This window comes from Mytilus galloprovincialis, chromosome 11 (assembly GCF_965363235.1).
Source record: "Mytilus galloprovincialis chromosome 11, xbMytGall1.hap1.1, whole genome shotgun sequence".
In the NCBI taxonomy this organism is placed as follows: Eukaryota; Metazoa; Mollusca; class Bivalvia; order Mytilida; family Mytilidae; genus Mytilus; species Mytilus galloprovincialis.
This window is the reverse complement of record NC_134848.1, coordinates 57,424,571-57,568,749: the sequence shown is the minus strand read 5'-3', so window position 1 is coordinate 57,568,749 and position 144,179 is coordinate 57,424,571. Positions and strand designations below refer to the sequence as shown.

At 32.6% G+C, this 144,179-nt stretch overlaps 4 protein-coding genes across 9 annotated transcripts; all 4 read right to left on the bottom strand.

Moving 5' to 3' along the window:
- Window positions 1–38,869: 38,869 nt before the first annotated feature.
- On the bottom strand, window positions 38,870–50,470 carry LOC143051262 (uncharacterized). The gene is made up of 13 exons (XM_076224221.1): window positions 50,354–50,470; window positions 49,538–49,675; window positions 48,521–48,628; window positions 47,433–47,564; window positions 46,759–46,878; window positions 46,214–46,330; window positions 45,436–45,546; window positions 44,781–44,900; window positions 43,272–43,412; window positions 42,401–42,520; window positions 41,337–41,445; window positions 40,276–40,365; window positions 38,870–39,024 (listed from the first exon to the last, which is right to left on the bottom strand). The coding sequence occupies exons 4-13, from the start codon at window positions 47,446–47,448 to the stop codon at window positions 39,021–39,023; spliced, it is 948 nt and encodes a 315-aa protein (XP_076080336.1). The 5' UTR covers window positions 47,449–47,564; window positions 48,521–48,628; window positions 49,538–49,675; window positions 50,354–50,470; the 3' UTR covers window positions 38,870–39,020.
- Window positions 50,471–55,621: 5,151 nt separating this feature from the next.
- LOC143052450 (uncharacterized) lies at window positions 55,622–64,654 on the bottom strand. The gene is made up of 4 exons (XM_076225490.1): window positions 64,209–64,654; window positions 59,766–59,845; window positions 58,285–58,333; window positions 55,622–57,237 (listed from the first exon to the last, which is right to left on the bottom strand). Exons 1-4 carry the CDS (start codon window positions 64,297–64,299, stop codon window positions 56,669–56,671), a joined length of 789 nt encoding a protein of 262 aa, XP_076081605.1. The 5' UTR covers window positions 64,300–64,654; the 3' UTR covers window positions 55,622–56,668.
- A 9,628-nt stretch (window positions 64,655–74,282) lies between these two features.
- On the bottom strand, window positions 74,283–119,141 carry LOC143052449 (microfibril-associated glycoprotein 4-like). 4 transcript variants are annotated; one of them, XM_076225486.1, is made up of 8 exons: window positions 119,028–119,141; window positions 117,410–117,498; window positions 103,259–103,330; window positions 79,739–79,871; window positions 77,179–77,309; window positions 76,282–76,378; window positions 75,283–75,447; window positions 74,283–74,541 (listed from the first exon to the last, which is right to left on the bottom strand). In XM_076225486.1, exons 1-8 carry the CDS (start codon window positions 119,086–119,088, stop codon window positions 74,300–74,302), a joined length of 990 nt encoding a protein of 329 aa, XP_076081601.1. In that variant the 5' UTR covers window positions 119,089–119,141; the 3' UTR covers window positions 74,283–74,299. The 4 variants fall into 4 exon arrangements, with proteins under 4 accessions (XP_076081601.1, XP_076081604.1, XP_076081603.1 ...); XM_076225489.1 differs by lacking the exons at window positions 103,259–103,330; window positions 117,410–117,498; window positions 119,028–119,141 and adding exons at window positions 80,674–80,745; window positions 81,185–81,267; window positions 89,671–89,752; XM_076225488.1 differs by lacking the exons at window positions 103,259–103,330; window positions 117,410–117,498; window positions 119,028–119,141 and adding exons at window positions 80,674–80,745; window positions 81,185–81,267; window positions 82,031–82,169.
- Window positions 119,142–122,038: 2,897 nt separating this feature from the next.
- Window positions 122,039–138,253, bottom strand: LOC143052448 (uncharacterized). 3 transcript variants are annotated; one of them, XM_076225482.1, is made up of 3 exons: window positions 138,159–138,253; window positions 131,893–132,025; window positions 122,039–129,282 (listed from the first exon to the last, which is right to left on the bottom strand). In XM_076225482.1, exon 3 carries the CDS (start codon window positions 129,171–129,173, stop codon window positions 123,537–123,539), a length of 5,637 nt encoding a protein of 1,878 aa, XP_076081597.1. In that variant the 5' UTR covers window positions 129,174–129,282; window positions 131,893–132,025; window positions 138,159–138,253; the 3' UTR covers window positions 122,039–123,536. The 3 variants fall into 3 exon arrangements, with proteins under 3 accessions (XP_076081597.1, XP_076081598.1, XP_076081599.1); XM_076225483.1 differs by having other exon boundaries at window positions 131,942–132,025; window positions 138,159–138,247; XM_076225484.1 differs by lacking the exons at window positions 131,893–132,025; window positions 138,159–138,253 and adding an exon at window positions 130,717–130,776.
- Window positions 138,254–144,179: the final 5,926 nt, after the last annotated feature.

Here is a 144,179-nt window from a genome sequence, read left to right as displayed (position 1 = left end):
AGATGCGAAACAGTCTACATTCTCGAGGCATCGGATTTGAACATCATCTTCTGTCAATATACTGCATATCAAAATTCTTAAATGAGTTAAACTGCACGCAGAATGCAGTTTACCATAATTTCAAAAATCAGTTAATTATGGGTGATGCATATATAATGTTTATAAAAGAACTTAAAAGGTTCGTATAAATAACGTTTCAATATTTCATGTTTATGTCTTTAATTAACATTAAAATGGTATATTCAAAAAAACGCTTTAACCTAAGTAGTGTGTATATCTCTGAGTGTTTGCTTGAATTCACGAATATATTAATATATCTCTAACTGAACATTGCCAACTGAATTTGTAAATTTGTTTTGAAAGATATGGTGTTCCTTTGCACGTTCTAATACCTGGTTATAACACCGATGAATTGCCTGGGTCGCCTCTTAAAATAGAAGTGATGGTAAATGAATGTTACTAGTTAATTTATTATTCAACTACTTATGGTATTCAGTGACCATAAGATTATATTTACGATATTGTCACGTCAAATAGAAAGATATAGTAAAATAGATATACTTTTTTTTTTTTTTTTTTAAGTAAACCATTATAAGTCAAAGTATGATTTTCATAACAGAGTCTTGCCTTACACAGAACAGAAAGGTATAAAGGTTTTAAACATTACTAGTGTAAAACCATTCAAGCAGGAGAACAAACGGTCTAATCTATATAAAAAAAATTAAAAAAAGAGAAACACAGATGAACGACACCAACAAACGACAACTACTGAACCTGATTCCTAAATTAGGACAGGTGCAAACAATTGCAGAGGGTTTCAACAATTTAATGACACCAAAACTTCACCTTTTTTCTGAAACAATAGTGTGACATCACAACATAGAAAGACAAACTATGAAATATCAATGGCAAAAACTTAACACAATCAAAAGACATATTACAAGTAATCATACACTGAACGAATAGAGTTGATCTATGCAAATCCAAAATCAACAAAAAAGAATGAATAATTGATTATTTTTTTTATTTGGTCACTGAAATGGCAAAAACACTAAAACTAATAATGCCTTCGAAAAATTACCAAACTCGAAAGAAAAATCAAATCAGGAAGACCATTATGAAATGGCAAAATCAGAAACTGACACATCAAACGAATAGAAAACAACAAATTATGTTGTTTTTATCAAATGATGAGCAGTTCATTTCAATACGGATATGTGATGTCTGATATAACTTTCAGCACAACAATGTTCAATCTGAAAACTTGCCGGAATTCGACCTCATGGTTTCAGGATATCTAGACAACAACCAACAGTTGAAAATGATCTATAAATTGAATACTTGTGTCTAAATACATACACGTTTGTAGTCATACACTACATATCAAGTATTATGTTTCTTCCTTGGTTAAGTTTACATTATTCTTCATGTTCGTAACATTGTTTGATGCCTGATTAAAACATTTTATACAATATTAGCCCTGTTCCTCGTAGTATATTTTGTGTTCACATGATTTTTCCCTTCACTTCATTATAATTTTAGTTTGTAGTAAGTACCCAGTTTATATCAGACACATGTTCAGATTTTAAACTGCGCACGGAAAGAAACGTTTATACAATATATCACTTATTGGCGACTAAACAATGTTTTATCGCTTTTCGAATTAATCGTTCTGATTTTGTAAAAGTGTAACACGAATAAAAAAAAAGCTTTCCTCCAAACAACGAAAATAATGACAAATGTCAAATACACAAAAGTGTAATCGGACGAACGAAAAAATAGCATTACACCATGTTGATAATTTATCGTTTCAAGAACATTTAATTGGAATTATGCTAATATTACATATTAAGTGCCAGTCTGCCTAAGAATCAGGCAGTGGTGAAAACATGACCAAAAAAACCCCACCCAATTTGACATTGATTTTAGTTCATAATACGTAGTTATGCACAAAAATAGCATTCATTTCCGTTTTCTGTTCTGTTAATAGAAGATAAAATTTGGTTGAAATGCACTAGAAATTAACAAATAAGGGGATATAACTCTGTAATTTGCTATCATTCTAACCAATTTTCTAACCAAGTTCTTTGATATTACCGGACACACACAAACAAAAGACTAATAATTTTTAACTCAGGATGATGGTTAGTATTAAATAGCATGATTAGCTCGGTGGGTTTTTTCTGACCATGTTTTGATTTTTACCTAAATTGCCTGATTTTTACAAAGACTGGCACTTAAATCATATACTGGACGTTGAAACACTTTACTATTTATTTGAATTTTTTTTACTTACACATATATTTAAATATAACGTATAACCCAAGCATAAAAAAGAAATATAAGTACGGTCATCATGGTCTCTTGCCCACCGACAGTGTACCCTTTAACAAAATGATCATTTTAGCTGACTTTACTCTGGAAATTGAGACGCTATATCTGATGTTTCTTGTAGAAAGAGTGCCACTCGCTCTGCACCTTGAGAACATTTTAGAACAGGTATATGAAGGCTCCTAGATGAATTATTCACAGATTTGTCTGTCCCTAACCAAGACTCAACCCTTCCCACTGGCGTTCCAATTACCCATTTTAAATTGAAAATGTCCTTGCGTCCTGAAGAAGTATGAAATATCTGCTGGACGTAAATACACCAACAATCGATCATTGAAATATTCAATGCTACACCTTTAAATCTTTGTCAAAATTGTATCAATTTAAATTGCAAATGTTAAACGACAAATATTAAAATTTACAGTGTAGCTATCAACACATCACGAAATCAAACTACAATACTATCAGACTTCATAAGCCCAATGGAATTTCATAACAAACTTCATATCACACCATGAGGCTTTTGAAATCGAATAATGCTGATAATATTATTGATTTAGAATACAAGTTGAATCATAGACATGTACGATGGTCGTTATAATGAACGACTTAATTCCCAAAGCATATTGTATCACCTTATGAATAATAATGAGACAGTAGTGCATTGTTTACAAAGTATTACGATAACGACAACAGTAATCCTCCACATTGTGATAATTACATTATAGTTTGCTGTACTTATAACTGCGTTTTCACAACAAGTGTACAACCATTCGGGAAATACACTTCACATTTGATTTCCGAAATTGTCTTTCCCTGCGAATAAAACATAGTTTGCTGTACTTATTACTGCGTTTTCACAACAAGTGTTCAACCATTCTGGAAATACACTTCACATTTGATTTCCGAAATTGTCCTTTCCTGTGAATAAAACATAGTTTATATAAACTTAGCAAACCTTTTCCGCTGTTCATTAACGACTACGCTGAAAGAATATAGTTTTCATCTTTCAAATCAACATTGATTGAAAAAATTGTTTTGAATTTTTCTGCAATGTGCGAAGATTTTTATCCGTCAATTAAACATTGACTTCCTACAATGTACGAATAATTTTGTTATCCTGCAATTAACATTAAACTTACATATACAATTTTTCTCAATTTTCTTACACCGTACTTACATTGTTTTACCTAGCAATTTAACATTGAACTTATTCATATCGTTTGTTTTACATCTCATAGCAACCAGAGAATTTGACGCGAACATAGATGAGGACCCTAAGTTAAACTATGGCTTAAACAGAAGTTGGAAAAAAGTCATTAGCTCATATAGGATGGACAATACCAGAATACAAGACAGTATAATATGTGTTTATCGCTTCGTGCTATTCGTACACTTCGATGTGTATATTAAAGGTCGATTGCAGGATAAAAGGAATACGATATTTTATAATATTGATGTTAACTGTTATCATGGTTATAACAAATGGAAATTCTTTAGCTATTATTGGACGAATGAACAACAGACAGATAAACAGATGGAAAATATAACTGCAATACTCTCTTTTCAAAGGAGGAATACATATGTATTATTCTTTTTTTTACTTCTCAATATTGATTTTGGCACTGATTATATTAGTATTGATTTGATAAGTTGATGAGAAAATAAATACATGTTACATTATTCTTTTTGCGACTGATATCTATACGAGATCACATGACCAGGATATAAATAATGAATTTTACGTGACAATACCAGACATTATTTGTTTCTTTAGATGTAAAAAAAAGAGTAAGTTTTAAAAAAAGCTTTGTGCTGTCAAATTCCGTCTTTTTGTTGATTTCGTATGGAACATTTTTCACAGGAAGAAAAATTACGAAAAGTTTACGTGTAGTTTGTTAATTGACTAAAAAGGTCGTTGAATTTGATATGGAAAATACAGTTACGTCATTTATACAGTAAAACTTTTTAATAAATAGTCAACTGGCAATAAAAATTGAAAACCAAAAGGACACCATTGGCCGGTAAGTTAAAAGTAAAGTATGTTTTTACATTACAAGACTCAAGTGATTTCCCTCTTTAAGAACATTATCATGTGTGTTATGGATAGTTTTGAATTAAGGTAAAAGCTGTTTCTTGATAAATCTGCAGTATTTTGAAACAGTTTAGGATTAAGAGGCATAAAAAGGGACCAAAAAAACAAAGACACTTATCTTCTTTATCAGTAAAAAGTATTACCTGTAAAATCTGCAAACGTTTTTTTTTGCAATATCACAATTTTGGAATACAAAAAGACGAAACAGGGAGTAAATATTTGAAAAAAATTAAATCGGGAATTTTGTTATTACAAAAACACCGAAATATACTACTGTTTCGATGGAAAAAAAAGCAAATATAGAAATATGTAAGTACTCATTTATAAACTGTTTACAACACATTAAATTTATCGAAATTCTTATGATTTACATCTTAAATTATATTTCCTTATGTCTAAGGCACATATCGTTGATCTGAATTCCACTGATTAATTGGAGTTTTTAGAATATCTGTCTACATGAAACACTTTTTTTGTTCAAGGCATCATAATTCACATGTTGATTACTAGCATCCATCTGCGTACTTTGATATCTCATAAATAATGACAAAAATACTGAATTCTGAAGAAATTTCAAAAGGGAAAGTACATAATCTAATGGCAAAATTAAAAGTTAAAACACATCAAACAAATATATATCAACTGTCATATTCCAGACTTGGTACAGTCATTTTCTTATGCAGAAAATGTTTGATTAAAAACATGGGTTTTAAGCTAGCTAAAACTCTCACTTGTATGACAGTTGCATCAAATTCCATTAAAATGACAACGATGTGTGAACAAAAGAAACATACATAATTAGTAAAACTGTCAAACATAGGGGTAAAAACAGCAATACATCATAAACTTATTCAATATCCCTTTCTATCCTTATAAGAAAACTTACACTAGAATAAAATAGGATTTTGATTATCGTTGAATATTTTCCGTGTTTCATTTCAAAGACAAATAATTAAAAATCTTTATAGGTGTTTATATTGCGTTTGTTTTATTAATGGTTGATATAATTTGAAATGCGTGAGATGTTTAGGTTATTGGCATTTATACTACAATAATCAGATCAAAACGGACGCGGAGTAGTGTCAGATCTCTGTAACAAAATCTTAGACACATAATACGTATCTTAATAAGAAAATTAAGACACCGAATATTCACCGAGTGGGCGGACTCATGTATATTTTCTTGTGCTAAGGACACATTTTGTTTTCGATTTTCATAACAAAACTACACATTTTTTCAAAAACCAAGTTTTTATGTTTCACTTTTGTTCATGTTTTCCTCCATTTCATTAAAACACACTATTTTTCCGTTTCCCGTCTGAAATTTATAAAGATTAAAACAAAATACACTCTTTCCAAATCCATTCCTCGAGTCTGGAAATGCATATGTGAGCGGCTCACCTTTGAATATATTTTATTTGTTGCCCGAATCACAATTGATGTATTATTGCCTGCCGTGGAATTGACTTAATGTCCCTATTGTTGTTCGTTTGTCTGTATAGGTTTGGTAGAAACATATAAGGTCTTCTTTTTTTTAACTTGCAGTATTTGTTCGCCTTTGATCTATTGTGAAGGTCTCACCGACACTCTTAGAAGAATAACAACAATAATAGACTTGATAAAATTGAGAATGGAAATGGGGAATGTGTCAAAGAGACAACAACCCGACCAAATAAAAAACAACAGCAGAGGGTCACCAACAGGTCTTCAATGTATCGAGAAATTCCCGCACCCGGAGGCGTCCTTCAGCTGGCCCCTAAACAAATATATACTAGTCCAGTGATAATGAACGCCATACTAATTTCCAAATTGTACACAAGAAACTAAAATTAAAATAATACAAGACTAACAAAGGCCAGAGGCTCCTGACTTGGGACACTTTGATAGAATGTTTGGTTCTACCCAAAATACTCCAATTTGTAATGGCGATCCAGCTTTCTCGTCATTCATCCTACTAGACATACCTTGCTGAACCTAGCTTTTGTAGTTCGTGTTTTCAATGTTCCTGCACTATTTGGCATCATAAACTAAACAAATAATAATCAATCGATCAAACACAATTACAATTTGTGTATGCTTTAACTTGATAAAGTATACTATTCATCTGAGTCTTTTTTCTGAAAACACATTTTCGAAGGTTTTATATTTGTTTAATATCAATGAAATAGAATTTTATAAGAATCATTACGGAAAATATAGAACTCTTAATACTTTTTAAGGGACTTTGCAGTTAACACTAAATGTGTTTTAATTGATATACAAAAATACAAAATTTGAAAAAAAAAAACATTGTTTCAAAATCTAATATCATGTCTTTTGCAAAATTCAAAGGCAAAGGAGATCATATTGAAACCTATTCATTTGTCTTAAAAGGTTTGTCTTTCTAATTTCGTTGTTACTTTATTTTGCAAATTTTCAAGTCATAGCATGAAAATGCTGAGAAGAAGTGTTTTTGAATAGAGACAAAATAGATACACAGATGATTGCTATAAACATTAATACAACGAATAAAATATAAAAAAAGCTCTTCATAAGTTTGTAATGAATACCCTTTACAGGGAAAGATAAAGAATAGAAATGTCCGCATTGCTTTGGTGCAAGGAAATTACACTAGTATTGTTTATTGGAGTGAGTTCCAATTCCAATGAAGATTGTGAGATAATATCTATCTGTAGAACGGAGTGTATGACCATAGGACCTAACTATCACTGCTACAGCAGAGGACTAATAGAAGTACCAAGCTTCCCTGAGTCAACAGTACTGCTGTATGTAGTTATTAGGAAAAAACGTTATGTATTAAATATTATCCACCATTTTTTAGAACATATCATAGCATAATGTCATCAATTAACTGCAATAACTTACATTAAAGACCTGTTTATAAAGAAAATTCGCATCTCAAAGTTTGCACGTCAATTGAAGTCTGAGCCATTCGAGCTTATAACGCTAGAACGCCTTCCTCAAACTAAATCTTTGACAAAACACGTGGTCTTACAAACAGGGAATCATATCTGGCCGACCAACATGGTTTAAATAAAATAAGAAAATACTTTGGTGAAAATAAATGCATTTAAATGTCCTTACAACACCTATGCTGAACATTATACATGAAATGTTTACTTGTCAAGACAAAGGTGAGGGTTGTATGCTTAATCACTTTGCTTGCAACCTTGTGATATCTTCATTATACGGATATCGACCATTACTCGAGTACGTTGATATCGCTGGGTTCCGAGTTCCGAATATCACAGTGATCTGCAAGCGTATATTTTAATCGATTGTAGTATAAATGATTCGTTTTCTGTTAAAATATTATCTCAACTATTGAATGATTATCTACAAAACGCATCTCGTAGAATAAAAAAAACAATGATCACTAAATAAAATCATAACTTTTCTACATTTCGTATGTTTGTGAAAGGATTCATAATATATACGACTTAATTATTATATGAAACGTTGCATTTTTGCTAAATTGTCTTTTTTAAATGCCCCCTATATCTTTTCTTATATTCTAAAAATAGCTCTTATATTCTAAAACACATGTTGATGCCTTTTTCTCTTTTAATTTAAAACAATGTTTCATTCTTTTGACATAATTCAACAAGCTGAATACCGTTTTTTACTTGTGACTTTTCACATTTAACTATGGTAATTGTAATTATTGATTTTAGTTGGGGATTTTTAATTCATATTATCAAAACTTCAAAAGTTTTTTAGCTTGGTTTTCCTATCGTCTTTATTTGATTTTGTAACTAAGTTGATGGTAAAAAATATTGTAAGAGATACAGGTCCTTCGTGAAACTTGATTTTCTTTAACGTTGTTGCTTCAACAGATGAAAATGGATGCCTTTCGAACGCCTATCAGGGAACAACCATTCAGCTACAAACTGGGGAATGGATTTATCCTTAATATTCTGATTTCCAAATTGATGGGGAAAAAATCTGTGCAAGCAGAGGACAAAAAAATTATTCTGAATCAAGATTTTCCCCATATACCTTATAGTTTTAAATATTTTGAACAAAATAAATAGGTTAAAAGCACAATATAAGCTAAATGATAGCACAAACAAATGTCACTACAAAATTAAGTGTTAGCATTTTTTTGAAAACTTAATCGAACTTTATGTGTTAATATCCTCAGAAAAAATATTGAAGGTGTAAAATAGACCTGTATCATGTGTATGATGTTTTTAATTTAGAGATCTGTCTGACAACGCCATAGTCTTAAACAGTGATACTTTTGCGGATTACGTAAATGTATATCTCATGTAAGTAATAAAATGTATTGTTAGCTAAAATTATAGAGAAAACACATAAATGACAGGATAGTAAACCCAGGGAGAATGTATTTCTTTTGGTAAAGGTTAAATTGTCTATAATCAGGGTATAGTTGGTGTGTATTAAAGACATAAGATGTAGTTCGTTGAAGACAAAAAAAAAATCTAAATCTATATTTAGACCCCGGGAAAGTCACGTGACCACAGAAACTAGAAAGTAATATACTGAAAAATCAATCGTAATAGAAATAGGAAAATGTTATGCTGATGTGAACATATATCATTAAAGACACCTCTGAATAATAGCTTATGATCTAAAGCTTATTAACAAATTATGACAAGGTGTGGTTCTTTAAGATATTTCATAGAAGGTGTGGTCACAATTTAATTATTTGGTTTTGACCCATGGTTCCCACTTGAATATGCCCGTTTAATGACGGATATATTTAAGGATGCATTTGTTTTCCTACAAGAACTTCGTCTTTGAACTATAAGTTTTCGAATGTCATTTTATTCAAAAGCTGGTTTGTTTTATTTTATATAGGGATTTATCTACCAACAATCTAACAAGCGTTCCTGATGCTGTTTTTAGGAACAATGTGGCATTGGAAACTTTGTAAGTAAAAAAAAATAATTTGCGTGTATATTTGATTATAAAACATAATGAAAAAATTGTAGTCCTTATCCTTCCGTCGTATTTGGCGTTATAAACCTTTATCCGTGTAATTGGTGTTAGTTGTATACATATCATATAATTTCCATGAAGACAAATTTAATTAAATATCACAATAAGGGGCCAATCACAATGTCATATATACTGTAAGCAAAAATTGTTTTCCCTGAAAGAGCACGAAATAATAAAAAAAAAACCATTCGTACAAATGATAGATTATAAGAATGATAATCAAAAGTTAAACCATTTCTTCCCTCTTCAGGTTCGAGACAATACCTCCTGCACTTTGTCCATTGCTCAAGACACTAGGTGACCTAGACCTAATTAATAATTCCGCTTGCGGTGGCCTAGTCTTACCTTTAGTCGTCAGAAGAAAGTAGAGTTGTACATTATATATTCAAATTTCCTATCATGATTTTCTTGATAGAGGGTTGCTGCTCACTAGGAAGCTATTAAACCAGGAGTTCCAAATGGTGAAGTTCAAATCATCCCTTCGTAAATTGTACGGACGCCATCACGAGTTGATTGACCGTTATGGAATAACCGTTTCACAAATGATATCAGATATGTTCCTTACGTCGTAACTACAATCCCCTTCCCTTTCATGAATGTGACCTACCGAATTAGATTATTTACCGGATTTGTTATACCATAAGCAACACGAAGGGTGCCATGTGTGGAGCAGGATCATCTTTCCCTTCCGGAGCACCTGAGATCACCCCTAGTTTTTGGTGGGGCTCGTGTTGCTTATTCTTTAGTTTTTTATGTTGTGTCATGTGTTCTATTGTTTGTCTGTTTGTATTCTTTCATTGTTAGTAAGGGTTTATCAGTTTATTTTCGATTTATGAGTTTGACTGTCCCTCTGGTATATTTCGTCCCTCTTTTAAGAATGAAGATGGAGTTGATTGCAGATTGAAAAAAATTCTAACTTAAGGGATTATAACACACAATCACACAAATAACTATTTCACTAGGAGCGTCTAAACAAGTCTACGAACGATCCATTTATCAAATTACCAGGGAAGATTATACATGGCTGAAAACACATATTATATTCATAATTATCAGCACAACCATGTTAACTCTACAATTTTGTGGAAGCATATATTTATAGGACATTATACTCTCAACACTTGTTAAAAGACATCTATTATATGACAATATTGTGAAATAAAACATCGCTAGAAACTGATGACAGCAATTTTGTTTTTACTTAGAGATGCACTTCGGAATGAACGCCTGGTAATACGTTGGTGTTATAATTAATACGTTAGTCAATGTAAAATTGTTTGTAGATTGTATAATTTTCTTTTTTGTTTTAAGTGGTTACTGATAACAATCTACACATAGAATGTATATATATGAATGAAGGCAACAGTAGTATATCGTTTTCAAAAGTCACAAATCGATTGAAAGATACTAAATCCGGATAACAAACTTAAACCCAAGGGACAAACATCAACTATAAGCGGAAAACAACGATACAACAGAAACACTGAGTTGCAACAAAAAACAAAAGATAATGCAACACACACAGAAAACAAACAATAAGATAACAACTGTTGTTTTCATGACTTGGTATAGGACATTTCGAGAAAAAAATGCTGGATTGAACCTGGTTTTGTTACTAGCTGAACCTCGTGCTTTTTTGTCAATGTTAAATATACCACTAAAATGACAACATTAAATGACAGGAATAAAGTAGAAAAAAATGCAAAAAAACATTCAGAACAGATGCAAACACAAATTAACAATTCAATAGTACATTTCGACATGCTAACCACAGAATAACAACGTGGTTGTTATTCTATGGTTTCCACCTAAATGTACTTTTTCTGTTTTCTTTAAGTGTGTGAAATCAAAGGCATTTCCTTGTAAAAACAGATTTTTTTTTTTGTTATTTTAATGTAGGGATATGTCAAACAACTATCTAACTAGCGTACATGCAGATGTTTTCAAGAATAATGTGGAATTGGTTCATCTGTAAGTAGCCATTTTACATTTTGTATTATGTCTGTTGACAGACAGGATATTATTTACCTAATAAAAATAAGACTGTATGTGCTCCATGCAACTACGTTGTTCAAATTATGCTAATCCTGTACACTTCAGAAGAATACCAGCTTCAGTTCTGACACTGTATGTTACAAAATAAATATTGGCCCTTAATTTTTTTCTTGTCACAAATTAACAGCTGAAGTTTGGAATTCAGCATATGCGAGTTATTTTATATGCACTCTATGTATTATTCGAAGCATTAGTGAACTATATCGGCCTCAAGGACTGTCGAAAATAATTGAAACAACACGTTAAATAATTTCATGCTTCTAAAGCGCTTTTCTGGATTTACCTTCATCAGGAACGCTCAAAGTCAAACATTTGAAATCCGAGGGATGTATAAGTACCGAAACAAAAACACATAAAACAAATTGCCAAATTCATCTAAGGTCAACTTTGCCTGAGGGAGTTGAAACCTTAGTTTCATTAGAATTTCAAAATTTATCATGTATATTAACGGACAATTTAGAAAGGTTTGTTATAAATCATGTCAGTACCGATCTGATGATACCCTAGGGTTTCTCTGCATTAAATATCTATGTATATAAACTTTTTATATCAATGTGTTAGAATAGGGAAAACTTTGAGGATGGATATGTACATGTAAAAGAACCTTGTATATAAATGAGATAGAATAGGGGTAACCTTAAATGTATATACGTTGCGTATATACATGTAGAAACACAGCAATATTTTAACGTTCACTTGAATATATTACATGCATGTCGTAACTGGAATTTGACAATATCATATGTATGAAAAGAAACCGACTTTATACAAGATATTCACGCTTTTTCGCCATTTCGCGTGCTATTTCAACGAAACACACTATGATACATTACAACTTATATTTGGGGTGAATTTGCTTTTAAACTGATCTAGAATATTTATTAATATGTAATTTAACTGTGTTCATACTTTCGATAAACAAATCAAGTAAATTATAGATCTGTTAAAATCAGGGATGTCAAGTTGGTTCAATATTCAACATTTAACATTCAATTTTTTTTAATTTTTTTTATAAAAATTGAGAATGGAAATGGGAAACTGTGTCAAAGAGACAACATCCCGACAATATAACAGACAACAGCAGAATTTCACCAATAAGTTTTCAATGCAGCAAGAAATTCCCGCACCTGGAGGCGCCTTCAGCTGGCCTCTAAACATTTATATATACTAGTTCAGTGAAAATGAACGCCATGCTAAACTCCAAATTATACACAAGAAATTAAAATTAAAATAAAACAAGACTAACAAAGGCCAGAGGCTCTTGATTTTGGACAGGCGCCAAAATGCGACGGGGTTAAACATGTTTATGAGATCTCAACCCTTCCCCTATACCTGTAGTCAATGTAGAAAAGTAAACGCATAACAATACGCACATTAAAATTCAGTTCGAGTCTGATGTCAGAAGATGTAACAAAAGAAAATAAACAAAATGACAAAAATACATAAATAACAACAGACTACTAGCAGTTGACTGACATGCCAGCTCCAGACTTCAATTAAACTGATTGCAAGATTATGTTTTTCATCATATTAATATCAGGCACAATCCCTCACGTTAGGGGTTTAGTATCATACCATCATAACATATATGAGAAGAACATAATCCGTGTCATCCCATGTATAGCATTTATTTTCATTGAACTTCGATTTCAACATTTTCAACATTCAAAACTTTTCTTTTTGTAAAACTTTTTTTTTCCCTATTTCGTATTCAACATAAAAAAAATTGTTTTCAATATTCAACATTCGTTTTCAACATTCGAATTTCAACTTTTAACATTCAACATTCGTTTTAAACATTCGTTTTCAACATTTGTTATTTTTTTTAGCTTTTATTTTCAACATTCAGACATTCGATTTCAACAGTCAACATTCAATTTATTTTTTTTTTAAACCTTTTTACTATTTTTTTCAACATTGAACATTTCTATTTAACATTCAATATTCGTTTTCAACATTCAACATTCGTTTCAACATTCAACATTCGTTTTCAACATTCAAAATATGTTTTTAATATTCAACATTCGGATATCAACTTTCAACATTCAACATTCGTTTTCAAAATTCAACTTTCGTTTTCAATATTCGATTTTCATTGAAAATTTGTTTTCAATGTTCAACATTCGAATTGCAACATTCAACATTCATTTTTAACATTCGTTTTCAACTTTCAATACTCATTAATTTTTGGAGCTTTTATTTTCAACCTTCAACATCGATTTCAACATATAATTTATCTTTTTTAACTTTTTTACTGTTTTTTTTCAACATTTCATATTCAACATTTGTTTTCAACATTCAAAATTCGTTTTCAATATTCAACATTTGTTTTTAATATTCAGTATTCGTTTTCAACATTCGGATTTCAACTTTCAACATTCGTTTTCAACATTCAGGTTTTTAACTTTCAACATTCGTTTTCAACATTCAGGTTTTTAACTTTCAACATTCGTTTTCAACATGCAACATTCGTTTTCAACATTCGATTTTCAACTTTCAACATTCGTTTCAATATTCAGCATTCGTTTTAAACATTAAATATTCGTTTTAAACATTAAATATTCGTTTTCAGCATTCAACATTCGTTTTTTTTATTCAGATTTCACTTTCAACTTTCAAAATGCGTTTTCAATATTCAGATGTTCGATGTTGTAAACGAATGTTGAAAGTTCAAATCGGAATGTTGAAACCAAATGTTGAATGTTTAAAACGAATGTTGAATTTTTAAAACGAATGTTGAAAGTTGAAAATCGAATGTTGAAAACGAATGTTGAATGTTGAAAACGAATGTTGAATGTTTAAAACTAATGTTGAAAGTTGAAATCATAATGTTGAATGTTGAAATCTGAATGTTGAATGTTGAAATCTTAATGGTGAAAACGAATGTTGAAAGTTTAAAAACAAATATTTAATGTTCAAAACGAATGTTGAATATTTAAAACGAATTTTGAATGTTTAAAACGAATGTTGAATGTTGGAACTAATGTTGAATGTTGAACATTAAATTTTGATAACGAATGAAAAAGTAATATGGAAGATGAATGTTGAATCAAATATATAATGTTGAAAATGAATGCTTCAAACAAAACAAAAAAAACAAAAAACATTGAATGTTGAATATTGAATATTGAACCAACTTGACTGAAGGACGTCTCCGAGTGCGGGAATTTTTCGTTACATTGAAGACCTGTGAGTGACCTTCTGCTGGTGTTTTTTTCTATGGTCGGGTTGTTGTCTCTTTGGCACATTCCCCATTTCCATTCTCAATTTTATCCGTATTTAAATTAAATTGTTTTTGTAGAACACATATTTGTCAAAATGTCCATAACTATTTACAACAAGTATATGTTATTTTACCAACTATTTAGCTGTAACTATTTAGATTTCATCAGTATCATTCTTAGCACCAGGAATGTAATCCATAACTATTTGGTAATAACATTGTATAGTTTTACACGTATGCGTTTTGTAATGAGTAGTATATCGCTGTGGACCCTCAAGACAAAAAAACTGAACACATGATGTTTATAACACTTAATAGTTTATTTACGAAAAATGATAAGTAACTGGCAATGTACACTGATACACACAGCAGTGAAGCGATGCATTAAACTGCATTATGTAATTGTGACATCCATGTAAGAGTGGAAGTCACTTAATTTCACAGATGTCTTACTTAACATAACATCTGGCAATAATTTCTATAGGTTGCACTTTGTAAAAACAGCTGTTCTCGAACAACGCCTCTTTTGGGGAGATCTAGAATATTCATAAAAAAAAATTGTTTACATACTGGTTCCCATTTATGCTCTCTGTGTTCCATCTCACAGAGACATAACTTGGGAATGTTACCAGTAAATAAACATGTGCATATTGTTTATATTGAAATATGTTGTAACCTTTTATTCGAGGTAGGGGATTGAAGAAAATTAGTGTTAGTTTAGACTCCGAGAAGTTCAGGGCATATAAACGTTGAAATATGCCGCACATTCCTATATTTTGACCTTTGAAAAAAATTGTAGTGCTTATGAACTTTCAATTCTAGGATGAGATTTCAAAACTTCATAGTAAAATTGGTACAGTTTAAGCCGTAAAGGGAGTTTCTGTGGGAAGTTGCATTGTCAATATTTACAGAAATGCAACCTATATTGGGTGAAAAAAAAGAGAACATTCAGGATTTAACCTTTGCCTTATCTCACAGATTTTAAAGAAATTAACTCAAATATGAAGTTTTATCAATATTTCATGAAGATTGATAGAATCCTGGGTCTTCAATATGATGACTCAGCATAAATTCACAGTTTACAGTATGCATAGTTTACTTAAAGTCCTGAATACCAAATTATTTCATAATATTTGCAAGTATGTAAGTTAAATTGTTAAGAAGTGCTTATATTTACTCTTTGCAGTCATTGAAACTGATAGATCCTTCCTGAATACTATTTATGGGGTGTTTGTGTCCTGTCGACAACCCAAAAGTAAGCCGTAACACATAAATCTGCTTTTTTGTCACCACGCCATAAACAAAGACAAGCTAGAAATTTAAAAATATCTCAACAAAACTTACAATGTTCTATCCTCAATAAGTACTAAATATTCCAAATTGCTAGAAACAGCAGAATAATTAAAGAAATTGGAGGCCTCAGGTGCTAAAAACGTAGAAAATTGTCTACCCCCTGGGTCATAAAACAAATAGTTTTACTTGTAAATGCTATGACTTTATAATTTTAAAGTTCTTGATATAAAAAACAATAAACATGCTTGGAAGTTATGCAAAAATCAGATGTTAGCAGTCATCTCTATAACATTTTAAGTGAATTTATATCTCAGACTGGTATCTGCATACATCCAACTATTGCAAATATGGCTTTGTTTGAACACTTCTAGTATATATATTAGCTAAATTGTGTCAGATATATGATTACAGATGATATTGTTGTGACAAGAATTCTTGATTGACAATTTGAGGCAGAAAATGTGAACTTTAATTGACAAATAGGCATACAGTAAGATGTGGACTTGAGACAGGGGCAGGATTGGACACTTTATACAATCTTGAATGTTGTAATGATTGACTGCTAAACATTACATTTGTAGTATTCTAATATGCTTTCAATATGTTATCTAAACAGTTTTAAACAGGTTAAAGGCATTTTATATCAGAAAATATTCAAATAGGGTAAGCTGGCAATAATTAAAGTCTTGTTTTCAAATTCTTAAAAAAATTGAATCATGGGAGGGGGTCAAAAATGTACAGTAAAGAAAAACTTAGAGTATATTCAGTGATTTCTTTGAGGCTATAATTCTGACAAATTAGTATTTATGTGAGAAAAACGTATTTTAGAGAGTTTTCTTTTTGAATAAATGTTTGTATAAGTTGCACTTTGTAAAAATAGCTGTTTTCAAACCACGCCTCTTTTGAGGAGATCTAGGATATTCATAAAAAATAATTTTGTTTATATACTTGTTCCCAGTTATGCTCTCTGTGTTCCAGCTCACAGAGACATAACTTGGGAATGTTACCAATAAATATACATGTGCATATTGTTTATATTCAAATCTGTGGTAACCCTTCATTTGGGGTAGGGGTAGTTAAGAAAATTATTGTTAGTTTAGACTCTGAAGAGTTCAGGTCCTATGAACGTCGATAATATGCCGCTCAGCCCTATTCCTGACCTTTGAAAACATTGTACTGCATATGTACTTTCAATTCTAGGATGAGATTTTAAAACTTCATGGTAAAAGTGGTACAGTTTAAGCCGTAAAAGGGGTTCCTGTGGGAAACTGCATTGTCAATATTTACAGAAATGCAACCTTTAGCAATGCTGATCAAATTCGGGGAGGACTGAATCAAATACATGTTCATGCATTACACAAAGTGTAATGAACTTGACTGTTTTTTTGAAATTTTATACGAAACACAAACTATAAACTTTGGGCGAATCCGAAAAAGTAATCAACTTTATATTTTATATTCACTAGTTTCATAAACATGATAAACTAAGCGTGAAAAAAAGTCTGAAAGCGACATACCATTAAAAAAAATAGATATTCTATCGGCCGACTTTTCTTTTCTTAAACCTTTTTGTTATACATATTGGTCCGTATCAATTTAACTTCAAAAGCTTGCAAATAGGTAGCACAACCATGTCTAACAAAAAACGTTTTTGATAATCCTGGAACCCATGTATGCTTTTATCATGCCCTTGTCATATTTATATAAGTGATATTGAATCGGAACTACAACTACGTTAGTCCTTGCTTTTTTTGTTTATTTTATATGATTTTTAGATGCCACGTGGTCTTTTTAATTTAATCGTTGTTTATCATAGGGAATAAAATTTATATATTTATAAATTTTTATTTTTTCTCAAAACGAACATAGTGTAACTTATTACTTTGTAAGCGAGGTTTCCCTTTAAGGATCAGATTGTCAATAAATTGACACGATGTGACTTTGCTTCACCGTATTAAATATGCAATTAGTTACTTTTTCCTCGACTATCGACAAATAAAATGTACTTGTTTAGTCTTAGATGCATGATTTGTTTTATTAGTTGTAAGTGGCTTTGAACTAGCAGTCAGATAACTGCGAGTACTCTCAGATCTGTTCCTGTCTTTTTTTGTCGGGATGTACAAGTACCCGGCCACGTCTACTTGTATTTTTGTCCATCTGATGAGTTAAGCATTTTTCAACTGATTTCTATAGTTCGTTATTATGTTGTACTGTTATACCACTGTCCCAGGTTAGGGGGTTGGGATCCCGCTAACATGGTTAACCCTGCCACATTATTTAAATATGTGCCTGTCCCGAGTCAGGAGCCTGTAATTCAGTGGTTGTCGTTTGTTTATGTGTTACATATTTGTTTTTCGTTCATTTTTTTTTTATATAAATAAGGCCGTTAGTTTTCTCGTTTGAATTATTTTACATTGTCTTATCGGAGCCTTTTGTAGCTGACTATGCGGTATGTGCTTTGCTCATTGTTGAAGGCCATACGGTGACCTATAGTTGTTAATGTCTGTGTCATTTTGGTCTCTTGTGGACAGTAGTCTCATTGGCAAGCATACCACATCTTCTTTTTTATATTGTATATATACAAATTACTCTCCAATAAGTACTTCCTTTGTTTTCCATAAGTTTTCGAATGCTAATTTAATTAAAAAAAACTGATTTGTTTAATTTAATGTAGGGATTTATCGAACAACCATCTAACTAGCGTACCAGATGCTGTTTTCAAGAACAACGTGGCATTGTCACGTTTGTGAGTAAACAACTTAACGTAATCATGTCAGTATGTTTGCTAAATTTCTTAGGCAGAATGAAAAGAAGCTAGCAGTATTTGCTAACTTTACTTTCGCTATATTGATAACGTTTTCTCAATAAAGTATTCAACATGTGGTGGTTATGTTAAAGGCATATATCAAATCGAGGTTGAGACAAGGAATACACCAGATGCAGTTACGTCTGTTTCATATCTTGACTAACAGCGAGAAAATGAAAATCAGGATCGATCTTTACAACAAACGAATCGTGTCAGCTTGCTTTCAGCTTCCAAATTGTGACATTTCCATTTCTAAGTAGCAATATGTCAGCAGCTCTTGCCTAAGGAGTATGTATCTCCCAGCTATACCGATCATAACAGTAAATAGATTATGATATTCCACGAAATTATTATATTTTAGAAAGTATATATACATTTACTTCCTGATGCACTTAGTAAATACAAGTTATTCATAAAACTGCCATGTCATAAAAAGTAATTACTACATGTAATTGAATAATGAATTTTAACACCTATTAACTAACTGTTAAAACAATGTTGTAATAATGTCAGCTGATCAACAGTTATGATGCTGCGGATTAGAAGATCAGTTAGAACTATTAAAAATTGATCATCCCAAAATATACCTTGATGTTAAACTATCTTCATTATAATCACATTTGTTGAAATTGGCAAATGATAAAGAACAAAGGTTTACAAAAAAAGAAAATAACAAAAAGAAAATTTAAAAATTAAGAATAGAAAGTCAATCATCCAACGGTAAAATCAAAAGTTCAAGATACATCAAACGAATTGAGAACAACTGTCATAAACCTGACTTGGTACAGTCATCTATATATGTAGAACATGGTGCATTAAAACTACTTTTAGAGGTAGCTTAACTTCTCACATGTATTACAAGTGTATATGATTCTACAGTTTTACGTTTTTTACCGGAATAAATGCTGTTCAATTTCAACCAATTGTACATCTTAACTATTAGTAAGCACTCATACTTTATCTATTCTGGTTTATAAAAGTGTATAGTTTTTTAATTTTTTTTATTTCGTATACTTTATATTTTTTCGCGATATTATTAATATTTATACTTTTTAAAGATACATATATGAGAATTTTTTGACGACCTTGCCACTCAATCTGTTCTCCTCTAACGTTGATTTGCAAGACCTGTAAGTATATTTTAGCATTACTATCAAATCCCAAGCTGAGTAGTGTGTTATTACATAAGAACAGGAGATAAACTAGGGACAATCAAAAAGAATTAGTCGACCAGAAACCCAAAAAAAACCACGACGAAAATATTTTCATTTATCAAAAGTTATGCAATGTTTTTGCAATTGGATGAATCAAAGGCGTCAGATTTTTTTAAAATTTTTTTTGTATTATAAAATCCTTATGATATAAAGAGAAATTTACTTTAACTTTAGTTTGTGTTGAATAAAAAAAAACTTTCTTTATTTTAATAGAAATGTTGTTCACATTGCTTGAAAATGATTTTTTTTGTTAATATTAGAAAGAAAGAAACAATGCAACTTCAACAAACCGACATTTTTAATGCCTTTAGGTTATATATTTTTTTAAAAGATATGAATCATAAAGAATAAATATACCAAGTGACCATATTTATATTCCCCAGACTCCCTTGGGTGGACCAACAAATGCCATGGTTAACTATCCTAATTGTGTTTAGTTTTTTCAGTTGCAACACATAAAAAAAGTATCGTAATACATGGTTGCACTTCAAAGGGACTTTTGAATAAAGGTCTGGTAAACAATTGCTGTCAAAACACATGCATTACTTACTGTAAAATAATTTTTACATTTCTTAATTTTGTTCGTTGATTTAAAGTAGATTTTCCTTAAGCGTCGACACATTATATTTACTTGTATTTATACTCTTCTATACTTTGTCCTCTATTTTATATAAGTTGTCGAAATCTAAGTCATGTAATTGGGAAACACTGGTTTGATTTATTACATTTAGGTTTTTAGATAACAACAAGTTAACCAGTGTACCTGGTGATGTTTTCATAAACAATGTGGCATTGACTTCTTTGTAAGTACAACATAACTGTAAAAGAGGGACTAAAGATACCAAAGGGACAGTCAAACTCATAAATCTAAAACAAACTGACAACGCCATGGCTAAAAATAAAAAAGACAAACAGAAAAACAGAAAAACAATAGTACACACGACACAACATAGAAAACTAAAGAATAAACAACACGAAAAGATGTAGGTATGTTAGCTTACATGATACTATTTCCCTAACGCAGAATTGTTATGCTTATCTTTTGATAAAACATTGGCACAGCAACAATTTATCCAGTTAATTCTGGTTGTTTTTTAACAAACATATAAGCTCTATAATGACACAATAACTATAGACGTTCTCTGGCATAAAAGGTTTACATGGATTTGCATGATTAATTGTGCATAATTTGCAATGATTTCAAATTAAAATCAGTTAATTAAAAACAAGATTAAACATGAATGTAATAGCACTGACCAGTTCGTTTTTACACGAAGGCGTGATATACAGAATCTGTTCGTGTTTCCCATGGTAAGTGATAAGTCTACTTATTTTCGATTATATGCCAATCGATACTTTATGATAGAAATATGATCCCGCCAACTGAAGCATATTAAATAGTCATATGCGGTTCAGATATTCCATAACTTTTGACAAACTCATGATGATATCTGTAAAAATTTCGGAGAAATTACTTCAAATCTTCTCCTGTGAACCCTTAGGTGATAGCTCAAAGAAAGCATATACACTCTTTTTAGAAAGTTGAGTCTCAAAGTCGGGTAAATTTTTTTTTTTAATGCATTCAGATATAAAAAGAGAGTTTAATGATTTATAAGAGTTTGATTGACATATTTGACTGACCCAGTAATATAACGCTTTTTTGGTGTTTGTGAAAACACTGATGTCATTGTGGTATCCGAAACAGTGAAAGTAGATTCATTTCTACATCTTTGAAATTTAGATAAATTAAAAACAAGATTAAAGATTTTCTCTTTACAGATCAAAATCTGATATTTTGACATATTCTATGAAACAATTACATTTTGTTGCAATATTGAAAGGTATTGCAAGTTTCGCCCCTTTACAACAATCTTGGTTTTAACTATTAATATGCACACATATACTCTCTGTTCGGGTTTATAAAAGCGGGTACTTATATCTTTTGATTTTTGTATTGATATTTTTTATTTCGGTATTATTCATATACATTTTTAAAGGACCATACAGGGGAACTCATTGACGACTTTGCCACTTAATGTGTTCTTCTCGAACGTTGATTTGGAACATCTGTAAGTATTTTTTATCATTGCTATCAAATCCCAAGCTGACTATCTAGTTATTACACAGAAGAAGCGAAAGATACAAAAGGGACAATCAAAATGCACGAATTGATCAGAAACCGACAATACCACGGCATTAATATACCCATTCGTACCGGACATGGCTGCCAATTTAATACATCCCGCACAGCCAAACGGACGTCCCACTTTAGTTTGCGTTTTACTGCCGGTAAAAAAAAGACCAACTGACCATATTTCTATTCCCCAGTCACACTTAGGGGGACCAACAAATGCCATGGTTGACTTTCTTAATTGTTTTGGTTTTTTTTTCAGTCCTAACACACAATAAAAATATCGTAATACATCTAGTAAAAACATTGTTGCACTTCAAAGGGACTTTTGAATTAAGGTCTATTAAACAATTGCTGTCAAAACACGTGCATTACTTGTTGTAAAATCATTTTTATATTTCCTCATTTTGTTCGTTGATTTATAGTAGATTTTCCTTAAGCTGTTAAGGGTCGACACATTACTTGTATTTATACTCTTCTATACGTTGTCCTCTATTTTATATAAGTTTTCGAAATCTAAGTCATGTAATTGGGAAACACTGGTTTGATTTATTACATTTAGAAATTTAGCTGACAACAAGTTAACCAGTGTACCTGGTGATGTTTTCAGAAACAATGTGGCATTGACTTTTTTGTAAGTACAAAATAGCTGTTAAGATGTAGGTATGTTAGCTTACATGATAGTATTTCCCTAACGAAGAATTGTTGTCCTTATCTTTTGATACAACATTGGCACAGCAAAACTTTATCCAGTTAATTCCTGGTTGTTTTGTGCCGAACATATAACCTATATTATTGTCATTTTGTTTATTTTCTTTGGTTATATCTTCTTACATCAGACTCGGACTTCTCTTGGACTGAATTTTAATGTGTGTATTGTTATGCGTTTACTTTTCTACATTGGCTAGAGGTATAGGGGAGGGTTGAGATATCACAAACATGTTAAACCCCGCCGCATTTTTGCGCCTGTCCCAAGTCAGGAGCCGCTGGCCTTTGTTAGTCTTGTATTATTTTAATTTTAGTTTCTTGTGTACAATTTGGAAATTAGTATGGCGTTCATTATCACTGAACTAGTATATATTTGTTTAGGGGCCAGCTGAAGGACGCCTCCGGGTGCGGGAATTTCCCGCTACATTGGAGACCTGTTGGTGACCTTCTGCTGTTGTTTTTTTTCAATGGTCGGGTTGTTGTCTCTTTAGCATATTCCCCATTTCCATTCACAATTTTATATAATGACACTATAACTATAGCGTTCTCTGGTATAAAAGGTTTACATTGATTTGCATGATTAATTGTGCATAATTTCAACGAATTCAAGTCAAAACCAGTTAAAGAAAGGAAAGTATGAACATGAATGTAAAAATACTGACCAGTTCGTTTTTACACGGAGGCGGGAGATACAGAATCTGGTCGTGGACCCCGACAACTGAAGCATATAAAGTAGTCATCTGCGGTTCGGATATTCCATAACTATTAACAAACTCGTGATGATATCTGTAAAATTTTCGGAGAAATTACTTCAAATCGTACTCCTGTGAACCCTTATGTGATAATTCAAAGCAAGCATATACACTCTTTTTAGAAAGTTGAGTCTAAAAGTCTGGTAATTAATTATTTTTAATGCATTCAGATATAAAAAAAAAAAGTTTAATGATTTGTAAACAGTTTGATTGAAATATTTGACTGGCCCAGCAATATAACGCTTTTTTTTTGTGTTTGTGAAAACACTGATGTCATTGTGGTATCCAATACAGTGAAATAAGATTCATTTCTACATCTTTGAAATTTAGATAAATTAAAAACAAGATTAAAGATTTTCTCTTTACAGATCAAAATCTGATATTTTGACATATTCTATGAAACAATTACATTTTGTTGCAATATTGAAAGATATTGCAAGTTTCGCCCTTTTACAACAATCTTTTTTTAACTATTAATATGCACACATATACCCTCTGTTCGGGTTTATAAAAGCGGATACTTATATCTTTTGATTTTTGTATTGATATTTTTTTATTTCGGTATTATTCATATACATTTTTAAAGGACAATAGAGGGGAACTCATTGACGACTTTGCCACTTAATGTGTTCTCCTCGAACGTCGATTTGGAACATCTGTAAGTATTGTTTATCATTGCTATCAAATCCCAAGCTGACTATCTAGTTATTACACAGATTTTCAAATCAATTAATAAACCAATGATGACATTTGTAAAATTTTCGAAAAGAATACTCTAACTTTACATCTTTTGACTAATTAATAAATGGCTTCCTCGAAAGCAGTAACTTTATTCAAAAACATGTGATATTTACACAAGCTGTTTAATATAGTTTCAACAAGTATGTATATAGTATACATGACACGCTGCTGAAATATTGTTTAATAGAAATGTAAATGGCTGTTAGCTGAAATCATTTCTTTTGTTTAACAGTTTTATTATCAACAATCTATCTTATTTATGATTGTTAGTCAAGAAAAACGTCTGCGGTATTCATGATTTTCAGTCAAATAAGATACATGTTTTAAAATATTCACCTAATTTGTGGATCATTAAGTCTTAGCACATCGTCTGTATAGCGGAACTGGAAGTTAAAAGATAACATTATCTTCTTTGTATTATTCTGAACGACACTCGACTCAAGTGAATAACAACAAACAATTCGGAAGTAGAAAACAAAACGTCGACATGGTTATTCTGATTTTCTGTTGAAAACTATTTTGTCATTGAGATGATCACATAGAATTTTTTGTGTGAATCAGAATTATGTTTACACAATTTACACATTCCTTTGCAAAGGATGATATTTGAATCTACGTTAAATAAACAGTAGTATAACGAAGTTAAATAGTTATTAATCGATTAAGCGAAAACAAATCTGGATATCAAAAAACAGAGGGTAACAAATTAACAATAAGAAGAAGAAAAAAAAACAACGACACAACGGCACTTTTTTAATTTTAAATTTAGAAAAATCCTGAACTATCGACACATATAATATGTACTTGCATTTAAAATTTAAAAAAAACAGTAAAATCACAAAATACTCTCCTATAATAACTTTTTTCGAAGTCTAAGACATTTAATTGAAAACAAACTGTTGTTTTATTTAATGGAGGGATTTATCAAACAACAATCTAACTAGCCTTCCTGATGGTGTTTTCGAAAACAACGTGGCATTGACAATTATGTAAGTGTTACATAACTTTAATCATAAGAGTATGTATGTAAAGGATGTTGGCTTCTCTGTTTCAAAATAAGAGACTTTTTAAAATATAAAAAAAGAAGATGTGGTATGATGGCCAATGAGCCAACTCTCCACAATAGACCAAAATGACACAGAAATTAACAACTGTAATTAATTGATACTTTATAAATAGAAAAATAGAAAAAAATGAAGGGTCAATGGGCTTGTTTTAGAGATATAAGTCATTGAATATTTGGCGGGAATTGATTTTCTCTAGACTTTTAATACATTTAACATTGGTACCCTTTTTCTTTCAAAAATTATGAAAAGATAAAAAGGATTTTATAGGATTATCAATTATCATAATATCCTAAGGCAAATTACAAAATCAAAAGTTCAAACACATCAAACGAATGGATAACAACTGTCACATTCGTTATTTGAACATACGTTTAAAAAAATGGACTTATATCCCTTAAAAACAATAACAAATAGATTTTATGTAACTTTGCCTTGTGAAAAAAATATAAATTTGTACTTGTAGAATTTTATATTATTATAAACCACGTTCTGCATGATTTTGAAGTTGAGTGATTCATGTGTGATATATCCTCGTGCGCATCACTTTTACAATTTATTATATGAAAAAAGTAAAATCACAAAATTACTGAAATTCGAAAAATCAAACCGAAGAGTCCCTAGTCAAATGGCAAAATAAAAAATGCAAACCCATTACATGAATGGATAACAACTGTCTTTTCTTGACTTGTCAAATTCATTCATTTACTAGAACACGACAATCTGTTATAGAACTTCCTAAACCGTAATTAATATTTATGTTATTAAGTTAAATATAAAATTCAAACTACTGCATAATTATTCACATATGATGCTTCTAATTTTTTTAGAGATTGTAGAGAATGTTTTGACTGTGACTGCTTGTCTGCTTCAACCTATAAATGGATTATAAAAATTGTGAAAGACCCGAATCGATACAAATTCACATGTCGTAACGGAGTATCTCTTCCTAACACCGACTTTAATTGCTCAGGCTAGTTGTTCTCTTTGTAGACATGTACATGTATTAACTTATCATGTTTGCTTTGTTGTTGTTAATGCTTACTGTTGAAACCATTTTGTATCATTATGAAATGGTTACACGGGATCTCTGCATCTTTAAAAAAAATGTGTCCACATTATCCTCCATGAAACAACCTGTTTTTTTAAATTAATTCTTTGAAACTTGCTCTATATCGCTTTGAATTGAAGATTGGTCCTATTTTATTCTGGTATTACCATTACCTTTTAGGTGCTTCTTAGTTTGGATTGTTCTCTTTAAAAAACAAGAATGTGTCCATAGTTCACAGATGCCCAACTCGCACTTTCATTGTCTTTGTAATGGACCGTAAAACTCTAATTTGGCATTAAAATTAGAAAAATCATATCATAGGGAACATGTATACTAAGTTTCAAGTTGATTGGACTTCAACTTCATCAAAAACTACCTTGACCAAAAACTTTAACCTGAATTGGACTATCATTGTCTGTGTTCAATTAACTGTGAAATTGGGGTCCAAACTATAATCTGGCATTAAATTTAGAAAGATAATATCATAGGGAACATGTGTACTAAGTATCAAGTTAATTGGACTTAAACTTCATCTAAAACTACCTTGACCAAAAACTATAACCTGAAACGGGACAAACAGACGGACGAACGAACGGACGAACAAACAAACAGACGAACGAATGCACAGATCAGAAAATATAATGCCCCTCTACTATCGTAGGTGGGGCATAAAACCGTCTGCTAGGCAAAATGACTCATCACGATTAGGAACTCGCTAATGAGTCGAAGAAATTATTGTCAATTCGCCAAATGATGATTTTTTTTCGAGATACAAACTTGTGATCGGAATTATTTGTAGAACAATCAAGAAATTTCTAAAACAGTTCTGAGAATGGTGAAAAGGAGTAGTAGTGTGAGCACTAGTCGAAGACAGACTGAAAGATATCAGTTTAATTTTACGATAGGATAGGGTGTAATGTGCAACAGTAGAGAAATAGTTACAATTTTTAAGTAAAAGTAAGTAACGATAGGCAAAGATCTTTTCTCTGCGTTGTTTTGTTTTAGTTATAAGACCATAATGATGCTTTGAAAAAAAAATTGCACGTCCTACAAAAGTCATCGGAGAGATCACGTTCTAAGTGTTTTGTTCTTTGTCGTGACTTGAGAATCCTTTCCACGCATTAATGATGGTAAGGGTGTATTTCATACTATCATTTGGGGACCCTTACATCCATGGATACAATATCAACAGTGATAAAAGTTTTAATTTTAGAGCAACCTCCCTTTATGAATAAACTCCTTCAAGTAAGCACATTAGTGATTCCATATTGTTTTTTTGTTGTTTTTTTTAAAGGGAAATTCCGTGATTTTTTACTTATCATCTAATTATGTTCATCTTAACATAAAAAAACACATTTGCAAAGTTTTAAATTTATATTCCTTCTAATAACGGAGAAAATCAAGTATTTGTAACTTTTTTGGTTGAATTCTCGAGTGGGTCGTGACGTATTAGCCCGATTTATTGAATTCTGGGAAAAAATGAAATCTGTTTAACTCTTATAGCTTATCGACAATATACGTAATTAAAAGCGCACAGCTGACGAATGGTCGAAGTTATTAACCACAATATAAGAATGAACAAAAATGAATATGCATATACCGTTTTGTATTGATTGAATTAAACTCCTATAAAATTATCTCTAGTAAATGTTTTTGAATAAATTTAATTAATTATTGTTGAGATTTTTTTCATAAAATATTTATTGAACATTTTTACTGATATTGAACTGAAAATATTTCAGTTCTATTTACCGTTATTGTTTTGATAATCATTTCAATGCAACTAATGTGTGAGCAGAGTGTGTATATTATTTTGTAAAGGTCACTGTATATTTCTCGGCTTGAGGTCAATTCGTTTACCTTGTAGCTATTTAGCCGCAGGTGTGAGTTCAAGCGTACACAGGTATAAATGTTGTTATTTGGAAAGGATAAACAGAAAGGATTAGAAAGAGTATGCTGTCACGATGTTAATACACTAAGATTTAATACACGATGAGAATAAAGATACACTAATTAAATTGTGTAAATTAATTGAAAATAAAATTCAGATTCGTAATTCCGAAAGTGTATAAAAATAAAAGGAAACAATTTGTGATTACTTTCTTAGCGGCAATTGGCGTAAAGATTCAAATATGAAGCAAAAAATAGTAGTTTTAATCTTTTATAAAAACTAAATGCAATATTACCCAATTTGATATACCATTGTACATCTGTTTGATATCATTGACTTTACCGGAATTTCTTAACTTGTATTCAAATCTGGCTGTGTTTAAATGCTAATAAAACTATTGCAATTTTAAAGTTTTTAATTGACAAAAAAATACAACATGCAACATGCATGATTTTTTTTTAGTTTCTTTTTAACATTTTATTCTTACATAATTAAATTCATTTGACAATCATTTACACGAACTTTTTGTGAAAAGAATATCAATTATCTAAGCTAAGGCATTATTTCTTTTGAGGATTTTTGAGGATTTTTTTTTAAATTCTATGATAATATTTGTGCAATGTTGAACATGATAGCCGTCATTAATCCAAATAAGTAATACAGTAGTTGTAATAAAAGTTATATTTTAGTCATGCATAACTGATATTGACGAATTTATAATAGTTCGTCCATACATCGTTGTTCTTGAAACAATCATTATTAGTATACATGTAAGTTTCCTGACGTATAAGAGCCATTGAGGATGAGCTCCAGAGAAATCAGACTAGTGGCGTTTCGTTCGTTTGTTTGTTGGGAAAGGAGAGGAAATGCAACCGCTTGTACAGATAAACGACAGAATTACCATACAAGCATTTATAGTCAACACAACCAGATAGAGTTCCCATCGTTAGACGGGGAATATGAAGGCTTCCAAGAATGAACAAGTGACATGTCTAACTCTGAACAGTTAGAAAACAGACTATCGACATCGACCGCTTGTTCTTAATATTTGAAACTGTATGCATATATATATACGTATACGTTTATGATATATATAGTGATGAGTTCTTGCGTCTGACAAAAACTAAATTCCTTCATGGTTATATCTTGCCATACGTTTATATTGGTTTGTAAGGTGATTACTCACAATCGTTATTTGAAAATCCTGTTTGTGAGATGTAGATTCATTTCAATACAGAAATTTCGTCTATATATTTCACAAGTGTATAACACGGAGAAGCTCTGAAGGTCCATTACTCCCATTTTGTTTGGGTGTGAACCATCGATGTTTACAGAAATATCACAGAATAAGATGATGATGGTAGAAAGAACTATGGGCGTCATGTGGGAAATATTACATGCATATCGGACAATGAGTTGTCAATCTGTATAAAAAGATTTCCAATACAACCATATTATTGAGAAGGAATGTTTACATGCTATACTCTCGTACTAGTATTACAGGGTTCTTGTGGCGTTCACCTTAGACACACATCTTTTTAACGATGTTTAAAAAAAAGACAGAACCAATTTAATGTCATATTTCCCTATTTTTTAAATATAACTAAAAGTCTTTTATCTGACAAGAATACCCCTATTAAGCGAACAAGTAATTTATTCTTTTTTCTGTTATTGAATACCAAGAAAGAAAATAAATCCCGAAATTAATTTGAAACTTTGATACTCAAAAGTTTCCCAGCAAAATATTCACATTCCCTGGGGATAATTAGTGTTCGTCCAGTGGCATATATAACAATTGTGATGACGAATTACTTCCTTTGTTCGAGAACAATCTTATTGAAATATAAATCTGTGATTTTACTAGGTCCACAGCTTCAATGAACCAAAGCAAAAGTTATACATCGACCTGTATTTAAATCAAATTGGTTCTCTTCTTCGTCTGGTATACAATAGTCTATCGACATTCGATGATTACATACTGTTGGCATACGTGGACTAGTCTATTTACAACACTTTTACCCCTATTTATTCAAAATATATGTTTTTTTCTTATGTTCAATGTATACATGTATATATTTTAAATTGCGCAGTATAGTTCCGTAACTTTCTAACCAGTCGTATAAACGAATCGTCGGCAAGTGCGTACATTTTTTTAAATCAATATTTCTGGTCTGTTCCAATCTGTCCTTCACTATTGACAATGACTATATATTACATTTTCCCAAATTCACCCTTGGAAAAAATATTTAAATAGATTTTAATTTCATCAAATCTTATTTTTTTAGGTATTATTTATATGTTTATGAATTATATTCTTTACACCAGAAATGTTATTTATAAACAAGCGTATGAGTTTAGTAATGACAAGTAAGACAGAGTTGTATATTATTCATCTGATAGTTCAAAATGGAAAATTATAAGTTATAAGTTATCAGCCGTGTACACTGATCAATACCTGCAGAAGTGAAACGATGCATGAACTTGCAAGCCCCACAGGAAATCGCTTGAATACCTGGACGTGTCACCTCACACCCCTCACAATACCTTTGGAAGTAATACCTTTAGCCATGCTGGTGATCAGATGAGGGAAGATCAAAATATATTTGTTTATTACTTTAAAGAATTATGAACAAATTAGATTTTCGAAAACAATTTTCACGGAACACTTATTTATGATTTCAACTTTGACTTTTCACCTAATTCCAATATCAACAGTTTAAAAACAACAGACCATGGTAATTTAAAAAAAGTAAGAATATTTTTCGTATCAAGTTAGTGATCGTTAGTTAGTCGGATAAAACAACCGTACGATTGACAAGATATCGACACGCAATTACGACTACATCGGTTACTGTAGTTTTGTTTCTTTGTGGTTTATAGACATATCGTTTTTATTAATCGGGAAAGAAGACAAAATGGCGGATCGCAGAGAATTGATACTCTAAATTTAAAATTGATGGTGATCGCTTATCTAGCGGAATAAAACTTTAATATCTATGAATTTGAGCATTTGTATACAGAATGAACATAATATCAATTTTTGATTTTTTTGCGAAGTTTCCCTTTAAGTAAAGATATTTTGTGAACTCTTAAGGCAAATTATTGTATTTATATTTTAATATAACAGTATTTGTATTATCTGCTGTCCATCAATGCATGCAATGCTGTACTTGTATTCGTGTTGTTGATCCATAATGTCATTTTGTACTTCCTTTCACCAATATACAATGCAATATTTGTAAGCTAAATATGTTCCGTCACAGCAAGTCATACAATAACTCATTAGGAAAACAAGGAATATTTGAAGTAAAACTAAAAAAAAACATCTTGTTTTTATATATACTAAGTAATGATTTTACTAAACAAGTGTAATACAAATGAAGGGTATGCTTGACAAGTAAAAGTAGTCGCACTACGATATTTTCACTAGCGATAATAACAAAATGCTCAGATTAAAATGCACGGGGTTCTACACATAAAAAAACCCAGAAAAGATAATTAATATCAGTAGCATTATTAGAAGACACTATTTCTTTGATCACACAAATAACTGTTCGAGACAAATATTCCGACCAGATATATTACTAATTCAAATGTGAACATTTAATAAACGTGTCAATTTTCACATATACCTCAACTGTTGAAAATTTGTTTAGATATACATAAGATTGGAGAAAGTGTTTTAACATATCATGTTGATGCATCATTTGTTTATACATATTTCTAATACTACAATAACGATAAATATGTCACATTTTTCTTTTATAGCCGATGGTTCGCATTTAGCAGTTAATAAAATACAAAATGAATCAACGTGTTATTGCAAAGAGTTTATTTCAATGATAACATCCTCTATCGTTTCTATGGATCGAACGATTGACACCACCCCAGCTCTGGAATCAACAATAGACAAAGTCAAGCATAACACCAAAACCAATGGCAAGTCAAATATTTAAATTCGTACATATATATTTATTAGTGATTAAAAATGGGAAATCATTAATGAATCAGCAAAGTATTAATATCCTACTAAAGCATTGCTGATAAATATTAATATATATATATATGCCCTCAGAAATACGCATCAATAGGAACGTATTCTAAGCTTTAACCCTATTTATGACCGGAGTTCAGAGCGTTATAAAACTGGAAAAAGAATCAATATCAGAAGCATTATAAGCGGCAAGTTATTTGATCACAGAAAACAAAATTCGGGTATGATATTCCTACCATACAGATATATTACATAAAATTAAATGTAAACATGCATTTAACGCATCAATCTGCATAATTTTCTATCTGTTCAGAGGAGACGTAGTTAAACATAAAATGTTTAACATATCACGTTGATACATTATTTGTCATAATTACAAAAGCAACACGACGGGTGCCACATGTGCAGCAGGATCTGCTTACCCTTCTGGAGCACCTGAGATCATTCCCCCAGTTTTCGGTGGGGCTCGTGTTGCTAAGTATTTAGTTTTATGATGTGTCTTCTGTACTATTATTTTTCTGTTTGTCTTTTTATTTTAGCCATTGTGTTGTTAGTTTTTTTTCAATCTATGCGTATGACTGTCCCCCTAGGAACTTTTGTCCCACCTTTGTTAAATATATATATCCAATAAAGATAAATATGAATCATTTTAATAGACGAAGGATCACGTTTAGGAGTTACGAGAACACACAATGAATCCATGTCGAATAGCATCAAGTCTATAACTATGAAATCATCCTCTATGGATTTAACGATAGAAACAACCCGACCTATAGAATCAGCCATTGACAAAGTCACGCATAAGACCAAGACGAATGGCAAGTCACATTAAAAATATTTAAATTCGTACAAGTATGTATTAGTAATTAAAGATGGGAAATTGTTAGTGTATCAGCAACGGATCAATTGAAATATGTTTGTATATACCTTTTTGCATTTCTTTGTAAAGAATTTAATGTATAATAGTTTTTGTATGAAATGTGTAAGCAGATATAAATATTGATACAGACGTCACTATTGTCGATTGACTCTTTATCATTTTATATCATAATTGGCAAATCTTAAATACTATACAAAACCTGTACTTAAACCATGAAATCTTCACACAGTGATATCTAGATCGTTATAATATTGTGTACTCATTGAAAGAGAAACAGTTTGCTAAACCTATTAGTGATGAATAATAAAAGACAATATACATTGTGTATTTGTCTTGCCTTCTTCATTGTTCTTCTTATGGACAAATATGCTGTTGTAGAACGGAAAATGCCACATTTGTACTTATATATACAATCGATTGATAGGCCCTCATCGTAAAGAGCCATTATAGTCTTGAATTATTTTGTTTTGAATGGAGCTCAAATAAGTTTTATTTATTTTTCCTACAATTAGACTCATCTTTCACATATATAGCTGTTATACTCAGTGGAATGGCTGCATCTATTACGATTATAACAGCTTTAACAGCGCTGAGAAGTTTCATAAACAAAACGAGCAGAATTGCACATGTAAATATTATTTTCCTTTATAAGAAAAAGACAAAAACATTTGCAATCATACATTTTAAATCACAACCTTGCGGTAAAAAATTCAAAACCAAAAAAAACATATTTGGCAACATCATAACCCCTACAACTATCGGTGGGAATATCAGGTGTTCCGAAAGGATGAGAAGCCAACTCGGATAGCAAATCACATTACCCTGTCCCTTCATAATGTCAAGGAGGTACGGTCCAAAGCCATAACTTCTGAATTTGTAAATCTGGGTCTCCACCAATCATGTGAAATGAATGACTCGATAATTCGGTGTTATATTATCTTAGTAGCAAAACAATGTGTTAGTCTGAAACAAAGAACGTTACATAAGACTAATTAGTATATAATGGTACTTAATATGCATATAATATTTGTCACATAAAATTAAAAATTTCGTGCAAAAAAAAACAATTGAGAATGGAAATGGGGAATATGTCCCAACCATAGAGCAGACAACAGTCGAAGGCCACCAATGGATCTTCAATGCAGCGAGAAACTCCCGAATTCAGCTGGCCCCTAGTTTAGTGATAGTCGACGTCATACTAAACTCCGAATTATACACAAGAAACTAAAATTATTAAATGCCTTTATGAATATAATGGTGATGACAGGTCCTTGGTAGTTTGAATTATTATTAAATCTAAATTAAATCAAAAGATTCTTGGATTAAATCCCTTTTTGTTGTGGCCTAATTTGGTTGCAAATCAATTGCAAGCTGTATTTAAAAAACAAAAAACATTTTCTATTATATAGTTGGACCTGGCTGACATTCAAGACGACACAATCATTGATGCAATGAATTTCGTAATTACAATGAACTGTAATGAACAGATGGACAAGAAATATACCAACATCGCACCTAGAAGTCACACGATTCTGTCTTGATTCAGCAATATTCCATCCATTCGCCATATAATTGTTGTCGAAGGAATTTAACCGGTGTTAAAAGAGACATATTTATGTAGAAACTTCCGAACTGAAAACATAACAACCTTGTGTCTAATATAAGAAAAGAACAATGTAACGTAACATTTTAAAGTGTATGTATGTGTGTCTTTTTCAATAAAAGAGTAGATGATATTAAATACATTTGATTTTTCTTTTGTAAAGCAAAACAAAAAAATAAATAAATAAATAAACGCAACAGAAAACTTATATTAACAAGGACGTATGTGAAGACTCATCAGGTTGGGCGTAAATAACTCTGAGTAGGGCTCTAATGGTTTATTATAGGCAATCTCAAATAAACACTCTGTAACCTATAAAATACACAATAATTAATTTTTAATGTGCATTTTCATAATCTTTCTGGTTAATTCGCCACTACGCCACGTAACATAGACTCGGTCTCCAAAGTTGATTAACTGATATAATTTTACATCAGTGATTTTAATTTGATATTTATTGCAGTAAAAAAAACTTTCAATTCAAACACAATATGTGTAAAGATAGGCGTGTCGTTACTATTATTATTTTAATGATAATGTTTTATATTCTATGAATATATATATTTCTGGTTGGATCAAACTGTAAAGAAATGTAAAAAAATAACAATGAATTAAAAACTCAAATAAAGGCGTTTTACAGACTGTGTCCTTGTTAATGAAGAATTATTCTAAAATTAAAAAATGTGTTTGATATATGAAGAAACAAATAATAATGATTAATGATACACGTATGCTTTAATCAGCATGTTATCGCGTGCTGTAAATAAAGTGTTGTTGAGTAGATTAAAACTTAGGGAGCTACCATTTGATTTTTATGGGGGGGGGGGGGGGGGGGGGGGGCTAGGATGAAATTTGAAAAAAATAGGCAGGACAGGAGTTTTGAGTAAAAAGTACAAAAAAAAAAAAGGCAGGATGAGACACTTGCAAAAAAAAAAAAGTCAGGACGACAATTTAGGTAAAAAAAAGTCAGGATAAACTAAAAAAAAAAAGGCAGGACCGAACAGAGTGAAAAATAAAAAGGCAGGACAGAGATTACAGCTAAAAAAAAATGCAGGACAAAATTTTGCATCCTAGCCCCCCCCCCCCCCCCCATAAAAATCAAATGGTAGCTGCCTTAGTCGCAAATTTTACATAGTTTGGTCAAATTTTGCATCGAGACACATTCCTAACCAACATGAAATAATTTGATTTTTTTAGTTCCGAGTGACACGATCACTTGACCTGATATTATCTATTGTCAAGATTAGAATTGACACTTTCAAAAAACGCAATAAGATTCTGAAAACTGCAGATCGCCATGGGTGGTATACTGTCCATAAATACCTTGACGATCCTCTTGCTGGCAGTGTAAATGATGCTACAACCACTGTTTCCAGAGCTAACCGCGAGCGTACAGCTAACACACCTGACAACAGAGGCGGTGGAAGTGAAGAGTTAAATACTAGATACTTGAAACTTGGAGAATAAGTTTAGCACAGAAGTTTGACCCTGGAATTATCAATACAGTCACCAAAACAAATCCCAGAAGCTTAACAACGACGGACTGTTCTTCTACTGTAAAAGGTCATGGACACACTGTCCGATCTGATCCTACAAAGGACAAACATTCGGCAATACCAAGTCAGCACCAGCCACTTTTACAAGTTTTCCTATTCATTGAGGTTTTTCTGGGTAAATAGTTGAAATAGAAACAAATTTTATTTTCTCATTTTTACTTTTTGGGCTATCTTTTGCTGGACATATGTTTACTAAAATTGTTTCAACACGAGTTAATTTTTAAAGAAAAGAGGTTTTCCGATCAAAGTGTTTTGACCACATTAATAATGTATGTCTGTTTTGGTTTCTAATTCAAATTTGCAATGCAATGTTACGGAACATGAACCAACTGTCATACAAAAGGGCGTATTAGCTAGCTAAAAAATGGTTTAATCCACAATTTTTTGGGAAGTCTTTGTTCCAAGTTCAACATGTGACAGTTGTTTTCCTTTTTCTTCCAATTTTAAAATCAACAAGAATCTTCGTTTTATGGATTTGGCTGTTTATAAAAAAAAAATGGAAATCAGGAGAGACAGTCTTAACTTTTATAAAAAATGAAACTTATGCAGGAGGTGCAGACAAAGTAGTACTGTGATAAGAAAACTGTATACCATAATTGCAAATGTTCTGCATAAACTAAACCTTAATAACGTTAAGATTTATTTTAAACAGTAATAATGAACGATATTCATGATATTGTTGACGAGAAAAGTAGTCAATGCATTAATAATTTGAAAAAAAAATGTTTGTTTACATTTTTGTTTCTTTGTAATTTCGATCAGCAATTTTCCTGTTGTAGGTGTGTAAAAAGAGAGGCGAGATATACAAGAAGGACATTCAAACAAGTCGTAATTAAACTGAAAACACCATGTCTAATAAAACAAAACATGAAAAAGATAAACAACAGTACACGAAACGCAACACAAAACCTAAAGACCGAAAAACACGAACCCCACCAAACATTTAGGGTGACTTCATGTGCGGAAGGGTATTCCTGCTCTACATGTGCACCCGTCGTGTTGCTCATGTTAGTACACACTCGGTTATATATTTATAGGTCGGTCATGGAGAAGGAAACAGGATTGTAGTTACATCAGAAACAAATCAGCTATCACCTGTTAAACGGATATTCCAAAACGTTCAACCAACTCGTGATGGTGCCCATAAAACTTACGAAGGTATGATTTCTACTTCACCACTTGGAACTCATGGTTTAGAATTTCTTGAAGGCTTCTTAACAGAGAACCTCTATTAAGGAAATCATGATAGGATCAACTGGGAAATATATATTCCGTAGGCAGGCGCTGCTGGAAAGTTGCTGTATTGAAATTGAAATTCACAACGTAGAAACTGAAATCATCTCTGTTGTCGTAAAGTTTCGTTTCCAAGCAACGGTGCACTTTTTAATCTTGATATTTTCCCGATACTGATTATAATGTTGAACCATTTTGTCAGTCAGAGTTATCCAATTTATTTTTATAATTAATAAAATTAGATTATGTATTGGTATTGCATGTGTCTTCTCGATTTCTATCAAGAATCTATACTTTTACGTTCCAGTCGCAAAACTTGACCAATGTTACTTTTTTCATGATCATTGTTCTCGATATATCAAAAGACAGCTGTATTAATACAAGTATGTGTTGTTCAATCAATCTAAATGAGCATAACAAACTTTAAAACGATGTGTATATGTGATAAGCTAACATGTAATGTTCGGTTTCCAAAGAAAGATTCCGTTTTAAGTATTCCTTAATTAAGTGAAAATTAAAGCTTCAATCTTGAAAATATTAGTGATAAAAGAAAACATTAATAATGAAAGCAACTATGTAATAATCAGAAATAGGAAGTAACTTTAAATAGCAAAAGGTGAAATACAGATAAGTGTGATAGCCGAAATCGACAGGAGAAATAGTCAGGTATGAGGATTTATTTATTAATTATGTTTCCCCCAAAAAAGAACAGACAACAAAATCATATTATGTTAATATGCATGGTCAATACCAGTCGATATATTTCATTTAATTCATTTATGTGGATTTTTTATTAATCATGATTGCCCCCAAAAAAACAAACAATTATGGCAATTAAGAGAGGCAAATATAGACAACAAAATATTACTTTGTTTAATATACATGGCCAAAATCACCAGTGGATACATTTCACTTATTTGACTATTTTCCCGAAGAAATCATCACCAACACAATATCAACAAAATATCAACAAAATATCTTAATCAAAGAAATCACTAATTATGTTTTTTATCGGAGTTGTCCTTCCCCACCTACGATTCCTAATGTGAACATTTTTTTCAGTTTTGCTTATCTTGAAAACATAATGAACAGTTTTCAACTCAGACCTGTATGGTGGTAATCAATATGTTATGTTCACTGACTTCAAATCAAAGTTCTTGTCATTTTTTTCAATTGTTATTGAAAAATACCGAGTGAGAGGTACGGCTCCATGGAACCGCTTGTTCCGTACTACATATTTGTCATTTATTTCTGACGTGATAAAAATATCAATTTAACTAAACTACAAGCTTAGAATATCAAGTTCAAATTTATATTTACTATTAATATCATAATACATCATTTAAACTACTAGCACAAAAAAGTGTTTTACTGCGACTTCATGTTGATGTATGTCCTTTTCTATAAATATTCTCTCTGTGTCTTGTCTTCATATTTATCTGAAATATGAAAAAAAAAGATTATAGTAATATCTTAATCTGAAAATACAAAAAAAAACTATTTGGTTCGGATCAAATTATCAACATCTATTCAATAGGCATTACCAACAGAGCGTCCGAGTTCTAGACTAATCATTAATCGGGCGATGTGGATACACTACACATAGAAACATGGTTATCATTTGTTTATATCAGACGCGTGTTTCGTCCCAATAATTATGATTGAAAAAAAAGTCAAAATAAAGAACGAGGTCGAGGACATTGAGGACCAAAAATGCAAGTTTAAGTTACAAAATAATTATTTAGAGAGTTTCATAAACAAATCCGGCAGTGCGACCGTTGCGAAATTGTTGACGTGTAGAAAACGTTATTTAATGCCAGTATATTGGATCTTGATTTTACTAAACATTTGAAAGGAACTTTTTTATCTTCATTTCACCAAAAAAAAAGAAAGAGAACAGCTATTAAAAACAATCTTTACTCTGGGTGGTAGCAGCTATCATCTGTTACTTAAACAAAAATTGCTTGACTGAACGTTGCTATTCAAACTATAATTTATTTTTTGCAGACTAATAAGTGAAATATAGAACAAAAGAGCCCAATTGGAATAAACGTGAAGACCGCAAATTTACACCATAGTATTTTAAAGTTAAAACATATTATTGTTAAGTTACACTTTATTTACTAGCGTATTGTAAAATTACACTATAGTATAGCATTACTAAAGCTTTACTTGAATACAATGCAATTAATTTTTAAAAGACGTTCAATTGCACTTTTGATAATACTCATATAATATATTTGTTTTTAATACTTAATGCTTAAGGGAATACTTTTACTAAAACAAATTTGTAAATTTTCTTTAAATTTGGACAAAATAATAACTATGAACTGTTGAAATCAAATATAAAAATTTCCAAAAAATTAAACCACACAATTTAAAGGAAAATTTTTATTAAATATACAGCAGATTGAAAAACAATAATTTTGATCGTTGAGAAGTTTAAGTTGTCTTTACTTTTAGAATGTGGTTAAAGTATACATATTTGTTTTAGTTACTTTTTCTGTAAAATAATTAGGCCGTTAGTGTTCTCTTCCGAATTTATGATTTTGGGGTCTTTTATAGCTGACTATGCTGTATGTACTTCGCTCAATGATGTTAATTTCTGACCTTTTTGGTCTCTTATGACGAGTTGTCTCATTGGCAATCCTACCACATCTTTGTTTATATTATATAAGGGTAAAACTTACTTCCCATGAATGCCACACTGCGAATATGGTATCTTTCTACCTTTTCCTCTAGTATAAAACACAGCGTTGCATCCGCCACAATAATTGTTACTATAAATAGAGAAAAATTAACCAATGTTTAACTGCTATTAGAAGATAATAACAAAATTTAGAAAAAGTGACCGCAATATATTTATAGAAAAGGGAAGATATATTAACATTTACTTTTAATATTGTGATATTAACAGCAATGTTACAAAAATGTATTTCGATTTAAATAGTATAGAGAAAATTACAGATATCCTTAACCTTTGATTACACATTCAGCTAAATAAGCTTGCATTCTATTTAAAAAGTCTACAGAACTGAGGAAAGGGGAGTCTTGCAGTATTTATATAATGCGTATCATTATCTTGCTGATATTGTTAGTTTTTATTTTGTTTCACTTATGTCACTTGATAAAAATGTAAGTTCTAATTGCAATATATATTTGAATTGAATTGTTAATCAGTTACAATTAACTGTGATACGCAGAAGAAATATCGAAAACTGATTTAACGTACCTACTCAGTGACAGTATAAAATGTAAAGAATAAAAGGTGAAAACTACATTTTGTAAATTACCAGCTGATCTGAATTAATCTTTATCCGGAACATTTAACGTTCAAAGTAGATTACTTGAAAGCTAAGAATTTATAAGAACCGAAACAGTTTAAAATCACTATGACCAAAAGGGAAATAAAAATATTAGCTAAATCCATCAAAAGTAAAATCTGTCTGGTTGAGTTGATCAAAGTAAATCATTGAGAAAATATGCTGTCCTTCTTTGTTGACATTTGCGTCCAAGATATGCCCGAATTATCGTTATGTGTCGTTGGACTTTAATAAGTAGCAGACATTCAATCAACAAACTTATTATCAACAAAGGGACTGGGGAAGCAAAATAAAATATATATGTTCCTTTGACGTGTGTGTTTTTCTCTTTAACATCACGTACAGTCTCAGACCTGTATCCCGATGTTGTAGTTTGGTAAATTTATTTGTAAGTCTCAATAAATTGAAATGACAAAAAGGTACCTTACCAGCAATAAGCGTTCGGATAGTTCGGGCAACTTTTTATTTCACATCCTTTTGGGTGACATCCTGTGTAATATTCGCTCGAGGAACATGTATAATCGGGGCATTTGAAATCTGAAACGATATTATTTTACCTAATGATGACAAAGATAAAGGTGTTCCAGTTGTGTTGCCAGTAAATAAGAATATAAAAAACGTAAAAAAAAAATGGAAGACTACTACAAACCAGGATGAAAATGACACACATGAAAACATAAAAAAGCAGACTTCCATGCCAAAATATTAGCGAATGGTTATATTTACTTCCTGTTTCAGTAAGAGTCCATTCAAGTGTCCTATTTGGGCCGTATATAAATAGGCTTCACTTCTTACAGCAAACGCCTTAACAGGCCCCGTTGGCTAATTATGACTTTTATATGCACATTCATTGTGTATCGTCCATTTCGCAGAACTAGTATATAGTATTGTTAGAAGGCGAGCTAAGCTTATCTGAGTGCTATCTGCTTTTATGGTGGGTTGTTATCTCTTTTACCAATTCACAGTTTCCCTTCTGCATTCTACACTCTAACCTTAATCTGTGTTTCTGAAATTTTTATGTGTAACCTAGTTCCGATAGCTTTTTTTAATTTGTTTCTGGTAAAATACAAAACTACAAATCAAAATATAAAAAAGCATTTCAGTGGCAATAACTCCTGAAATAGTTCTCAATTTTCAAAGTAGTTAGAATCGGACATGTCGATAATTACCGCTATTTTAACATTCGATTCTAAGCTTTATAAAGGAGCAAAATGGTATTAGATGGTGCCGTTTTACACGGTATTTTAGTGATTGCATTTTTTCGTGCCTAATATGATTTATCAAAAGGTATATGTCGACCGAAACATTAAGAAGAATTATACGTGAAACTAAAACCCATATTTGTTATATATTCATTATTGAAATTTATGATAAATCAATGTATTGTCAATTTCCTCATAAAACCAATACTAGTACAATCTTTATCTTATGCACAATCTTAAAATAATCAGATTTAGTGTTTCAAATGTTCATATTATCTGTATTATTTAACCTTCGCATCTATCACCAGACCATCTCCGTCTACAGTGGCACATAAAATTATCTGATCCGATTTGAGTGCATGTTCCACCGTGTTTACATGGGTTTGGATCACAAGGACCTGGTATACGCACTGAAATGAGAAACCATACATAATTGTATACGAAGTAATGAAGATGAACGTAGAAAAAATGAATAAAAATGGATAAGAAAGATTTCATTTGCGCTGAATGAGACAGCAACACAATAACACACATACCCCAAAAGATATATACCGGTCTAGATCTGTTACAAGGCAATGTTTGTACTTCTACCACACATTCAGTTGATTGTTTCCATTCAGCCTGATTGATATAATGTTTAAAACAAAAAGATAGGCAAAAGATATTAGAGGGACATTCGAACTCAACAGTCGAATATTAACTGATGACACCATGGCTATAAAAAACAAATCAACAGACAGTCAAAAGTACACAAAACACGAATCCTTGCAAAACTGGGGGTATCCCATGTATTCCGAAAGTAAAAACAGATACTGTTACCCATCGTTTTGTAATCTTCATTGCAGTTGATTTTTAAGTAAAGTTTCATGTAGATTAACTTGTTTAAGCCCGTCTGTCCCAAGTCAGGCTCTTCTGGCCTTTGTTATTCCTGTGTTTATTATAAATTTTAGTTCATTTATATGTTTTGGAGTTCAGTATGACGTCCATTTTCACTGAACTAGAACACATTTTTATCTAGGGACCAGCTGCGGCTAACCTCCGGATGCGGGATAATCCCGCTGCGTTGAAGACCAATCGGTATCCTTCGGCTGTTATCTGCTCTTTGGTCGGGTTGTTGTCTCTTTTACATATTCCGCTGTCCATGCTCAATTTCATTCTTACCGTCACATCGGTCTCCGGTCCATTGCGATCCACAATCACACGAAAATGTAGTCGCCCCTGTTTCAGTGCATAGTCCACCGTTGTTGCATGGGTTTGGGTCACAAGGACATGGGATATCATCTATTTGAACATCAGGAACATCTATTGAAATAAATATTGGAATATGTGTATTATAAGGGTGATTTGAAACGAACTTTTTGATTTTTTTGGTTCTCAATGCTCTCTAACTTTGTACTTGTTTGGTTTTTATAACTATTTTGATCTGAGCGTCACTGATGAGTCATATATAGACGAAGCGCGCGTCTGGCGTATTAAATTACAATCGTGGTACTTTTAACTATTGACTACCCATGAGAGTTTTTCACGGTCGGTAAGTGTAGGTGAATAAGCTTGATTTATTCATTTGGTTGTTTATGGTGATAGAATATCGAATGTTTATGATTGCAGACTTAACTCATTGCATAGTGCATATAACAAGTCCAAAAGCGACCGTTTTGGGGTTCAATAATTTATAAGCATAACTGATATACACGAAAATTGTACAAAATTTAACTTGTATATAAGTTAAGAAAAAACTTTATTATTTTATTATTTAATGTTTCCTTACTATGTATTTCTCAGTTTATGTATCATAATATTTTAAGCGACACTATATACATATAGCTAGCTACGAGATATATGAAAAATATGAAATATGATTTGTTTTTGTTCAACCATTAATGAGAATGAAATAGTGAAATAGTATATCGCTTTAATGGTTTAATTTTGTCCAAATAGGCTAACAAACATTGATGATGAATTATTCACTTGCAAGTGAATAATACTACCTCATTCCATCCGTATTTAAGTAAATTTCAATTTAACCCCTTAGCTAGTACTAGATACCGCAAGCACTGTTTACCATTCAAAATTAAACAATTATCAATCAATCCATGTCGATTTTCATTAACAGCAACAAACCCAATGGTGTGTATGTGCTTTGAATTCCAATAAGGTGGTACCCAACACCTTCACTAAAATTAATTTGGCTGGTTTAATTTTTATAAAATTTTGACAAAGTATTCACTTTGACTCTTTGACAAAAATATAAAAATTTAAAAATATTTGAACCAACCGTTTTATCAGAAACATTACACTGGTTATATAGCAGTTTGACAAACACTTATTTTGATCATTGAGAAGCTTAATATTCCCTTAAAAACACAACGTAATTAAAACGTTTACCTGATTTTATAGAGTTATCTCCCTGTAGTGTTAGGTACCACCTTAATACAATCTAACTTTCAGTATAGTCCGCGTTGAATATCAGATGAATTTTAACCTAATAGTTATGTATCGTATTAAATAAATATTGCAGTAAATGTAACTGTTTTTGGCAGGCTAACATGCAAATGGTAACCAGAGGAAATCTGCGTACAAACACGTTACCAAACGTATTATCATTCTACTACTGCTTGAAGTCACGCTTTCTTTATGCCATATAAGTTGCAGTTTGTTGTTTACATTTACCTTCACATCTTAGCCCAGTATATCCATACTGACATTCACAGGTGTATGTTGTTTGACTCTTTTTGATACACTTTCCATTATTATGGCATGGGTTGGTATCACAAGGGTTTGTTGAAACATCTACAAAATGAAAACAGAGTATATGTGAATGATTCCAAATGAGACAACACTCCATTGGGGACTAGTGGGCAAGGAAGTAATAAAGGTAACTGTAACGCCTTCAACAAACCATACCTTTACTTTAGAATATACGCAATGGGGATTACATTGTAAAGAAAAATGGACCAATATATAACATACAAATTAGGAAATTGAATAAAATAAAAAGAAAAGTAGGCCACACAATGGAAACAATAGTGAATAAAGTATTGATAAAATATAAAAAATGGAAAAATAATTGGCAGCCAATTTAAAAAAAAGTAGAGGAAAATGACGTCGAAATTTAAAGAATACAGAAATTACTGACCTATCCAGACCCAAATATATCAGATAATTATGGTATTGTAAACTATTTTCAATTGAAAGTTAATAACACAATTAGTGTTGTAGTTGGTCTGTTCATATATTATTGATATAAGTTGTTGGCTGTGTATTGTGATACTGACCACTAAGGCATCATTTTAGTTGTAAGTACGAACGTTTCTAAATAAATTACCACAATGTTCTCCAGTGTAACCAAGCATACAAAAGCATTTTTGGCCATCAGAAGTGACGCCGCAAAACCCGTTTACACAAGGGTTTGGGGAACTGCAAGGGTAGTTTTGGTCTACAATAAAAATCAATACGCATACAGCCTTCAGTGTTAACAAAATTATTAAATAACGCTTTATGTTTGTTTTGTACATAATATATTGAAAGAGTTCATATGACAACCAGTAGATACCGATATCAATCTACTGGAAAAGTGAAGTTTTGATCCTTTGAAATTTCTAAATGTGCGTATGAATAGATAATTGATATTGTTGTCCACGGGGTAAGATTACGAATCTATTTTTCTGATGACATAAAGGCAAAAGCCAAGTGGAAGGTTAAAAATAAATACGGCGGCAGAATACATGTGACTAAAATCATGTTGTAATGTACCATGTTGTAATAACAGGTGAAAAATAAAGGCAACAGTAGTATACCGCTGTTCAAAACTCATAAATTTATGGACAAAAAACAAAATCGGGGTAACAAACTAAAACTGAGGGAAACGCATTAAATATTAGAGGAGAACAACAACACAACATTAAAATTTAACACACACAGCAACGGACTAAACATTAGACAAAATCCGATGAGAATAACCAATACAACATCAAAACCAGATACATGAATTTCTGATAGAAAAGTACCGTGACACGTCTTTAAACCAGTTTAAATGCATACATGTACAGAATTAGTGAAATATTTGAAATTTTAGATAGAATGAATATGATAAATGAACTAACGATAGCAGGTGGAGCCACTATATCCAGTATCACAGACACAATAATAGTCGTCTCCAATGTCATAGCAGGTACCATGGAAACAAGGGCTGGCATCACATGGTTTAGGTTTGGTTAAACCTTAAGAAAATGAAATAAATTTATATAATTATGTCAATTATAAAGCGTGTTTCTTTGCTTTGTACATCTCCACCTTTCTTTAAAAAGACCGTAAAAGTGCAACAGTAAAAAGTCAGCTTGTAACGTTTTTAAAAAGACAGAAACAATGCCATGTTTGTATATGTTGTCTTCATTTGATTTTCAAAGACCTACCGTTTCATAATAAAAATGAATATGCTATTAGTTAATTCTACTTAAAACTGGGTTTTAACTTATTATGAGCAAAATGTCATTACCAAATGTGGAACATACTGTCATTATCCTTCACTCACCCCAGGTTCAAAAACAAGTTACTCGATCTTCATTTTGTGTATGCAGTGATGTGTAGATAGTTGTTTGTTTTGGGTTTCTGTTTCTGTTTCTCTTTTTGAATAAAATTGACAACTTACATTGCTCACAGAATGGCCCTATATATCCAGACTGGCATTTGCATTGGTAATGGAGAGAATCAACAATCTCACAAGTGGCCCCATTTTGGCACATGTTGTCTGTGCATGCGTGTTCAGTATCTACAATATAAGCAACACTAGTTTTCAACAATCTCACAAGTGGCCCTATTTTGGCACAGGTTGTCTGTGCATGCGTGTTCAATATCTACAATATAAGCATCAATAGTTTTCAACAATATCACAAGTGGCCTCATTTTGTTGCACGGGTTATCCTTGCATGCATGTCAAGTATCTACAGTTTAAAGGATAACAGTTTCCAATATTCAGTTTAATGACTATTGTCGTAGATATCATTTAAATAAACAGGTAAACATCATCTTTATCGTAATTTTAAATTAATTGTCAATTATTTACGATTATTTTGTATCAATAGTAGACTTTAACCTTATAAAAAAATACTGTCGTGCTGTCGTTGTAGTATTCTACTTCAAAATAAAACTGTGAAAATTGCTGTTTGCCAATTAAAAATAAAATATTACATTGAAACATGTAATTTAATTATTGAAGTATAGTGTTAAATAAACATGTAGCATAGTGATCTAGAGTTATTTCACCTGTTTTCATCTATACAGAATTTCTTTATTTAAGAAATATGTGAAAAAATAAATATTTACCAATGACAAGCTGCATGCATTCCTTTCCACAGCCATTTGAGCAGCAAATCTGTCCAGTAGAACAGCCTATTACAGAACACGAATCCTCACAGTCCCCAGACAGTAGAGTGGTGTCTGGACAGCCAATTACAACTAAAGATACAAATAAAGTAAAATTACAAAAATACCGAACTCCGAGGAAAATTCAAAACGGAAAGTCATTAATCAAATGGCAAAATCAAACGCTCAATCACATCAAAAGAATAGATAACAACAGGTACTGTCATATTTTGAACTTGGTGCAGCAGTTTTATCATGTAGAAAATGGATTGGTTATCCCTGGTTGTATAGCTAGCTAAACCTCTCACTTGTATGACAGTCGCATAAAATAGACTTTACAATTAATTTCTTTCTTAAAGTGGTGTAAACCAACATGTATACGCGAATGATATATTTTCGTGAACGTCGAAAACACTGGATTTATAAAGTGTTGAATGTGTCAATGTTGGATCATCTGTTACACGATCAAAATTAGGAAATGGAGTTTATTAACATTTGTTACTGGGAAATCAACGCAATTCGTTGCAACCATTGTAATAAAAGACAATACCAATATGTAGCATTGCGAGAACAAAAAACAGAGAAAAATGTTAATATTCATTATAATACTATTTTTGGCAATATGCATCCTCTTAACAATCCTAATTTCAAATAATGTATCATATTATATAATATATATTAATAATAGTCATGAATCATACAGAGTTCATGTATTGGTATTATATCTAGTCGTTTCTATCATTATATATTTCACTCATATCACATTCCACATTCTTCGCAAGAAAATATTAAGTCAAATTTGTTTTCATTTCCTTTTAATTAAAAAAGTGTACAATATGAGAAATGTCATTAAACAATTTAACCGTAAGTTTATTAAGTTCTTACATGTTATGAAAAAATGACATTCATCTTCCACTTCTTTGTAACATAAGGGACAAATTATATTTGCTAAGGCTGTTTTATTGCATCGACCACGGTACATAGCTAGCATATTGTTACTTGTTCTTATCTGTGTATGATACATGAAAACTGTATATAAATATATATACCTTCACAATTTTTCCCGTAAGAAAACTCTGTACACGCACAGTAGTATCCTATACCATTAGTGAAACATACTCCTCCGTTTTTACATGGATCTGCATCACAGGGATTTACTGAAATAATGGCATGTGTTAAACAATATGGTTAAAGTTGTTTTTTAAACGGAATCTGTAATTCAATGGTTTTCGTTCATTGCTGTGTAACATATTTGTTTTCGTTCAATAGTTTGTACTTTAATTATGCCATTAGTTTTCTCATTTGAATTGTCTTACATTTGTCATTACGGTGCTGTGTATAGCTAACTATGTTATAGGGGATGTGTTCATGTTGAAGGCCGTATGGTGATCTTCAGTTTTCAATTATGTGTCACTTGATCTCTTGTGAAGAGTTGTCTAATTGGCAACCATACCTGATCTTCTTATTTTTATATCTTAAATCAGTCGAGTTTTTAATTTCAAATTTTTAAGTTGGGTAGAATCCAAACAGATTTGACATCGGGCGTGTTGCTTGATTTGACTTATAAATGATATATAGGAATATAAGTCCTGGATAAATGGAAATATGTTCATGCAATATAGAACTAGAAATTGACATGTCTTTGCTACGAGTGGTTTTGCTGTACATAGAACTAGAAATTGACATGTCTTTGCTACGAGTGGTTTTACTGTACAAGAATAACGATTCTGTTTTAAGTAATGGAAACAACAATAACGCAATAGAACTATAATCCATCATCTAAATGGTTTGTTTCATTGTGTTGATCTTAAATTTACGTAGTTACTGATATTTGTATTATCACATCCGGGCAATGTTCTCTTACTGTAGGTATATCAGTGTTTGCTCTTACTATTAAATGCCGCACACACTTTTCTTAGGTGGAACAAGAGACATTTCGATATATAAACAAGACCGTCACCACTAGAACACTCTGGCAGCCAATGATATATATAACTTAACTATTTTATGTGGATTACAAAATCTAAAAAAAAATAAAAACTTCCAACAGCAAAATTTAGATATACCTTCACAAAATCGTCCATGATATCCAGCGTCACATACACATTGTATTGTGTTTTTATTTAACTTCCTACAACTTCCGTTCGCGCATGGATCAGGGTCGCATGGGTCATTGCTATTGCCAGTGAATATAAACTCTCTGTCTGAAATCAAAGATACAATTATACTAATAGCAATATCTTTCAAACTTCGCTTTCTCCTGGTTAGAAGATGTGCAGTTATTTTCATTAAATATCTGACATTGAGAATAGCTTCCTTTAAAGAACAATTGGCATGCTTTAGAAACTTTTAATGATTCAGTGATCCAGAAAACTCGTCAACCAATCTTCAAACAATTTTCTCAACATGGATGAATGGGATTATTGTAAACTGCTAATGCAAATAATGTGTTAGATTCATTTAACATTATTCCAGTTCAAACAATTATTTTATTCAAATAAAACATTTGAAAATCAATAAATCGTAACAGTTGTCTTAGTTCGATTTTCAGTTCTTATTACATTATCTTATTGCTATGGAATTTTATTTGTAAATGATGATTTCCCTTTAACATGAAGTTTTGGCATCAGGACTGCTGACTGGTCTATGGTAAGCTAAGAAACTCCCTTGCTTATAGTACAAAAACATAATAACAAAATGTAAACTTAGTCAAAATCTACAAGTATTGTTTAAATGCAAATTACGAAACTAATGTAAAGTTCGGAAAGCATTCTTCGGTGATTGAAGTTATGAAATCAAGTTTTTCATTGTATGTGTTTTCTGTTTCAAATTTCATTTAATTAACCGCAATTCACCAATTGTGCACTGAATTTCATATTTACCGTCACATGTTAAACCTCTGTATCCGGTTGCGCATGAACAAACCACGTTATCATCATACAGGTGGATACATGTTCCTCCATTATTGCATACATTAATCTCACAGGGATTGTCTAATGAAAAGTTAAATTAATTAAGTTCTTCCTCGATTAAAATTTTAAAGTCTTACAAATATCTTCAGTACACAGAAAGGGTCGTCTATGTGTAAACATAGAATTGAAGACTACAATACAATTTAAATAGAAAATCAAACCTCCAAACGGACAAACCCATATTAGAAGAAAGATTGAAAATACTAAAATTGAGAATGGAAATGGGGAATGTGCCAAAGAGACAACAACCCGACCATGAAAAAAATAACAGCAGAAGGTCACCAACAGGTCTTCAATATAGCGAGAAATTCCCGCACCCGGAGGCGTCCTTCAACTGGCCCCTAAACAAATATATACTAGTTCAGTGATAATGAACGCCATACTAATTTCCAAATTGTACACAAGAAACTAAAATTAAAATAATACAAGACTAACAAAGGCCAGAGGCTCCTGACTTGGGACAGGCGCAAAAATGCGGCGGGGTTAAACATGTTTGTGAGATCTCATTCCTCCCCCTATACCTCTAGCCAATGTAGAAAAGTAAACGCATAACAATACGCACATTAAAATTCAGTTCAAGAGAAGTCCGAGTCTGATGTCAGAAGATGTAACCAAAGAAAATAAACAAAATGACAATAATACATAAATAACAACAGACTACTAGCAGTTAACTGACATGCCAGCTCCAGACTTCAATTAAACTGACTGAAAGATTATGATTTCATCATATGAACATCAGGCACAATCCTTCCCGTTAGGGGTTTAGTATCATACCATCATAACATATATGAGAAGAACATAACCCGTGTCATAGTATAGAAATATAGAAATAATATATAAACATATAATTATGTCATTGTGTAAAAAGAAAATATATTGAGTGAGACATGTATCTATAAATAAGCGATGCAAATAGAAATGTCCGAAAAACTAGGCAGTTTATGCTCATGCTGTGTCAAACAATATAATAGTTATTTGACCATTCTAATGCAATGTATCAATAATGGGTGTACTAGCAATATGTCATCATCATTGACGCATCTTAAAGTATAACCTTTTACATATAAAAGTTTAAGCTGACAATTTAAGGAACAAAAGGGTAAAAATGCTACATTTGTATAGACAATTGGAAATAAACTGTGCGTCCACAGCAAAAATTATTACTAATTACCAACAAGAAGAACAACAAAGAACAAAACAAAGTAAGATACAATGTACAATATAACTAGATCTATACATTGTCTGTAGAACCAGAATTTATATGCATAAAATACAAAATCATTAGAATATATGAGTGAGTTCGTATAAATCATTTACAGTCAAGAAAACTACACTTTTTTGTTTAAAAGTGTCCAGGTTTTCACAACATTTTTTTTCCTTTGGTATCGTATTCTAAAGTATTGTGGAGCTATATATATGAGAAAGATTTCTTCATTGAATTTGTATTCGGTCGCACAACAGCTAAATTATTATTTGCAAATAACCTTAGATTTCTACTATGCAGGTAAACAATTGGACAACAGAGTTCCTTCAACTAATCAGGTGCTTTGTCGTTGAGAATTTAATTACCAAGAATAAGTTTATGATATGAAATTCTAGATTTTAAAAGTCGACTTACCTGTGCATTCGGCTATTACAAACACAAGTGCACTAACCATAAGTTTCGTATACAGCATCTTGGTAGAGAAACTGAGATAAAGATGGTAGGAACAAACCACCTTTTTATATAACTTTGAGAAGGGCTCTTTACGGGAGATTAAACGGTTTTTATGATTTTAGCATAGTATAGCATATATACTACCAAACGCTTCTGTTTCCTTGTTGTTCCCCTGTTTTGTTTAAACGTGTTAGTGCTTTGAAATGGATTTTGTAATTTTAATTTGATGAATATTGTAGTAAAAAACAAAAAAAGAAACACAAATGCAAACACAATATGTGCATAGAAAGGCGTGTCATTACTATTTTAATGTCATATTTAGAATTTTATATTTAATAAAAGCTTGATCAAAGTACATATATAGAAATGTAAAAAACGGATGAAAGACCGAAAAAGCCACTTTGCACAGACTGTTTCTTAAATAAACGGCGAAATTTGTTAAATAAGATATTGTTTTTGATGTATGGAGAAAAAATATCAAAATGAGTAATAGAACACGTAAACATACATCCATACAATCAGAATGTTATTACGTGCTGTAAATAAATTGTTGTTGCGAAGAAGTTTGATGCAATGTCGTTAATTTTACATAGTTTGGTCAAAATTTACATCGAGGGACATCCCTCACCAATATTAAATAATTTGAATTGAAAACTATGACAAAACTTAATGGCATTTTACTTGTGTTTGTTTAAAATGGCCTGCCTTATAATTATTACAGAATAACAAGAAATAATGCCAAAAAAATATAGTTTTGAGCCATTTAAATTTATTAATTTGGTTATATATATAGCAATGTGCTATACATGGTTTTATAAGAAATTGAAAGTACTGACATTCAATCAAATTTAGTAGATTTGCAGATTTATTTTTTTATATGTTTAGAAATACTCGATGTTGTCCTAAGTTTTAAAATTGCGCATATAGAACAGTGATGCCGTAAAGTTTTGTAAAGATTTACAGACAAACTTATAGAAAATGGAAAGGATTTATCCTACGTCTTAATCTGTTAATAAGACGGGCCAATACGACGGAAAGAACCTTAAATGTGTGATTCGTACTGTTTTAAGTGTCGGATCCAGGGTCTGTATTAGACGAAAACAATTCGCCTTTTTTATCTCAAAAATAACTCAAGTTCTCACGATTTATACATTTTTAAAATAAAATAGTCCCAAAAATACGTTTGCATCTTTTCACTGGGTATATATTTCATTTCTACAATAACGCTTGAATCAAAAATCTGGAATCTGCCTCCATGTTTTGTGAAAATGTTGCTTCTTCTTTTTGTTGTTATGGATAGTGATTCCTGTTGCAACGATACATTACAAGACTTTTTTCTATGCTTTTGTTTAATTTTATGTCAGTATATGTATGATACATGTGTGGTATATGTCAATGCCCCTCAAATGCACACCTCAAAGACAAAAAGACACTCAGACGTAGCACATGTCCCAAGGAAGGGACCTGTTGTTAAGTGGTTGCCGTTGGTTGATGTGGTTCGTAAGTGTCGTTTCTCGTGTTTAATATAGGTTAGACGGTTGGTTTTACATTAGTTATTTTTTTTTTTGGAGGGGGGGGGGGCTGGCTTTTATAGCTTGCTGTTCTGTGTGAGCTAACGATCCGTGTTGAAGACCGTACTTTGACCTATAATGTTTACTTTTATAAATTCTGACTTGGGTGGAGAGTTGGCGCTCATACCAAATCTTCTTATTTCTCTTTAGACTTCATCAATAGTCCAATTTCCTTATAAAAGATAGGCGAAAAATATCGGATGGACATTAAAACTCTTATATAAGTCGAAAATAAACTGGCAACGCCATGGCTAAGAAAGAACAATGTCAACAGACAAGCAATTAATAGTACATAAAACTAAAGACTGAACAACACGAACCCCACACAAACTTGGGATGTTATTAGTTGCTCCGGAAGGGTCAGCAGATCCTGAATATAACATAGATCTGCCATGACACCCAACTAAAAACAATATCGAACAAAACACATGAAGATATTATACACGACAACTTTTGTTACTCGGCCTTTTTTTTTCATGTGTAGTGGTTTGTACAGTAAACTGATTGTTCGTTGTTTTCTTCTCATGGTGTGTGAGTTCTTCTTCGACTTAATTGTGTTGCATGTGCCAGTGCTTTATTTCTTAACTTCAATAGTTTTATGTGTGACTATGTTCCTGTTCGGCAGCTTTAATTTGTCATTGCTAAAGATTCTAGCATGTGAAGTTTGTAATTTATGAATGACATTGTCCGTTCATTGACTGACACCCGTCCAAAATGGAGATGTGACCCGTGGAAAAGAAATAGTGTTTATTCCCAGTGGCTGTCTAAATTTTTCAACTATTTGCCACTGTACATATAGAAAGCAAACGTAATCAATCATTAAAAAATTATATACAAGTGCGTGTAATAATTGTTATCTTCTCTTTCTACCTAAGTGTGTGTCTAACGTCGGAAATTAAACAACTATGAAATTTTATTTTTTTTTGCAAAAGGTTGATTAATGTTGGATAACTACATTCTAAAGATCAATTCAATTTTACTAAAATTTAATTTGTAGGTAGATGAGAATCGAGGAGGATGATTTGGATTTTACCCTCAAAATCGCAAAATCAATGATATATGTGATAAAAATAAACTATTGTGAAGTTGTATCGCGTAAATCCGTTCTTAAAATCAAGGGGCGACAATTTGATATATAGAGTGTTGGTGTTTGATGTATTGGATTGATCATTTATTTTCATTTGTTGCTACGCTTGCTTCTTTTTTTTTTTTTAGCTGCACGTATGTACAGATTTGTTTCCCCAATCATTTCGTGTTGCAGAATATAGTTTTATCGTGTCTTGTATAAATTTATTTATTTTCAGTTTTTACCAGCCTAATATTATATAAAAAAGAAGATGTGGTATGATTGCCAATGAGACAACTGTCCACAAGAGACCAAAATGACACATACATTAACAACTATAGGTCACCGTACGGCCTTCAACACTTAGCAAAGCCCATATCGCATAGTCAGCTATAAAAGGCCCCGATATGACAATGTAAAACAATTCAAACGAGAAAACTAACGGTCTTATTTATATAAAAAAATGAACGAAAAACATTTTTTTTTTATGTAACACATAAACAAACGACAACCACTGAATTACAGGCTCCTGACTTGGGACAGACACATACATAAATAATATGGCGGGGTTAACCATGTTAGCAGGATCCCAGCCTAATTTGTTCATTTTCAAAACTCTTCTCCCTCTCGAGATATTATTAATATTACTAACCGCCCAGGAATTGAACTTCTTATTGTATCCTTAAACATGTAATTGGCCATGTAAGTCTATGAAAGTTCGTTCGTAGAGTATATAACAATAATAATCTTTATTGCAAAATTACACCATAAGGGTCAAGCAATACAATGGACACTATAGGTAAACCAGGTTGTCCCCTTGTGGTCATTTGACCAAACTGATAATCAAGCCACGCAAATGATATTATCTACAAAAACATCACACGGAATATTAAATTTTATTGTTTCAAAAACACATGTACAACAACAAATGACATAGAAAACATGAAAAATCTAACCACATATTGGTTTAACTGCAAAACAGTTGTTTTGAAAAGTGCATATACAGGTAAAGGGATCATAGTCTCGTCTGTCAAAATTTGCGGGAAAATTATCTTGATTTCCCGAGTAACAAGACTGCAATTTACATTTTCATGAATGAAATAAAAGAAATAAACACTATTCGCTCTGGTTATGCCCTTTCACCGACTACCTGTAATCATCTTCAATGATTTTACTAACCATTTTGCATCAAAACATAACAAGATTTAAATGATAATTAATGAAATGAAACATAACACAAAAACAATATACTAAAAGTCATGATATATATATAAAAATATAAAAGATGTGAACAAAATGATAAAACTCCTTGTAGATGATGTCTCAAACATCAACTCAGTTTTATAATCCAAATTATAGACAAAAATTCGATTCACTGAATGTTTAACCTTCAAATAAGTACCCGTGTACCATGTATACGAACTCGAGTTGGCTCCAATTCAATCTTTCAGGTACTTGTCTCTTTCATTCATTCACTGGCTGGTGATTTGCCAGTTTGGACCACTATTCATTATATTTATTGAAAAAGACATCATTTTTGAAAATACTGTTATGTTAAATGTATGAAATAGTAATTATGTACAAATGACAGCACTAGTTGAAGCACTTAATAAATTATTTTTAAAAAAAATATAAAAGTATGCTTAACAGCGTAATAAGTTATATAGATAAACGTATATATTATAATTACCAGTGTATCTGTATACGTATATATAGATGATCATAGATACACCGGACGAATTTTTAAATAATGTAAAATCAAAAAAAGGTAAAATAACGATCAGTTTGTTCATCTAATACTAACAACTCTGCCTCTATGTTAAAAACAAGTAGACGTTAGAAGAGCCGCAAGCTAAGGATTGTTTATTTAACATAGGAGCATTAAGTTAAAAAAAGAATGACATTTTTTTCAAATCCCTTCATACCAGCTTTTAATCAAATACAATACACATTTGACCGTTCCCACAAGGCACGAATCTGAATGTAACGGTTTTTGGTTGATTGGACTTATCCCGAACGATAACTAAATCTTGTCCGTCGTCATCGGTCAGCGGTGATGTTTGAGAAGCTTTGTCAGAGGGATTGTTGTATTTAACCTTTGAACCCAGTCTAACAATCGGTAATTGATATTGGTGAGCTCTCTTCTTTCTTGACACGTGACGTTTAACTTTTTTGCTGCCATCTTGCATGTAGTCTCTAACCACAGTTAGGCCTTCTGTTGTATGATCTGGTACCTTTATCTTTTCGGCTTCAGGACCAGTTAAAAGAACAATTGGCATTGTAAATTTGTCTTTACTTTTAGTTGTTTTCGAGTCCGTTACAACCTGATTTGGCGTCAGGGTAGGATTCATATGATCCCTTTCAACTGTAAGATCTTTCACTGCAGAAGTGCTTGTTTGAACTTTAACGTTTGGGTCAAGGTCCCTCACAAAGGTCAAACTTGGTGAAGTCGTTTCTGCTTGAATGGTTGTTGACTGTCTGTTGTTAATGTCATTTGCACCTGGATTGAATACAAATAATTAAAAATTTACACATGGTGAGGTTGTCAGAGACAGATTGATAGTTTGTTGCTTAGCTTACTGTAACAAATATTTCATGTATATTTACTAAAGTAGTTGTTAGTAACATGACTTTGTGTTTTCTCTTTGCTTATCCATAAAAGTAATTAAGGTGGTACCTAACACTACAGAGAGATAACTCTGTAAAGTCAGCTAAACGTTTTTTAAATTACGTTGTGTTGTAAAAGTAATATTAAGCTTCTAAATGATCAAAATTGGTGTTTGTCAAATTGCTATATGACCAGTGTAATTTTTCTGACAAAACGGTTGGTTCAAAATTTTTAGAATTTTTATGTTTTTGTCAAAGGGTCAAAGTAAATACTTTGTCAAAATTTTATGAAGATTAAACGAGACAAATTAATTTTAGTGAAAGTGTTGGGTACCACCTTAAGAAGATACAGCATTTTTAAAACAACTTTAAGTCGAAGGTAAACAAATACTGCGATCAAAAGATTAACGAAAACAACCAAACTATCCACATAACACCATCAGAAAAGTTATCAATAGTAATTATCATTATTGAAACACAAAGGATATGGGAATCCATCTATGCAACGAACTCAGTATACGCGCAGCAAAAAAAAACCTAATAAATTAAATCTATCATAGCATGACAAAATAAAGGTGATTATAAGAACGTGCTTTGCTTTTTCACAATCATCCTATAGTATGTCATGTTACAACGGCAGTTGTCACTCGTGAAAAAGGAACTATTGGACCTTTTTGATAGTCTGAATTCACCAACGGATTTGATTTGGTTTATTTTACTCATTACTAATATTTTGTGTTGTTTTTAAGAGTTTTGTTGTTATTTTTTCATCATTTGTTTTCCTTCTGACCTAAGTGTTTACTGTTTTCTTCTATTATGTGGTTTGTTATCGATACCATTGTATCATCTCTAACTTTTTTTATTTCCCTATCCAAGTTCTCTGATTGTTTAGCATGGCTTTTATTTCGATACATTCACGTTTAATGTTAATAATACATACCAAATGATAAACCAGAACTGCTGCCAGATGGCCTCAGAAATTTCTGATTCTGCAAAATAATTGTACAAAGATATAAAAAGATGTGGCATGGGTGCCTATTAGACAACTCTCCATCCAAGTCATTATTGTTTTAAGTAAACCAGTACAGGTCAAAGTACCGTCTTCAACATGGAGCTTTTGCTCACCTAAACAGCAAGCTATAAAGGGATTCAAAAATGACTAGTGTAAAACCGTTCAAACGGGAAAACCAACGGTCTAATCTCAATAAAAAAAAAACGAGAATCACTTATAAACAACAAAAACAAACGACAACCAGTGAACACCAGCTGGTTCCTGACTTAGGAAAGGTGCAAACAAATGCAGTGAGTTTAAACGTGTTCACAGGTACCAAACTTTACCCTTATGAGAATGATATACTGTGTCAACAGTTTCATTCAGTAAACACTGTACCTCTCTGCTTAAATGTGTGTACATGTGCCAGTTTGTAAACTGGCTTGTAAGTTTACATTAAATATATGATGCCATCAACAAACAATCACACAATTTCGGAAAGAAACAAACGTTTAAAGTAGAATAAAAATGCCAAAAATTGGGACAGTAAGTCTACACCACACACTCACTTCTACAAAAAAGGGATTTCTAAAAACATCACTCGGTAATACATGATCCAGTAAGCGTGACTTTAAATCAGTTTTACATATAAAACCTCTCTCTTTAAATAGCAAGACCATATAATGACAACGAAACACACAAACAAAGCCAATGCAGTCCAACTTAAACAATGACAAGGAAATAAAAGACGGCACGTGACCTGGATGTCTCGTTCTGGCGCCACTTGCTAAGGTCAAGATACCTTTATCAGGTCAATTAATCATATTAAAATATTTTGTTTCTGATAAAATCATTGACTCTAGGACATTTTGAAACATCCAATTAAGTTTATTTGTTTATTTAATCCTTACAAATTATTACTAGTATGTTTCTGGATCAAACGTGTATTGGTGTATATATTATGTATTCTAACCTAACTAATTACTTGGATTTGGTTATAAATGACTTGTTTCGTTTGTAAAGGACTAAGATTTTTTTTGGAAAAAAAGTCATAGAAATCGGTTTTGTGTTTAAGTTCTAGTTTTGGATTCGAGCGGACGCTGCGGTTAAATCCAGATAAGTGTGTTTGATTCACCTTATCAATTTATAAAGTTTTGAATTTCTAGTAATCAGTTTTCAAAAGTTTAGTTTCAGAAGAGAACGTAGACTCCTTTTGTATGATAATTATTTACTAGCATAAACTCGGCGAATAAAATAATTGCTTGTATATAAATGGTAGCATTTTCGAAAATTTTGCCCCTTCTTTAAAAAAAAAATCCTAGATCCGCCCCTGCATAAAAACGAAATACGTTGGGTTATTGGCCTAAATTGTTGAAAACTAAATTTCAAGATTCCCAGAGACTTGATATTTGACAGATACATGTACTTACTATCCATTGTCTTAAAGATCCACTAGACATCAGCTTCAAAAACAAACTGTAGAAAAACGACTCTTCGTATATCTTTGGCCCTGAAAATAGTGAGCATTATGTAAAAGTAGTCCTACGCAAAAGTCTTACGAGGTAAGTACAGACATTGTTAAATTACGAATAAAAAGCGATAAGGGACATAGTCAATGATGCAACAACCCATCATGAAAATAAAATAATTCAGAAAGCATCTAGATATAAAAATAAGAAGATTTGGTTTGAATGCAAATAAGTTAACTCTTCACTAGCGAAAACAAAATATATAGATGTACTGCCTTCAATAATAAGTAAAACCCATACAGATATGTAGTTATAAACGGACCCGAAATCATAAATGTAAAACAACCCAAACGAGAAAACTACAACGGGCTGATTTAAGTACAAAACAATAATTACATTAGATGTATGTTTCATTAGGATACTTTCTTCTGATTGGCTAACTGCACATCACGTGTTATTCCGTAAGCAATTGCATTGCTCAATAAAACTTTTCATTCATGATAACACGTGGTCCCACAATAAAGTGCACAGGTGAATTAAATAAAACAATAATAAAATTCGTGTTTTCATTATCATTGCTAAAAAAATGTAATTATAAGTATTGAATGCTTCTTTTTGTAACTTCATAGGGTTGTAAAAGCGTTGACCGTGCGCACATTTTTAGTATGAACCGCTTCCGCGCTTCATACAAAACGTACTTCGGTCAACGCTTTTACACCCCAATGAAGTTACAAAAAGAAGCATTCAATTCTTAAATGAACGAAACACAAATATGAAAAACAGCATCACACGACAAGCATTGAAGAGACTGAAGTGCTCTAAGATTTATAAATCGGTTACTGTATTTCAAGCTAAAGTTATTTTAAATCAATCGAAAACACATAAACAAGAGCCTTCGAAAATGTAACTATTACATAGAATGTCGCATGTACCTATGCTTGACATAAAGTTGAGAATGGAAATGGGGAATGTGTCAAAGAAACAACAACCCGACCATAGAACAGACAACAGCAGAAGGTCACCATTAGGTCTTCAACGCAGAGAAATTCCCACACCGGAGGCGTCCTTCAGCTTGCCCCTACACAAATATATATATACTAGTTCAGTGATAATGAACGCTATACTAAACTCCAAATTTTACACAAGAAACTAAAATCAAAAATAATACAAGACTAACAAAGGCCGGAGACTCCTGACTTGGAACAGGCGCAAAAATACGGCGGAGTTAAACATGTTTATGAGATCTCAACATGCGTTATCAATGCTGAAAAAGAAACAAGGAGATATGGTATGATTGACAATAAGACCACTATCCACCAGAGTTCAAATAACGTGGATATAAGCATGTATAGGGTCACTACTTTAACAATGAACAAAACAAAAACTGTATCAATAAGTACGGTTAGAAATTTTTCATAAAATTTAACAATCCTGTAAAACAAAATAGTATTTTACATTTGTAATTTGATTTTCAAAAGGAATTAAATCCGGAGAAACCAAATCCGGCGAGTCGACAGTGTATGCATTTCCTCCTAACCATGTACCCCGCCATGCCAATATCCACACATTGCATTACGATTGTGTGTTGTAGTCTGATAATTATTTTATTAGTAAGGGCGGAATGATCGTTTATCAAAATACATCTATATTTGAAAACATGATACCCTTCGGCTATACATGATATGATAAACAACATAATTAGCATAAATAATTAGATTTTTTCTTACTTCTTTCAAATATAAAAAGAAATGTTACCCACGTGTATGTAGGGTGTGTTCAGTTGTATGTTGATTTGTAATAAAAAGATGATACATTTAACTACATATTTATATCCAGGAGGGAAACATATTAATTTGGTATGAATACAAACAGCTTTTAAACATGCACAATATATATAAGAAGATGTGGTGCATGTATGAGTGGCAATGAGTCAACTCTCCTTTTAAGTCACAATTTGTAAAAGTAGACCATTATAGATCAAAGAACGTTCTTCCACATGAAGCCTTGGCTCACACCAAACAGCAAGTTACATGTATTAAGGGCCCCAAAACGACTAGTATAAAACTATTCAAACGGTAAAAAACAACGGTTTGATCTATATAAAAAACGAGAAACGAAAAACACTTTCGAACCACATCAATAATGGTGAATTAAACCTGGTTTTATAGTTAACAAAACCTCTCACTTGTACGACAGTCGCATAAAATTTCATTATTTTTGAAACGATGTGTGAACAAAAAAATCGGATGGAGAGTTGTTTCATTGGCACTAATACCACATCTTCAAATATCTATATAAAAGTTAAAAATGTCAAAAAACAAATGACTTATATGAGCTTTTGATTTTGCTACTAGATAAAGGACTTTCCGTTTTAATCGTCCTTGGAGATTTTAATGACTCGGCGTTTGTAGTATTTAACAGGAGCCGACTGGAAACACATCATAGCCTGTATCTGAAGGGAAAACATGTAGCATACTGTGAACGTTTTGTCATTATTTGAATTAGAGTTAATTGGTAAATTTTGATAATTTCTGCTAATTTTTTTCAAATGATTTATATGTATATAACCGATGTTCTTGGTGGTCTTCATCTTTAAATGTTAGGCCATTTTCTCTGTTCTTTATATTTTAGCTCCCCATGATTATTCTCCAGTTTTTATTTTCTTGAAATTCGAGGAACTTAACTGAACCCTTTTGATAAAAATGTTTTACATAAAGACATGTTGACCCAATGCTGTCTGATCAATCATGTACATAAACCTATTTTCGCAAGTCACCATGACAGACAACATTCCTGACATTCCAAGACGTAAATTGCCGTAAGACAGAAGTGTGGAATTTTGTTTTGGTAGAAAGATAACTTATTATAAATAGAAATAAGAAGATGTGGTATGAGTGCAAATAAGAAAAAAAGAGAGGAAAAAGATACCAATGGGATATTCAAACTCATAAGTCGAAAAAAAAATGACAATGCCATAGCTACTAAAGATAAAGACCAACAGAGAATTAAAGTACACAAAACTCGACATAGAAACCTCTATGCTCTAGAAATTTACGAAGGAATGATTTCAACTTCGCTACTTGGAAACCTTGGTTAAATAGCTTCCTTTTGAGCAGAAACCCTATGTCAAGGAAATCGTGATAGAAACTACAATTCTTCATCGAAGTCTCAATGCGTGAAAACCAAACAATTATAGGAACTACATCATACGCCAGGATCTGTGAATACGTATCATAAGAAATGAAGTTGTGTCGTCCGGATCTTTCTCCGTTATATTACCTTGACAATGAGAAAAGCCCGTTATGCTTAAAATGCTGCTATTTTCGACGGACATGGCTTTAATGAGAAATTTTCACACCTAGTTATACTGACGACTTTGTTAACATTTGCGAAAACGAGACAGAAAGCAACTTATTCTAGTTTTCTAGTTTTAATTTTTTAACATTGTTCATGTCGGAACCAATTATACACTACTATAAGGTATGGGTTTGTCTCGCTATTAAAGGCCGTGTTGTGACCTTGTGTTGATTACATCACTTCATTTGAGCTCTGGGGACAGTTGTATCGCCAATCATACCGCATCTCTTTTTTATTTTAATAGCGATGATTTATTTAATATACAAAAGCTTATTTAGTTATTGGAATATAGTGATAGTGATCGAAATAAACCGGTTGTCATTGTTGAACCTAAACATTTTGGTATAAACTGTCGAAGATTGCATCCACCCCCCCCCCCCCCCCCCCCCCCCCCCGTGAATATATTCGAAGACAGAACAACTATAGAAGTACAACGATTTAACACGATCAATACATCAGCGTATTCTGTCTGGTAGACGTACGATTGATCAAATGATTACGAAAGGCGGTTTTCATTTCGGAATGCTACAGTTGTATATCTGCGCTCGGTGTAGTCTTAACTTTCTATGTTCAGATGGAAATAGATCGAAGTAACTGAGTATCAAGCATCTATCAGTTTTAAATATATACAGGAGCAATCTTTTCAGCATTGAGAAAAATGAAAAAATTCCAGAATGAAATACCAAAAAAATAAAGAAAAGAGAAAAGTAATTGTTTGCTAAAATATAAAGAATAAAGAATAACAGGCAAAATTTATAAAGAACAGAAAACAATGGTCTTAGAAATTAAAGAATACAGAAATGAAGTATACCCTCCATGAAGACCCTCATTTAAGTGAATCGTACCATAGATAAAGGACGTGGTATTGTGTTGTGTTTCATTTTAGAATTTTTATTTACTTTAGCTCAATTTAAAAGATAAAAAACTTTATATTTAGAACATCCATTTTTAGATTAAGAAGAGTTGTACACTTAATTAATATTGTTTAATATATAATTGTGACTATTTATGGTTTATCAGGTTAAAAAATATTTGAAAAGATCTTACCATTTTGTGTGTTACTGTCCACACTTCCAGATGGCGCTGCCTCAAGCATACACACCAACATAGCACAACCTAACAATCTTATTAGTCTCATTGTTTATTTTTACTTGTTTTTTTGCACACAAATAGAGTTTAAGCTAGGTGGTCTCTTTACATCACGCAGTTTATCCAGATACGAGTTAGTAAAAAGTTTGCTCCCGATCTTTCGTGTACTCCTTGAAAGTAAAGAGTTTCAGTATAACACGTACTTTAAATATAAGTCTTGTGGTCAGCTTTTGATGTATACAAATCACTGAAGTATATATAGCGAGTGTCAAACGGTTAAAATTGTCTTCTTTGCACTTATATTTTGATAATATACTTGTTATTGAAACAAAGAATAATGTAAATGCAAAGTTTTACATGCGGTAGTATGAAATTACAAATTATAAACTGTTCATATCGTCTCAGATTTCGGCTATGGTAAACATTTGTAAATTTATTGATATTTACGGATAATCGTATTATTGCCCGGGGATTATTCACTATCTTTGCGGTCTGATATTGTAAACTATTACCTTCTGGCATAATTTTGTTGACGAAATTTGTCTAATTATATGGTAAACAAGACCACGAGGACCGCTTGGAATTTTCTGAAATACGTCAATGCCGTTTTTTTGGTTCGTAAAAATCGGGAAGCATATATGACTAAGTAATTTACTATTCAACTTTAAAGAAAACTGTCTGCAAGACGGATAAATCTTGACTATCAATTGAGTTTTTATATTTTTGTTTACCAGTGCATTCCAAGGCTATATTATGCAGTACACGCAGTTCGTACTTTTAAGGGTGGCCGTTGAACCCCGGATATGTATATAGGACTTTCTCGTCTTGTTGTGTTTGGGTTTTTTAGAGATAGTTATCTCATTGACAATCGTCTCTTTCTTATACCTAGAACAATGTCATAAAAATTTTGAACTGATTTGTACGAGGTACAAGTTTACCCTATTAGCACCGAATCGTTTACTTTCTTGGCAGTTTCGAGAGAAAAGTTGCCATACACTTTCCTTTGCACATAATGCATTATCATTACATAAGAATGTGGATAGCATTATGCATTATCCACCCTAGGGTGACTAGGGAATAGAAATTTGGTCACTAAAGGTCTTCTTCCGAATGACAGTAAACCCCATTTGGCTGTGTGGTATGTTTAAGAACCCACACGTCCGGTCAAAAAGGGGAAATTAAACAGATGACTCGTGTAAAGACAGTGCGACGATGTCAGCACGAAAGGGACCCATTTTATCTACTACCTTAGGGTCCGTAGGTGATCTGTTGCAAGGCTAAATTATATCCCATTATTATATACGCATTATTTTTCAGTAGTCCAAATTTCCCTGTCCTTCATCCCGGACTACCCTTGGTAGATGACACTTATTTTGTATTATTATAATATGAATTTTGTCTCGTCCTGAACATGCATGAAATATTCCCCCCTGGACGTTAAACAACAAACTAACAATCAATCAATCATATCCGGTAGTATAAATACCCATGATGAAGCGAGTTAACCGTTCGAATTTGCGGGATGTTTAAAAATAAGTTGGGTTTGAGATGGAAATGCTGTGGATACAAAGAATGCTGCATTGTCTGCACTATAGAAAAAGCTTATTAATGTCCGTAGAGTACATATTATTTGGCTAAATGATTGGTTTTTTTTTCATAATGCTCTCTTTCAAGTGGCAGTCTTAATTTCTTGTTCTTCATCCCGGATGACCAACTTTGCAGAATCAATGTATAACACAGAACAAATACTCTTTGAAATTTTGTGCCTTATTTGATAAAAAAAATCAAAAGTACGGATCACCCTTAAAAGTACAAATAGTTACTCTACATTATCTGATTTATGTGATAACAGTCAACTTGGAAGGTCCATGATTGTTTTAACTAAAGTTTTCAATTCCGTTGGTTTATATTCTTCGTGTGAAATATTTGCCACTGGACGTAAGGCAAACCTCAAATATTTTATCACTTAAAAGTTTTAAATGCTAAAAATCGAAATCAGAATGTAAATCAAGACTATAAGACCAAATTAAAACTAACGACTAATTTTCAAAAATATGATTATGAAAAAGCAATAAAAACCGCTAGAATATTATTAACGTCTACGTACTTTAATGTACAGATATGATCAAATATGAAATGACCGATTTACCTAAACATTTAAGTTCGTAGCTGGTCGTAGACAAAACATTGTAAACGGAATAAAAAAAATCCCAGTTATGTCCATCCAATACGACCCAAAGCTAAGTTTAAGACTAATACTTTGTAAACAAGGCTATAAAACGACTTTTTCATCTTTATCTAAAGGCAGTAACGAATAGCAATAACACCCATAGTATGTGTCAGATTAGGGTGGATACGTATACTGTAACAGTTTTTGTCAATGATATTCTATAACATTTGACCTCAGTTATATGTAAATTAACAATAAAAATACAATAAAACAATGAATCAAAACAATCCATAAAACTATTATTTACAGCACAGCCTAATTTGTTACCTTAATACATTTTAGAATTCATAATGCAGTCTGGATAAGGTTTACAGAATAGTAAACAAAGGTCAAAATAAAAGGACAAATAGGCAAAATCTATAAAGAAAACAGAACAAGAATGTGTCTGCGCGCAAACGTAATGATTTTTGCGCGCAAATGTAATGGTAACGTAATGCACCGGTGTCTATAGTTCACAATCGCACTATCATTTTCTATATTCTGTGAACTGTAAAAACTCTAATTTGGCATTACGATTAGAAATATCTTATCATAGGGAACATATAGATATAGGAAGATGTGGTATGAGTGTCAATGAGACAACTCTCAATCCATGTTTTCTAAGTTTCAAGTTGATTGAACTTCAACTTCATCAAAAACTACATCCTGAAGAGGAGACGGACGAACGAACGAACGGACGAACGATCGAACGAACGAACGAACGGACGGACGAACGAATGAACGGACGAGCAGACGGACAGACCAGAAAACATAATGCCCATAAATCGGGGGTAAAAATCGGTCAATATATAATAATAGAATTGAGAATGGGGTGCTAAAATATAATGAATAGAGGAATGAGCGCAAAAATAAATAAAGAATAGAGAAGAATTAAAAGGAGGAAAAGGTAGGGGTATTATCTATTATATGTTTCTACATGTAGTTTGTCACGTGACGAGCTCTGATATACTTTATGTCGAACTGATCTTTAATTTGTTTCCTCTTCGTCATCATTTATTGAATTCATAAATATGGATTGATATTAACATGACTTTAAAACATGTATGAATCATATAAATTATAAAATAACTAGAGAATTAAAAACACCTTTGAAATAAACACGTGATCCATTTCAATAAGTTCTTTTTTAATGATAAAATGTACAGTAACTTTTCGATCTTTTAGTAAAAAAAAAAAATAATGATATAAAAGAAAAACAAACTAAATGCTCAAATCAATGATTAATTCGACAAATATTTCCTTCATCGATTTTGTAATAATGAATTGTACATTTCATCTGCAACATGTGTTCTCTCGTTCAATACATATCACGTAAATTAATGGCGAAGTAAACGTACATGTATAGAAAGTAAGTTATTTTTTTCATTAATTAGTTTCCCGATCAGTTCTTCAGGACATACCTTTAGAAATTTCAGAAACCAAAACTGGATGCATTGTTTTATTAGTTCAGAATAACTTTAGCCCGTATCATCATTACAGAACTTTTCGAGTTTCTGTTCTCTATTCTCGAAATCAAACTATTGTCCCCAAATGTACAATAATTAGCTACTCCAGTATCTAAAGTATTCTGGATAATATTTCAAAAGGCCCATATTAGCTAACGATGTCTTCACGGCCGACACTCGGCTAACCGAGAGATTGGTCGGTTAATCTATATTGAGTATGCGGCTATATCGGCGGTTTGTCTGTTAATCGGGTTGGCTAAAGTCTGTTAATCAGGTTTTATCGAGAAAATCATTGAAAGTTCAGCATGTTTCATTGTATAACTTTCTAAATATACTTTCATCATAAAAAGTATTCGTGTCTAACAAAACAATTCAATGTACTGAATTTAGTGGTGTAACTATTATTTTTCTAGCTTCGATGTACGATCTATAAAATGAAAAGGCGGGCTACTCATCATTAAATTTATACAAATTTTACACACATAAAATGTACATAAAATGACACATTGGTTAAATTTACTTGCATTCAATATTTTTAACATCGAAAAAAGAAAGGCATTATGTTTGTTAACCATATTGATATCATTGTGTGAAAAATCTACACGAAAATCTGTATTTTGGTGACATACATCAATCTTTATTTAAAACCTGGTCTGTTAATGGGTCGGATGTATAAAACCCGGTCTGTTAATTGGTCTGTTAAGAGTTATGAATGGCAATAAAAGTATAATTTTATTGCTATATGGGGTGTTATCTGATCAAATGAGTAGGCTCAAGTCGATCGGATAAAATATACGAAAACAACACATGAGCAACTAGATATCATTGAGATGGGAGCCATCTCTGTGGGCCCCGCTGTGAATAATGTGCATTAAAAAATTGTATCTTTACCATAGGACATGGGTTTGTCAACTGAAATCAAAGTATTTGACCTTGACCTTTGACCTAGGAAGTTGTAAATAAATTATGACACACCCTTTGGTGTTGGTTTATATACATGTCAAGTATAAACTTTGAAATGATAACGGTTCTCAAGATATAGAGCGGACACGATCTTTACCATAGGACACGGGGTTGTCAACTGAAACCAAAGTTTTTAACCTTGACCTTTGACCTAGGAAGTTGCACATAAATTATGACACACCCTTTGGTGTTGGTTTATATACATGTCAAGTATAAACTTTGAAATGATAACGGTTCTCAAGATGTAGAGCGGACACGATCTTAACAATAGGACATGGGGTTGTCAACTGAAACCAAAGTTTTTGACCTTGACCTTTGACCTAGGAAGTTGTACATAAATTATGACATACCCTCTGATATTGGTTTATATACATTTCAGGTATAAACTTTAAAATGATAACGGTTCTCAAGATATAGAGCGGACACAATCTTTACCATAGGACATGGGGTTGTCAACTGAAACCAAAGTTTTTGACCTTGAACTTTGCCCTAGGCAGTCGTTCATAAATTATGACACACCCTCTGGTGTTGGTTCATATACATTACAAGTATAAACTTTGAAATCATAACGGTTCTCAAGATATAAAGCGGACACGATCTTCACCACAGGACACAGGGTTGTCAACTGAAACCAATGTTTTTTTTTACCTTGACCTTTGACCTAGGAAGTTGTACATACATCATGACACGCCCTCTGGTGGTGGTTAATAAACATGTAAAGTATAAAGTATGAAATCATAATGGTTCTCTAGATATGGAGCGGACACAAAGTTATTACAAAGTGTTACGGACGGACGGACGGATGGACGGACGGACGGATGGACGGACGGACGGATGGACGGACGGACGGACATACTGATCACTATAGGGCGACCCGCCTTTGGCGGGGCCCTAATGAAACATAACATATACGGAAACAACACATGAAATTGAAAATTGATAAAAATGGTTTCAAAAAGTGTAATATTAAAGTAATACTAATTTCATCCAAGAATAATCGCATATATCATGTTGATTCTGTTTAATTGGCATGAATGACACAAATTTGTCATCTACATTGGTAACCAGTATATAAATCAGAGATAGTAACTAAACATCAGTAAGTAAAATATATTGGGATGACAAAATATGAAAAATAAAGAAAGAATAATGAGTAAGATAAATAAGATGTATAGAAAAAAATGACATAACAATTTAAAGAATACAGAAATAAACAATACCCCCCCAATCCGGACCCTCATGGTATACACAAGAATCTGGAAGGAAACGCGGAATAAAGAATAATATATAAGGACAGAAAAGAGTGATACATTGCTAAAACCGAGAGAAAAATAATACTTGTTTAAGAATACAAACATGAAAAACCGATGGCTGTTGAAACAGTAACGGATTGCGATGTACTTATATTGGTGACAAATTCTAGAAGTTTACATGCGGACAACTATGGTGGCAGGTTAATGCCATTTTGCGTTTTAGCGCTTTAGCGTTTTCGCCTTACATATTCTATATAACGAAAACGCAAAAACGCGAAACCTATTTCTCGTTTTCGACTTCGCGTTTTCGCGTTTTCGACTTCGCGTTTTCGACTTCGCGTTTTCGCCCTATAGAATATGAAAGGGGAAATCGCGAAAACGCGAAATGGACTTCACCGGCCAACATAGACAACTGTATTTCTCCTCTGCACTTATGTAGAAAGGAACTAAACCGAATAAAATGAATTGAAACTTAAAATAACCAAATGTAGCTGCATTCGCCCCTTTCCGTTTACTTCTTTAGAGTGATTTGTAAACAACATATGATTAAGTAATAGAAGAAAAGAACCAATTGGATGATGCTGACGAATTAGGGTTTAACGTCCAGTGACAAATATCATGCTCATTTGTGAACGAGAACACGTTATATGTAGCCTGTGTTGTATTAGAAAGACACTTTCAGTCGGAATTGAGAACGTGCTACTTCGAACAGACACAAAAATTAAGGCTAATTGAAAACGTCAATAAAAAATTCATGCATATTCCAGAGGCCAATCCATATCACGCTATATTGAAGTGACACATCCTTCAATAAAATGAAAAGAAAGTCAAAATAAAAATGCTCTTTCTAGGATACTGGGCACCGTATTGTCATTTTTTTTTACTCAGAAACATCTCATTCTTAAATTTTTCAAGGGGATAATATAAAGATAGCAAAATTATTGTCGTGGCTAAATAACTCTTAACTGACACAATTTCAATTGTCCAACCCATTAACAACCCATTAACAGACTTTATTCCCATAATTTTCACTAAAACGTGGTATTATTCACGTTATTTTACAATTGTGAAATATTTACTAATGTCAATTTATTTTTTAGAACCACAGTACTATTTTTTGTCCTTTAAATGATATCTAAATTTGTTTGTTTCGCCTTTTATTAAAAAAAATTGCTATGCATATAAGCATAAATACTACATACTTAGTTTTACTGAAAACTGCGCAGACTAAGAAATGTTTTTACAAGTGCAAAATGTTCTATGATAGATATCATTTTGTCAGACACTTTTCTTTTTTTGATTTGGTTCTTATAACATGCCAAAAATCTGTATATTTAATAGAGTTTGACATTAAATTAAGCGTTTTACTCTTAACAGACGTATAACCAACCCGATTAACAGACCAATCGTCCATATAGCCGCATACTCAATATAGATTAACCGACCAATCTCTCGGTTAGCCGAGTGTCGGCCGTGGTCTTAAACAATGGAAATTAAATCACTGATTTGACACTATTTTTCATTTCGGAGAAAGAACAATGAAAGATTCAATAGTCTTTTTTACCCTGAACGAAATAAACAATTGATATATTTGTTTGCATACGAATTTCTGTTTCTGGATCAGGAACACTAAATCCTAAACATTCCTAGCTGAAACAGCGAATGGCCAAAAATACAGACTCGGACTTCTCTTTAACTGAATTTTAATGTGCGTATTGTTATGCGTTTACTTTTCTGCATTGGCAAGATGTATAGGGGGAGGGTTGAGATCTCACAAACATGTTTACCCCCGCCGCATTTTGCGCCTGTCCCAAGTCAGGAGCCTCTGGCCTTTGTTAGTCTTGTATTATTTTAACTTTTAGTTTCTTGTGTACAATTTGGAGTTTAGTATGGTGTTCATTATCACTGAACTAGTAAATATTTGTTTAGGGGCCAGCTGAAGGACGCCTCCGGGTGCGAGAATTTCTCGTTGCATTGAAGACCTGTTGGTGACCATCTGCTGTTGTCTGCTCTATGGTCGGGTTGTTGTCTCTTTGGCACATTTTCCATTTCCATTCTCAATTTTAGACAAAGAACAACTTATGGGGTTCGTGCTTTTTTGACAGATACATCATCTGGATGTATTCAAGCTTCAACAATGATAAAATAATAATTGAAAAAACAACTATGGACTATGGAATATAATAAGATTGATTGATTCATTGTTGCTTGCTTAACATCCAGTGGCAAATAATTCATGCATATTCCCCCAGGTAGACGATAGAATAAAAGAAAACTATTGACTAAATGAAACTCATCTATGTACTGCTGGACATTTTGTCGAACATTTATAGATGGTAGAAACGTTTTCACTTATATCTTGAAAGCATGTTGTTGAATGCTGCATTGCTGCATTAACCCGTAGTATAGTGATGAATTTTTATTGAAATATAAGTACTGCTAGTTATGGATTTTAATACAAATGTAATTTCTTTATTTTGACGGATTTTATCAATTTTTTTACTTTTAAATGATGAGTGTTTTAAAAATAATAAGCAGCACAGACGTCTTGTTTGTAATGAAAACAATAATAATTTGCATATTTATTTTATTTTCAGGAAGAAGAAAAAAGTGAAGAATGGGGGATTATTATCTTGATTCGTAAGTGTTTTCAGATTTGTTAAAAATGTTTTCCTCTTTTCAAATTTCTTCTTGGTATTTTAAAACATAATACAATTATAGCTACTTAATAACAACCCTTACAGCTTTCATGTCCTAAATATAATTCATTTCTATCATGTATCTCAGACTCTGAGAGTTGAAGGGATATAAATAAACTTGTCGATAGGATCTGTTTCCAATTCAGTTCAAATCTTTATTGCCATCACACCATATATTTATAGCATGTGACACAACATAACAAAATAAATAATTAACAATATCAACAAGTTCATTAAATATACATAATAAAAGTAAATATTTCAAAAGTCCCCAATCCTCAATTTTGAAGATATGACCGTAAGGCCGTTTGTTATCTCAATTGAAATCTTGTTGGCCTTTTAAAGTCGGCCATATGATATTGTTTTTTTTTCATTGCTAAAGGCCGTACGCTTTACGGGTGCATATCATTGTTTATGTCCACTTCATTTGAACTTTGGTGGATAGTTGTCTCATTCATACCCCATCTCCTTATTTTTATATATTCATACCCCCCCCCCCCGATTATCATTGGTTTGCTTCATATAAAACAATTTCACTATGCAGAATAACTAAAAGAATGCTAGATTGTCGGAAAAGTAACCATGCAAATATTTACAAACTAATGTCCTTTTTCAGATGGGAGGACTACAATAACCAGAATATGTTAGTCGTGTTAATTGGTTTCGTTATGATTATTGTACTGTTGGTATACCTATGGAGGTGTTGTAAATGTGACGAAGATACACCGGGGACGACAATAACTCCAGCACGACAACAAATACCGTTAGTTCCATGCTATGCCCATGAGATTGAACCAGGACTTGTTGTGCTACAAAGTCCAGATGGTGAATATTTCCGGATTTTGCAGGAGTATGATGCAACAAAACTTCCTAAACAACCAACTGCTTCTAACGGATTGCCTCAACCCTTACATTTCGTCCCTCAATTTACAAGGGCACATTATCAGACGCATGCGCAACCAACTGCACCATCGACTGAGCAATCACATCTCATCGATTTTGGAGCAACTGCAAATCCTCCACCCTACTACACGCCAGGCGTACATCCTTGACTTAAGATGTGATATAGGATTTGAGCTTTTTACAATATTTTTGTTTCTTTCTAATATGCAAAGTTTCATATAATTGATTATAAAGTTCACACTTATTATGTATCATATGTATACAATCGACAAAATATAAAGTGACGTATTGATTTACGCATTACATTTTGGAATTATTACTTATATCTTTTATGACTTATTTGTATTCATTGGAAAATGATACAACGTCTGATTTTAATTTATTATCATCGATATCATGTGATTTTGTTTCATGAATATAAGGTGACGTTGGGCATACATCAATGACACAGCAACCAAACGATCCAATACAAATCAATTGACCTCTTGAGGACCGTAATTGACAAATAACTATGCAATGAAAAATATATTAAAAAGATAAATGGTAATGTAAATCTTTAATGTAGTGTTCTGATCATCATTTTCACTGATTTAAGAGAGTAATGGTAGCCATGCCATGTTTGCCAATTTATCCCTTCGCCATATGGACTGGTTCCCGAAAGATAACGTCCATTCAGGTTTGATTGATGACAACTCCCGTACCACCAACCACCATGATACAATTGAGCACAGGTACTGTTATCCTTGTCCCGATCAATTGTGGAAAACAGCTTACGATCGTGATATGAAAACGAGTCTCCTAAAATGGAGCTTATTAAATCAATGATTATCATAAACATATGTGGATGTGGTATGAAAAAGTAAAATAAACAAAATACTAAACTCCGAGGAAAATTCAAAAAGGAAAGTCCCTAATCAAAGGGCAAAATCAAAAGTTCCAACGCATCAAACGAATGGACAACAACTGTCATATTCCCGACTTGGTACGGGCATTTTCTTATGTAGAACATGGTGAACTAAACCTGGTAATATAGCTAGCTAAACCTCACACTTGTATGACAGTGGCACGAAATGAATAGGTAGATCTGGTTTGAAATGATATATTGCACAGATTACTCCCATTCGTCACAATTCGGCCAATTCCGTACCTTCCGAAGGAGAGTAGCGGATTCACCCGATAATTGCCGATTGAGATAACTCCGAATTGCAACTCTCAGAAATGATGTCCATCTTCACTACTGCTAAGCAAAGCGGAATTTTGAATAATTCAATTTAATGATTAAACATGAAGTTTTCAAATTATCAAACATACATAGTTCTGCAGTGAACCTTATATTGACTTAGTAAGTTCAATCCCTGTTTAGCTTTGTGAAATGCTGACGACAAGGTTTTTAATGCCCCATGTTGAAAGCTTCAATGTGACGTTGTTTTTGCAATTTTTGTGAACACGTAATGATTTTACATCTTGAATCAATACATCATTCTTTATTTTAGAAATCTTCTTAAGTACATTGTAATTCTAAGATGAAAATATATATACCTGCATTGCCACTGTATCCCAGTACCGTTAACTCGTATTCGCTTTTCTCATCCCCAACACTGAATACAGAATATTTAGCGTATTTAGTGAGACCGTCAAAGTCGCTCATGTCAATCCTTAACTCATGTCGGTTATGGACGGTTATTTCATGGATTATATTATTGCCTGCATGACAAAAAAGTAAGTGATATATGATATAAAAACACATAATGGGTTGAATATAATTGCACATTGATGAATAGTGTTGTTATTAAGAAAGAAAACATCACCGCGAAATAATCCATATGTGTTGCTACGTTAAATAAAATCAATCAATCTGCAACAGTTAGGCAGGGTCAAACATGATGTGCATTCCGTCGTCAACATGACGTATAAAGAAGATGTGGTATGATAGCCATTGAGACAACTATTCAGTTAGTGGTTACGTTACATATTTTGTAGACCTCAATATCTGACAATCCATATCTAGTATATCAAATTTCGAGGATACTCTAATTAATTGCAGAAGAAATATGTGTGATTGCAAGGCTGGTCGACTGAAAAAAAAGAGACTTATCAGACTTTTACTGACGAAACGCGTTCGTTTTGATCGATTCGGTTCGAATTCTTAATGTTCTTGCATTTATTTGTACGGTATTCCTGTCATGCAATGGTGTCATTTTAGTGTTATATTTTACATTCCCATAAAAGTGCGAGGTTTAGCTAGCCACAAAACCAGGTTCAACCCACCATTATTTTCTTAAAATGTCCAGTACCAAGTCAGGAAAATGGCAGTTGTTATCTTATAGTTCATGTCTGTGTGTTGCAACCCGGATTTTTTTTTTGTCTCAATCGATTTATGACTTTCGAATAGCGGTATACTACTGTTACCTTTATTTGACCCACTCTAAAACGCGCCTATACTCTGTATAAAAGACTTAGTTATGAAAACTACCACAGGTACAATATACATGTATCTGACTAAGTCTTACAAATGAAAGAAATAAAACGAGAACCTACCTAACCAATATTCACCGTTCGGATAACCGAAGCCCTCTTTGTACGTTTTCCAATTCTGTTCAAAGTTCACCGATCCGTTTAAACGTCTTTGGATAACCTAACACAATAAAAAGGTTATTTATGTTGACGGTAATAAACATAAACAGTCTGGTCAGTCTACTTTATTAAAGAAAAGATAGGTACCCCTTTAAATCCGATGTTTCAAATTGGTTGATATCATTTATATTGATCGATTGTATCCGGAGAAAAGTGATGGAACATATTTTAATTTTCAGTTTATCACAAGAAATCACTAATCTAAACTCATCAGTCAGAAAGAATGTCAAAATACATATCAGTAGTTTACAAAAGTACTTAACATATAGAAAACAAGGAAAATATCAAAATTTTCAGGCGATATAGAAAGTTTAATTTTTAGCAATAAGTTTGAATCGGAAATTTTAAATCTATGACATCTATCGCGATGGCAGATTAACGTATTAAGTTTTGCTGATATGTTTTTGTTTGATAAAAAGGTTATATTTTTAAATCGGATCTTCTTTAAAATAAACCAAGAATATAAATTTCTGTAATTGTATTGGTTAAGTAAGAAAGACACAATCGGTGCATATTTTACATATAAAAATTAGGCTACTACAGAATGAAATTTTTAAAAATGACAACTAATTTGAATTGATTTTTTAAATCTATGTAGCTTTATTTGTATTGAGTCGTCAATCTTTGCATTTTATTTTATTGCTATATTTGTGTGGTTTATTTAAATTTTATTTCATTGTCTGTCCTTTTTTTAATGCTGGTTAGTTTTTTCGTGAAGGGCATACAGAGATTTTATTTTGGATTTAATTTTGATTTGATTTTAATTTCTTCGTTTGGATAAAAAGATAAATAGAAATGTACCGTCCATTTTCCATTTTCGGTATGCATATCACAAAAAACAGAAACTGGTGATATTCCATCAGGGTATATCGTATAAACACCATCAGGATGTTGTCCTTGTATATCAGAACATTCCCGTGGCAAGGTGGATCCTGTTTAAACCAAAACATGTACATACGCAATCAAAATTGAGTTGTTAAAAAGTCTTCGTATACCTTTCAAATACATGTATGCTATAAAATATGTATTATATAGATTATTTGATTACAAAATTACTAAAAAGATCGTCACCAAAATAAGTCAAATGAAAGTACTAACAAATGAACTTCACCAAGAGTAAGTCAACCCATTGATCCGAAGTATTACACTGACAATATAATATGTCCATGGTCAAACTATTAACCAAGTTCCAAGATAATTTACGATGTGTTTCCCCCGTAAAAATATCTTTGTATTTCCTTCTTTCTTTTATCAACCAGAGGTAATAGGTAAACCTGTCCTGATAACTCATATCTATCAGATGATATCATATGTTTACCACTCCTAGTTTTTACACAGATTCGTGTGTAGCAAACCTAAATTTTCGGTGCTTGAACTACCTGCATATCATACCTTTCTGTGTTGTCGGTGTAATATCAATTGGGCTTTCTATATTTGTAATGTCATTGAAACCAAGTTACTACAATTCGCTTTTAATATGAATATCAAAATTGGTATTTGCATTTAGTAATTGTAATTATTCCTTTTTTTATATAGTACATGAAATGTTGATTACATTAAAGCCGTGTGATTATTCTGTGCACAGGACGTTTGCGCCTTTTTACCTGTAAAACAATAGGACATTTGCGCTTCAAATACTATGGGCATTTGCGCTTTAAATTTTGATTCACCTGTATTAAATTGACCAGACATTTGCGTTTTTTACCTATAAGCGTCCACCTGTAATTTTAATGAGAAGTAATAGTACGTAGATGAATAACTTAAATTTGTTATTATTAACTCATTCGCCCCCAAGACATTTTTGGAAAATCAGGCATTTTCAAAAATTTGCAAACATATGCAAATTATATGCAAATGAGCAAACTCCTGATGCTGTAACTGATGCTCATCTATTAAACTACTTATTGGGATTTGGGGGCGGATGGCATGGGTGGGAGGTGGGGTGGGAGGTGGAATATTTTCTCGTGGGTTTGAACCCACCCCCAGTGAAAAATGGTAATTTTCTCGTGGGTTTGAACCCACCCCCAGTGAAAAATGGTAATTTTCCGTCTATTTTCCGATTTCAAAACAACCTTGAGAGGTGAACACTGACACGACTTTTTTTGTCATTCAAGTATTACCCTATAGTTACAGTAGTCCATTCATGCTAGCTGGGAGTATATTGGACTTCAGTGTCTTGCTTGGGAATTATTATTGTCAAGTCAGGTCTGCCTAAATGTCCGTTTTTATGGATTTTTGACAAAACGGTGACCTAGATTTTACAGACTAGATTCCTATTGGCCATATTATACCTCGTTGTGTTCCTATACCACCTATGCATGCATATATGATAATAGTTTTTACCAACAGTCACTTCCAGTTACGTAGTGGCCATCAAAAGATGCCCACCCCCACCTGATTTTGGCTACTTTTCATGTTTTTCCGATTTTGAACTCTTAAACGGCTTTCAAAGTGCCATATTTTCATGAACAGACATCTGAGAAGAGTTGATGGACCATGAACTGCTTGGTTGAAGTCCCTGCTATCATGACAGTTCAGCTGGGGCAGTTCAAAAAAAGTATGGAGGGTCATACGGGCCACCAAAGAATGGTTGTCGCCATCACGCCTACAGGCGGGATTGGGGGTTAAAGGGTTAAGACAAATGGTGCAGAATTCCATGCTCTCTTCAATGAACAGTTTTACTCACTCATTCTTTCATATCTTTAAACAACAGTCGGTGAAGTACATGAACATTTGTCATATTGATGAACGTGTAACCCAGAATTGAGAAACATGATTATTTTTTTAAATATAGGCGAAATACCAGTAACAACAGATAACAAGAGCTTATTTTTTCAGTACTTGGGCTTCAGATACCAAGCGAAAACAGAATGTTTTCTTTTACTAGTTTTAGCTGTATATAGACTTTTAAACATATATCAATGTGCTATGAAATTTGCCATGCAATGATTTTTAAACGTTTAACTCTGTCAGGTCAAACCTGCCAGTCTCAAGCCCAAATAAAATAGGATAGTAATAAAAACCAAATATTGCATAAGCGCAAATGTCCTATGATAAAAGCGCAAATGTCCGCTTTTAAAAAGCGCAAATGTCCGTTTTTAAAAAGAGCAAATGTCCTATGATTTGAAGCGCAGGTGTCTAAAAATAAAAGCGCAAATGTCCTATGAAAAAGCGAAAACGTCCTGCGCCGATTACGGGCCAAAACACAATATCCTACATTTTGTATGTATTACAAAATGTCTATTTTTCATCCTCTCTTGGGTGATCCTCCTCAGCTTCCAATCCAAAAAAAAAAACAGACAAAATTTACAAATTTCTCAAGCTACATCTATATAGTAATTAATAATGTCAAGTGCTTTACCTATTACATGATGATCGCTTTCACATTTCAAATCAATATTGCAAGTCCTTGTGTTGTTACAACATGATTCACATGACACGTGATGTCCTTCACTTCGACGTCCAAATATCCCTCCAACGCTGTGTCTGCAAAACTAAAAACAAATTATGTTAAAAAATGCAACCATGTATTGAAATAGTCCAAATGTATTAAAGCAAGATTTAAGTAATTGGACGATATTTTCGTTTTTGAAGAAATTTTGTATGAATTTAGAAATGGTTAAACTGCATCTGAATATCGAAAAAAAATATTTGTAGATTTTAAACTACTCATATTTTGTCCATGCTTTTTCGGTTCATTCAATACATTTATGTATGCATTTCACAATTTTATCATAATTGCCTGTATCTGTGTAAGTATAAATGCTTCGTATAAGAAATTAGATAGCTAGTGTGTACAATTTCATCAAAATCCGAAATATCACACAATCACGCATACTTCGCCATAAGGATGTACTTAGATGAGGTTTAGTAATTTGAATCAGATGTTCCGACTCAATTTCAATACAGGGTAACATATTTTCCCCCATAACACCCATTTTTCTTTTCATATATATTTCAATAGCTTATAAAAGGTCATGTACTAATTTTACGCAGATTGTTGATTTCATTTCTTTCGATTTGAGACCCAAAGTATACCAATGCAAATATAAGGTATAAGTCAGAATCAACCTTTTCTCGCTCTTTTTTTTTTAAATCAAATAACTAAAAAAGGAGCTTGATAACCTATCAATATATATTTAGCTTATTACGATTTTCTTAATTTCACCTAGTAAGTAAATCCTTAAGTATGTGAACAATTAATATAATCTCCTTGCATGAACTGTGAATAAAGCTTGCAGTGTAAAATATTAATCCGAGAATGAATTTTATATACATTTTGTATTTTGTAAATACCTGGTCATAGGCACATCCTAAATCATACAAAACGGAACCAGATTCGGTGGTGTGCTTCTGGACAAAACATACCTGAAATAATAGAAAACGTACAATCGCAGACTATGTGGTAGAGATTTTCTCATTGTTAAAGGCTTTATTGTGGTTAAATTATAATTGCTTACATCCACTTCATTTGACCCCTTGTTGATAGTTTTCCCATTTGAAATAATACCACATCTCTTTGTGTTTGTTTCGATATCCAGTTGAAAGTCAACTATAGAAATAGGATTCTCTTGAAATAAAGGTAAATAAATAAACACTACTTCTATGGCCAAACAAGGTACAATGCATCCGTATAACTCAACATATTTTTTCAAAAAGTATTTATTTCGGCTCAATTATGAATAACGCAGTTTCTCACTCAAATACACATACATTCATAACATCTGATTTTGATAATATAAACTACTTTAATATTCGGGATGGTACTGCTATTATTCATTTAGCAACTTGACAATATTATGCATACCTCATCATTTGTACAAGTTGTTACGTGTTGGCAATCGGATCGATTTTCTACTCCGGTACATGACAGACAAGTCTGCCCACATACTGAAATATTGATAGGATAACAGCAAATAGTGCATTTTTTTCATTGTCAATTTCCTTAAACCTTGTAACTAAACATTGTAAAAGAAGATCCTCTATATGAATTTCAGCATGTTATCATACTGAAACTAGAACGTTTGTATACAAAATAGTTTCTTCTTTTATGTGTTACTGTTGAGTTATGAAGATATATTACAGCAACCTTTGTATAAAATGAATTTTGAAAACGAACGAATAAATAGCATATTCAAAAGTTATAAAAAGATGGGCATATACTCCCTCTCTCTCCTGTTGGTATACTGCGTGTTCAAAGTATAAGGACCTTATAACTTGGAGGACGAAATGATACTCGGACAATCACAACTTTAATAAAAAAAATATATTCATTAACATACAGAAACAACAGCTTGTTTTCAATGGCAAGGTGGAAAAAACACATGTTGAAAAAGCTATGACGGAAGTTTTCTTTTTCGGACGCAGTCGAGCTATTACCAGACCTACTTCCGCCGACGGCTACGCTGTGTAGACATTCCTCATTGAATATGTCTGTTCTAGTCACAGTGCACTTAAAGCTTTTTAAATTTTTTTAGCAACCTTAATCAACAGTATGTGTTGAAATATGGTACTGCGTGATATTGCGTTTGGTTTGAAATACATTTGCAACCAGTTTTATTCTTATTAATAATATTTGTATTTTGACCTTGTATGAGTGAAATAAAAGTCGATATGGAAATTCATTATATTGTACTAATATTAAGTGACTTACGGTACACATGAATGCAAAATCCAAATATAAAACAAGCTAAAACTACGCGGTTCAATGACATTATCTCTTTACAACACGTAAAAGTTTATTACGACGTTTACATTTCTTATCTATACATACAGCACTATCTTCGAAAATATTGAGCCGACAAACTATAAAAATAAGATGTGGAATGATTGCCAATAAGGCCACTCGCCACAAGTCTTAAGATTTCAGTTGATATCTATTTTACTAAAATATCTTACTTTTTGACTTAGATATAGCCTAACATAGTAACTATTTTGTTAGCATATGAACTTTTTCTTGCATTTTCTTTCTAACCCTGCCCGAATAAGTTGGTCTTTACGTTCTCTACTATTTGAAGGTTCCAACTATAAATTGTTATCCTAAACGTAAAATTAACGTCAATAATCGTTTAATATAGGCTTCTAGTTAGTTTTCTACAGTTTATCACTCAGCGCTTTTAAGGGCATAAGTTACAGTTACAGGGAGGTAATGACGTTGCTAACATAAAATGTTAATTTCGCGACATCAAAATGACATATCGGGAAAAGATGAATTTTTCGACTGATTTTTATCATTAAAACTGATTTAACTTTTAAAAGAGTGCATGAACCGGCCCCTCTGTTTTAAAATGACACTCGGTTTGATTACGTATGAGGATTATTTGTACCACAAATTTCATGAAAAAGTCAATGATGCATTTTTTTTTTTAGATTTGATAAATATTAAGCAAACAATGACGTTTTTGACAGTTTTAGTTTGTTACCCCGAATTTGTTTTTTGTCCATGGATTTATGAGTTTTGAACAGCGATATACTACTGTTGCCTTTAATTGTCTACATTCAGGAACATATGATAAATTTTAGTTATTTCTAAACAAAATATTTTATAAATTTATAGGATACTTATATAGAAGAGAACTTATAAATAATTTAACAAAAAACAGCTTGTGCTTATCTTTTAAAGAAAAAAAAGTAATGCATTTTTATCGGGAGGAAACATACGTCTACAAATCCGAATTTTGAGCAAATATCTGAAATTTCGGCCTCATTTTACTCAAAAAGTTTAAGCATCTAAAAATAGCCTAGATATCTTAAAGGGAACAAAATCTCACCGTCAGAAATAAACTGTTGGTTATGCCCTTAATTGGTTTCCTTACAATCAAAAATCGTATCATCAACTTCTGTAAAGAAGCATTTAAAAATAATGCAATTAATATTCCTTTTATGAATATATTTTTTTTTATTGTAAGATAGATTACGCGCTTTTCAATATAGTCCTTAAAAGTCGGTTGATTTTTTTTACTTTTCGACCCTTCAAACTACACTTCCACATAATGTTGATAAAACCAATCATTTCCTATTTAATTAGATGGGTCTTGGAAAAATCGTACTCCAAATTTATTTGCTGCAACTAATATAAATCCTTCTTATGTAATGATATAAGGTTAAGGTGGTATATGGGAGTCTAAATTAAAAAAGATAGAATTTGTTCATACTTTGCCATAACGTAGTAAACATTTATGTCTGTTCAAAACATAATAAAAATGATCAACGCGCATTTTCTCAAGCTGCCGGGTGTGACAAAATGACGCATTTTGTATGGATTATACAGAAAAAACATCATTTTGTGATTAGAAGCTAAACTAAATGATAGAATGGTAACTAAAATACAAGAAGATAGCTTAAAGATAATACTTTTAGAATTTCAAAAGAAAAGACAGGTTCACCGTACGTTTTTTTCCATCTTAAATGCAAAATAGCAAAATCCCATGTAGATTCCTTTAGAAAATGCACTATTTCAGAGTTACCTCCCCTTGAAATACCAATTTGAAAATATCAAAAATCAAGCAGAAATAACCAACACTTGTAAAGATATAAATATTTATAAGTTATAACCTTATAAATCTGTTTTTATAAATGCAAATTCATATTAGTTGCATTCCTGCATCAAATTTTGCTTTCTTTATTGAAAATCTGGACTTTAGATTCTCTGTTTTTTACAATCGAAGATGGGAAAAGACACCAATACCACCTTAATATGCTAGATAAACTTAATGGAAGTGTGATGTTATGTTTAAAGACAAAATATATGTACGTTTCGACTGTACCGTTTATCGAAAAGTTGTAGCATGTTATTCCGACGAGCACCAATTGTCCCCCAAGCATAAATTCCAGACTTTATTTTGTATTGTTATGCATCACATTTTATTTTATCAGAGGATAAATCCGTCTAAATTTCATTGTTATTTAGTTGATCAATTCAACAATACAAATCGTTACAATGGTGATAGCATTCATTAATAATCAAGAGGTCTCAAAAAGTATTGTCAAAATTTACTCAAGGGGAATAACTGTAAAAAAGTTAGATAGAAACAGCAATTACTGCCTTTCCGAAACTATTTCGGACAGCATATCAAGTTAAGTTAATCACTTGAATTTCTAATAATACAAAATTAGCTGTGGGATGATTGCCAATGAGACAACTATTCACAAGAGACCAAATGACACAGAAATTAACAAATATGGGTCACCGTACGGCCTTCAAAAATAAGTAAAGCCGATACTATTTAAGCCCATTTTTAACCGCAATCAAGGATGTCAACAAAAAAAGTTAAATATAAAAAAGCGGGAAAATAAAATTGTCTCCATAAAGGATAAAACGGCATACATATTTTAGCAAGTACAAAAGTATACAAGAAGTAAAAATGATGTTGTTGTATAAAGATAAGAAGATGTGATGTGATTACCCATGAGTCAACTCTCTACCAGATGCCAAATAACATAGAACATAACAACTATAGGTCCCAACATTGTGAATAACCATTCGGTGGTGAAATGTTACCGAAATAACTTTCAATAACTAAATATACATAATTCATGCGTTACCCATTTCTAGCTAAGGATTAAATAGAAGGTCACATGGATATGAACTCAATGAGATCGAATTATTCACTTGCAAATAAATAATTCATCATCAATGTTTATTAGCTTATTTTGACAAAATTGAACCAAACTGGCTGCTAAAACCGAATTATTATTTTATTATTCCACTTTCATTCATGATTGAACAAAACCAATTAGATTTTATTTGTTTTGATAACCCGTAGCAAGTGTTCCTTTAAGATGTTAAACAATAATGTATTAAATAAAAACAATATAATTATATAAATCTTTAATGTAGTGTTCTGATCATCATTTTCACTGATTTAAGATAGTAAAGGTAGCCATGCCATGCATACCAAATTATTCCCTCTCAATATGGACTTGTTCCCGAGAGATAAAGCCCATTCAGGTTAACATAATGACAAGAATTGTACCACCATCCTCCATGAAATAGTTTAGCATAGTTGTTGATATTATGATCTTTGTCCCTATCAATCGTAGTAAACATCATACCATCATCATACGACAACGAATCTCCTAAATTGAGTTTATTTTGATTAAATCAATGATTATCATAAACATAAGAACATGTGATATGAAATGATATCTTGCACATATAAATCCTGGGGCAACTTTTAGAATTGGTGTTCATCTTCACAATAATAAGTAAAGCATGTCGTTACAATGAGTTTGAGTTTATCATGATGTTTTCAAAATGACCATCAAGTTCATTATTGATCATTGATTCTATCGTTCATAATTTTGTTATAATCTTCCAATAAAACTTCATTATGGAATATTATTTTTTTTTATTGTGATTGTCATTGCTTTGTTTCTCTGCAGTACGAGTGGACTAAGTAACTTTAATCATTGTTTGGCTTTGTGACGCACTGTATCTAATGGTCATTTTTAGTAAATGCTCAATGTCGAAGGCCTCAATATGACATTCAAAACAAAAACAACAGTTCATGATATGTTCCTTTCCTTTTTTCATGTTCGTGTAATGCTGTTATTACCCAAATTAACACACCACCATATTCTTTTATACAGTTGTAAGTTCTATTTAATGTTTTGATTACATATACCGGCATTGCCACTGTATCCAAGCACTATCATCTCATATTCACTTTTTTCATCACCAACACTGAATAATGAATATTTAGCGTATTTCGTGTGACCTTCAAAGTCTTCCATGTCAATCCTTAATCCATGTCGGATATGGACGGTTATTCATGGATTACATCATTGCCTGACAAAAAGTAAGTGTATGAAATAAAAGCATATAATGGGAATAATATAATTGCACATTTTAAAATAGTGTTGTTATTTAAAAAAATGTGTGTTGCTAGGTTAAATACAATCAATCAATCTACAACAGTTAAACATAGGGGTCATACATGATGTGCATTCCTTCGTCAACATAAAGTATAAAAAAGAAGATGTGGTATGATGTCTAATGAGACAACTGTTCAGTTAGTGGTTACATATTTATAGACCTTAATAACCGACTGTAGACACTATATCTGCGATAATACCGTTTCATTTATTTGTACTGTATTCCTGTCATGTAATGGTGTCATTTTAGTGTTATATTTAACATTGCCATTAAAATGCGGGGTTTAGTTAGCCATAAAACCAGGATCAACCCACTATATTTTTCTTTAAATATTCTGTACCAAGTCAGGAAAATGGCTGTTGTTATCTTATAGTTCATTTCTGTGTGTGATGCATAGTCGTTTGTTTTTGTTGTTTAGTTGTTTTCCTCTTACAATTGATGTGTCTCCCTCGGTTTTAGTTTGTAACCCGGATTTTTGTTGTCTCATGACTTTTAAATAGCGGTATGCTATACTTTTGCCTTTATTTGGTCCACTCTAATACGCGTCTATACTCTGTATAAAAGACTTAGTTATGAAAACTACCACAGGTACTATACACATGTATCTGACTATGTCTTACAAATTAAAGAAGTATAAACGAGAACCTACCTAGCCAATATTCACCGTTTGGATAACCGGAACCTTCTTTGTACGTCTTCCAATTCTGTTCAAAGTTCACCGATCCGTTTAAACGTCTTTGGATAACCTAACATAGTAATAAGGTTATTAATGTTGGCGGTAATAAACATAAACAGTCTGGTAAATCTAGTAAATCAAAGAATATATAGGTAACGTAGTCAGGATGGCAATACAATTCGCTTTTTCAGAATCTAGAGGACTAAAGGTAATCTCATTGTTCGTACACCAAAATGAAAATAACGTTACGTCATTTGTTGAATTCATATTGTTTATCACGTTTTAAACCAATCACAACGTTTTGGTGTACGCTTTTTGAAATATTACACAGAATGCATTAGATTCTGAAACGGCGAATTATGTTGCGTATCCAAAATTTTGAAAAGGGGGGCCTGGCAAGCCAACGTTTGGAATGTAACTTTTAAAATGTCTTACAAATGAAGTCCAATAGGGGAAGCCCCCACCCCTACCCCCTTTAAATCCGCTGTTGCAAGTTGGTTGATATAATTTATATTGAACGAATGTATCCGAATAGAGAAGTGATGGAACATATTTCAAATTTGAGTTTATCGAAAGAAATCACTTATCAAAATGTATCAGTCAAATCTTTACTGAGGGAATGTCAAAATACGTATCAGTAGTTTACAAAAGTACTTTACTAATAAAGAAAACAAGGAAAATATCAAAATTTTCAGACGATATAGGAGGCTTGATTTTTAACAATAGGTTTAAATCGGACCTATGACATCTATAGCGATGGCAGATCAACGTATCGAGTTTTGCTTATTTGTTTTTTATTGGAAAAAATCCAGAGTTATTGCACTAAAACGTTCTTAAATGTGGCAACAGTTTACGCTGACTTTTGCGTTTGAGTATTGAAGCCAGAGATTTAGTATAATATATTTACAAACGCATACTAAATTTATGTAGAATAGATAAAGCCAAGTGCTTACACCCACTTTATTTAACCTCTTGTGGATAGTTATCCCATTGACTATCACACCACATCTCATTGTGTTTTTTTTTTTTTATTTAGTTGAAAGTTGTCCTGTCTCATAGTTCTTTTGCGATCCATCAGATAAAATTTCAAGCAGCGCATAATTTGTATAATTTTATTTACCAGAGATTTAGTATACTATATTTACAAACGCAGACTAAATTTATGTAAGATAGATGAAGCCAAGTACTAAAGCTTTTACCTATAACATGATGATCGCTTTCACATTTCAACATGATGTACAAGACACGTGATGTCCTTCACTGCGACGTCCAAATATCACACCAATACTGTGTCTGCACTACTTCAAAAAAGTGTATTTTAAAAAGGCATTCATGGATTGAAATAATAATAGGTTTGTTGGCGTAAAGAGTCCAAATACATTTAAGCAAGGTATACGTAGTTGGGTGATATTTTTCTTTTTTCGTTAATTGTGTAAATTGTGTGAATTAAGAAGTGGTTAAACTGCATCTGAATATCGAAATAAAATATTTGGAACTTTTCTACTACTCATAATTTTCGATGTTTTTAAAGTTCATTCAATACATTTATAGATGATTTGACAATTTTATCTTAATTGCCTGTATCTCTGTGAGTATAAAAGCTTCATATAAGATTTTGGATAGCTTGATGTAGTTCAAAGCGTTGTGTTTACATTTTTCATCAAAATCCGAAATATCAAGCATAATTCGCCATAAGTAAGTGAACAATAACCTCCTTGCAAGAAGTGTCGATGAAAATTGTAATGTAATACCGCTATACTAATTTGAGAATGATTTTTTCCATTTGTCCAGATTATTTTATATACATTTTGTATTTTATAAATACTTGTTCATACGCACATCCTAAATCATACAAAACTGAACCATATTCGGTGGTGTGCTTCTGGACAAAACCTACCTGAAGTTATAGAAAACATGACAAAGCTGAGTATACGATATGGATTTTCTCCTGTTGAAGGTTTTTCGGTGGTTAAGTTATAATTGCTTACATCCACTTCACTTGAAGTCTTGTGGATAGTTGTTCCATTGACAATCATACCACATCTCCTTGTGTTTTTTTTATGCCCAGTTGAAAGTTGTCCTGTCTCATAGTTCTTTTGCGATCCAGCAGATAGAAATTCAAGCATCGCATAATTTGTATATTTTTTTTTACATTCATAGAAATTCAATTATTACGTGCTGGCAGTCGGGTCGATTTTCTACTCCGGTACATTTCCACATACTAAAGTAATAAAAAGATAACTGCAAATAGCAAATTTTGTATTGTCTATTTCCTTTAAATTTTTAACAAAAAAATTTATATGAATACCAGCATGTGATCATATTGAAATTAGTACGTTTGTTTACAAAGTAGTTCCTTCTTTTATGTGTTACTTCTGAATTATGAAGATATATTAAAGCAACATTTGTATTAAATGATATCTGAAAATGAATGAATATTGAGACTATTAAAAAACTATCCAAAAGTGAACATATACCCCCTCCCTCCCTTCGTTTGATACTAATTGTTCAAAGTATAATTACCTTGTAACTTGAGGAAGAAATGGTTCTCGTACAATCATTTTTGTTTACTTTAGTAGAACAAATGAATTTATCAACATTATAGAAACCACATCTTTTTTATTCAATGCTGTTTTATTGTGAGTGAAATCAAAATCGATATGGACATTCATTTAATATGTTGTACTATTTTAAGTGATAATAGAAATTCATTATATTGTACTAATATTAATTGACTTACGGTGCACATGAATGCAAAATACAATTATAAAACAAGCTAAAACTACACCGTTCAATGACATTATCTCTTCACAACACGTAAAGGTTTATTACGACGTTTACATTTCATATCTATAAATATAGCATTATCTTCCAAAATATTGAGCTAACAAACTGTAAAAATAACATGTGGAATGATTACCAATAAGGCAAATCGCCTCAAGAAACCGCTGAAATGGTATAGAAATAAGCAAAAAATATAAAGTCTAGTCTACAAAACAAAACATAAAAATAAAGACTGTCAGTGAGCAAAATGGATCCCAACAAAGAAAACCAGGGTAAATACTGATGCTCAACTAGTGGCACTCAAAATGGCGAAATAATGGGATGGAGCATATGGGACGGGTTTTAACATAATGTTCAGTGTTAGCCAAAAATTAGGTCACCAATGCCACGATGTGTTCGAATTCCTCTCAACCAATACTTAATGAAAATGAATACATTAACATGTATATGTTAACTCAACTATCATTCTTTAACAACTGAAAAATACTATTAGTAAGCATTAATTCTTGAAAGCTAACTGATAATACAAAAGTGGACGATGACTTGTTCCTCCGGTATCCTAAACAATTGATTATAAATAAATGATAATGTTGAAAGTCTGTCAGATCAAATTCGTACGACAATTGCTGTGTTTATCAGGTTGATTAGGCAAATCGGACATGTACTTAGTTTATTTTCGATCTATGAGTTTGATTGTCCCTTTGGTATCTATCCTTTATAACGATTCTCTTAAATAGATATCATCTAGTACGCTTACAAACTGATCTTCCCGTTGACCAATGTACAATGAAAATTTGGTCAATGTTCTATAGCAGAGATTTAGAGGAAGCAGAAAGCCCTTCTTTTGAAGTTCCTCTTTGATAAAAACATAACATCTTAACAATTATCAATCCAAAAATTGGCTTGCCAGCCCAACCCACCCTTTTTAGTTCCAGGATCCACACCTGGATAGACGAAAGATGTTTGGCCCATTACAAAAATTGAAGACGTTGACATGTGGAAGTGTATAGGTCTTAACAATTTAACCCATTACTCTGGAACAATAATACTACAAATTGTCAAAAATTAAAGGACCTACCTGTTTTTGTTGTGATATAGTCAATAGGAAAACAATGTGAGAGCTTCTTCACTTCTTTTCCTTTGACATTTTTTGAAAATGTCATGAATATTTATTTTATTTACAGTAACTCTTATAAAGCTTTCGTCTATAATAAAAAAAAAAGTTATATGCCAGGCAAACTTACTGGAAGTATGATGAGATGATTACAGGTGTAAAGTTTCTCCTTGAGAATATCTATGTAGGTTTGGGCTGTTTAATTTATCGACAGATATTAGCACCCTAAGGTTTCCAATAGTGTCCAAATATAAATTTTCTATGATGTTATGCATCACATTTTATGGTCGAACACACAAAAATCCGTTTACATTTCATCAATTGATCAATTCAACAATACAAATCGTTAAATGGCCATAATTATGTTTTATTAATAATCAGAGTTCTCTATGTTGCATTTTGTAAATTCAGCTGTTTCTCAAACCATGACTCTACTGAGATATATAATATCCTGGATGAAATCTCATAGAGACATAACTTGGGAATGTTACCAGTATAGAGAAACAGGGTAGGGCCTAAAATTTGATTCTTAGGAAGTCCAATAGTGAAGGTAGAGGTAGTTTGGTAATTTAGAATAAGTTTGAACTTTTACAATTAAGTTCAGGGCAAATAAATGTTGAAAATATGCCGCACAGCACAATATTTTGACTTTTGAAGAAATTAGTAGTGCATATCAACTTTCCGTTCTGGGATATAATTTTTCACGAAACTTCATAGTAAAAGTGGCACATATTTAGCCGCAAAGGAAGTTCCTTTGGGGTTGCATTGGTTTTTTTTTTTTACAGAATTGCAACCTCTAAGTATACCGCAATATTTCAATTTTAATTTTAATAGAAATACCAATTACTTGCTTTCCAAACTATTTGAATTTCAAATTCCTTTATTCTCTGCTATCTAGGGTTTAGCAAAAACAGTTGCATATGATGAAGCGGAAAAAAGAAAGCGTCTCCATGAAGGGTAAAAATGCACACATATTTAAACAAACACAAGTGTATGCAGGGAATAAAAGTGATGTATTTGTATTAAAATAAGAAGATGTGGCATCATTGCCCATGAGACAACCATCCACCAGTGACCAAATGACATAGAAGTTAACAACTATAGGTCCACACATTGTGTATGTCTCATTGGTAGTGAAATGTTCACTAAAATAATCTTATGAAGATAATACATAAAACCCACAAAACGGTTTAAAGACAACTCGGTCTTCTTATAGAATACAGTAAAAATCATTAATAATTTAGATATTCATCAACAAGGAAATATATAAACAGCAGTAATCATACCCATGGTTTTTTGTATTTAATGGATAGTTGCAACTTGCAATCGTACATGTACCTCATTTTCTTTTTTATATCGAAAGAAACAATGATAACAAACAAAAAAAATCTACAAAAAAAAAAAAAATAAAAAAAAACACCAAAAGGGCCGATAGCCGATATGGATATGTATAAACGGACTGTTTGGTAAACGTTAAAGTAAGACAGCAAAAACCAGAATCAAAATAAAACATTTAAAACTAATGATGTGTTTTGTCTCACGATAAACATACACCGACACCTTTAATTAGTAATGATAAGATGTGGTATGAGTGTTATAGCGAGCTCGAGAACTCTCCATCCAACTATTCAGATAGGAAAAACTAACGTTTTAATCTACAAAAAAAGAATCAAAATATAAGATGATTCTATTCAATATGGCTTATCAGATTGTATTATCGACTTAAACTTTGATTCTTGTATTACTCTTTCCTACATGTCCATCGTCAAATATTACAAACAGATGCAGGACACGAAATAATTAAACAATCTATCAATTAGAAAGATTAAAAAATATAGCTTGATTGGTAGGAAGATGGAAAAGACTTTGGTAAAGAGTGTATTTGACTGTGCTATTATTTGTTTACAGAATAGAGAATATATGCTAATACTACAGATAATTTACAATGAAATAAACAAAACAGAAAATACAAATGGAGAAAAATACGGTGTTAATATAGAAAGTATAAAGGGCAAAATATATACAAAATATAAAAAAAATGGTTTACAAAAAAAAAAGAATTCAAAAAGGTCCCCTCTTTACCTGTAAAGGGACATCCCTATGGCTAACCAACCATGGTCTATACGATGGACAGAAAAGATATCCATATCAGGAATATCACAGTTCTTATCCATTCGTTTGATGTGTCTGAGCTTTTGATTTTGCCATTTGATTACGGACTTTCCCTTTTGAATTATCTTCGGAGTTCGGTACTTTTGTTATTTTTCTTATCCTAACCAAAGTTCACCATGTGTATAATGTATTAAGAACAACTTCAGTACGCAGTACTTCAGTAATTATAATGCTAGATGCCATTTTGCAAGGGCACATTATCAGACACATGGGCAACGTACTGTATCTGTGAATGAAAAATCACATCTAATTGGTTTCGGAGCGTATGAAACCCTCCACCTTATTACAGTGCTGGTGTACATCGCTGATTATAGATGTGATGAATATACTTATCATTTACAACACTATTGGTAGTTATAGTTTTTTATGTACAGCTGTTTGTGTATAATTGTATACAAGTTTTTGTAGTTATCAGGAAATGTCGGATTTTGTTGTCATCGAATATTGTCTTTATTCATGAATTATCGAATATGAGTGTTATACGTAATTGAAACAGCATAATCAAACGACCCAATATAACAAAAACACATCTAGGGAACCAAATTAGACAAATGAATAAGCATTTAGAAAGAATGTATTGAAATAGAAAACAATGATGATCATATTAATCTTTAATATAGTGTTCTGATCATCATTTTCACCGATTTAAGTGAGTAGTCCATGCCACGCCATGCTGGCCAATTAATGCCATGTCCAGACGGACTGGTTCCAGAAAGATACCGTCCATTCAAACTAGCATCATGACAATGATTGTACCACCAGCCTCCATGATATAGTGTAGCACAATTCCTGGTTTCTTTGTCATTATCCCTATCAAAGGTAGTAAACAGGTTACCACTATGATATGTCATCGAATCTCCTAAAATTTAATTTGCGGTCATTAATTCAATGATTTTAATAGAATAATAAGATTTTATTTGACAAAATAATGTGTCCAGATAACTTCGTGGTGCGGTTCTGAGAAAGAATAACTGTTTATCATGTTCACATATATCAAGCAAATTTAGCTAATAACTTATTATAATGAATTTGAAAATTATTTCTTGCAAATTGGTGATATTTATGTAATTTTATTCAAAAAGATGAGTGTTTAAATGAATTCTCTAATGCAACATCTTTATTTTCAAGCGGATCAGGTGGTTCTGTTTTTAGTTCCTTGATTCAATTGTTCTTAAACAGTATCTTCTAATATGTTTTCTGTATCGAATTTCTATTTCCTAATATATTAAAGAAAAATATTTTTTGACGTCTGTATATGTTTTACACGATTATTTTCTTTGTTTTTCTTTAAAATTAAAGTCATTTCTTTCAATTCCCGCATGCAATTAAACTTAGTAAGTCCTGTTTAGTTGTAGAACTGAATGTTTGGATATTGTTAATAAATGCTTCAAGTTGATTGCATCATTTTGACTTTGAGATGAAGAAAAGCAACCAAAAGCGCTACGCTAATCTGCATTTTTCATGTGCGTGTAAAAATTATAGATTATTACGTGGCATTTTCCATATTTGCCTTGTTATCAGCCCTAGACTCCCATATCAAGCAGAGGGCTTTAGACGGAGGGCTTGATATGGATCGCGGGCTGATACCACGGCCAATATGGAAAATGACATTTAATAATCTATTACTCGCATATTCAAGCTGGAGGAAAGAAAATACATTTTCAAATCATGTGTAATATATATTTTCAACAAAAATGTAAAAAAAAAACGTTTGAAGAAAAAATCCAAAAAATCACAGTGAGTTAACAAAATCTGAATCACAGTGAGTAAAGTTTTATGAAAAGTGTAACAAAAAATTACCAAAAATATGGCATATGTTTCGCTTGAACTTTAAAAGTCATACAACAATCACTTTTCCACTGTAGAATCATACATTGTCTATTATAACGTCAAATTTTTACAGGAACTTTTGTGATGTCTAGTTAATTAATAGCGAACAAATAACCTTTTTCACTGTAAATCTTAACCTATTTTTTTCTGCTACAGCAGATTCATAACTTTCTATTGTTTTACTGACTTCATTGTTTTTTTTCATTGTGTTCTCATTTTTCATTTCTTTATACTTTGATTGACAGGTATCGGAAGTCAAATTTTGGGGCTCGATATAGATATCGAGGGCTGATATCGATATTGTCCCGAGGGCAAATAACCAACATTGACTTCAGGCTATTATTGGTCATGCAAATAAAGGCAACAGTAGTATACCGCTGTTCAAATTCATAAATCGATAGAGAAAAAACAAATCCGGGTTACAAACTAAAACTCAGGGAAACGTACATATTAGTACAAAATTTTTTATAATGTTATTTCCTGAATTCATACCTTTTCTTTTATACAATTATAAGTTCTATATAAATAGTTGATTACAAATATACCTGCATTACCGCTGTATTCAAGCACGGTCATCTCATATTCACCTTTCTCATCCCCAACCATGAACATTGAATATTTAGCGTATTTGGCGTGACCTTCGAAATCGTGCATGTCAATTCTTAATTCATGCCGGGTATGAATGGTTATCTCGTGAATGACATCGTTTCCTGACAAATATCAATAGTATATGGAATAAACACAAATAATGGATAGTTTACATATACATTTCGCAAAGGGACAAAAGCTTTCATATTCATTCTAACCGAATTGATTCAAGTTTTGATATTTGATTCATAGCATACTTAAACGATTATTTCATTAACAAAAAGTTTCAAATAAACAATTTAAAACCATGGGCTCGATAATAAGAATCCACATTTCCTGTGTATTTCAATCTAGGCGCTATTACATTAATCGTCCAGTTAAGACTGCAGACGTTCATGTTATCCGCTATTATATTAATTCAAGATATTGATAGATAACGAACTCATGCAATTTGATTTTTCTAGGTCTGATTTCCTTGATCATGTTGGTAGAGAGTTGTGCTTAAAGTAGGCTATTGAACCAAGAGCTCCAAATGGTGACATTGAACTCATCCCTTCGTAAATTTTACGGACGCCATCACGAGTTGGTTGACCGTTATGGAATATCCGTTTCACAGATGATGTCGGATATGTTCCATATTTCGTAACTACAATCCCGTTACCTTTTCACGAATGTGACCTACTAAATAAGACTATTTACCGGGTTTGTAATAACATGAGTTTATACACGACGGGTGTCACATGTGGGTGGGGTTCGTGTTGCTGAGTCTTTAGTTTTCTATGTTGTGTCTTGTGTACTTTTAACTTTGACTTTTTCTTTTTTAGCCATGACATTGCCAGTTTATTCTCAATCTATGAGTTTGACTGTCTCTGGTATCTTTCAACCCTCTTTTATATGTTAATCATCGTGTTTACCTGTATAATAATGGTTTTTTGTTGATGGAATCAGTCAATCAAATTTCACTTTCAATCTTGACAGTTTTTTCCTTAAAATAACTGAACAAGCCTATTTCATGCGTAACTTTGAAGGTCAAATTGAAGGACACATGACTATGGGACTTTTAAGTTAATATTTTCATCCGCGTTGTTTCCTGACTTATATTGACTAATTCAAATTGAACCAAACTTGTTTCTAAAAGAGAATTATTATTTCACATTTTTACTTTATCTAATCTATATAGATTTTCGTCTTATATTTGACGTGTTTGACTCAGTTTTAGTTTGTAACACGTATTTGATTTATCTCAATCGATTTATGACTTTCGATCAGCGATATAATACTGTTGCCTTTATTTTACACCTCTTCGATAGTTCTTCTATTTTAAATAAATGTATTCGATGTAATCTATATGTCATATAAAATGATATAGCGCTGATCTGACATCAAACAATCAATGGATCTAAAACTCCTTCACAAAAATCTCGAAGGTGAAACAAAGTAAAACAAAATTATGTCGCTGGCAACGTTGGTGTCGTAAACATGTAGATTTAAGTTCCGGCCATTTAACTTCACGAGGGAAAGGGAGGGGGTTCTAAATTTTGTAAAAAAAATTATTTCATTGATTGCGTCTCAAAATTAAAAGAAAATGCTCGCTCTTAGTGCGAAAAAAATCTGACTCCGATAAGTTAAATGGTTGCTCCCGAAAGATTTTTGTAGACATCATCCATTTTTCAAACTTTATGGAAATTTACATGAATTGAATGGAAAGTTTAATTATTGATTTTGTTTAATATTATAACACAGTCCTGGTTAGAGTTAAATTTGCTTAAAGTATAATAAATATCTTCGCTTTCATCCTGGCTGCTGTGTGTTATTTAATGCATTATATTTTGATTACTGAACGTGTTATTATTGTCTTTCAAATTAAAAATTAAGCTATGAAGTCATGCACATAACAACGTTAAAGTAAGAAAAAATCCATTTGCAATGCATTATGGTTTTTTATGTTGACAGTCTATGAAAAAGGTCGAAATGTAGAACTTCGTCAATGATGAATGGTCTCCACGATAGGGTAACATTCACAAAAATGTCTCCCGTTGACCCTTATGATAGAGTAAACTATCATCTCGTATTAACCAATCAAAAATCGGGCAAAAATAAACAAGAATAAGGAGATATGATATGATATGAGCAATGAGGCAACATTCCACAGTTCAAATGATAAAATATAAGCAATTAAGGCATACATCAATCCGATAGAAAAAAAACCCAAGAACGTTGAGTTTGAAAAACAAATGTGAAACAATCAAACGGGAAAATTAACTGGCTAATCTATATCACAATAATTTACAAATAACAAAGATGACAGACATAAACCAACAACATGCACTGGAATACAGGCTTCTGACCTGGAGTATGCACATACAGAATGTGACGGGCTTAAACATATATGTTAGTTCTCAACTCTCTAATAACATGGGACAATGGTACAGACATTTTCTTATGTAGAATTATGTGGATTATGACCGGTGATTAAACCATAAAAAACTTTTTCTCGGGAAATATCAGTTGTTTTGGGGATATCACGTTTTTCTTGTATTTCTCGGGAAATCGTTGGTACCGATTATTTCCAACTCAAAACTAAAAAAAAAAAAAACACCCATGCAAACGTAAATTAACACGAATATAAAATCTAAATGATTTCAAATAAAGGCAACAGTAGTATACCGCTGTTCAAAACTCATAAATCCAGGGACAAAAAACAAAATCGGGGTAACAAACTAAAACCGAGGGAAACGCATTAAATAAGATCTAGCTTTTTTACAGTCTCTCGCCGTTTGAATAATAAAAAGTCAGTCGTTTGCATGTAAATTTCAAGAAAAAAATTATAACGGAATCAAGGAACACGTAATCGGTTTGACTACAGCCAACCCCAACTATCAACTTGCGTTTGTAGACGCAAGTGGATACTCGGGCCTGGCTTTATTCAGACTGTAACAGAACCTGAATTTTGTTATTTTATTTCTGCCGAATCAAGTGCCCATGTATTTCTCAGCCTTCGTTAACTTTCCAAAATACTTCATTCCGATGTTGCTTTCCGTCCTGAGTAGACCTGGTTTATACGATTACAAAACTGGCACTGTATTTTAAAATATTTCCAAAACTATATCGAATTTACTCTGTACAGACCAAATAACCACTTTTTTACATTCCATACAAACAAACTATTTTCTGTATGATTTTCAACGTCTGCTTGTATTGTGCTTTCCCCCCTAATTATATCCGTATTCTCATCCAAATAAATTTCAATTTTGTCCGAGCGGTGTTTTTGATGACCGTTTTAGAACGAATTTTATAGTTGTAAAATTCACCGGTTTTTTTTTCACACATCATTCAAGCTTCTATAAATTAGATTTCTACTTTCAAAACAAAATTTCATGGGGATACGGCGTGAATCATGAATAAGTACTTATTGCAAAAATAAACCAAGGTTTACTTTTATAAATTGTTATTTGGATGGAGAGTTGTCTCATTGTCACTCACACCACATTTTCCTATATCTATACCAAGAATAAAAATAAAGTGATAAAACTGTGTCTGTTATGAATAAGAACATATATAAATAAAGCGTGCAGATGCTTAAATATCAAAGAAACAGAATATTTAAAAAGTAAAGTATACTTTTTAAAGATTAACAATGAGCAGAATGATTGCCGGAAAACGATAAAACAATCTATGTCAAATAACCGCTACGTATTGCGTCAAAACTCTCGGCACTCCGCATCTAGGGAAAGTTACCGTTAAAAATGTCACACAAAACACGGTGCATTGGCTTATATGTGTGAACGTTATTTGATAACGTCAGGAACGATAACTCATGGCGTAACGTCATTCGGTATCGTGTTACCTTAAAAAGACAACGATGAGTGAACAAAACAAAGAGACATATACTAGGTACAAACGTAAAAAATATAGCAGTCAACATTGTACATCCTTACATTGTGTAAACGTGATCAAATGTACAATAGAAATTTTGAAAAATGTCTTATAAAAGAAAGAATTATAAATTATAATAACCTACCTAACCAATATTCCCCATTTAGGTTACCGAAGCCCTCTTTGTATGCCTCCCAATTCCGATCAAAGTCCACAGATCCGTTGGCACGTCTTTGTATTACCTAACGAAGTTAAACATGAATCATTTGGTGATTACTAGTATATACAATATACGCCACACAGTCAAGTGCAATTTATAAAAGAACATATACCAGTGTCAAGTTAAGCGAAACAATTCGGGTGTGGATCAGGATTTTGAAACACTTGAAGTAATACTTTAAAAATATCAATGCATAAATGCATCAAAAGGGGGTGGATCCACTTCCTATTCCACCCCTAAATCCACCTCTGCAATAGTAAATATAATTCATGTTTAACATGTACCCGTAATGAAAAGCAATGGAACATATTTTTGACATTTGAGTTACAACGTATTTACCGTTTATCAAAAGAAATCTCGGCTCTAAAATTCGACAGTCAAATATTTGCTAAAAGACTGGCAAACTTTAGAAAAATGTCGCACGATACTGGTGTTACATTGATGAAATCGCGGACAAGACACTAAGTGTTACAGTTCGCCAAAAGTTTTTTATTGCATCGAAATTTTTTAATTTAAAAAATCTGTTTTCCTCTTATTAAAAAAAATAGTTATTCCTCGAAAAAGACTAAACAATCATGTAACAATTTTGATAACATATACCGTAAACACACCATAAATTTAAGTTTGGTCACGTATGCAGGTTCTATACATTTGAATTTTGCGTTCATAGAAATAGTGCTTATTACACATATCAGGAACGGAATTTAAGTTTTACTATAATGATCTATTTTATTACATATATTAATCACCCAATATCATTAAAAGAGGGGCGAAAGACAGTCAAACTCATAAATCGCAAATAAACTGATAACGCCATGGCTAAAAATGAAAAAGACAAACAGACAAACAATAGTACACATGACATAACATAGAAAACTAAAGAATAAGCAACATTCTCTACAAATAATCTCTGGGATATTTGACAATTTGAAGTTCAATATTCGAGTCAATAGGATGTGTTACCACCTCACTTCTAGTAAAGTTCAATAACACGCCGTCAACTACTCAGTACAAGCCTTTTGAACTTTGGTTGAGAAAATTTATTCTATTTATAAACAATTGTAACTCTTAAAACGCCAAGATTTTATAGTGGTGGCGTCCCAGTCATGTCAAATAGGGTACGTTTCTGAAGACATGGCAGGCCAAAGGCTTCTTACTCTTTGTATTCGGCTACGATCCTTGTCCTTTGTGGTCTAACGTTGTCGTCCATGTACAAGGTTATTGAATGAAGTGGGTGGTTGTCAAAATGAGGGACTACAATGTTTCTAAGCACCAAGTCCCAGTACATCTGTTTGTTCATATTATTCTGCAGAATGTGCATACCCAGCTTACAGCGGTATGAAAGGCAATCCCAGCATGTACAACCAACAGCACCGCAGGCAGTCGTTAGGTTAATGTTTTATTTTTAGTTTTTAGGCATTAGCTTAATGAATAGGATGTAAGCTTTATGCCTTATTTCACTTCTTGCCGAAAACATATATATACTACATTGCGTACGTTTAGGAAATACCTGGTTCTACAAATGCATTCGGCAGGAGTAATTCCGTTGCATATGTGAAATTCAGGTTTCATACATGGTATATAATGCCACATTATATTATACCTGTCTCAGGCCTGAATAAAAAATGTTCATATTGTATCTTCTGTCGATTGTGATATTTCTACATAAAATACACGATCATGCACATGTGACAACTTAATGTTATACATTCTCTATCGGATAATTGTATTTTCCCGCGGTTCGTATAGTAAAGCGGGAAAATATTGTGTTGTCGTTACATTTTCATAAATATTCATAAGGCATGACAAAATTGACCAATCAGAAGTAGAATTTTGTGTTATGATATATTGGTGTTTTTCAAGCGCTTCACTTTCTAGCCTTCGTTCAACATAGTAATTATATAAGCTCCTTTATTTTTAATTGCTGATTGCAATTAAAGTTGTTTTTCTGAATTTGTATTTGTATATGTATTTGCTAATTAAAGGTGTGGTCCGCCACTTTTATCCTGAGATAGGCTGGAGCATTGGCACTGATACAGGTTTCCATTCATATTCATACATCATGTGAACGATTGTTGGTTTTTCCTTGACGGCCTTGACTATCTATGAAGGGTAACATTCAGAAATTTAAGCGAATACACTGTGGATACACTGATATTTGAAATATTGTATATATGTTTTAATATTTGTAAAATATGTACTGCTTGAAATTATTTGAGATACAAATTAAATACGGCGTCTTTCACGTTCGACGGGCTGTCGGCAAATTTATATTTGTGTTTTAGTTATATTTAGTCATGGAGTAGAGGTAATACCATTTCATATATGTATATTATGTAATTCGTCTCAACTTAAACCCAACAATATTGTATAATCAAATAGAAAGTTAATTTACCGTCCATTTTCCGTTTTCGGTATGCATATCACAAAATACAGAAACTGCTGATATTCCATCTGGGTATATCTTGTACACACCATCAGGATGATGTCCTGGTATATCAGAACATTCTCTTGGTAAACCTGTTTAAACCGGTAGAAATTTACATTATAATCACTCGAAATTTAACCGACAGTTCTCATGTGAATAAATATAAAGCTTGAGATTGTATTCTATGAATAACTTGATATTAAAGTACAAGCATTATAACTTTATTTAATGTATGTCAAACAAAAAAATCAAAACAGAGATAATTTTGGAACGATTTTTTCCCGTCAAAACAATTTCTATATTTACACTTCTCCTATCCAAGAAACACAAAACGCAACTGGTTCTAATCATGCATACCTTTCAGTGGCATGTCTATATGTGTTAATACCCCAAGGTTTTTTTTAATTTTATAAGTTCTTATTATATCTTTTATGGATTGCGATATTTCTACCGTTTAACATTTTAACATTGTTTGATTCGAGCGTCACTGATGAGTCTTCTGTAGACGAAACGCAATTTTACAAGAATGAAACATTCATTGGTTTTCGGTCATACATAAATAAAATAAAACAGTACACAATATTTGGATAACAAAAGTTGAACTCGAAATACCAAATCTGGTTTTGTTATTGGTTCATTTCTGAATCTGAGTACGAAAGTCGTCAATGTCGTACTCGAAAGTTTTATGATCGCAAAGCCTGTATTTTGATTAGTTGATTTTTGAGTCTAATTTTAAAAAGTTACCTTTAACATAATCGTGTTCGCATTTCAAATCAGTATTACAAGTTCTTGTTTTGTTACAACATGATGTACACAAAATACGATGTGCATCATTTCGACGACCAAATATCCCACCAATATTGTACCTACAAAACTAAAATAACACGGGTTGATAAAACCACGGGTTAAAATAATAACGATAATAATCTGAAGTTCGTTTACAAATGCATGAAGGTAAAGTATGCGTAATTGTTTGGTGAAACTTGGATATATTTAGAAGTGATTAAAATACATCTGAATATTTAAAAATAAAATGATATAAGTAACTTTTATATACTGCGCATATTTGTCGATGCGTTTTGAGTTCGTTCTATTCATCTACAAATGCAATTTAATTCAAATGTACTGTATCACTGAAATTTTGTATATATGTTTCATATAAGATTTTTCAATAGTTACATCCAGCTCAACTAGTTCAAGGTGTGTACTATTTGCAAAAAAATAAGTGAACGACAATTTACTTGTAAGAAATTATACTATATTAAATGCTTAGTTGACAATGGAATGTGTATCATTATTTTATATATTGTAAATACCTGCTCATATGCACATCCTAAATCATACAAAAGTGAACCAGAATCTGTGGTGTGCTTCTGTACAAAACATACCTGAAATAAAACAAGAAAAAGCCGACTTTCCGGTATTTTCTCATTTTTAAAAACTTAGAATTGCTTGTACCTACATTTGTACTTCATTTGAACACAGGTGGATAGTTGTCTCATTGGCAATCAAACCACATGTCTTTAAATTCATATTGACATCCAGTTAAAATTGAACGAAATAGATGGATTTCTCTATTATATACGGGGGGAAAAATACCATAGTTGACTTGTTTGGAATTCTTACATTTATCTCTATCGCTAGACAAAGTACATGTACAGTGATTCAATTTTTAAACCTTTTTACTACTAATACAGTTTCTCAATTAAATACAAATAGATTCATACTATCTGATTTTGAAAGTTGTAAATTATTTTGATATTAAATTGAATTTCTGCCTCCGTCCAGGTAAAATACCACCATTGATTTTTCCCCACTAGTCCTTGTTAAATTTTGCACTTTTAAAAAAAAATGTGCAGAATTTATCTTTGTTTTAAATAAAGAAATACTTTGCATATGTAAAGTTTTATCCTGTCCAGTACTATAGACATAATTTCACATCGCATTTCAATATCGTCCATATCTCGTCGTCATTGACATATCATCCATACCCTATCATCATTGATATATCATCCATAACCTATCGTCATTGACATATCATCCATACCCTATCGTCATTGATATATCATCCATACCCTATCGTCATTGATATATCATCCATACCCTATCGTCATTGATATATCACCCATACCCTATCGTCATTGACATATCATCCATATCATATCGTCATTGATATATCATCCATACCCTATCGTCATTGACATATCATCCATACCCTATCGTCATTCACATATCAAAATATCCTATCGTCATTGATATATCATCCATACCCTATCGTCATTGACATATCATCCATACCCTATCGTCATTGACATATCATTCATACCTTATCGTCATTGACATATCATCCATACCCTATTGTCATTGACATATCATCCATACCCTATCGTCATTGACATATCATCCATACCCTATCGTCATTGACATATCATCCATACCCTATCGTCATTGACATATCATCCATACCCTATCGTCATTGACATATCATCCATACCCTATCGTCATTGATGTATCATTCATACCCTATCTTCATTGACATATCATCCATACCCTATCGTCATTGATATATCATCCATACCCTATCGTCATTGATATATCATCCATACCCTATCGTCATTCACATATCATTCATACCCTATCGTCATTGACATGTCATTCATACCCTATCGTCATTGACATATCATCCATACCCTATCGTCATTCACATATCATCCATACCCTATCGTCATTGACATATCATTCATACCCTATCGTCATTGACATATCATCCATACCCTATCGTCATTGATATATCATCCATACCCTATCGTCATTGATATATCATCCATACCCTATCGTCATTGATATTGTTATGCCGGCTCCCCGTAGTTATTCAGTGTTATTTTTAATATGCATGTTCGTTGTTGTTATGATCCCTGATCATAAGTTGGTTATCGAATGTGTTTGATAAGTCAGGAAAGGCTTAGTCTTGTACATATAAAACTATTAATTTGTATGATTTAAACCTGTGTATTATTGTTTTTGAGACAGATAACGTTTATTCTCGTACTGTTGGAAAATGAAAGTAGGCCATAGATTTTTATTTACGGCTATAAATAATAATAATATGGTGATTCTTGTTGGCATAATTTTACATCTTATAATTCTTTATGTTTGGGTTTCTTTTGTGTATGATTGCTAATTTCTCGGAACAGTTAGAGACTGTAAATAACTCTCGTTCCGATTTTTAATGTTTGTCACCGATTTAGGTGACACTTACATGTTCGATGTGTATTGGTTAGAATGCTCGTTTCTTGTTGACTATCGATTGCTATATACAGTAGTTTGTATCTGTTTGAATCCATTACAAACGTTTTCCAAGCTTTTAGTTGCATTTTAAATACATAAATTATATTTGTTCGTGAAGAACATGGCATTGTTTACTATTTTGTCACCGTTAAGGGAATTTCCCTAAGAAGAGTGATGGCTTGTGATTGGGCGTCTCTATATAAGCTCAATTCTCATTGGTCAATTTAGAATATAAATACGTGTGGTTGACTGCGTCAAGAGAGATAGCTCAAACTTGTGGAAAGAGTCGTATCAAATAGAAAGATAAACTAAATACAAATATGTCGGATGTAATGAATTTAAAAGTTAGTATTGTGAAATATATTATAGGATTATAATTATATTAAAGGTGACGGTGACAAATATCAGTCCCGGTGATTAAATCTCGGTGACGGTGACGGTGACTATAGCTGTAGGTGACGGTGACTATATCTGTCGGTGACGGTGACTATACTTGTGGGTGACGGTGACTAAATATTTTTGTCACCAGATTCGGAGATTCAGATGTGTATATTATAAATTAATGAAAATATAACCGTGGCTATTGAGATAGTATTAAATATAAATAGTTATAATTGAAAAACATATATGTTATGTTTTTAATATAACAGTTTGAGGAAGATCAAGCCTTTTGATTGTGTGTAGTAAAAGTAATTATAACTATGATTGAAACCTTTGTATAAAGGATTTGTGTTAAAGAAAAGCTATACATATTTATAGCTTACGAGCAGTATTCACCCACGTGAATAGTTGTAAGACCAACCATACCCGGGGGCACTGACCAGTGACAGCACCGAGAGTCCAGACTTGTTCAAGTATTTTATCTCATTAATAAAATGTTGAACTTTATAAATATTCTATTTCATTTTAATAATACTCATGAAAACATGACTACAATAGTACATTAATACACCTCTATTGGTATATAATTCCTTCGTCCTATTTCGGGTTTAGATCGATGGTTTAAATTAAGACACCTTTCTCGACCTCTAATAGATTCCTTTTTATGTAACCCTGTTATCTCTGGTGACCGACTCTAACGCCAGAGAGGCAGCGTAACAATTGGTGGCAGCCGTGGGATACCACTCTCAATATATTAGAGTCTATTGTTTGTATATCAAAATCCAAAGTTGTAGATTTCAAAAAAATAGAAATGGACGATTCAAATATCGTTACGTTCGGTCCCAATACTGGGAGTAGAAATGAAGTAAATGAAACACTATCGAATGAAGTGATAGCTTCTAGTAGTGAAAATAATGTAACAGCAGATAGAAGGCTTGCTGACGCTAAAGTTGAAATGAAATTTATGGTAGATAAATGTCTTTCAGATTTTTCTGAGAAAATGGACAGTATGTTGGCAAAATTTGACCATCATTTAACAAATAAAACCACTCCTATTTTGGGAAGGGGATATGATAGTTCGTCTATAAGTGCGAGTGGAGAAGCCAAACATAATAAACAAGATTTAAATAATAGCCATTTCACTGAGAACATCAGAGCTAAACCTGAAATAAAATGTAAAATTAAACCGCAGCTGTATTACGGATCAGACGATCTAGAAGAGTACCTCACACAATTTGGCAGAACTTAATGATTGGGACTTAAGGTCTAAAGCCTTATTGTTGGCAAGTAGTCTAACAGGTAGCGCTCGTGCTCTGTTAAATGAAATGACAGAAGGTGAAAGGCATGACTTTGAATGTTTAGTGACAATGCTTAAAAGCAGATTTGGTTCTATAAATCGCTCAGAAGTTTTTAGAGCTGAGCTACAGACTAGAGTTAGATTAAGGAACGAAAGTTTGCCTGAACTGGCACAGGCAATTAAAAAACTTACAAGGCGAGCATACCCTGGTACTTCCCCTATTGTCAGGGATACCCTTGCGCTTGATTACTTTATTGACGCTATAACGGAAACTGACATTCGTCTAAGGTTGAGAGAAGTAGGTCCAAAAACAATATATGAAGCTGAAAATATTGCTGTTCGTCTTGAAGCTTTAAGACTAGCAGACAGACAAAAAGGGCGATCAGTGAGAACTACTGATGCATGTGACACTGATGATAGTAAAATGGCCAGTGAAATAAAAGAAATAAAATTAGGCATACGAAATCTACAAAATGATGTAGGGGCCATGAGGAAAAATAATACGTCTAATGGTCAACGTTATAATAATAATAACAATAACGGTTCACGTCAGCAAAGAGGAGCAAATAATTTTGGAAATAGAAATAACAACCAAAATTATAACAGCTCGGAAAACTACCAAGCGTCGAGTGCGGGGGTCGCGGCTCGACCACGATAAAAAGACCCAACAGAGTTATTTCAAATGTTTCTTGGGGGAAAGATAATGGACATTTTGTAGTTGCTAGTATAAATTCTATGTCTGTAAATATGTTGGTTGATTCTGGGGCAAGTGTCTCCATTTTGAGAAAAGATTTCTTTGATAGCCTTGCACTTGAGGATAGACCTCAAGTCATGCCAGTCAGAATGAATTTATTAACAGCTACTGGAGAAGTTTCAGAGTTTATTGGAAAAGTTAATTTAGAAATAAAATTAGGAAAACATGTTTTCAAACACGAATTTTTGTTGGCTGAAATCAAAGATATGGCTATACTTGGTATGGACTTTTTGATGACTAATAGTATTGATGTTCTTTTTAGCAAAGGTTGCCTGAGAATTAAGGATGAGTTTATAACCTGTTTTACAAATAAAGGTGATAGCTCATGTTGTCGAATCTCAATTGCGGAAACAGTTGATATTCCGCCTGATAGTGAAATGATAATAAAAGGAGTGCCATGTGGCCCCGTATATTTAATGAAGTAGGTATTGTGGAGACAAACAGGTCGTTTATTGAGAAAACTGGTTTATTGTTAGCTAGAGTAGTAGTTCAGCCAAATTCAAATATCATACCTTTAAGGGTTGCTAATTTTAGCTCAGAGCCGGTCAAGGTTTATAAAAATACAATTGTGGGTACTTTTGAACCTGTTGACTTAGAAACGTATGAAGTGAGCACTGTAAGTAGGGTCAATTGTGCAGATAGTAACACTAAAGTAGACATTCCTGATCATTTAAAGGGTGTATTTGAGAAAAGTTCCAAAGATTTGGATGAAAATTGAAGTCAAAAAGTTAAGGGAGTTTTTATGTTCTTATCAAGATGTTTTTTCAAAATCTCCATCTGATATTGGTCATACTGAACTCGTTAACCATAAAATAAATACGGGCAATGCAAAACCCATCAAACTTAGACCATATAGACTTCCTTTGGCAAAGAGAGAGGTTGCAGAGAAATAGATACAAGACATGGCATCAAGGGGCATCATAGAACCTTCAAGTAGTGCTTGGTGTTCCCCGGTGGTCATGGTTACGAAAAAGAAAGACCAGAGCATTCGATTCTGTATAGATTTTAGGAAAATTAATGATATTACTGAAAAAGATAGCCAACCGATCCCTCGTATAGAGGACACTCTGGATGCTTTAAGCGGCAGTAAGTGGTTCTCAACTCTGGACATGCGCAGTGGTTACTGGCAATGTGGTTTAGATGAGAAGGATCGGGAGAAAACAGCTTTTGCAATACCTGGTAGTGGTTTATGGCAATTTAAAGTGCTATGTTTTGGACTATGTGGGGCTCCCGCGACTTTTGAGCGGTTGGTCGAGAAAATATTTTCTGGTTTAACTTGGAGAATCTGCTTAGTGTATCTCGATGACATTATTGTGTTCTCCAAAACTTTTGATGAGCATCTCAAAAATTTAAGTGAAGTTTGTGATAGATTAAGATCAGCTAACTTAAAATTACATCCTAAGAAGTGCTTCCTTCTTCAAAAAGAAGTTACCTTTTTAGGACATAAAGTTAGTCACGAAGGGATAAGTACTGACGATGAAAAAATTAAGGCCGTGCAAGATTGGCCCACTCCCAAGAATGTAAAAGATGTACGTAGCTTTATCGGACTTTGTTCATATTATCGTCGATTTGTAGAAAATTTCTCTACCATTGCAAAGCCCCTACATCAATTAACCGAGAAGTGTAAGAAATTTGAATGGACAGAAGCTTGTAATTGCTCATTTGAGCATCTGAAAAAGTTGTTAATATCTGCACCTATCTTAGGGTATCCAATTAATGATGGTGGCTTTATTCTTGATACAGATGCTAGCAATGTAGGAATGGGGGCTGTTTTATCTCAAATCCAAGATGGGGTAGAACGAGTGATTGGCTATTTTAGTAAAACTTTTTCGAAAAGTGAAAGAAACTATTGTGTCACCAGAAAAGAATTGCTTGCTATCGTCCGTGCAGTTAAAAATTTTCATCACTATCTTTATGGTCGATCTTTTACTGTTCGTACAGATCATGGGTCTCTTCGATGGTTAGTAAATTTTAAAAATCCAGAGGGTCAGCTTGCCCGCTGGTTGGAAACACTTGGTGCATATGATTTTCAAATTATACATCGCCCTGGTCGCATTCATTCGAATGCTGATGCCTTGAGTCGTAGACCCTGTCCAGATGATTGTTCGTATTGCTCGAAAGTTGAGGATAAATTTTCAAATGTGGGTTTAGGAGAGGTTGAAATAAATAACGAGGTTTCAACCAAAGAAGTGGTAGTAAAGTCAGTTGTGGTTGATGATACGAATACTTTAACAGGCGCCGTTAAAGTTGAAGGTAATCAACGTATAGAGACTAGTAAGAAACCTAAAGTAGCACAACTATATGCTAGTTATAGGTCAGACGATTTAAATGCTTCTAAATCCTGTACAAAACATGAAAATGAAAGGGTGAACATATCTGATAAAGTGAAGGATGAAAGTGGATTTGTTTCAAAGGCATCACATGACGCTCGCAAATCAAGTAGTTCTCACACTTTTAATGTTCCCAATTTGAAAAGATCCGAGAAAATAAAAGGGAAAAGAGGATTTGCAGGAGAAACATCAGTTGATGTTTGCAAATCAAAGACCCATGAAAACATTATTAACCAACGGGTAGGAGTAGTTAAAACTCGAAGTATGAAACCTAATCCTTTGGATCAACAAAAACCGAGCTCGTCATCTCCGATGCACGATGAACAATTTGTTGAGATGGATTTTGATTTAGAAAATGAACAAGAAAATGACCCGGTACTAAAGATAATTAGGGATTGGCTAGTAAACAATTTGAAACCCATTTGGTCGGAAATATCAAAATTCAGTCCGATTATCAAATACTTCTGGAATAGAATTGAGTCATTTGAGATAAGAGACGGTATTCTATGTCGAAAATGGGAAAGTGAAAAAGGGGACAATGTCACCTGGCAAAAAGTAATTCCAGAAAATTTGAAAGAAAGTGTGCTCAAGCAGTTACACAATAGTGTCACTGGTGGTCATTTAGGTATTAAGAAAACCTAATGTAAGGTTAGACAAAGATTCTTTTGGTTTGGAGTACGAAAGTATATTGAGAATTGGTGTAATAAATGTGATGTATGTGCATCACGAAAGCGACCAAATAGGAAACCAAAAGCACCTATGAGACAATACAATGTCGGTGCTCCTCTAGAAAGGGTTGCTATGGACATAATGGGGCCTTTGCCTAGGTCAATTCAGGGAAATAATTATTTACTCGTTATTGGTGATTACTTCACTAAGTTTGTGCATGCCATTCCACTAAAATCTCAGGAAGCAGAGGTTGTAGCTCGAGCATTAGTAGACAATTTTATCTCAATCTTTGGAGTTCCCTTACAAATACATACGGACCAAGGGGCTAATTTCGAGTCCCATTTGTTTAAAGAACTTTGCAAACTGATAGATATTGACAAGACTAGAACCACGGTTATGAGACCCCAGTCTGATGGAATGGCTGAGAGGTTTATGAGAACCCTGGAAAATATGTTGTCTTCATTTTTATCGAACCACCAAAAGGATTGGGACAAATTTGTGCCCATTCTAATGATGGAATATCGATCAGCTGAACACGAAAGTACGGGTGTGTCACCTTGTAAAATGATGTATGGACGTGAAATCAATCTACCGGTAGATTTATTGTTTGGTAAATCTCCTGACAGTCCTAAAAGCTCTATTTCTGACTTTGTAAATGATCTTGAACATACACTGTTGACTGTTCATGAATTTGCAAGAACCAATTTAAATGTGGCTAGTGATGTTATGAAGAGAAACTATGATCATAACATTCACTTAAAGCTGTTCAATCCTGGTGATCCAGTCTGGTATTACCAATATCAACGGACGGTTGGTGTAAATCCAAAATTTCAGAGGCCTTGGCATGGTCCATTTGTTGTTACCCATCGACTGAATGACGTCTTATATAGAATTCAGCTGGGTCCAAGAATGAAACCGAAAGTGGTTCACCATGATAAACTCAAACCTTATTTGGGAGATCATGGTCCAATCTGGTTTTCATAGTTGATAATTATCAAATTCAGTTGAACTTTGATCTACTGGTCATAGTTGTATTGTATGCATGTTGGTTATTTTTTTTTTTTTTTTGTCCATATGATTAAAATATTGAATGAATATAGGTATGACCTTTATTGCTAATTAAATTAGTTTGTACTACTCTTTGTATACGTTGTTGAGTGGTAAAAATATAAATTATTATAATGATAAGTCCATAATTATGTATCCCTCTCTTATGATTGTTATTTTATTCTTTTATAGAGTAAATGGATGTGTGTTATCTGTGAAGATATGACCTTTGATAAGAGGTGGTTCCTGGAGAGACACGTTCTAGAAAGGCATTCAGACTTTGCCTGGAAGTGTCCAGAATGTAAGAAATTATTCCAAAGACGGAATTCAAACCATGGGTGCATAACTCTAGAAAGCCAGATGATATGCTTCCAGAGCAGCTCCGGACTTAGAGGAAAAGAGGCAGAAGAAGATCTAGAAAAATTTAAAACTGAGGAAATGCCGAAGAAAATCAAGTTATTGGATGGTAAAGGGAATGAGATTGAACTGGCACCCAGACGTAATAGGTATGCCAAATCAGAGATGGGTGAAACCAGCTACAGAAACACTGGTACTAATAAAGGAGTTGAGTTTAAGAAGAGAGGAAGCTCATTGAAGGAAACGTCAAGAAAAAGAACAGATAGATCTGATATAGAAGACAAAGAAAATAACAACATCTCCGGGCCAACTCCTGCAAAGATTTGTAAACCAGCAGAGACGAAAGAACAAAGGCTGAAGAAAATTAAAGACGTGCTACAAGATCTGATGAGTGAGAATGGGGAAACCATAACCATTTCTGTAGAACCAGAGGCAGATAAAGTAGAAGAAGATACTAGTAGTCAAATATTAGAGGAAGGAGTCGAGCTTCATGTATCAGAAACCGAGGTGAACAAGTTAGAAAAAGCAGATAACTATCACAAGCGTTCCTCCTCCTCAACAGCATCGTCAGGATCGTCGTCTAGCTCGTCTAACTCCTCAAGAACAGCAAAGAAACCAACTCTAGATAGTAGACCACAAAATACAGAGAACGTAGTAGTAGAACCTGTTGAGACCATAATTGAGCCAATCAGGAATGTTGAGTTTTCCGCTCAAACAGAATTGGTGGAGACCTTCCTGCAGTCCCTACAGGACACGCAAGAGAACACCCTTACCCTAAATGTTGGAGGAATGAAGATAGAAACCAGTAAAAACACACTCAGAGCAGATCCTTCATGTGTATTCGCATTAATGCTACAACCGTTAAGTCCATTCCGACCTTCAAACAATGTATATTTCTTTGACCGCGATCCAGCTCACTTTAAGATAATTCTTAATTATTTGAGAAACAATTGCAATGTCGAAAAAAGATACCTACCTAGAGAACACATCTATCTGTATGAGTTATTGCAGGAGGCGAAGTTTTACAAACTGTCAGGGCTTGTTACAACCGTTCAGGAGAGATTGAATGACTTATGTGCATGCAGACTCAGTAGTTTCTGAACTTTGTTGTTGAATTTGATGTAGTTTGATGTTTGTTGCTAATATATTTAGTAAAATTTATCTTGGGAACGAAATAACATCTTTGTTGTTAAATCACACATAGTTACCTCATTTTGGAAGATAGTATAGCTACTTTAATGAGTTTTTCCTAAACCGTATAAATAAGCTCACCAAGCTCATATATTTGGGGACCAAATCCTTAAGGAAGGGGGCAATGTTATGCCGGCTCCCCGTAGTTATTCAGTGTTATTTTTAATATGCATGTTCGTTGTTGTTGTGATCCCTGATCATAAGTTGGTTATCGAATGTGTTTGATAAGTCAGGAAAGGCTTAGTCTTGAACATATAAAACTATTAATTTGTATGATTTAAACCTGTGTATTATTGTTTTTGAGACAGATAACGTTTATTCTCGTACTGTTGGAAAATGAAAGTAGGCCATAGATTTTTATTTACGGCTATAAATAATAATAATATGGTGATTCTTGTTGGCATAATTTTACATCTTATAATTCTTTATGTTTGGGTTTCTTTTGTGGATGATTGCTAATTTCTCGGAACAGTTAGAGACTGTAAATAACTCTCGTTCCGATTTTTAATGTTTGTCACCGATTTAGGTGACACTTACATGTTCGATGTGTATTGGTTAGAATGCTCGTTTCTTGTTGACTATCGATTGCTAAATACAGTAGTTTGTATCTGTTTGAATCCATTACAAACGTTTTCCAAGCTTTTAGTTGCATTTTAAATACATAAATTATATTTGTTCGTGAAGAACATGGCATTGTTTACTATTTTGTCACCGTTAAGGGAATTTCCCTAAGAAGAGTGATGGCTTGTGATTGGGCGTCTCTATATAAGCTCAATTCTCATTGGTCAATTAAGAATATAAATACGTGTGGTTGACTGCGTCAAGAGAGATAGCTCAAACTTGTGGAAAGAGTCGTATCAAATAGAAAGATAAACTAAATACAAATATGTCGGATGTAATGAATTTAAAAGTTAGTATTGTGAAATATATTATAGGATTATAATTATATTAAAGGTGACGGTGACAAATATCAGTCCCGGTGATTAAATCTCGGTGACGGTGACGGTGACTATAGCTGTAGGTGACGGTGACTATATCTGTCGGTGACGGTGACTATACTTGTGGGTGACGGTGACTAAATATTTTTGTCACCAGATTCGGAGATTCAGATGTGTATATTATAGATTAATGAAAATATAACCGTGGCTATTGAGATAGTATTAATTATAAATAGTTTTAATTGAAAAACATATATGTTATGTTTTTAATATAACAGTTTGAGGAAGATCAAGCCTTTTGATTTTGTGTAGTAAAAGTAATTATAACTATGATTGAAACCTTTGTATAAAGGATTTGTGTTAAAGAAAAGCTATACATATTTATAGCTTATGAGCAGTATTCACCCACGTGAATAGTTGTAAGACCAACCATACCCGGGGGCACTGACCAGTGACAGCACCGAGAGTCTAGACTGGTTCCAGTATTTTATCTCATTAATAAAATGTTGAACTTTATAAATATTCTATTTCATTTTAATAATACTCATGAAAACATGACTACAATAGTACATTAATACACCTCTATTGGTATATAATTCCTTCGTCCTATTTCGGGTTTAGATCGGTGGTTTAAATTAAGACACCTTTCTCGACCTCTAATAGATTCCTTTTTATGTAACCCTGTTATCTCTGGTGACCGACTCTAACGCCAGAGAGGCAGCGTAACAATATATCATCCATACCCTATCGTCATTGATATATCATCCATACCCTATCGTCATTGATATATCATCCATACCCTATCGTCATTGATATATCATTCATACCCTATCGTCATTGACATATCATCCATACCCTATCGTCATTGACATATCATCCATACCCCATCGTCATTGACATATCATCCATACCCTATCGTCATTGACATATCAATCATACCCTATCGTCATTGACGTATCATCCATACCCTATCGTCATTGATGTATCATCCATACCCTATCGTCATTAATGTATCATCCATACCCTATCGTCATTGATGTATCATCCATACCCTATCGTCATTGACATATTATCCATACCCTATCGTCATTGACATATCATCCATACCCTATCGTCATTGACATCTCATCAATACCCTATGGTCATTGATACATCATCCATACCCTATCGTCATTGATATATCATCCATACCCTATCGTCATTGATGTAACATCAATAGCCTATCGTCATTGATATATCATCCATACCCTATCGTCATTGATATATCATCCATACCCTATCGTCATTGATATATCATCCATAACCTATCGTCATTGACATATCATCCATACCCTATCGTCATTGATATATCATCCATACCCTATCGTCATTGACATATCATCCATACCCTATCGTCATTGACATATCATCCATACCCTATCGTCATTGACATATCATCCATACCCTATCGTCATTGATATATCATCCATACCCTATCGTCATTGATATATCATACATACCCTATCGTCATTGACATATCATCCATACCCTATCGTCATTGACATATCATCCATACCCTATCGTCATTGACATATCATCCATACCCTATCGTCATTGACATATCATCCATACCCTATCGTCATTGACATATCATCCATACCCTATCGTCATTGATGTATCATCCATACCCTATCGTCATTGATGTAACATCAATAGCCTATCGTCATTGACATATCATCCATACCCTATCGTCATTGACATATCATCCATACCCTATTGTCATTGATATATCATCCATACCCTATCGTCATTGATATATCATCCATACCCTATCGTCATTGATATATCATCCATACCCTATCGTCATTGATATATCATCCATACCCTATCGTCATTGATACATCATCCATACCCTATCGTCATTGACATATCATCCATACCCTATCGTCATTGACATATCATCCATACCCTATCGTCATTGACATATCATCCATACCCTATCGTCATTGACATATCATCCATACCCTATCGTCATTCACATATCATTCATACCCTATCGTCATTGATATATCATCCATACCCTATCGTCATTGACATATCATCCATACCCTATCGTCATTGACATATCATCCATTCTTTATCGTCATTGACATATCATCCATACCCTATCGTCATTGATATATCATACATACCATATCGTCATTGATAGATCATCCATACCCTATCGTCATTGACATATCATCCATACCCTATCGTCATTGATATATCATCCATACCCTATCGTCATTGATATATCATCCATACCCTATCGTCATTGACATATCATCCATACCCTATCGTCATTGATATATCATCCATACCCTATCGTCATTGACATATCATCCATACCCTATCGTCATTGACATATCATCCATACCCTATCGTCATTGACATATCATCCATACCCTATCGTCATTGACATATCAATCATACCCTATCGTCATTGACATATCATCCATACCCTATCGTCATTGATATATCATCCATACCCTATCGTCATTGATGTATCATCCATACCCTATCGTCATTGATGTATCATCCATACCCTATCGTCATTGACATATCATCCATACCCTATCGTCATTGACGTATCATCCATACCCTATCGTCATTGATGTATCATCCATACCCTATCGTCATTGACATATCATCCATACCCTATCGTCATTGACATATCATCCATACCCTATCGTCATTGATGTATCATCCATACCCTATCGTCATTGATGTATCATCCATACCCTATCGTCATTGATGTATCATCCATACCCTATCGTCATTGACATATCATCCGTACCCTATCGTCATTGACATATCATCCATACCCTATCGTCGTTGACATATCATCCATACCCTATCGTCATTGACATATCATCCATACCCTATCATCATTGACATATCATCCATACCCTATCGTCATTGATATATCATCCATACCCTATCGTCATTGATATATCATCCATACCCTATCGTCATTGACATATCATCCATACCCTATCGTCATTGACATATCATCCATACCCTATCGTCATTGATATATCATCCATACCCTATCGTCATTGACATATCATCCATACCCTATCGTCATTGATATATCATCCATACCCTATCGTCATTGATATATCATCCATACCCTTCGTCATGGACATGTCATTCATTCATTCATTCATTACACATTATCATATTATTATCCATACCTCATCGTTTTTACAATTTTCTACGTGTTCACAATTGGATTGATTTTGAATTCCGGTACATGACAGACAACTCTGTCCTGCTTCACATACTGAAATAATAGGATGAATACTGCAAATAACGTATCTTTTCGTTGGCTTCTTTCATTTTCCTCGTAAATATTAAATCCAGACGGTAGAACTACTGTAGGAGACCTAGCATGAGATCATAGTGCGATACTGGCAAAAATATCGCACTGCATGAGATCATACTACCAAAGTACAAACTAGCATGATATTATACTAACAACAGTACAGCCAAGCATGAAATTATACTGAAAATAGTACAGTCTAGCATGAAATCATACTGACAATAGAACTTATTAGCATGAGATCATACTAGCAATAGTACTGCCTATCATGAGATCAAAAAGACAATAAAACTGCCTAGGATGAGATCATATTGACAATAGTACTGCCCAGCATGATATCATTCTAACAACAGAACTACATGTAACCAGTATGAGATCATATTGACAAAAGTACAGCCTAGAATGAGATCAAACTAACAATATAACCACCCATAGCACACGATCATACTGATAAAAGTACTGGACAGCATGCAATCATACTGACAATAGAACAACCTAGTATGAAATAAAACTGACAATAGAGCTGCTAAACCAAAAATAATAATGACAATTGTACTGCCCATCATGAGATCATACTGAAAAGAGTACTGCCCATCATGCGATCATACTGTATATGGTACTGTCCAACAAGAGATCATACTGACAATAGTACTGCCAAGCATGAGATCATACTGACAATAGTACAGTCCAGCATAAGATCATAATGACAACAGTACAGTCCAGCATGAGATCATACTGACAATGGTACAGTCCAGCATGAGATCATACTGACAATGGTACAGTCCAGCATGATATCATACTGACAACAGTACAGTCCAGCATGAGATCATACTGACAATAGTACTTTCCAGCATGAGATTATACTGATAATAGTACTGTCAAGAATGAGAGCACACTTTCAATACCACTTGAAATATTGAAGCAAATTTTATACCGAATGATTTTTAAAAATGAAAGATTAGTTATCATTTTGGAGAGATTCCAAAAGTGTGCAGTGCATAGATAGCCACCAACTTTCGGCAGGGAAACTGGCAATCCAAGTCAATTAAGATTGGATAGCGATAAGAAGTTGTACATGTAGTAGCTTAGAGGGCATGTTTCTTTGGGGCAAGCTTTTTTAGAACGTTGATAATAAGGACACATGTATTGACATACAGGAACAACTTTTTTTAAACTAGTTGTCTACATGGCAGGGTGGCAATATAATGGACGCGTCGAAGAAGAGCTAACCATATAATTACAAAACAACCAACACAAACTACACAGAAATGGGATCCATAGATCATAGGTGTCAATTTCTGTGTCCTTTTGTGGAGATTTGACTCATTGACAATATATCACTTAGTCTTTTATATATAATGTCTACGCTAAAATGTACTTTTAAATTTTTCGCTTAAATATTCTGCATACGTATAACAGTTTTCTCTGAATAAACGAAATCCAAATCGATATGGAAATTCACTATATTTAGATAATATTAAAAGACTTACGGTTCAGATTAATGCAAAATCCAACTATAAAGACGGCTAACACTATATTGTTCAATGACATTATCTTAACAACACGTTAGTTTTATTACGTGGTTTGCACTTCTTATCTATACACACATGTACAACATGTACTTCGAATATATTAAGTCGATAAACTACATGCTGTCATGGATGATTTCTTATTATTGAAAATGCTTCATTCAAAGATATATTTCTGTCACCTAAATTTTGTTCATAAATCGTGTTTCAAGATGGACACTAAATCTACTTTATATAAAGGGTTTGCAGTATTCTAAAAAAAAACCAGACCTACCTTTTTTCCGAAAAAAGTTAATATCAATGATCATGTATTCATGAAAGGCCTAAGGGCATACAGTTCAGGTGAACACTGCAGACGGACTGGTATATCTTGCAAAGATTAAAAATACGAAGTATATATTATTTGTAATGCAAGATAGAATTCAGCACTTCTAAAAGTTTGACCTCAGATGGATTTATTAAATAATTCCGGTCTTTATTCGGTCATATAGCTCTTTAACTGGTTTGGTTCTTATCAGTGGCGGATCCAGAACTTTTCCTAAGGGGGGCGCTGACTGACCTAAAGGGGGGGGGGGGGCGCTCCAGTCATGCTTCAATGATTCCATATATAATCAACCAAAAAAAAGCGCTTCGAGCTTATGGAAATTATGATTTATTTATTTTTAATTTCTAGAATATAAAGCTATATACAACTAGTGTATGATGTCGCATGATAAGACTAAAGCATCCCTGTGTCTCGCATCCTGTAACATTCTGAAAGAACTAAAATATTGAATGTAGTAATAAAACAGCTCCCGGCCACTAGCACTTATTCTCAGTCATTGTCTGCACTTCCTGTGCCAATAATATATAGTAACTTACAAAAGTAAATCGATCAACTTAAACTTGTTCTGTTAAGAATTTGGAATATTGGAACAAAAAAACAAGTTCACTTTATGCATCAAGAGTTAAGGTCATGCAGACAAAGCTTTTAATAATGCGCTATGTGTACGCAAATCGGCAACTGAATTTACAGTTTGTTCTGACGTTGTGCAGTTTCACCACTGTCCAAAGCCTGAGGAGGATTGGTTTTCCATGTATATATGTCAGGAGCCGGATATTTAGTGGCTTGTCCTTGGTTGCTGTCCGTCAAACTAAAACATGTACCTGTTGTTCTTGTATTGTGAATGTCTTTTCATAACTCTAGCCATGAGTTGTACTTTAAATGTTTAAATTGTTTCCCATTTTGTCGAATAGGGGTTATAGCGGAAATGAAATGGTAATGGTTTTGCTCATTGTTGAAGGCAGCATGTTGTTCCTTTATTGGTTTTATTAAGGTCATTCAAACTCTCGTGGATAGTTGCTTTATTGTGAATTTTACCACATCTCTTTATTCTATTTCTAATGTATGCATTGTTATGATGGTATGATACTAAACCCCTAACGGGAAGGATTGTGCCTGATGTTCATATGATGAAATCATAATCTTTCAGTCAGTTTAATTGAAGTCTGGAGCTGGCATGTCAGTTAACTGCTAGTAGTCTGTTGTTATTCATGTATTATTGTCATTTTGTTTGTTTTCTTTGGTTACATCTTCTGACATCAGACTCGGACTTCTCTTGAACTGAATTTTAATGTGCGTATTGTTATGCGGTTACTTTTCTACATTGGTTAGAGGTATAGGGGGAGGGTTGAGATCTCACAAACATGTTTAACCCCGCCGCATTTTTGCGCCTGTCCCAAGTCAGGAGCCTCTGGCCTTTGTTAGTCTTGTATTATTTTAATTTTAGTTTCTTGTGTACAATTTGGAAATTAGTATGGCGTTCATTATCACTGGACTAGTATATATTTGTTTAGGGGCCAGCTGAAGGACGCCTCCGGGTGCGGGAATTTCTCGCTACAATGAAGACCTGTTGGTGACCCTCTGCTGTTGTTTTTTATTTGGTCGGGTTGTTGTCTCTTTGACACATTCCCCATTTCCATTCTCAATTTTATATTGTATCCAGTTAAATTAAATATTTGCTGATTATGCTGAAGATGATTGTGCATTGGTATACAATGTCCAGTGGCAAGTATAACACGCAAATCAGGACGAGAATGCCAATGAAAGTCATCATACAGTACAACCAGAAGTAATTCATCAAAAAACCCTTCCAAGTATGAAATTTAAAGTCATTTTGGTCTTTATAAAGAAAAATGCTGTGTTGGAAATTTCAAAACGAGGCTATGAATTTCACTTGTATGTATCGCAATGATAGTTATGTTATGAACAAATCTCTGAGGTTAGTTTTTAAGTGACTTTTAGGGAGGACAGAAATGCCAGTTCTTCATTGTTTCTGGACAATAGAGGTTTCAACAAGCATTCTGTGAGTATTGCATGACAATACATAGTCCCCCTACAAGTTAAAACTGTGTTTAAATTGGAACAAACTTCTAACTTGAACTATAACTTGTCATGGTGTAAACTATATTATAACAAATATCAAGTCAATATCTTCAAGCATGAAAATGATTATTTGAGCAAGGACCATAACTCTGCACAAAAGTCATCCGACCGGAACAAAATTTATACTTGGTCTGTAACTTGTCATGATAAGACTTTATACCAATTATCAAATCAATATCTTCAATAGATATAGGTAGATGTGGTATGAGTGCCAGTGAGACAACTCTCCATCCAAGTCACAACTTATAAAAGTATACCATTATAGGTCAAGGTATGGCCTTCAACACGGAGACTATTCTCACACCGAACAGCAAGCTATATGAACCAGATAAACAGACGACAACCACTGAACATCAGATTCCCAGGATCATAACTGCACAAAATCATCAGACTGGAATAAAACTCAAACTTGAAATGATACAATAAATTGTCATGTAAAGCTATATACCAATTATCAAATCAATAAAAAGTGTGGAAAAACTGATTTGCCAGACTCACCGACGGACTGACGGGAGGACTGTCCGTAGGGGACTAATAAATGAAGGCATTCATGTTTAATTTTTTTATGATGTTTATGGTAAGTTTTTTGCGATATCATTAGGATCAAATAAGCAATATATACAAGTAATATTAAGAAATATCTAAATTATTACAATTGATTGAAACACAAACAGACACTTAAAATGTAAAGGTTTAACAAGTGGAAGGAAAAAAATCTAACAACTGATTGAATAATAGCATCCTGTATAGTCCCGATATCCAACCATGCATAACAAATATTGTGACGCAAAAATGACACAAAAACACATGTAATTATTAGCATGAATTAAAAGGGCAATATTTTTTTTGAAAGACATATAAAACACAACAATAAAGATATATCATATATTCACTGATTAGTGGCAGATCCAACAGAAAACCCCCAGAAACCCCCTCCCATTTTTTTTTTACTAGCAATGCATTTGAATGGTGACATATGGTTGGAACTTTTTATCCTGGATTAGGAACCCCCTTTTAAAAATGGCTGGATACACCCCTGCTAATTTATCATATCTAAATGAACAGGGTAAAATGTATACTAAATTTAAAACAGATATAAGATAGGGCAATCTTAATTACAATGACAAAATGACCAACAAAAGTCCTTTTACGATTTAAGGTACTAAACAAACAGATACATATAGATATCAAATATTAAAAAGTGAGCTCTTACTATTGTGATACTTACCATGTTTACCCATATGCATATTTTGCATGAAAAAAGTCTCAAGAATTTCAAAATTTACAATATTTTATCAACTGGGATTAATTTTTAATACAGGTTATCTATTTTGAAGATAGAGTTATATCCCTTAGACATACAGATTTTTTTAACTTTATATTTATAAGTAAAAAAAAATCACATTTTCTTCTTTTCTTGAACATGTTGAATTCTCTGAACTACATTGCATGGTTGAGTATTTAATTGTACGCCATTATAAGTTTTCTTTACTATTCCATGTATTCATAAAATGTATAATTTCTTGAACAATGCAAATTCCATTTGACTACCACAAACTTCTCATTTACACGCCTCAAGAGAGCAATTTTTTAAGACATGCATAGTTATTAAACATACATTGACATATCAGTGTCTATAGATTTCTTTGTTAAGTTCTTGGTATTTAAGCAAACAAGATAATTTCAGAAGAAATTTTTTGGAGAAAATTCAGGGGAGATAATTCAATTTTTTTGCATGAAAATTTAAGGCATACAAATTTACCTTTCTAAGTACAGCTGAAGTACATATAGGGGTAAATATAACTTAACATGCCTAAATCTGCAATGAAATAAACGTGACTTATATAAGTCTTAGCCCTGACTGAAAGTGAATTTTTTTAAATCATTTTTTTTTTGGTGCAAACATATCCACTAAATAAATTTATACCAACATATTGTTTTTTCTGTTATTTAACATTCACAATACACATGATACAGTTTGCATTGAAAATTGTAATAATTTAGCAAATTAAATATCAGATTCAATTGAATATATCCTACTTTGACTATGCATTGTAGGACTGAAGCAAATCAATATATGTGGACGTTTTTAAATGAACATTCATGTGTCTTTCTAAATGGTCCTCCCATGAAAACCCCATACCACAAGCTTGACAAGTAAAATTATATTTCATATGACTAAATTTATGAGTTCGTAAGCTGCTCTTCGTTTTAAATGTCTTATCACATAAGTCACACCAGTAAACACCATCTTTAAAAACTAATTTTGTCTTTGAACACTGTTCTATTAATAACTCTGCACTATCTGTATAGTTATTTTCATCACATATTGTCAGACTTTTTAAGTGCTGTGCTTCTTTTTCCGAACCACAAATAATGTCTTTTTCAATGTTTTCACTTTTATAAGCAGTAAATTCTGTCTTATTTGTGATTGGTCCTTCCTTATTATGATCTTTTCCTGAATTATCCTGCCTGATTGCGGATTTATTTTCACTTTCTCCGCTTGCTGATATTGTTCTTTTTCTACCTATTAGATACAACTTTTTACCGATAATTTTGATATTGCCTTTTCTTACTGAACTTTGGTCCTCAATAGTTGGAGCCTGTTTGATTACCTTAACTCCTTTATATTTACGTTTCCTCACCACTGGGTCCTTTTGGATGTCTTTTTCATTAGTTTTTAAATTCTTACTTTCTTCTTTCCTTTCATCAATGCTGCCCGTACCTACTTCATCTTTCTTCTTATCACTGAAAAGTTGTTTTTTCACGAACATTTCATCACAATTAGTACTGTTATCTTCACAACTACAACTTTTTTCTTCAGTTTGTTTTTCATTTTCAGTGCATCTTTGCATTTGAGGAATGTTTTTAGTATTTCCAGTATCAATATTTACAATCTCTCCTTTATTCATTTGCAATGGTTGATTCTGAGAAAGACTTTGTTCAACTTGCATTTCATCATTATGTGATGCTAATTTTGTCTCTTCATCACATTGAATACTTTCCGATAAGGAAAATGTCTCTTTGTTTTGTTCATCTTTACAATCCCCATGTTCAATGCTCTGATCACTTTTCAAATTTTCACTTTCTAGATCATTAGTGTTTTCTATTTCCTGACTATCAATTTTTTCAATTTCTTGTCCATTAATCTTATCAAGTTTTTTACCCTTAGTTTTTTCACTTTCTTGACCCATAGTTTTTTCACTTCGACTATCATCAACATTAGAATGAACTACTCTATCCTCATTGGTTGATATAATTTCCATATCAACATTTTCCAGAACTTGCGAATCACATTCTTCATGAAAATTATCTTTTTCCTTTTCATGATTTCTTACTTCTTCTGAGTCTTCAAAATTATATTGTTCATTATCACCAAAGTCTATGGGAATGTCTTGATCTACATGTTCTTCAACAATATTATCATTGTCACCACTGTCATAACTGTCTTCAGGATTGTCTTGTTCTTCATGTTCTACAACAGTATTATCATTGTCACCAGAATCTGTGGGTATATCTTGTTCTACATTTGTATTTTCAGATTCCTTACAGTGGTCTATGAGATTGCCTTGTTCTTCATGTTCTACAATAGTATTATCAGATTCCATATAGTGGTTATTAGAAAAGTGAGAAAACTTCTCAAACAAATTAAAAGCTGAAGACTCCTTCATTGGTTCAGGTCCATTTTTACCCTTTTCTCTATTATTTTTAACTGTTTCTTCGTCAGCTTTACTTATATTACTTTTTACTTTCTGATAATTTTTTACTGCATTCTTATTGTTTATTTCTTCTTCTTTGTCACAATTTTGTACATTACAATCTATACTTTCTGTGCAACTATTTTCTTTTACTTCCAGATTTTGTAATGAATTATCTTCTATTCTTTCATTATGACCTGAACTACAAGAACTAGACATGTTGCGATCTACTGAAATCTTACTTTTTTCACTACATTCATATACTTCTTTCTTTCCCACTGCATCATCATCTTCTGTTGTTTTTTCTGTAATATGGCATAATTCATTCGATTTAATCATTTGTTCCATTTTCTCAAATATTGTCAAATCATCACTTTTCAAATTTTCTTCTTGACCGAATCTTGAGCTCTCACCTAGACCATGAAGATTTTTCAAATTATTGGTGTCTGTGTTTTTACACTGTTCATCATCCTGTAAACTATCCATATGAATCTCCTTGCTCGTTTCTTGCTCAGTTATTTGTTCATGCATAGAGTTATCTTCTAGTTCCCTGATTTTATTTTGTTCATCAATTTCTACAACTGTCAAAATTTGAGAAATTTCCCTGTCATTTTCATTCACATTATCCAAACTAGAGACGTCAATATGATCACAATTGTCTAACATCATAAAAGTTGCAGTTTTACCTGAATTAGATTCAACTTCAGTAGATTGGCTGATTTGCAATGTGTCATTGTGACCTAATTCAGATCCAATTCTGATATCTGCTTTATTCATTACATTTTCTAGTTCATCTTTATGTAAAATTATCTGTTGATTATTGGAATTGACAATTATCACATGACCTTGATTTTGCATCTCGAGGATTTCTGAAGTACGATGAAGCGCAATCAGACTGCCATTTTGTCCATTATTAGCGAATCCCGACAATTCATTTTTCTTTTTAGTAATTTTATTACCTTTGTTACAATTACTTATCAGTTCGTCAAAGAGATTTCGGCCTCCTTTCTTCATGTTATCTATTTCATTATTATCATAACCTTCAATATTTTCAGCCATATTTAATGTAGCATTTACATTTCCATTGAAATTAGGTAGCATTGTTACATCCTGAACTACTGCATCATCAACGATTGAAATAATTTCATGTTCCATTTGATCATGTTGATTGGACACTAAATCATCAGTTGTATTTTGAAAAATTGCCAAATCATCACTTTTTCTTTTATCGTTCAAAAGATCATCAAACAAATTTCTGCATACATTTGCTTGATCTAAAGATTCTATGTCCAATGTTTTATTTCTTGGTAAATTCGGGTCTGAATTGATTTTAGGAATACATTTAAAGTCATTTCCTACCAGTTTTATTCCATTTAAATTGGAAAATATATTGCCAACATCTTTTTTCTTCATCATCAATGAACCAAAATTCATTTTTTTCAACTGATTGCCAAATTTAGATTGATTGTTTATTTTACTTTGACTTGAACAAACTTTGGCTTCATTTGTACTCTTCTCTGGTAGACATAATAATGTTTCTTTTGCTGAACTATTGTTTGAATTTGGCTTCATCATTATTTTCTCAAATATATTAGTATGCACATCAGTTGAAAGCAGTTTACTTTCCTGTTCTCCTATATCCATCACTTCCACCATAGTTTCTTGTCTATGTGATATTTTCGCAAATATATTTCCTTCCCTTTTTGATTGACCATCTTCAACAATACCGATAATACCCACTTCTGAGCAGATTTCAACTTTCGGTAGTTCTAAAGTTTTCTTATTGTTCAAGAAAGAGTCGAAAATGTTTTCGTGACAATTTTGTTTGGCATCTACTTTAGAATCTTTATCTTTTATTGAAAGATTTTTTCCGACAGAGAAAGAACATTTCAGTTTTTCTAGAATACCACTATCCTTTTGAACATGTCCTCCGGAGATCTGCATACTTGACTTGGTTTTACCATCTAATTTTTGTAAGCAGAGCGTTGGTGCTAAACTTAATCCATGTGAAATTTTCATGTGGCGATTATAAGAAAATTTAGTTTTGAACATCTTTTTACACTTATAACATTTTAAAGTCTTTTCATTTATTGTATTTAAACTGTTCATGTTTTCATCTGAAATTGTAAGATTTTTATTTTCCGATTCCACTTTGTGTTTCATTCTATTGTGTATTGTCAGGTTGCCTTGACTCCTAAACACTCTTTGACAGATTAAACATTTCACTGTTTTTTTATTAACATGAACAACATCCATGTGATATTTTAAATTTGACCGTGTTCTAAACGCTTTCTTACACTGCTGACATTTATGTGGTCGTTCATTATTATGAACCATCAGATGTTTTTGTAGGTTGGATCTGTTCGAAAATGTCTTGGTACATATATCACACTTGAACGGTCTCAATCTTTCGTGAACTGTTTTCATATGGATCAACTTGCCGGAGGCTCTAGTGAAAGTTTTTGGACAAAGACTGCAATGAAAAAATTTCTCAACAATTCCTTTATGTTGTTTTTCGTGTTGTAGCAGGGAATCATTACAAGCAAATCGTCTGTCACAGAATGTACATGCCCATGGTAATTCACCCGTATGTGTCCTCATGTGTTTCTTCAAAGCTCCACTCTGTGTAAATTTCATATCACAAACCTCACACTTCCATTTACGAGTACCAGCATGCATTTTCAGATGTTTACGCAGATATCCAGAACAAATAAACCCTCGGCCACAAATGTGACATTTGTCAGTAATTTCCCCAGTGTGTTTTCTCTTATGAATTACATACTGTTTTAAATAAGTGAATTCTCTGTCACAAACCTCACAAGTAAATAAATCACCAGTATGTAATCGAGAATGATTACGTAATGTTTCTTTCGAGGAAAATGAACGTTTACAGACCTCACAGTGGTGATCCCTTACCCCTTTTCGTGACTTTCTCTTTCTCAAATGTTCTGGGTTGTGTATATCTTCATGTGTACGCATTGTAGAATTCTGTTTAAATCCTTTTCCACATGTTGAGCACTTGTATGGTTTCGTGTCAAAATGAATCATTCTATGTTTTGACATGTTCCCTTTTTTGTAAAATACTTTGTTACAAATATCACATTCGTACTCCTTTTCTTTTGTATGCGTATTCATGTGTTTCTCTAGAATATGATTTGTTGGGTAAGTTTTCTGACAGATAGAACATTCATGCATCGCCTCCCCTGAATGTAGTTTTAGGTGAAGGTCATAACACAGCTTCCAAGAAAAGGTTTTTGAACAGTATTCACATTTGTATATTTTTTCGTCTGTATGGATCATCATGTGTTTTTTCAAAACAGATTTATAATGAAATCCCTTATTGCAAACATCACAGTAATATCGTGATTCCTTAGCTTTTCCAAAATGTACTTTATTTACATGGGCACTACAGTTTCCAGAGTTAAGAAATTTTTTATCACAGTAATTACAACTGAAAGGTCTGCTACCATTGTGTGTGCGTTTGTGTACCATTAACTGACTGTTTCCATGGAAACGAGCACCACAATCTTCACAACTAAATCGCTTTTCTCTATTACGATAGTTGTTATTATGAGTTCTCATATGACTTGTCAAATATTGAAGGCACTTAAACTCTTGTTTACACACCTTGCATTCAAATTTTTTTCCAACATTGTCTATTTTTTTCTGGTGGCCTCTTTCATGTGAAAGCAGACCGCATAACTTATCAAAACCTTTTCCACAAGTTTTACATTGATAATTTGACAGACATTCTTCAATTATATTACTTTTTACGATCTCTGGTTCCACTGTTTCAACTGGTTTTGAATCTAAACATGTTTTCACTGTAGCTTTTATATGTGATTTCATATGAGCTGTCAGTCCAGCATTCCCCATGAAACCACGCCCACAAATGCTACAATGAATTTTGTACTTGACGCCATCTTCTTCAGTCACTGTGTAACCTAAGGTCCCATCTGAGCGTTTCCTCGAGCTCCCTGCCATTATCTTTTACTGTCATGTCATACTGCAGTATTTCAAACCTTGCAGTTCTTCTTTCTGTCAATTGGTTGTTTTTCTTCTTTACATTCCAACCTCATTTTGCTTTAAAATGCTGTAATCAAAATATTCAATTTAAATAAAATATGACCATTTATATATCATGTACATGATGTATGTGCATAATACACAATTTAGTAAATGAATTATGTACTAAATCATGTAAATTACAAATTGTTCTTAATTTGTGTCATTAGGTCTCTTGTGAAGAGTTTTCTCATTGGCAATCATACCACATCTTCTTTTTTTTACAAAATTGCCGTTTTGATTTAAACCAAGAAAAAAAGACTGAAAGTACTACATGTACTAGTCAATGGAATTTTTAGGTGTTCATTGCAGAAATTGGTATGGTTCATACTTAATTTGCAGTCTATTTTCTGAGTTTGAATATGTAACAGTCTTTTACCAATTCTAAGCAATAATGTTGAATTTTACTACAAACAAGAATGTGCCCAAAGTACACGGATGCCCCACTCGCACTATCATTTTCCATGTTCAGTGGACCATGAAATTGGGTAAATAATCTAATTTGGCATTAAAATTAGAAAGATCATGTCATAAGCAACATATGAACTAAGTTTCAAGTTGATTGAACTTCAGCTTCATCAAAAACTACCTTGACCAAAAACTTTAACCTGAAACTTACACTTTCATTTTCTATGTTCAGTGGACCTTGAAATTGGGGTCAAAAGTCTAATTTGGTCTTAAAATTAGAATGATCATATCATAAGCAACAAGTGTACTAAGTTTCAAGTTGATTGGACTTCAGCTTCATCAAAAACTACCTTGACCAAAAACTTTAACCTGAAGTGAGACAGACGGACGAACGAACGAATGGAGGGACAGATAGAGGAACGGACGCACAGACCAGAAAACATAATGCCCTCTACTATCATAGGTGGGGCATAAAAATACTTGGATACTGACAGTCAGGGACCATGTAATACACATACACGAAATTGACTTCTCCTTCCATGAAAGAGTACCTAGGGAGAAGTGAAATTCCATTACCGTTTCCTTTGCATAGGATTTTGTGCATATCATTAAGGAAATTATTTTATATACAAATGTATGCAGTAAAAATATACTTGCAGCATTTTATAGATGTTGAGAAAAAAAGTATGAATTAAAAATTCTTAATAAAAAGGTTTAAACAATATACTGATATAGTTGTTATTTATTCATTTATATTTTTTGTGCTGTCAACTTGAAACTAAGTTACAATTTGTCACTTGCCTAGCAGTGGCGGATCTAGAAATTTTCATAAGACTGACTGCCTAAAGGGGAGGAAAGGAGGGGGGACTCTGTCACGCTTCAGTGATTCCCTATATAACCAATCAAAATTTTTCTGAAAAAGGGGGTAAATTGTACATCACCACACACATGACATATTATAGATATAAGAAGATGTGTTATGAGTTATTGTAAAATATTTACATTGTCTGTCTTTTATGACTGGATTTAAACCACTTTTATGACTTTAGCATACCTTGAACTTTTATGACTGGATTTAAACCACTTTTATGACTTTAGCATACCTTGAACTTTTATGACTGGATTTAAACCACTTTTATGACTTTAGCATACCTTGAACTTTTATGACTGGATTTAAACCACTTTTATGACTTTAGCATACCTTGAACTTTTATGACTGGATTTAAACCATTTTTATGACTTTAGCATACCTTGAACTTTTATGACTGGATTTAAACCACTTTTATGACTTTAGCATACCTTGAACTTTTATGACTGGATTTAAACCACTTTTATGACTTTAGCTAACCTTGAACTTTTATGACTGGATTTAAACCACTTTTATGACTTTAGCTAACCTTGAACTTTTATGACTGGATTTAAACCACTTTTATGACTTTAGCATACCTTGAACTTTTATGACTGGATTTAAACCACTTTTATGACTTTAGCATACCTTGAACTTTTATGACTGGATTTAAACCACTTTTATGACTTTAGCATACCTTGAACTTTTATGACTGGATTTAAACCACTTTTATGACTTTAGCATACCTTGAACTTTTATGACTGGATTTAAACCATTTTTATGACTTTAGCATACCTTGAACTTTTATGACTGGATTTAAACCATTTTTATGACTTTAGCATACCTTGAACTTTTATGACTGGATTTAAACCACTTTTATGACTTTAGCATACCTTGAACTTTTATGACTGGATTTAAACCACTTTTATGACTTTAGCATACCTTGAACTTTTATGACTGGATTTAAACCACTTTTATGACTTTAGCATACCTTGAACTTTTATGACTGGATTTAAACCACTTTTATGACTTTAGCATACCTTGAACTTTTATGACTGGATTTAAACCACTTTTATGACTTTAGCATACCTTGAACTTTTATGACTGGATTTAAACCACTTTTATGACTTTAGCATACCTTGAACTTTTATGACTGGATTTAAACCACTTTTATGACTTTAGCATACCTTGAACTTTTATGACTGGATTTAAACCACTTTTATGACTTTAGCATACCTTGAACTTTTATGACTGGATTTAAATCACTTTTATGACTTTAGCATACCTTGAACTTTTATGACTGGATTTAAACCACTTTTATGACTTTAGCATACCTTGAACTTTTATGACTGGATTTAAACCATTTTTATGACTTTAGCATACCTTGAACTTTTATGACTGGATTTAAACCACTTTTATGACTTTAGCATACCATGAACTTGGTAACACTAGTATTTCTTTCTCACGAGTACTACTGTTGGTCACACATTTCCAAATTACTCAATACCAATCGATCCTGAAACAAAACAAACATAGTTTAAAACATCATCAAATAACCAGACTTATTGCAAACAAGCTCACGAGAGAAGTTACATGTAGATATAGAAATAAGATACCATATATCTGTAGAACATTTTATATATTGAGAAAGCATAGATCTGTTATCTAACCAGGTTCAAGCCATCATGTTTTCTTAAAATGTCCTGTACAAATGCAAGTCATGGATAATGGCAGTTGTTTAATATCAAATAGTGTATTTCTATGTATGTTGGCTATTCTCAGATCTGCACTGACATCACAACATGTAACTGACCAATCAATGATTAGCATTTGTGTTATGTAAACAATGTTGAGAGGTGATGCGGATGAGAATCCTCTAGATTTTCCATAGACTTCAATGCAAATTAATTTAATTGATATATACTGACACCAGTTGAATCTAGTAATTTTACCCACTTAATATTGTTAAAGACACTATATAATATCTCCATTTTGATTTTTATCATACTATATCCTCTGGTTAAAAAATAATCAGCAATATAAATAATCAGATATCACCTTCAAATAGATGAAAAATCTAGAGGAATCCTATCTGCATCACCCCTTGAAAAATTTAAATGCCAGGATGTTCGGATCTGAGAATTGTTTTTGTTGCAGTTCCGTGTTTCTGTTGTTCTGTTGTTTTCTTCTTTAATATAGTTGATTTGTTTCCCTCGGTTTTAGTATGTTACCCAGATTTGTTTTTGCTTAATCTATTTATAGCATACTAATGTTGACTTTATCTATAGGAACTGTTCCTTACCTTTACCTTGTCTGGATTTAAGCACAGCTTTATTGATAAATTGTACATCTGATGTTTAGACATGTCACTGCTTGTACATCTGATGTTTAGACATGTCATTCCTTGTACATCTGATGTTTAGACATGTCATTGCTTGTACATCTGATGTTTAGACATGTTATTGCTTGTACATCTGATGTTTAGAAATGTCATTGCTTGTACATCTGATGTTTAGACATGTCATTGCTTGTACATCTGATGTTTAGACATTGTACATCTGATGTTTAGACATGTCATTGCTTGTACATCTGATGTTTAGACATTGTATATCTGATGTTTAGAAATGTCATTGCTTGTACATCTGATGTTTAGAAATGTTATTGCTTGTACATCTGATGTTTAGACATTGTACATCTGATGGAGTGATGTTTAGACATGTCATTGCTTGTACATCTGATGTTTAGAAATGTTATTGCTTGTACATCATGACGTGCATGTAAGTGTATTATAGTACATAGAAAATCCATCACATTTTGTACTTTCATTTTCTGTTTGTTTCAACAACATTCATGAGTATTGCTGTGTTTAACCAAATTGTGAATGCAATCAATTTAAAAGTTAAGCCAGTGGTGTAAGTATCATTCAACCAGCATGACCAGGCAAGTGTAGGTAAGTTTGCACAATAATGGACCACTGAATTTACAGGCGATTGAATTATTCCAGCTTCAAACAAGTGAAACTGCGAGCTACTGCTCACTGATGATACCCCTGCTGCAAGTGGATAATATTAAGTGTAAAAATATGCAAGTGTTTGGTAAACAGGAAGTTGTCGAGTGATGAATCTGAAAACACATCACACGGTGTAACTGACTTATATAAATCCTGAAACCAAATTTCAGAAATCCTTGTATTGTAGTTCCTGAGAAAAATGTGACGAAAATTTTCAACTTGGCTATCATGTTTAAAATCATACAAGTGTTCGGTAATCAGGAAGTTGTCAAGTGATCAATCTGAAAACGCATCACACGGTATAGCTGACTTAGATAAACCCTGAAACCAAATTTCAGAAATCCTTGTATTGTAGTTCCTGAGAAAAATGCGACGAAAAATATTCATGGGACAGACAGACTGATGGAAGGACAGACAGAGGTAAAACAGTATACCCCCCTTTTTTAAAGCGGGGGTATAATAAGGACTATATTGTATATGCTAAAATGTTCCTTACCAGTTTTAAACTAACTGCAAATTTGTGCTGCACTTCAATATATTTATTGTTAAAACTAAGGTACTTTTACAGGTATGATGACCATACCAAAATAAAACTGTATTATTTATTTTTTGTTGATTTGCATTTTTTTCTTTGTTTACATTTAATTTTATAATATACCTGGTATAATTATATACTAATCAATATGTATGTTTTATAGGTAGTATTTTAATTGTAATAATATTTTATATTGCAATCTGTAATTTTCAATTAAACACCTGAACCGGTTAAGTACTGTATACCTAGTCTAAATAATTATGATGTCTGACAAGGCTATTTTAATTTTTTACTGGGATGCCTTATGATGTCTGGCAAGGCTATTTTAAGTGTTTTTCTGGAATGCTTCATGATGTCTGGCAAGGCTATTTTAATTTTTTTCTGGGATGCCTTATGATGTCTAGCAAGGCTATTTTAATTTTTTTTCTGGGATGCCTCATGATGTCTGGCAAGGCTATTTTAATTTTTTCTGGGATGCCTTATGATGTCTAGCAAGGCTATTTTAATTTTTTTCTGGGATGCCTCATGATGTCTGGCAAGGCTATTTTAATTTTTTTCTGGGATGCCTTATGATGTCTGGCATGGCTATTTTAATTTTTTTTCTGGATGCCTTATGATGTCTGGCAAGGCTATTTTAATTTTTTTCTGGGATGCCTTATGATGTCTGGCACATGTGGCTAGTTTATTTTTTTTCTGGTATGCCTTATGATGTCTAGCATGGCTATTTTAATTTTTTTTTCTGGGATGCCTTGTGATGTCTGGCATGGCTATTTTAATTTTTTTCTGGGATGCCTCATGATGTCTGGGAAGGCTATTTAATTTTGTTCTGGGATGCCTTATGACGTCTGGCATGGTTATTTTAATTTTTTTCTGGGATGCCTTGTGTCTGGCAAGGCTATTTTAATTTTTTTCTGGGATGCCTCATGATGTCTGGCAAGGCTGTTTTAATTTTTCTGGTATGCCTATGATGTCTGGCAAGGCTTTTTAAATTTTTTCTGGGATGCCTTATGATCACTTGTCTGGCATGGCTATTTTAATTTTTTTCTGGGATGCCTTATGATCACTTGTCTGGCATGGCTATTTTAATTTTTTTCTGGGATGCCTTATGATCACTTGTCTGGCATGGCTATTTTAATTTTTTTCTGGGATGCCTTATGATCACTTGTCTGGCATGGCTATTTTAATTTTTTTTCTGGGATGCCTTATGATCACTTGTCTGGCATGGGTATTTTACTTCTTTTCTGGGATGCCTTATGATCACTTGTCTGGCATGGCTATTTTAATTTTTTTTCTGGGATGCCTTATGATGTCTTACAGACTTAGAAGTGAAATAACAGTATACATTCATCCTTAAACACCAATCAAATGCATTTAAATAAGTTTGTACGAGTTAGCAGTGGTACAAGTTTTTTTTAGTGGTATGAGTTGACGTTGGTACGAGTTTACAATGGTACGGGTTAACTATAATTCCCTGTAATAATTTGTACTGTGATTTGTCATGTTTGTTAGTCAGATATCCTACCGTAGTTTAAAATCGTTCATCTTGTCAGTTCGTTAGGTATTTGTGTTTGAACTTAACACACGGGGAAACTATGCATTGACGTCACTATGCTACTTCCGACGTAGAAAAACAGTGCAGAATACGTTTTTTCTGCACTTTTGAATAATCAAAGAGCTGAATAGCTCTGAGGGGAAAGACGGCCCTTGTTTCTATTTAATTATTTTTTTTGGAAGGGGGGGTATCTTTTGATAGTCTTCATATAAAGAATGAAAAAAAGAACATGTAGAAAGGTTGACGATATTGAAATCAATTGTTGTTTAATGTAATTTCGTTTCCTTAGTTTAGGATTCAATTTGGACCAATGGAAGAGATCTGCATCTTCTAAATCTAAACATATGATTAAAGTTGATAGTTAATTATCTAAATTTCAACTGAATTCTGTCATTTCACAACTACAATTTTTTTTGAAATCTTAATTGTGTACCACTGAACTGCAGGCTAGGGCCATTTTCCATTTTTTGTGACAGTACTCTTAGATTTTAAAGTTTTTTCTTAAGAAAGTTTGGACTGAAAAATCTATTCAGTTTTAACTTTCCATTGATAAAGTTCCCAGTTACAACTCTCATCACAGGGAAACAGGTACTAATAAAAAACAATATGATTGATGTATTCTGTGTGAAGCTTGTTTCCAAATCCTAAATTTGAAATATTTGTAAATTTCATGAATAAATAGGTTTAAACTACAAAATGTAACATTTTTTTTTTTTTTTTTTTTTAACCATTACAATGATTATGTTGGTACACAAAAATTTAGTTTTAATGGAAGACTACTAATCCAATGAAATGTCACATTTTAAGTGTTTAGATACATTAACTTTTATTTTAGTGGATAATTACTCAGCAATTGAGGTGCTCCTGAATTGGAAGAAGATTCTCAAAACAGAATTTTTACAGAAAAAAAATGAATAAAATCGTTTCTCTCCCCTATCTCATGTATCCCCACGATCTTTGTTTACTTTGAAAGTTGTTCACCTACAAATTAAAGTATTGCATGTTGATGTTTGAATCATCTACAGCAAACATTATTATGTTTAAATTTAACAAATACCAATGTGTAATTAGTGCACGATCTCTGAGAATGATTTAAATAACCAGTGAAGGATATCCCTGCTTCTGCGTAGTGTGGCATTCCAAGAATGACGTCACTATAAAATACAATGTAGGTTGGATATATTTAGAATATCTCGTCATACTGATTTTTCCGGATTGTAAAAAAAACATAAACAGTGTAAAGGAGAGCTCAAGATACGATAATTTCGTGAGAAACAGAAGGGAAATGTGTAAAAAAGTGTTTAAAAGTCAAACTATTCATTTCTGGGTCTCCTTCTCTTCAATCTTAGTAAGATTTGTTGGGGGGTTTTCCACACTATAAAAACAAAATGAATGATGTGAGGGAATGTTACTATGGTCAACCCCATAGGGGATTGACAGCTTGAAGCCGTCTTCCCCAAAAAAACATTTCTAAAGGTAAGTTTTTATTGTTGTTCTCAATTATTGCTAAAAAATGCCAATTTTCTAATGCCTGTTTCAATACTGACTTCCGAATGTCTAAAAACATTCTAAAACTTCACAAAATCCCACTTCCGGCCTCCATTGCTTTGTGTACATTCCATTCAGCGTCATCAGTCTTGTGGCAGGCAATACAGGTCAAGCAAATCGTATTTTTAGGAATTTTAAAATGACATGCTCCTTACTTCTTTTGCGATTTTCCCGCGAAAAAAGCCCAACCAAAATGAAAGGAAAACTATATGAAAAAACAATGTCCATGCCATAATTTTGTACAGGAATATATAGAGAAGGTTAATAAAAAACAATTTACATTTATTTTTCATCGAATTTTTTTTTCTATTCATTATGAAAAGATCGATATTCTGACCATCATGACTGTAGGTAAATATTCATACAAAATTCCATTGATGTCGAAAGGGATGGCAAAAAATGAGGTTTCCTGTGGAATAAAACCCAAAATGATTGCAAACTATTTTAAAGCAATATCCCACAAAGAAATAACGTAATTGCCGTAGACTGAAAAATCCCCTAATTGACAGTAGAGCAATTTGATTGGGTAGAACGAATTGACATCACGTGATTTTGACGCCATTGAAATTTAATTGTAAACAAACAAGGTCAGAAGGTTCAGTATGGGACAGCATCGTACATTGAGTTACTTAGAAACAATTATGAGTTACCAAGTTTGACAATGCATGGTAATAAAAAATGAAAGCTAAGTCTACAGAAAAAATAAGAAAAAAATAGCCTTAGGATAACGACTTATCAACACACCTGGATATGATATCATACATATAATGCTTTCTTTGTTGCTGAGATGAATGTGGTGCCTTGTGATTTGAAAAGATTTGGTGTGTTAAAAACTTTTCACACAGTACAACCAAATTTATTATGTGTTTTTCGATGTATAACTTATTTCCTCAATTATGTTGCCAACTTTACACAACGATTACACATTTCGTGGTTTGACCACGTAAATTCCCAAAAGTAATAAGAAAGATGGAATATTTTGTGTCGCAAAGAATGATTTTTACCTATAAAATAACTTATAGAAACGGTAACTTTCAGTGATTTTGGCTTGTCTTCTTTTTTACCATGAGCTCAAATTACACCGGAAATGTACGCCTCTGTGGTAAAGATAAACCAGTAACGGATAAACTGGACAATCCGAATACCATATGGGTTTATTACCGGTCGTGTAACACTTATCAATTCAAAGTTTTAAAAGGTTTTGAAATTTTAGATTTTTGGAATTTTGATCAAAGTTTTAAAATATCAAAATTTCAAATTGTGTAAAAGTTTTGAAATTTTGAAATTTTAACCAAATTATTAAAATATTAAAATTCTAAATATTGTTTTTAAATTTGATAGTTTAATTAGGATTTTGATCAAACTTCTAAAATATTAAACCTTACGTGCAATTTTGATTATTTCACTTTTTAAAAGTTTGATTTTTAAATATTTGATAAAAATATCAAAAATAGAAAAGGGGCAAAAAGAGGGGTACCTGTAAAAAGCGAAACGAAACAATATGAATTGAAAACATACTGATACTTAAAAGTTAATGTATGAAATAAAACCACAGACAGACAGTTGTAAGCGGTGAAAAATTGGATGACAAAATAAATATTTCTCAAAAGAAGAGAATTCATTTCAAAACAAGACGTACGGATCTGATATTGGCCATTTTACTTGCTGGTTTTTCTAGCACTCATATTTAAGAAGAAACAGGAGTAACAGTAAAACTGAACAACTCGCAGTAGGTCAAATAGTATGTTTATAGGTTGAGCATCGCAGTGGCGGATCCAGAACTAGTCCTAAGGGGGTGCTGACTGCCCTAAAAGGGGGGGGGGGGGGGCTCCAGTCATGCTTCAATGATTCCCTATATAATCAACCAAATTTTTCCTACGAAAGGGGGGGGCCGCCTATGGCATGTATATATATTTTCTACTGAACTCTAAGCAATAGAAAGGTTTATTACACGGTGTATTATCTCTTTTGATTTCATTTTTTTTCTGTTTTGCTCTACGACTTCTTACTTTCTGCAATCATGTTGGCTAAAGAATATATCATTTAATCTGTTCTTTGTAAGTTGTTGGCCCTTAATATTCAGCTTTGAGCGTTCCCTAAGAAGGTCGATCCAGAAAAGCGCTTCGGTCGTAACTTTGAACGTTATGTTTTCATTTTCATCGGTTGGTTTTAAAAAAACTTTTTATGCAAATTATTGGTACGACAAAAATTATTGGTACGGCGGCTGCCGTACCTGCCGTACCGGCTGCTACGCCCCTGCATGTTAGATAAGTCAAGAATCAAATAAATTCACAGATAAATTGTTCTGGCAATTAGTAGAACTACTTGTATAGCTTTTTAAATTGTACACAACCTTAAAGGGAAACTTCGCAAAAAAATCAAAAATTGATATTATGTTCATTCTGTATAAAAATGCTCAAATTCATAGATATTAAAGTTTTATTCCGCTAGATAAGCGATCACCATCGATTTTAAATTTAGAGTATCAATTCTCTGTGTTCGGCCATTTTGTCTTCTTTCTCGATTAATAACAACGATATGTCTATAAACCACAAAGGAACAAAACGACAGTAACCGATGTAGTCGTAATTGCGTGTCGATATCTTGTCACTCGTACGGTTGTTTTATCCGACTAACTAACTTGATACGGAAAATATTCTTATTTTTTTTTAATTACCATGGTCTGTTGTTTTTAAACTGTTAATATTGGAATTAGGTAAAAAGTCAAAGTTGAAATCATAAATAAGTGTTCCGTGAAAATTGTTTTCGAAAATCTAATTTGTTCATAATCCTTTAAAGTAATAAACTTTTTTTCAAATAAATTCTGATCTTCACTCATCTGATCACCAGCATGGCTAAAGGTATTACTTCCAAAGGTATTGTGAGGGGTGTGAGGTGACACGTCCAGGTATTGAAAGCGATTTCCTGTCGGGCTTGCAAGTTCATGCATCGTTTCACTTCTGCAGGTATTGATCAGTGTACACGGCCGATAACTTATAACTTTCCATTTTGAACTATCAGATGTATAATATACAAGTCTGTCTTACTTGTCATTACTAAACTCATACGCTTGTTTATAAATAACATTTCTGGTGTAAAGAATATTATTTATAAAAATATAAATAATACCCCAAAAAATAAGATTTGATGAAATTAAAATCTATTTAAATATTTTTTCCAAGGGTGAATTTGGGAAAATGTAATATATACTCGTTGTCAATAGTGAAGGACAGAGTGGAACATACCAGAAATATTGATTTAAAAAATGAACGCACTTGTCGACGATTCGTTTATACGACTGGGTAGAAAGTTACGGAACTATAGCGCAATTTAAAATATATACATGTATACATTGAACATAAGACAAAAATATATATTTTGAATAAATTGGGGTAAAAGTTTTGTAAATAGACTAGTCCACGTATGCCAACAGTATGTAATCATCGAATGTCGATAGACTATTGTATACTAAAAGAAGAAGAAAAAGAGAACCAATTTGATTTAAATACAGGTCTATGTATAACTTGCTTTGGTTCATCGAAGTTGTGGACATAGTAAAATCACAGATTTATATTTCAATAAAGTTGTTCTCGAACAAAGGAAGGAATTCGTCATCGCAATTGTTATATATGCCACTGGACGGACACTAATTATAAAAATAAATTGCTTGTCCGCTATAAGGGTATTCTTGTCAGATAAAAGACTTTTAGTTATATTAATAAAATAGGGAAATATGACATTAAATTGGTTCTGTCTTTTTTTTAAAACATCGTTAAAAAGATGTGTGTCTAAGGTGAACGCTTCAAGAACCCTGTAATACTAGTACGAGAGTATAGCATGTAAACATTCCTTCTCAATAATATGGTTGTATTGGAAATCTTTTCATACAGATTGGCAACTCATGGTCCGATATGCATGTAATATTTGCCACATGACGCCCATAGTTCTTTCTACCATCATCATCTTATTCTTTAATATTGCTGTTAACATCGATGGTTCACACCCAAACAAAATGGGAGTGATGTACCTTCAGAGCTTCTCCGTGTTATAACTTGTGAATCTTAATATATAGACGAAATTTCGGTATTGAAATGAATCTACATCTCACAAACAGGATGTTTAACTAACGATTTTGAGTAATCCCCTAACGAACCAATATAAACGTATGGCAAGATATAACCATGATTGAAAGAATTAAGTTTTTGTCAGACGCAAGAACTCATCACTATCATAAATGTATACGTATATATGAATGCAGTTTCAAATATCAAGAACAAGCGGTCGATGTCGATAGTCCGTTTTCTAACTGTTTAGAGTTAGACATGTCACTTGTTCATTCTTGGAAGCCTTCATATTCCCCGTCCAACGATTGGAACTCTTTCTGGTTGTGTTGACTATATATGCTTGTATGGTTATTCTGTCGTTTATCTGTACAACTGGTTGCATTTCCTCTCCTTTCCCAACAAACAAGCTAACGAAACGCTACTAGTCTGCTTTCTCTGGAGCTCATCCTCAATGGCGCTTATACATGTATACTAATAATGATTGTTTCAAGAACAACGATGTAGGGACGAACTATTCTAATTTCGTCAATATCAGTTATGCATGACTAAAATATAAGTTTTATTACAACAACTGTATTTGGTCTCGAATGTATGTTAACTAATTTAATGTGTTTTTATAGACTAGCTCAAATCCTCATCCACACCGAGATTTATGCCAAACGGTAGACATATTTTAGGTACTAATTAAGTAATTAAATGAACAATATTATTGATAACAATAATTAATCATTAATGTGCAAAGATTAAAAAACAACAGTAGATTTTCTTAATTTGTATTTATTATATTCCGCCTCGGTAGAGTTATCTTCAAATAGTTTCAGATATTAATTAATACATGGGTTTCAAAAGTCTAAATGTAAGTATTCTCGTACATTTTTTTGCATAATAAAGACAATCAAAATGCTTTGGTAAAGCTATTTCTAATTTCTAAGTTCCCCTTTTTTATGAGACATAAATCAAGGACAAGAGGTGTATATCATTTCATTCTGACACATGAATTAAGTTTCCTGTCTTTAACCGAAAATTGTTTATTTCTTAGTAAATTAATTTATTTGAATTCAAATAAATAATAGCACCAAATATAATTAAATAATTCCACGGCGATCTATTTTCATTTGTCACCAACTTGAATATGTATTTTAAATGTGTGTATTAAATGCTCCCTAGTTTTATAATCCACTGATCCGAATAGACAGTCACACCTGGCAAGGTGTGCCCTAGAGGCGTGGTTAACATGATACCGAAGTGCAAATAACAATTTACCTTTCAACAAGCCATATACGAGTTTTGCCACAGAACCGTGAATACACACATCGTATAAACCTAGTCATAGCAGAGACAGTAAAAGGTCAATAAGAGTACACCAACATGTTGTCTTTACAGATTATTGTACTTTAATTTGTTCACCTTATCAGTCCGAAAATGCATTAATTAAAAATAAATTTATAACATTTTGTGTTGTCTAAAAAATTAATTTGAATATATACGTTTAACATAGAAAATTTATCTCATGAATATGTACAATTGCACGTCTGTGCGTTTTATCTTCTTATTATCGGCTGGTTATTAGATAAAGCAAAAGTCATCAACGCGCTTACGATTACGTTAAAATATGATTAAAAACCAAGACTTTTAATGATTGTATTTTAAATCCCGGCATGCAAAAACCAGGAGAAAACGTCACGACCTACAGGAAGTTGTTAATATTTTTTCATTGATTATTGAATTTCTCCTTTATTACTGCAATTATAGCGATAAAACTTTGTGAATATATATATTATGTCATAATGAACATATTTAAACCATAAGTAAAAAATCGCGAATTTTCCCTTTAAGTGTTTTTTTCATTGACAATGCATGCTTCACTGCGGCAGATGACAATTAGTTTCCGTTTCATGGAAGCATGTTATCAAAGAAGGATCATTGCTTGCCATATAGTCCTAATTGCATGTTTCTTTGACTTTTAACTGACTGATGCATGTGTGTATTCTCGGCTTTATGGTGTTTTTCCGGTGCATTACATTTGCGCGCCGCATTACCATGACATTTGCGCGCTGCATTACCATTACATTTGCGCGCCGCATTACCATTACATTTGCCCGCATTACCATTACATTTGTCATGAGCGCACAAATCATTATATATATTTTCAGTATATAATCTCATTTATTTATTTCTTTTATTCATATTACTTTTTTTGACCTACCAGAAGGAGAAAGGAAAAAGCAATCTTTGTACTATATATAACACAAGGATCATTCAACTAAAATTAGTTCAGTCATTTCAGAGGAGAAGATTTTTGATAAAGTTTACGATGATTCTGAGTTTGCATCGTCCTTTGGGGGTGCGGGATATACGGCTTAAACATGTGGGTTATAGGGAAAAGTGGAAATTTTAATACAAAACTATTATAAAAAAAATCTGGATTTAAGAAGTAAGCATGCCACGCAACCCGTTTCACCTGCCTCTCAGTTTAACATTTTCAGCTCTTTCTCTCTCCCTATAAGTGATATGGTTTCAAATCAATAGGAGGGTATCTCAAATAGTTCTAAACATTTAGATTGTACTTTAAAATTATCCGCCTTGCTTTATCTTTAAGTGACTTCAAGAATCAGTTTTTTTAAAGAAGATAACACGACAAATAATGCAGCAGCTTAGAAAATTTTTCTTGTCATTTAAAAATTAGAACCAATACAATCTTTTTACAATATGTATTACATATCCTTTCGTGTCTGCAGAAAACCCTTAGCTGAGCCCCCTATAGATGCTAATTGATGTACTATCTATGTGTATTATTAGTCGTGCTTTGTATGACTATGATGTAGGCATATTTATACACACCGCCCGGTGGCAGATGAACAAGTGATATAAATACATTTTAAGGTAGGTGAAACAACACCTTTGAAATAAATTTAAGTATGCCATGTTTTTAATATGTATTAACAGTCCAGGCAATTATTT

What these genes read in the sequence shown, in the direction of transcription:
- LOC143052448 (XM_076225482.1), bottom strand. Translation starts at nt 129,173, where the DNA reads ATGGCAGGGAGCTCGAGGAAACGCTCAGATGGGACCTTAGGTTACACA.
- LOC143052450 (XM_076225490.1), bottom strand. Translation starts at nt 64,299, where the DNA reads ATGAGACTAATAAGATTGTTAGGTTGTGCTATGTTGGTGTGTATGCTT. An exon ending in GGACAGTAACACACAAAATG is followed by an intron (nt 59,846 to 64,208) that starts GTAAGATCTTTT and finishes CACTATTTTCAG; the next exon opens with GGCCAAAGATATACGAAGAG. An exon ending in GATCTTTAAGACAATGGATA is followed by an intron (nt 58,334 to 59,765) that starts GTAAGTACATGT and finishes ATTATTTTGCAG; the next exon opens with AATCAGAAATTTCTGAGGCC.
- LOC143051262 (XM_076224221.1), bottom strand. An exon ending in TACTGGGCTAAGATGTGAAG is followed by an intron (nt 43,413 to 44,780) that starts GTAAATGTAAAC and finishes TTATTTCAATAG; the next exon opens with ATGTTCCTGATGTTCAAATA. An exon ending in TATCCGAACGCTTATTGCTG is followed by an intron (nt 40,366 to 41,336) that starts GTAAGGTACCTT and finishes CTCTATTTATAG; the next exon opens with TAACAATTATTGTGGCGGAT.
- LOC143052449 (XM_076225486.1), bottom strand. Translation starts at nt 119,088, where the DNA reads ATGTCATTGAACAATATAGTGTTAGCCGTCTTTATAGTTGGATTTTGC. An exon ending in TAGGATGTGCATATGAGCAG is followed by an intron (nt 79,872 to 103,258) that starts GTATTTACAATA and finishes ATTTGTTTTTAG; the next exon opens with TTTTGCAGACACAGCGTTGG. An exon ending in CCGAAAATGGAAAATGGACG is followed by an intron (nt 76,379 to 77,178) that starts GTACATTTCTAT and finishes TTATTGTGTTAG; the next exon opens with GTTATCCAAAGACGTTTAAA.